General features: G+C 40.4%; 3 protein-coding genes across 7 annotated transcripts; 1 reads left to right on the top strand and 2 right to left on the bottom strand.

Moving 5' to 3' along the window:
- Positions 1–22,913: 22,913 nt before the first annotated feature.
- tbc1d16.S (TBC1 domain family member 16 S homeolog) lies at positions 22,914–61,807 on the bottom strand. 3 transcript variants are annotated; one of them, XM_018237196.2, is made up of 12 exons: positions 61,690–61,807; positions 45,003–45,210; positions 44,014–44,476; positions 30,965–31,153; positions 30,286–30,433; positions 29,226–29,393; positions 28,843–28,991; positions 28,440–28,574; positions 27,331–27,517; positions 26,537–26,716; positions 25,281–25,427; positions 22,914–23,902 (listed from the first exon to the last, which is right to left on the bottom strand). In XM_018237196.2, the coding sequence occupies exons 2-12, from the start codon at positions 45,172–45,174 to the stop codon at positions 23,657–23,659; spliced, it is 2,184 nt and encodes a 727-aa protein (XP_018092685.1). In that variant the 5' UTR covers positions 45,175–45,210; positions 61,690–61,807; the 3' UTR covers positions 22,914–23,656.
- On the top strand, positions 61,617–94,758 carry ccdc40.S (coiled-coil domain containing 40 S homeolog). Its single transcript, XM_018238324.2, has 19 exons — positions 61,617–61,864; positions 66,133–66,196; positions 71,297–71,468; positions 77,642–77,937; positions 78,801–78,884; positions 79,970–80,189; positions 80,939–81,096; positions 81,910–82,032; positions 82,171–82,292; positions 88,262–88,505; positions 89,077–89,259; positions 89,668–89,913; positions 90,535–90,748; positions 91,739–91,908; positions 91,988–92,079; positions 93,287–93,407; positions 93,509–93,697; positions 93,905–94,063; positions 94,177–94,758. Exons 1-19 carry the CDS (start codon positions 61,848–61,850, stop codon positions 94,438–94,440), a joined length of 3,138 nt encoding a protein of 1,045 aa, XP_018093813.1. The 5' UTR covers positions 61,617–61,847; the 3' UTR covers positions 94,441–94,758.
- Positions 94,759–102,181: 7,423 nt separating this feature from the next.
- Positions 102,182–106,191, bottom strand: rpl38.S (ribosomal protein L38 S homeolog). Of its 3 annotated transcripts, none has more exons than XM_018238322.2 (5): positions 106,062–106,191; positions 105,868–105,894; positions 104,031–104,091; positions 102,991–103,113; positions 102,182–102,243 (listed from the first exon to the last, which is right to left on the bottom strand). In XM_018238322.2, exons 2-5 carry the CDS (start codon positions 105,868–105,870, stop codon positions 102,218–102,220), a joined length of 213 nt encoding a protein of 70 aa, XP_018093811.1. In that variant the 5' UTR covers positions 105,871–105,894; positions 106,062–106,191; the 3' UTR covers positions 102,182–102,217. The 3 variants fall into 3 exon arrangements, with proteins under 3 accessions (XP_018093811.1, XP_018093810.1, XP_018093812.1); XM_018238321.2 differs by having other exon boundaries at positions 106,013–106,145; XM_018238323.2 differs by having other exon boundaries at positions 106,058–106,076.
- Positions 106,192–144,179: the final 37,988 nt, after the last annotated feature.

The following is a 144,179-nucleotide window of genomic DNA, read 5'->3' as shown; positions in this document are numbered from 1 at the left end:
CCATTCCTGGCAACCACAAGTGCTGCATTGCAAATCAGCTTAGAGTCTAGGACACAGTACATGAAAAGTTCCTTTTTTATCAGCAATTAATACCCTATAATTAAACCAATAAAGTGAACGGGTGTGGTTTGCACGCCACAGATGGCTGCATGAACACATTGCTCCTTTGTTACCACCCGCCATAAGTTCACACAAGCACCCTGTGCTGGTCGGGCAAACCGACAAACACACCTCCTAACACCTTTGGACATGCTACAGCACTGGTAGAAAGAGAGGCAGAACAGCTGTGACTGTGTTACCCGTGATCTCACCGAGGCCTACTCCACTCGACACTACCTACCAGAACCTAGAGCGAGTATGTAAACTGAGAGCCACGTTCTGGAATTGGGCAACTGAGCAGCAGGCCTGCATGACTCAAATCTTCTAACCACTCATGTGTACTGCTACAACCGCACAGTACCTCCAGGCAGATACAGTAAGCTCAGAGAGAGGCCTTCACTTAACCCTGTGTCAGGTCCCGCCTGAACTACTACCTGCTCTAACAAGTCTGTGTATCTCTACTGGGACACCACATACTGAGTACCGGGAGGAGGTTAGTTGGGTATCACATCACGCCACCATCAACTCACTGTTTTACACACAACATCATTAATACCAGTGTCGAAATCAAACAGCAGGTAAGGCAGGGGCACAGCCTCACCATAATAGAGACTCTCTCCAGTGATATTATGCCTCTTGTATGCAGGAAACCACAAAAACCTGGCCTGCTTCAACCAATACCACAGAAAGGGACTCCTGCTGATTCTTCAGGACAAACATCAAGCAGGCAGCCTCTAGATGCCATTCAGAGCCTCCAACCTTGCCCTCTCAAGGCCTTCATTAGGCACCCACAGCATAAATACATGCATTTCAACCTGGTCGTGCTAGAGTTGCACCAAATATCACCCTCACTATCTCACCAATGACAGGAGGTAAACAGAAACAAGCATCCAATACTGGAACCACAGACTTCTTAAAAGCAGAGCTTCAGCTACAAAAAACACAAAACAATCACCTTCAGCTGTAGAACAGGACTTATGTTATTAATAAAAACCACTACGTTTGCCCAGGAGCAGTAACCCATAGAAACCAAACTTTTTATTGGTTGCTATTAGTTACTGCCTCTGGCCTAATTTAGTGCTTTTTATTACATGTGGGGATATAAACAAACTAAAAACGGTCCTCTACTGCTTCAAAGATGAGATCCAAAGCAAAATACAGAACTCACTTGCACAAGTTGAATCTGAACTTACTGCACTGGACAAAAGGGTCCAACAACTTGAACAAATCCAAGACTCGACTCAGGAGTCCTCCTCCAATATTTAAATTCAAATACAAGATTTGTACAAATGAGAGAGCTCCAGGATGCCCATGTGGGCATGCAAAAACGTGCCAGGAGCAACCTCAGTCTTCGAGATATACCTGAAACAGTACATTTTGACACTTTTTTGCTGAAGCAATTTAAAATCTTGCTTCCGGGCAATACAAATTTCCCCTACTGGATAGGGTCCACAAAGCACTAGTGCCAAACCAAAACCAAACTTACCCCCCAAGGAAGTAATAGTATGGCTCCACTATTTCCAGACCAAAGAAGCCATACTAAAAGCCTCTAGAGCAAAATCTTATAAAGGGGTTAACAATGGTGCACAAAACAGAGAGCTTATTCACTGGGACTAAAAGTGAGCTTATTCACTGGGGTGACACAGAATTACAATCAACAAGTAGGCAAAAGGGCCCAAGCCTATAGACTATAAACTGATAATTGGTGGGCCCAACACCATTAGGCAATGCATCAACCTGCCGCCTCAAAACTTTTCATATAACATAGCAAAGACTAACTTATAGCATTCAGACCTGAACGTGTACTTACTACTTCCTGACATAATGTTTTCTGTTGTTCTCATATTGTTTTTTTTTTGTTTCTTACTTTTATGCCTAGGGGTACAAGACTGAACACATAACTGATACCATGATATAGGGTTACAATCTACCATCAGCCTCAACGGATGTAGTCTATAGAGCTGAAACAAACCAATAGACCCTACTCTGTATAGCAGATCCTAATATTGACCCCCAGAACCTAGCTTAGCAGAGTCTCTATAATAAAGCCAATGTCGGACTGGGACACCAAGGGCCCACCCAAAAACCATAGACCAGGGGCCCACTCTCAGAACTATTTTTCTTCCTCTCCTCACTCAATCTCTATTCTCCTATTCTCTTTTCTTTAAATACTATCATCTATTATCCATCTATTTAGCCTCTTTTTATTTAGTCTAGAAATAGGGAATGGCCATGAAATAGGCCAAATGTTTAGCAGCATGAGGGCCCATTGACACTTGGGCCCACCGGGAGTTTTCCTGGTATCCCTGTGGGCCAGTCTGACACTGAATAAAGCATTCAGCCCTGAATGTGCACACACTTATCCTGTTATACTGTTTTCAGTTACAATGTATTCTCAACCACTCCTAACCCAGTTTAAGGTGCTAAAATTTGTAAATTTAGTTCTATATCCTTCCTCATGTGACACCACGTGGGGCACAAGATACCCCTTTCCCCACCACAGGGTTCATAAGTAGCATCAATAAGGTGCACTTGAATTGCCCCCCCCCCAGAAACCAACAGTAGTCTCCTACTACGAGACACTACGTGTAATTTGACTGTTATTTATACTTTGTTGTTTTCCTGCCCTTGCTTTACTTACCCTCCCCTCATCTCTTATAATCTCCTTCCACGTCCTTGGCACTTAAGCACGACCTTAAGGCTCCACAGGCGCAGTTGAGATGACCCACAGATTCCATGCAGCTTCCAGTCCTTCAACTTGAAGTTATGTTCACATAATGTTAATGGCCTTAAACAAAAATGCACAATAACCAGCTCTGACTATTCTAGACAACAAATAGATGGCTTGCTGCTACAAGAGACGCAATTTAGTAAAATATCTACTCCTAAATATTTCTCAAAGCACTACCTTCAAGTATACCTAGCAAATTTTACAATCAAAACCAAAGATGTAACTATCTTGAGAAGAGAAGCAAATCAAGTTCCAACTTAAATAGAAATATGCAGACCAAGTAGGCTGCTACACAAAACAGGCCTCTTAAATAATTGTCTTCTCACTTTAGCTTCAGTCTACGCTAATAATACCAAAACGGATCTTCTTTAAAGGCTTTTTCACCAAACTCTCGAACCTTCAGAGTGGATAGTCATTATAGGGGGAAGTTTTAACACAACACAGACAGGTCACGAGACAAACTGTGAACTCAAGACCTCATTAACTATGACCATGATTCCAAATATCTAGTTAAACATCAAGCTGTGAAGGCTCTAGTAAACATATGAAGAGAGAAACACCCCATTAATAGGGACTACTCATACTACTCCTAACGTCCATGACATCTGTACAGAAGTTTCCACAATCACAGAATACTTTAAAACATTTATGTTTATCCACATGGTATTGATTGACCAATATTGAACACCTGAGTGTTGGCCACATCCTCTGCATATATGAATGTGTGTCAAGAAAAGTGCTGAGTACAATGTGCAGTGTCTACTATGCATCTCAGGTATGTTGGTCATTCGTGAAATTTTAATTGAGTTTTTATTCCACAGCCGCACACTCCCTTCACTCCATGTGAAATAATTATTGGATATCTGAATGGACACCGAGGCATTCATTGGACTATTTATGTATAGACTCATACACATTTACCTTGGGACATATGCGATTGTAAATAAGTTATGACATCACTCAGGAAAGGGTATGTCTTTTGACTCTTCCCCTCACTCACTCTTAATATGATGCACTCTGTATGTGACTCACTAGGCTTGATAAAAAGACCAGGTGAGCCTGAAACATTACTCTCTCTACATGCGTGTAAGGGCTAAAAACACTACTGTACATTTGCAATTGATCTGGTCTGCTTGGCACCAAAATTGCCCTCCCTTCTTTTATCCCTAGATGCGCAAAAAGCATTTGACAGGTTGGTCTGAAATTTCATGTTTACATTTTTTTTTTAAAAGCTGAACATTCCCAAGCATTACCTCAGGAACTCAGCATGGTATTGCACACCAACCGCATAGACATAAAGGGAGGGATGTGCCAAGGATGCCCTATGTCCTCTCTAATATTGACCCTGTATCTAGAGCCCCTGACAAAACCCTAACATAAGGTGGGACAGGGGATATGAAATCAATGCAGATGACATCCTTCTCACCCTAACCTCTCCTCAAACCATGCTACCAAATCTATCACAGACCTTAGAACATTTCCAACATACAGTATGTCAACCCTAAAAATCAACCCTAAAAAAAAATCACATTCACTCCAATTGAAAATATGCAAATCAGAACTAGAACTGTTGAAACTTAACTTTGATTACAGAAAACTCAAAAAAGACCTGGCCACTTGGCATACATACCATCTTTCGTGGTTTGGCACAATAGCTGCTGTCAAAATGACACTATCTCCACATTAACTATACCTATTCAGAACATTTTTAATACATTTTTCTGAAAAAATAGCCTCCTCTCTCCAAAAGGGCATCTCAGTTTTTGTCTTGGGAGGGAAAAACCCCAGAATTAAAGCAGTGATTATGACTAAGCCAAAGTCAATGAGTGGACATGGGGTACCCCATTTATATAGATACTATCTAGCCAGTAGACTGGAAGCAATGGTCCACAAACATGGAAAGACATTCCACAGCCTCCTTACAATTAGCCCATCTGTTTTGGATACCTAAGACATTCAAGGATACCTCCCTGAAGATCTTTCCTCCATCACAGCAAGCATAGGACTTATCGATGCAATAGCAGTTAAAATGAAATTAAGTATTTTTAACACTAGACACAGATATATCTTTTGTAACAATGAGTTTCCATCTGGTGCACTTGGAATTTAAACTCTTGATAGCAGCCTTACGATCCTTGAGTTTACAGCCGAACAAAAAGTTACAACATTTCAACAATGCAAGGAGGCCCACAAGATCCCCCACACACAATGCTTTCAATTACTTACAAATTAGACACTATGGGGGTTATTTATCAAACTCTTAATACAAAAATCACAAAAAATTCAGAAAATTTGATTTTTTTTTTGTGGAATTGACTGTATTATATAGTGTGCCGTCACCAAGTTGTCTGGGGCCTGTAGAAGTCAATGGCAAAGGTCCCATTTCAATATCATGGTCCACTCTGAGTTTCAGCCAAAAATCACTTTTTTCTAATTTTGGCGTCAAAAGTCTGATTTTGGCAGAATAATCTGTTTTTTTTTTTTTTTGCCTGAACCAATTTCAGCGAGCCTTTTCTATGATAAATAAGGTCTAATCGCAAATTCGGAATTGGTTGGACTTTTTTAATAGAAATAATGAGATAAATTTGCACTTCGATAAATAACCTCCTATGTGGAATCCAAGATTAAAAACCAAATGTACTCATCGCTCACTAAAAATAGTATTTGCCAAAAAGTCAAATCAGACACATCTGATTTCACTTTTATATAGCTGCTTCACATCAGACACAGATATACATCAGCCCTAGATGACAAAATGGGGAGAGGACCTAAGGCCTTACAATCTCTGAAAACACCTGGTTAGATATCTGGGAAAATGCCAAAAAAACATCCATTTGCGCAGTCTCTAGTGAAAGAACATACAAAATCGTATTTTGCTGGTATTATACACCTACGGTATTTTACAGGCCTGGCCGGTAAAAATGATGGTTGATCCCAATGTTATTAATAGGGAAAAAAGATAAATATATAGGAAGGCCTGTATTTTTGTTCCAGAAAAGGCTAGTGGCAACCCAGGTAACTCCATCTGCTTAAGAGGATGTAAGGAACAAGGATCCTTTTACACACCTAGTGGACCTGTACAGTAGCCCAGTTCTGAAAAATGGTAGTGACTGGAGTCACTTTGAGTGCTCTCCGATGTTCTACAATGCACCATACAAGCAGCTCCACACATTATTTTACTAGGCATGAAAATAAATATGTTTCAAACAATCCCAAAAACTAGCTACTAGCAAATTGGAAACACACAAAATTCCAGTATTGAAAACATTGAGAACTGGATTAGAGCAATGGAATCCATCGGAGATAATCTTTTAGAAAGGAGCTATGAAGGGGAGCTGTAGTGTAAAGGTGGCCATACACGTGCCGATAAAAGCTGCCGACAGACCGTGTCGGCAGCTTATTGGCCCGTGTATGGGGCCCCACGACGGGCTTCACCGATCGAGATCTGGCCGAAAGTCGGCCAGATCTCGATCTGATGGGACAGAAAATCCCGTCGGATCGCGGCCGCATCTATTCGTTGATGCGGTCCCGCGATCCTACCGCCCGTTAAGGCATCGTTAGGATCCGATCGTTGGGCCCTAGGGCCCACGATCGGATCAGCCCGATATTGCCCACCTCAAGGTGGGCATATCGGAGGGAGATCCGCTCGTTTGGCGACATTGCCAAACGAGTGGATCTCTCAGTGTATGGGGACCTTTACCTGTGGACTCAACATCTAGAGAGCCTGCAATCTGGAATTAACAATGTGACCCAGGGTATTATATATATTGAACAAATTTGTATGTAGTTACATTGAATATGCAAATTGGACCTTGAACAACTCTTTCTTTTCTTCCCCTTCTCTTTTGTCCTTTTCTTTCCCTTTCTTATCTTCCCCAATAGACACCAATTTACTTCACCATAAAAATGTGCTTGTAGAGCAATTATATGGTGAACTGAAAAGTCACTCCTCACAGAAAGTACTTGACCGGCCAAGATGTGCAGAAATACAGACCTGTGACGTGTAACACTGCTTTTGACATGTTTCTGTAACAACTACTTACAACAGATGTTAAACTTATTATTTCTCCTGAAGAAAACCAACAAATTTTTTAATATATATATTTAAAAAATGTATGTATGTAGGTGTATGTAGTGCAGCTGTGAAAAAATGTTGGAGAGTCGTGACAGGAGAAATTATGCAATAAAACAAAGGAGTTTCATGGTCATTGTACCACGCAGTGGCAATATATTACTAATTCTTGCACCATCTCAGAGAGTCCCATGGTGTTTTGCACCTTAGCCCTGCACGCTCACCTTTTTATTTTACATTCTGAGCTTCCACTCCTTTTTTCCAACATGGGAGTTAGGTGGTTACCAGAGCCAGTTTTTCTTACAGCATATGCAGCAGTTGGAAGTACCCAAGGGACTAAGGTGACATCAGCCAGACTGTTACATCTTTCTTTAATCATCTCCTATGGGACCAGGAATTAGTAACTAAGAGTAACTCAATGAAAAATGTTAGTTGGACCATGTTCACAAGTATACCACATAATGTTGTAGGCAGTGTGCACAGTTCCCATAGGATGGATAGGAATGAAAGTTCAAATTATTGTTGAGTTGAAAATATGGTATGGAACCCAATAACTATTATCTCTCATCACATCTAGAACAGATTTATACATATACATGATCAAGTGACAGTTTATGTAGCAAGTCCTTGGTCACATAGTCAAAGCAAAGATCAACATACCACAGAACAAAACATAAGCCACAAGGACAGAGCTCACAGAAAGCATATGAGATTCTTGCCATGCCATTTTTGCATTAGTACATATGAGAAGGAATGGGCAAAAATTGTATTTGAACATTGCATTGACACTGCCTCAGTCCAGAGCCTTATGTCTTCCTGCTTTGCCAAGGGCTTTCTCATCTCTAACTCTAGAAGGGAGCTGCCATACTGCATAGCTAAGCTTATTAATTCTACAAACATATACAGCACCGTACCATCAAAATATAGTTTTCAGACACATATACATCTGTGGCAAAATGCGAAGGCACAATAAATTAGTTAGTATCACTGTCGCTTAATAGAGCTAGAGTTCCAAGTATGATTTTAATTTAGGTTCAGGTCTGCTAGGAAAGTTTATGTTCTCCCCTTTGGGCATATTTATCAAAAAGCTAGATCGCCACAGTCCTCTAGAGTGAAATTCCACCACTCTCCATTAATTTCTATGGGATTTTGAAAGGCACATTTATCAAAGGATGAACTTCCACTTTGATTCATTGATAGATACTCTTTTGAAAATCCCATAGAAATGAATGGAGAGTGGCGGAATTTCACTCTAGAGGACTGTGGTGATCTCTAACTTTTTGATCTGACTTTTGCATAAATATACCCCATGTTACATACATAGTTACATAGTTAAATTGGGTTGAAAAAAGAAAAAGTCCATCAAGTTCAACCCCTCCAAATGAAAACCCAGCATCCATACACACACCCCTCCCTACTTTTACATAAATTCTATATACCTATACCTATGTTATACCCTTATTATATATTATACCATTTGATATTATGTCTGTCCAAAAAATCAACCAAGCCATTCTTAAAGGCATTAACTGAATCAGCCATAACAACATCACCCGGCAGTGCATTCCACAACCTCACTGTCCTGACTGTGAAGAACCCCCTACGTTGCTTCAAATTAAAGTTCTTTTCTTCTAGTCTAAAGGGGTGGCGCCTCTGGTACGGTGATCCACTTTATGGGTAAAAAGGTCCCCTGCTATTTGTCTATAATGTCCTCTAATGTACTTGTCTGAGAGTATTTCCTCCCACACTCCAGAAACAAACAGGCATGTTAACTGTCTCCTGAAAAAACTAACCTGTAAGTGTTAAGCTCCGCAATAATATGCACACTGGACTGAAAGAGTTTTAAACACACACTTACCTATACGATTTAAAAAAGAAAATTATGATTTAATGCATTATAAAATATGGTAATTTCTCATTATGTTTTGGGTACTATTGCTGCAGAAGCAAACATTTCAGTAGATTCATAATCAAAATTCAAAACATCTGGCACATGCAGTCAAAGAGAAATAAAATTTGTAAGGCTAAAGACAATTTATGGGTTTGTGTGTCAGGTATTTTCCCCTCCTGTACTATTTGTTTATAAGGAGCCACACTTTAATAACTCTTCCATGGGGAAAAACTCATTTCTATACAAAGGCTGATGAAAGCTTTTCCTCATGTTGCAGCTAGGTTGAGATGATGTGACTGTTACACAATGTTACAGGAGCTTGGTGGAAGTGAAGGGGCCCAGGGGACACTTGTCAGGTTGTTGTAGGACGTTACCAGCAACATGTGACTGGTGAGAGTTTCACACATTATGAAAAAAAGAGCCGTTAGCTGAAATCCATGAGCACCTCACCTGGATTAGAAATATCCTGCTGGTTATGCAGCAACAAGTGAAAGCAGATCTCAGACTCCCAAGGTGCTCATTTATCTGAATACAATGAATTTCCTGTGATAGGAGTTGTAGGGAGAGCAGTAGAGTGTACCTAGGCATCTGTTGGGCTTTATAAAGGTGAAGTAACGTGAAAATGAAAATTTAACAGAGGCTTCATCTCACTGATATAAGAAACTTTCTAAATAAAATCAACTCAGCATCTGTATCCATTCATTCTTCTTGTAGGAGTTTGACAGGTACCGGTATATTGTGAACTGTTAATTTATTTGCACAATTCTAAAGGTTTACACATGTATATATGCAATTTCTGCCTATATATTGCACATTTCATGTTTACATATTTATTTTGTATTTCTAAGTGCCTTTTTGTGATATGTACTAGCTGGAGCCACGTCGTCTCTTCTCACTGTATATTCGTATACTGCTGAGATGACAATGAAGTTTACTTTGAATTTGACTAAATTATTTGCCTAAAATATGTAGCAGAGCTAACTCTTTAACTTCAACATCATCGTTTATAGAGCACCAGCAAATTACACAAAACGTATTAACATTAATTTGCAATATACAGTATTATTCTACCAAAGAGGTGATAATTACTGTATGTTACTGATGACCCACATACAATTGTTTAAGTCTCTTTTCCAGAGAAAACAATCCCAACCTTGACAGTCTACCAACATAATTAAAGTCTTCCACTCAATAGCCCAAAACTGCACCGCATACTCCAGATGAGGCCTTACCAGGGACTTATAAAGAGGCAAAATTATGTTTCCAACCCTTGTGTTAATGCCCTTTTTATGGAAGACAGTACTTTCCTTTATTAGACAATTTTTAATCCACAAAAACCCCTAGATCCTTCTCAGTTAAGGAAACTCCAAACAAACTGTGCATTTATATTATTTTTGCCAAAGTGCATAACCTTGCATTTATCAACATTAAACTTCATTTTCCAGTTTGCTGCCCAGTTTTCCAATTTAGTCAAATCACTCTGCAAAGTGCAGGATCCTGCATGGAACCTATAGTTCTGCGCAATTTAGTATCATCAGCAAAAATAGAAGCAGTACTTTCAATGCCTCCAAGTCCAAGTCATTAATAAATAAATTGAAAAGCAAAAGCCCTGCGTACTCCACTAACAACACTGGTCCAGTTAGAAAATGATCCATTTACCACCCCTCTTTTAAATATATCTTTTAGCCAGTTCTCTATTCAGGTACAAAAATCAGTAACCTTCTGTGTGGCACTGTATCAAATGCTTTAGCAAAGTCTAAGTAGATCACATACACTGCCTTCCCAGAATCGAGGTCTCTGATCACCTTTTCATAAATGGAAATTAAATTAGGCTGGCAAGATCTATTACACATAAAACCTGCTGGCACAAACTCATAGTATTATGATTTTCTATGAAGTCCAGTATCTTATCCCTTAATCCCCCAAAATCCAGAACCAATGCTAGGCTCCCTGGTCTCAGTTCTTGCTTCCGCCTTTAACAGCCGCCTTTCACCTTCGGAGGAGCCCTCAGCTAATCGGATGCCGCCAGGTCTTATAAAGAGAGGAGCCAAGTTAAGGGTTCTGGATGAGCAGAGGGGCACAATTGTTATGCAAAAGTCTCTTTGGCAGAAGGTCACAGACAGAAAGCATAGTCAAATCAGGCCGGGTCGTTGCAGGCAGAAAACAAGCGGAGCCAAACAAGCAGGGGTCAAAGTCAGGAGATCAATCAGAATGGTCAGACAGGCACGGGTAATAACAGAGTTCAGAATAGTCAGATATCAGGCCAGGTTCAGGATCACAGAAGTTAGAGTAGTCAGGCAGACAGGGGTCAAAACACGAATCAGATGAACAGATTTGTACAGGATTAGCACCAGGAACTCATTGCCAAAGTCCCCTTAAATACATTCAGCTTTCGCGCCATTGCACGCTGACGTAATTGCGCCAGCGTCAATGCACAGGGAAAAGACGGAAGTGCGCGCCATAAGGCATTTGGAAAACAACCATCAAGGAGGCAGTACATGCGGCAGGCATCCCCGCCAGGTCACCAGGGTGAGTTTATGTTACATTACCCCACCCCCCTCAAGGAGGGGCCACCGGACCCCCAGGCCTCTCAGGAATTTTAAGATGAAATTGTCTCCTGAGACGATCTGCCCTTATATCACCATCAGGAACCGAAGAATTCTCCTCAGGGCCGTAACCCTTCCATTGTACTAAATACTGTAACTTACCCCGCACAAGGCGAGAGTCTAGGAGCTCTTGGACTACAAACTCTGGCTGACCTTCTACCAACACTGGGGGAGGAAAGGATTGCTGATGGACCTGTGAGGCTGGTTTCAGAAGAGATACATGAAAATAGTTAAATATCTTAAAATTATCTCGTAGTTTAAAACGGACAAAGGAAGAATTGATAATTTCTACAACAGTGTATGGTCCAATAAATCTGGGACCCAATTTGAGTGAAGGAACTTTAAGTTTAATATTCCTTGTGGACAACCATACAGAGTCTCCTACCTGATAATTAGGTGCCTCCCTGCCTGACCTATCAGCTGCTTTCTTTTGAGCAGCCGTAGCTGCAAAAAGGGACTCATGTACCCCTGACCAGATTTTGGAAAACTGTTTAACAGAAGAATTAACAGATGGTACAGAGGATAAGGAACCAGAAACAGCTTTAAGATGTAAGCCATTAACAATAAAAAATAGAGATTGGCCAGTGGAAGCATGAGTTATAAGCAAATTCTGCCCAGAGTAATAGCTCAGCCCATGAGGATTGGTTATCAGAAACATAACATCTTAGGAACTGCTCAAGGGACCGATTAACCCTTTCAGTCTGACCATTGGTTTGGGATGATAAGCGGTAGAAAATGATAACTCAATCCCAACCAAAGAGCAAAATGCTCGCCAGAATTTAGAAACAAATTGTACCCCTCTGTCAGAAACAATATTGATTGGAAAACCATGCAACTTAAAAATATTAGAAATAAATAACTCATCCAACGTCTTAGCAGACAGGAGGGATGGGAGGGGAACAAAATGACTCATCTTGCTGAACCTATCGACCACTACCCACATTACTGTCCTCCCTTGAGAAGGAGGGAGGTCAACAATAAAATCCATAGATAGGTGGGATCAGGGGCCCCTGCCATGTTACACTTACTTCATTAGTGTGGCCCACCTGCTGTCAGTGAGCTGCCAACTACAGAAGGGAGGTGGGGAGCACAGGTGGCTGCATCTTTCTTCCCTTATTGGTCACAGAATTTAAAGTCCTGGTAAAGCTGCATGGTGATTGGATGAGCTGGAGGAGAAGTTCAAACCTCAGCTATCCAATCCCTGAGCAGCTCAACCGGGACTTAAACTCAGTGACCAATAAGGGGAAGTAATGGACAGAAGATACCTCCCCTTGTGCTCCCGCCCTACCTTCCCGAAGTCAGCAGCTCTCAGAAAGCAGGGGGGGGCCTGGCTAATCAAGAAAGTGTGAAGTGGCAGGGCCCCCCTTACCCTCGGGCCCCCTACAACTCTCCCCCCTGATGGCTGCCCTGGGTGGGACCAGGGTCTATCAGGAATAGGCAAGGGCATTAGCAACCCCTGTGACAAGTTTCTGGAGGGCTTAGATCTTTGACAGACTGGACAGGAATTAACACATTTTTTGACATCCTGTTTAAGGGAAGACAACCACAAATTACGAGACAATAAAGAAAAAGTCTTAGATATACCTGATGTCCCGCCATCTTAAGAGTTGTGAGCTTCACCAAGAACCTGTTCCCTTAACTCTTCAGGCACAAATAACCTCCCAGGAGGAGTATCTACAGGGACAGAAGTGTGTGCTGGAGATAGAAGTGTGGCAAGATCTGCTGCCAAAATCGCCACAATCATCTCCCCGGGAATGATGGGAACACACTCAATGGGTTCAGACATATTAGACTCAAAACTCCTAGCCTCAGGAGGCCACTTGGATCAGCACCCTTCTTGGTCAGATCCGTAACTGGAAACACCACCAGTCCAATACGGCTTTGACTTTCCGAGGATCCATTTCTAGATCTTTACCAGAAATATTAAATCCCAAAAATTGGACAGAAGAAACCTCAAAAGTGCATTTCAAAAGTTTTGCAAATAAATTATTCCTTCTTAGCCTGAGTAAAACCTCCCGGACATGTTTCTGATGGTCGCCCAGGTTAGAAGAGAAAATTAAAATATCGTCAAGATATACCACTACGAACAACCCAAGCAGGTCCCGGAAGATGTCATTGATAAATTCCTGGAACACTGCTGGGGCATTGCAAAGACCAAACGTCATAACAAAATATTTGTAGTGGGCATCCCTGGTGTTAAAGGCCGTTTTTCCACTCATCCCCTTCCCTGATATGAATGAGGTTATATGCACCTCTAAGATCCAGTTAAGAATAGATGGAAGCATTTCTAACCTGATCGAATAACTCAGAAATCAGTGGAAGGGGATAGCGATTCTTGATAGTAATTTTATTGAGACCTCTATAGTCAATACAAGGGTGAAGACCTCCATCCTTCTTGTTCCCGAAAAAGAACCCAGCACCTGCAGGGGAATTAGAGGGCCTAATGAATCCTCGTTCGAGATTTTCTTTGATATAATCTTTCATTGCCTGGGCTTTGGGCAATGAAAGAGGATAAGTTCTCCCTCTGGGGGGAGTAGACCCAGGAATGAGGTTGATTGGGCAGTCATAACACCTATGTGGGGGGTAGTGTTTCAGCGGCCTTTTTAAAGAATACATCAGAAAAATCCTTATAAGAGGAGAAGATGAAGAACCCTTGATAATATGGAAGGATAACTCCTCAGAATGCAAGTTGTTAATGCACATGCTCAATGCCACAGATCTTTTGGTTACCAAAGCTGACTCCAAAGGGCTTTGGTCAATGGCCAAGATTCTCATGGGAGGAATAAGGGGTGTTGGAGGAATGTTGTACTATACTGCTAAGGCAGCATCCAAAAAGTTTCCCGCCGCCCCAGAATCCATAAAAGCAGAAACCTTAAAAGGACCCGTCGGCCAGGTTAAAATAACAGGTGCCATGATCCTAGAGGAAAATTGGGGAGATGAAACTTCTCTACCCAAATGGATCTCCCCTTCTCCATTTAGGCTTTGAAGTTTCCTGGCCTCTTAGGACACTGGTTGAGAAAATGACCCTTTTCCCCACAGTGAATACACAGACCCTGGGACTGCCTAAAGGCCTTTTCCTCAGGAGTTAAATGAGTGATACCCAATTGCATGGGTTTCTCCTGAGGCAGAGGCACTAAGGGATAAGATGGCTTAAAGGAAAACTATACCCCCCAAACAATGTAGGTCTCTATAAAAAGATATTGCATAAAACAGCTCATATGTAAAATCCTGCTTCATGTAAATAAACCATTTTCATAATAATATACTTTTCTAGTAGTATGTGCCATTGGGTAATCGTAACTAGAAAATTGCCATTTTAAAAAATAAGGGCCGCCCCCTGAGATCGTAGAATTCACTGTACTCACAAACATACCAACAAACCATACATGTTAGGTCACATGAGCCAATTAACAGACAGAGTTGTGTCTTTTGCTTCCACACTTCTTCCTGTTACAGTTAGAGTTGAAGTATTTCTGGTCAGGTGATCTCTGAGACAGCACACAGACCATCATGAAATGGTGGCTCAAGGCAAGAGATGTTAAAGGGCAATATTTACTTAAATATATATTCCAGTTTGGTACGATTCTTTAATATGCCACTTAATATAATATGAACTATCTGTTGCTTAAGTGTTCATTTTGGGGGTATAGTTTTCCTTTAACATAAGTATACCCAGTAGGAAAGGAAGTACCCTTTTCAGCCCTTCTCTTCCTTTGTCTTCTATCAACCTGGATGGCAAGACACATTAGATCATCCAGAGTAGCAGAGGGTAATTAACAAGGCTGTCTTTTACAGCTTCAGAAAGCCCTAACCGAAATAGGCTACGAAGGGCCATGTCGTTCCAACCAGTTTCTACAGACCACCGGCGGAACTTGGTGCAATACTCCTCTTACTGCCCTTTTCTCCTGGCCTAACTTACGAATTGCGGTATCAGCGGAAGAAGCACGATCCGGGTCATCGTAAAGCATTGCCAAATAATTAAAGAATGCTTCAAGGGAGAAATGGGCACGGTCAAAAAGGTCCAAATTTGTGGGTCGCCTTGTAATAAGGTTATTACAAACCTTACTTTTTCTTCTCCTGTAGTAAAGGAATGAGGGAAAAAGATAAGGTATAATTTACATGCCTCCTGGAAGACATAAAATTTTTTCCTATCCCCACTAAATTTATTGGGGAAGGTAATTTTAGGTTTGTGGGTTTTATTGCAATTACCAATCGCTGCAGAAGGACCCTTTTGGGTGGCAACAGGAGGTTGAGCTGCAGGATTCGGCATATGTTGCGAAGCGTCAAATCTGTGAGACAGGTTATGCAGACCATGAACCAGATAGTCTTGCTTTTGCTCTTGTACCTCCAAGTGCTGCAGAAGGGTGGTGAGGAGCGCATCAGTGGTGGGAGGTGCAGCGTGACCTTCGGCGTCCATCTTTTGGGCCCGTTATACTGTCACGATCTGCACCCAAAATCCAGAACCAATGCTAGGCTCCCTGGTCTCGGCTCTTTCCTTTCACCTTGGGAGGAGCCCTTAGCTAATCGGATGCCGCCAGGTCTTATAAAGGGAGGAGCAAAGCTAAGGGTTCTGGACGAGCAGAGGCGCACAATTGTTATGCGAAAGTCTCTTGGGCAGAAGGTCACAGACAGAAAGTGTAGTCAAATCAGGCCGCGTCGTTGCAGGCAGAAAACAAGCGGAGTCAAACAAGCAGGGGTCAAAGCTGGGAGATCAATCAGAATGGTCAGACAGGCACAGGTCAGATAACAGAGTAGTCAGATATCAGGCCAGGGTCAGGATCACAGAAGTTAGAGTAGGTAGGCAGGCATGGGTCAGAATCAGATGAACAGATTTGTACAGGATTAGCACCAGGAACTCACAGAATAGAACCTATAACTGGCTATCAACTCATTGCAAAAGTCCCCTTAAATAGATTCAAATTTCGCACCATTGCGCGCTGACATAATTACACCAGCGTCAATGCGCAGGGAAAAGACGGAAGTGCGCGCCGCACACGCCCTAAGGCATTTGGAAAGCAACCAAGCGTCCCCGCTGGCCCACTAGACCACCAGGGTAAGTTTTTGTTACACTTTCCTACCACTGATGACAGCCTAACCAGCATATAGTTTTGAGTCTGAGAACAGGATCCCTCTTTGAATAGCGGCACCACATTAGCAATACGCTAGTCTCTTGGCACCGTGCCAGACCTCAATGAATCCTGAAAAATTAAGTAAAGTGGTTTGGCAATCACAGATCTAAGCTCTCAAAGTACCCTGGGATGAATACAATCCGGTCTGGGAACTTTATTTATCTTAACATGTTCCAGTCTCTTTTGAATTTCCTCATGCATGAACCACAAAACATTAGTTGTATTACTAGTATTGGGAAAACCATCATTATCTGGTTGCTCATTTGTGTAGACCAGGGATCCCCAACCTTTTGAACCCTTGAGCAACATTCAGAAGTAAAAGGCGTTGGAGAGCAACACTAGCATGAAAAATGTTCTTGGGGTGCCAAATAAGTTCTGTGATTGACTATTTGGTAGCCTCTATGTGGATTGTCAACCTACATTGAGACTCTGTTTGGCAGTGCACCTGTTTTTTATACAACCAAAACTTGTCTCCAAGCCTGAAATTCGAAAATAAGCTCCTGCTTTGAGGCCACTGGGAGCAACATCCAAGGGGTTGGAGAGCAACATGTTGCTCACGAGCTACTGGTTGGGGATCACTGGTGTAGACAGAATAAAAATAAGAGTTCAGAATCTGTTTTTTTTCTGTTCTCATCAACTAGCTGACCCCTCTCTGACAGTTTTATAGCTTAATTTTTTTTACTATTTAAAAAACTATTTTGGATTACTTTTTACTGCTTGCTGCAATACCCTTTCCATCTCAATTTTAGCTTGTCTGATAGCAAGGCATGACTTATTGGCCTCCTTGTACCAGATAAACGTTTCGGCTGTCCAAGCTAACCTTGCATTTGGTTTGGCTGGGCAGAAGGATTCGGCCGAATCGGAATCCTGCTGAAAAAGGACGAATTCTTGCCGAATCCCGGATTCCGTGCATCTCTACTTACAAGGGGAATATACGGAAATATAAATTTATGAAGCAGCATTTAAAAACCATCCTATTTTTGTTCCGTGTTTAACCCTGTAAAAAGCATTAGGCTCAGAGGGCCCTACTTGCGGGAGCTAAAGCTAAAGGGTTGGTTTAGATTCAAAACAAAAAGAAAATAGAAACAATTGGTTATTTATGATGTTACTGTCTGATCAATCAAAATTAAAGGGGAACTATTTCAAAAATGAAAATTTAATATAAGCTTCAGCATACTGAAATAAGAAACTTCTAAATACAATCAATGAAATATTCTGTTATGTTTCTGAAATAATCAAGTTTATCTTCACTATCTCTCTCTCAGTATCTGTTTCTTTTCTTTCTGTCTTTATGCAGGAGTTGGTCAGATATTCATTGACAGTTAGATCCAATATATCTTATGGGGGGGCTTCAATTCATAGCAGATGTATTATAAATCATTCAAATAAAATAACTGCATTTTGCACAAACTCTGCATGTAGAGAGACAATATTTCTCATGATTTTAATAGTAAGCTCTAATCTAGGCAAAAGGATATATTGGATCTAACTGTCAATGATTATCTGACACCCAACTCCTATATGAAGAGATCATGAAGAGAAACAGATGCTGAGAGAGGAATAGTGAAGATAAACTTGATTATTTCAGAAACAGTACAGAAATTTTAATTTATGGTATGAAGAAAGTTTCTTATTCTCAAGCTTATATTATATTTTTATATTCTTATGGTTCCCCTTTAATGGACTATTCTTCCCTAAATATGTGTTTAAATGCTTGGAAGGCTCGAGGCAGAGAATTCCAGAGAGTCTCAAAGTCGTAATGGGATGAACAGAAGAGAAACAAAGATTAGGTACAGAGAGAAGGTTGTGTAAAGGAGTGTATTTTGAGAATAAAGATGGATTATAGAGGGGCTTCATTGTTATTGAATGTTAGTGTTAGTTATCTGAATCTGTTCCAAGAGGACACTGGGAGCAAGTGAAGGGATCTGGTTAGCTGAGTGGTTGATGAAGAGTCATGAAGCAGTTATGCTGGAACGCCTGCAAGGAGTTAGTTGAGTCAAGACAAGAAATAATAAAAGAATAGTGGGCATGTTTACTAACATTGGAGATATATATCTGGAGAGATTTCTGTAGATGTTGGCCATAGCAACCAATCAGATCTTTACTTTTGTTTTCTAACTTATAGGTAGGTGGCTGTTTAAATATAATTGCTGATTTCTCTGGAAATCTCTCCAGATATTTATCTCCATTGTTGGTAAACTACCTTTTTATTGTATCTAGGTCATATTTGGGTGGATGCATGCAACAAGATTTGGCAAGTGCTTGCATGTCGGGTATAAAAGACAGGTGGAAATCTTAAAATAATTCATATAATAGAAAGTTTGCCTGAGTGGTTGATTGACATGTGATGTTATGGCGTGTGAGCAAAACCGGACAGGACAGGGGGAAATATAATGAATTCTATTTTAGAGCAATTCAGTTTAATTTGGCACTGTGACATCCAGGACCATAAAGTAGAAAGGCAGTCTAGGCAGGTAGAGTGGATTGTCATCAGCAGGAGTAACATAGTAAGTTAGGCTGAAAAAACACAAACATATAACATGCCTAACTGCTAGTTGATCCAGAGGAAGGCAAAAAATCTATCTGATTCCTCTCCAATTTGCCTCAGAGGGAGAAAAAATTCTTTCTGACCCAAAAATGGCAATGCGACCAGTCGCCAGATCAACTTGTACTATGAGCTATCTTCCATACCCTGTATTCCCTCCCTTGCCATCCAACCCCTTCTTAAAGCTATCTAATGTATTAGCCAACTGATTCAGAGAGAATTCCACATCGTTACAGTTCTCACTGTAAAAAACCCCTTCTGAATATTTGGACAGAACTTCTTTTCTTCAAATTGGGGGTATCCGTGTGTCTACTATAAATAAAGCATTATAGATCATTATAGGATCTCCCTTATATATTTATACATAGTTATCATATATATACCCCCTGAGCGCCTCCAGCATGAACAAACCCAACTAGACCAGTCTTTTCTCATAACTGAGATTTTCCATACCTTTTACCAGCTTAGTTGCCCTTCTCTGGGCCCTTTCTAATTCAGTAATATCCAGTTTCAGCGATGCAGCATAGTCTAGATGGGGCCTTACCAGAGCGCTGTACAGTGGAATAATAACCCCCTCGTCTTGCAAATCTATGCCCCTTTTGATACAGCTCAATACTTTGTTTGCCCTTACTGCTGCTGACTGGCATTGCTTGCAATAGCCAAGTTTATCACCAAGAACCCCTAGGTTCTTTGCCATTATGGGATTGCCTAGTTAGTCCTAATAAAGGGGTGGTTCACCTTTAAGGTAATTTTTATTATGTTATAGAACGGGCAATTCTAAGCAACTTTTCAATTGGTTTTCCTTCTAAAAAACAAATGCTCTGTAAGGCTACAAATGTATTATTACTGATCCTTCAAATCAGGCCCTCTCCTATTCATATTCCAGTCTCTTATTCAAATCAGTGCATGGTTGCTAGGGTAGTTACCAGATTGGTTAATATACAAATTGAAGAGCTGCTAAATAAAAAGCAAAATAACTTAAAAACCTTCAATAATAAAAAATGAAAACCAATTGCAAATTGTCTCGGAATATCACTCTGCACATCATACTAAAAGTATATCTCAAAAGGTGAACAACCCCTTTAAGGGTATAAGTGGCTTAGATATTTTTACGTCCCAGTTGCATGACTTTATATTTTTAAACATTGAATCTCATCTGCCACTTAGCTGCCCATATTGCCAGTTTGTCAAGACTCTGTTGCAAGGATGCAGCATCCTCAGGCCCGGATTTGTGGAAAGGCCACCTAGGCCCGGGCCTAGGGCGGCAGGATTTTCGGGGGGCGGCATGCTGCCCAACCACACCCACATTGGTTCAAAAACACTGGGGATGCGCAGGAGATACAATCTCCATGAAGATTTGCACGAATAAAGGGAAGGGGACAGGGGCGACGAACGGCATTGGGCCTAGGGGCGTCTGCTATGTAAATCGGGCCCTGAGCATCCTAGATGGAATTAATTGGGCTGCATAGTTTTGAGTCATCTACAAACACTGATACATTACTCACAATACCCTGCCCTAAGTCATTAATGAACATGTTAAATAAAAGTGGAACTAAGAACTTTACTCCAAGTAGAGAATGGACCGTTAAAATCAGCCTCTCTTCCCAGTGCTGTAGCTTTCCTTTAGATGTGCAAAGAACTTCATTAAGCCCAACAGACCTTAGTTTGGAAACAGTCGTCTGTGGGGCACTGTATCGAATGCTTTGCAAAATCCAAATAGATAACATGCTCCCTCGCTGTCCAGGTTTAACCTAAATACTAAAACCTAATCAAATTTGTCTGACATGACCTATCCTTCATAAAGCCATGCTAATTACTGCTCATAATGACATTCACCATGCATGCTGATGATTCTGTGTAACAATCACAGAGAGAGAGAGAGAAATAATAATAGCTTGTTCTAGATAACAGCATTGTGGAGTTCAATTATTGAGGTCATTAATTCTGTTAAAAAACTGGTTTGAATTATGGCCATTATTTAAGGAAGGAAGGAAGGCAGGAAATGTTGTGTATGCTTGTTATAGTGCATTTCTCTCTGGAAATCTGAGTAAAGGTGGCCATACATGGAGACATCCGCTCGTTTGGGGATGTTGCCAAACGAGCGGATCTCCCTCCGATATGCCCACCTTGAGGTGGGCAATATCGGGCTGATCCGATCGTGGGCCCTAGGGCCCAAAGATCGGATCCTAACGATGCCTAACGGGCGGTCGGATCGCGGAACCGCATCAACGAATAGATGCGGCCGCGATCCGACGGGATTTTTTGTCCCATCCGATCGAGATCTGGCCGAAATACACGGACCAATAAGCTGCCGACATGGTCTGTCGGCAGCTTTTATCGGCCTGTGTATGGCCACCTTAAAGCGGGTCATTTCAGACATTGTTCAGAAGAACAGCATACATTGATTAAAAAGTTTATTGGAGAGGGGAAAACATATATAGAAGTACAGAAAATGATAGGCGGCTCAGCTAAAATGATCTCAAATGCTTTAAAATGGCAACCAAAACCTGAAAGATGTGGAAGAAAATGGAAAACTACCATTTGAATGGATAGAAGAATAGTCAAAATGCCAATGATCAGCTCCAGGAAGATCAAAGAAGGTTAAAAGTTACCTGTGAGAACAGTTACAATTAGAAGACACCTATGTGAAGCTAATCTATCGGCAAGAAGCCCCCCCGCAAAGTCCCATTGTTGAAAAAAAGTGCTGAAAAGATAATTTGTCAAAGAACACATTGACTAATGAAGAAATGGTGCAACATCTTTTGGACTGATGAAAGCAGATTGTTCTTTTTGGGTCTAGGGGCCAGAGACAGTTTGTCAGACAACCCCCAAAAACTGAATTTAAGCCACAGTACACTGTGAAGACAGTAAATCATGGTGGCACAAGCATCATGATATTGGGATGTTTCTCATACTATGGTGTTGGGTCTATTTATCACATACCAGGGATCATGGATCAGTTTCAATACATCAAAATACTTGAAGAGGTCATGTTGCCTTATGCCGAAAAGAAAATGCCCTTGAAATGGGTGTGTCAAGAAGAAAAACACACCAGTAAATAAGAAAACATCTTGGTTCCAGACCAAGAAGATTGACGTTATGGAGTGGCCAGCCCAATCCCTGGACCTTAATCCATAGAAAACATGTGGGGTGACATCAAAAATTATATTTCTGAGGCAAAACCAAGAAATGCAAAAGAATTGTGTAACGTAACAGGTGTTAGAAGTTAATTGACTCCATGCAACACAAGTGCAGCAGTTTATAAAACTAAATATTGCTTTTTTTTTTGAACAGCCTAATATTCCCTTTTCTTCACTTTCTGTAAAGTAATAACCCAAATTTCATACATTTTTCTTCATGTTTTAATTTGGAATAAAATGTGGTGTTCCTAATGCATTTGCATGTATGGAAATAAAAGCTATTACATAAGGATTTTGAGCTTTATTCCCTTTTTTATTATTCTGAACTAGGGATGCACAGAATCCAGGATTCGGTTTGGGATACAGCCAGGATTCGGCCGAATCCTTCTGCCCGGTCAAACCGAATCCTAATTTGCATATGCAAAACAAGGAACTAAAAAATGAAGAGGCAGACCCTTGTTTTACTCAATAATATATGTTTTTTTCTTTCAAAATAAATAAATGATCTCAGTGTTATGCACTGTTGGGCCCAATCCGACTTCTTTCTCACATCGGAATGGATACAGTAGCTACTGAAACAACCTAAAAATCCTGACATTGAGATTATTGAGATAACCATTAATTTGCTATCCTTTTGTATGAAGAGCTAAGAATCCATGTATGAGCTCAGCAAAGGAGACGGAGACATTTGAAGCACACAGAATAGAGAAATTATTTTACTAGAAACCATGATCAGTGAAAGTCCTGTCTGGACTGTTTCTACTACACAATTCCCTTGCATAGAAAGACAGGGGCAGGGGAGGATTGCACTCCACTGGTAATGGCTCAATGGCCAGATTCCAAATTCTTTCAGACATTTTCACTTGCTCCAGGTCTGAAGGTTTTTTCCATAAAATCATGGGTAACTCCTGTCCCTCCCATGTGATATTTTTTGCTAGGACTTTGCATGTCCACAGTCCATAATTCATTTGCATCATCACCAGAATCATCTATAAGGGCCATTAAGTCCAGTAATGGTCGGCTGCATAGTTGTGGAGTGAGTATTTCTACATACAGTATTGAATTGGGGGGGGGGAATTTATCACTCACTTATATAGTATTATTTTTTGATAGGGGTAGAAATATGCAGGGCTAGTAATATACCTCCCTGTGTATTTAAAAAAAAAGGCTATTATTAAAAAAGCACAAACCGATCCTATGAGAACCATGTTGCCTCTCAGCGACTTTGCAGAACAAAGGTGCACTGCAATTCTGTGCCACATACCTGGCCTGTCTGGAGACACTAAACCATAATAATAATGAAAAGGTAAAATCTAATTGACATAGAGGGCAAATCCAGTCTCCAGATGGTGGTTGCCTGAGGCTGAACTTGTGTTTTATTGGTACTGGAATGTAATGCTTGGACAGAAGGTTCAGAATCCAATCCGCTATCCTACACCATTTCTATTTCTTGAAGGTAAACATATCAAGTGTTTTATGTCCCTTCTTGCCGTCCTTTGGATGCTTAGGGGATGGTTTTTCCATGGTACCTCCATATGGGCAGTTCTCAGACTCGGGGTGTTGACCAGTGCACTCAACAGGCGGAATGTAGCCACTATCCCACATGCCTGGGCTGCACAGTTTACATAAGTCATGTAGGCTGCAGGGAATCCTGGGTAACAGACGAAACTGATATAGCAAACTCCGTGCCTGAATGAAAGAAAACAAAAAAAACAAATGGTATAGAAATTATGTACAAAATAATGCTGCAAAATGGAAGGTGGGTAACGAAAAACATCTATATTAGGACTGAAAAGAGGACATAGCAAGATGAATATAGGGCATAACACTGATGCATAGAAGTAAAACTTCTGTTGGCCACATTCAATTTCATAACGTCATGCTGGACAATATGTATCTGTGAACCTTGCAGTTTAGAGTTTTCTGAGCAGGATGGAAAAGCCGATTAGCCAGTTATAACTTTGCTGGTTTATGAAGTGATCAGTGACTCTCAGCCTAAAATACAAAGATATGGTTTGCCCAACACAGATGACCAGAACTGAGAATTTAGCAACCCATTAATCCTTAAAGGGGAACCCCACACAAACATAAATTAAGCTTTTTGAAAAGTAAATATAATTTCAAGCAACTTTGCAATATACATCAATTAAAAAATATGCAGACTTTTCATGATTTATGCTTTGGAACAGTTCCCCAAGCCTAGCCCCCTGCGCTCCTGCTGATCTGTCTGACTACTTTGCTGAGCTGGCTGACTACTGTTACTTTGTATCTGCAGCCATCTGTCCCTAGCCTGCATCTGCCAAACCCCACAATTCCCTGCACATGTAATTTCAATAAGGAACAGAACATCAGTCCAATGCATTGTGGGTTATGTAGTGCATGCTGTCTGTAAGCTGTGGATTAATTGTCACAATTTTTAACATTAGTGTTTAGTCCCTCCTTCCCTGCCAGGATTTCAAATGATGCAGAAAGAGAAGAACAGTTAAACAGCTGGATTTCAGCATAGAAATGACAATTATTCATCCTTTTTGAAGAAACGGGTAACTGTGATGGGTATATTAGGGGTTTCTGTGTTATGTGGGCCTCTTTATGAAATTTTGGCTTGGAAGCCGGAGTTACCATTTAAGTAGTGAATCAAAATATTTTAGAGCAATGTTTGCACAGGCCTTTTTATTTGCTGTGCACTTCTGGTACAGTAGATCTATTATGAACAGTGCTAAGTCTACTAAGATAAAGGATAATAAGGGATGAGATACTTTAATACAATTCAAATCACAGTACTTTGAGAATAGTTTTATGATTTTGCAAACAAATATAATTGCCTTCTGCAAGCAGGAACCTACATTCTGGGGCTGCAGAGGGTGTGATCTACTTTGACTGCTAAAACATCTAATACGGTACCACACAAAAGGTTACTGATTAAATTAAGAAGTATTGGCCTGGAATAAAATATTCGTACATGGATAAGTGATCCCTTGTCATATGCCATTAGACTTCTTGTATGTAGAGGTCTATATATTAAGCTAGCTCCTGCATTTGGAGTGTAAGCACACATGTCCCAACTCACCTTTCTAAGGACAAGCTCTCCATTCATGTGCATTGCCAAGTTACTGAAATGCAGCAACATCTGGTCTGTTGGCAGCTGCTGCTCAATAACATCATCTCCATACAGAAAGATAATGGCGACACATAGGAAGAGATGGAAATAATCCGTCTGCAAGGGACAAAGTGGGAGGCATGTTACTTGAATACCATGATATGGCATGTGACGCAGATAAGATACAGCCCTCACTGCTTTTCTTGTACCCGCCATGATACCTTAAGCCACTTCTGCTCTGATATTCATTAAAAATTAATTGTTTAAAGAGGAAAAAATGAGAAGTAATGCATCTGTAAAGGTATTATCAAAGTGCACACTTCATGAAAACTTACTTTATTTACTCTTAGTCCAAGGTTTCTCTCAGATGTTTCTATTTCAGCTGAGAATGTCATTGCTGGATTCATATTTTATTCATACATTTCTGTTCAAAACATTTTGGTAGTATGTTGCTTATTATTATATTTATTTATAAAGTGGCATCATTTTCCACTGTGCTGTACACATCAATTACAAACATAATGATACAATTAGGTAGGGATGCACCGAATCCACTATTTTGGATTCGGCTGAACCCCTGAATCCTTTGTGAAAGATTCGGGCAAATACCGAACCGAATACGAATCCTAATTTGCATATCCAAATTAGGGGTGGGAATACATTTTTTACTTCCTTGTTTTATGACCAAGTCACGTGATTTCACTCCCTGCCCCCTGATTTGCATATGCAAATTGGGATTCGGTTCGGCTGGGCAGAAGGATCCGGACGAATCCGAATCCTGCTGAAAAAGGCAGAATCCCGAACTGAATTCTGGATACGGTGTATCCCTACAATTAGGTAATGAGGGTTCAAACAACCACAATATTTTTTTTGGGCTATAGCACATGGAAAATTTCATTACTTCAACTTTTTCTAGAAAATAAAATGGAGCTAAATCTCTGGTAATCACTGCAGGGCGCTTCCCAAGAGCACATCTGCAGAAGGAACATTATATTTCTTCCTCTTCGGAGTATGATTGCTGAATTATGTGCTCACAAACCAAGGTTAGTTATATAGTAATACGCCTTTATCCAGCTTACCCAAAAGCCTCTTGACTATAAAATGAGACTGCAACTGCCCATGATAAAAAACTAATGGCACATGAACTTAATGCCAATGTTATGATGTTGGCAAACATTAACAGGTGTGATTCATACCCACAGCAATGAAGGGACAATATGGCATACCTGGTAATGGGCCCAACATGCTTCCCACATCCTCAGAGCTTCAGAATCTGGGAATTCCCTTTTGAAGCAAAGCAAGATCCAGCGATGGCAGAACAACATCTGGAGCCCATCTTCATCCAGAGATAGAAGGTGCTGATGAAAATGTGGGTGCACCAGTCGCAATAACTCTCGAAGGTACATCTGGGAGCACACAGGGTACAAGTTTCATTCCTCACATAGTGCTGGGATTTAGAAGAGACCCAAACTTGAATTTGGTGTTAAAGGGGAAGGTAACTTTAAAATTAACTTTACGTTAGACCTATTCTAAGTGAAATGCCACCTTAATCTTCCACTTAATTGGCCTCATGTATTCCACTTAATTGGCCTCATGTATTCATATTCTGGACGTAAGCACTATAGCACCAGTGCTCTGCACCTTGAGCTGGTTTAAAAAAAATCACTGTGTGGTGTAGAGTGCAGTGCAGGTGGGTGCCATGTCTTAAATCTCCTGGCCTGTATTTATGGAGCAAAAAGTCCTAATATGTGGCATGGTCCTTCACATCCCTAAATGTGTGTCTACCCAGGGACCTTTTCGAGGGATTCAATAATAACATGCATATATTGAATTGGATGCAACTAAAGACACAAATGAGTATCTCTACTTGCTGTGGCATAATTCACAAATTTCATATAAACAGCAATGAATGCTTTAAATTATGCAACTAGATATAACCTTTTAAAAGATCAGGCTTCGTGCTTCTAACTAACTTATTGAGCCGTATGGGACTCTTCCTTGGGAATGTGGGGTCTCTTACCAGCTGCTTTTCCATATCTTCATCACATGGTGAGCTGATAAATATTGTGTTCTGCATCAGACCAACAAAACACCAAAACGTGTCAGACTCATCCAGGACTTCTGCCAGTATGGGGGCCACTAGGTCTGACATACCTTGTGAATAACCAACTCCCGGGCTGTACACGGCATAATTTAGTAGGATCCTCCTAAGGGCAAAAAAGTTGCTATGACAGAGATGCCAGTTGGGAAGAAGTGTCATTTAGGTGTTATCAGGCTACCCAAATATTCTATACAGACTCACTTTATAGAAACACACCGACCACAGAACAGAGAGTGCGGATATGATTCATACAAAAATGGACCCCTTTCAGGTGAGCAGATTATGTTTTATGTTGGGCAGAAGTACAAATTTAGGTAACCAGAAATCAATAACATTACTTTTTGCCTGTTAACTCTGAGAATCCATGGTCATCTTATCACTGAAAACACATCCTTACACTCAATTTGCACGGAGGATGAACTGACATTTTATCATTATTCCCAGAGGATATAGGCCGACATCCCTACACCAGGCCTGTAAATAATTTATACAATAATCTCTTAATCTTCAATTGAGAATAAATCATTGATGAGCCCGCCCAGATCAGAATAATTCAAGGGTCTAGGCAACAGCACACAGCACTAGGCTAAGAAGTCACTGGATGATGAATAAAGGGGACACTTGGCTATGGCTTTTAATAAATGCTAAGCAGCTCAAATTTAAAAAAAATAAAACATCAGGTGTTTTGAGCTACATATACTAATTTGTGAATCATAGAGCAAATAATCAGGAGATGCCCTTAAGAGTCCACTAGGATCCTGAAATGCTGACAGGTTAATGCAGTCAAGCACTGCATTATGGCATTACCCATGACATTAAGCAGGCCCCATTATACACAAAACATAACTTAGGGATACCATGGCACCCTAGCCTATTGCTAGTGTAAGAAAAGGGATCTTGGACTCCAATGTTCCCGACTGGGAAAGCCAATAACTCACGGCATTAAAAACTGATGGAGCAAAATTAATCCTATATCTTGGACTGTATACATTTTATATAGATTCTATATGGATGTTATGAACGCTCACCTCATGGATTCCACATTTGGATTGTCTTCCCCGCGAAAGAATTGATTGCTGCGATCTGTTCTCACCACATCCTTATCCACTATGAATTGCACGTTCCTCCAGAAATCTTTTTGGGCAGTGGGGCTCATGGAAACTCTAAGAAGGAAAGAAATTGCTGGCTAACAAAGCACAGAACTCCAACAGATTGAGAGGGGGCGGGTGGGGTGGTCTAATGAATGGTGACCGGAAGTGAGAGCAAGAAAAGGCTTAATCGGATTTGGTTCTGTATTAGGATGAATATTTCGCAAAGGATTTGGGGGTTCGGCCGTATCCAAAATAATGGATTCGGTGCATCCCTAGTGTAATCAATACAAAACTTCTAATCTTCTAATGTCATACAGAGTATCTTGACTGTTTCACTGACCTTTTCTTCTGGATCTGGGAATATTCTTCTCTCCGATGCACACGCAGTGCTTCCCTGTCCTCTGAAGTGGTTTCCCAAGGGTAGTATCCCAGGAGGAAAGGCCACACTTCTCCCCGCAGGGAGGGATCAATCCCTCCAAAAAATATGAGCTGTGGCAAATTGTTCAGGATTAAGATAAATGGGCAATAGTTTCAAACATACAACTATTTTGAAACGCAGCAAGGACGGTTCTACGCTGTCTTGTAATCTGGGTCCCAGGACTAAAGTTATAGAGAGCTTTCATTAATGTCTGAATATTACATTACTATTTTTGGTGACTTAGGTCTGTACTTCTTACACAGATCCTAGGAGTCAAGTTGTCTTTAGCACCCATGAAGTCTCACCTTGCGCAATTTGTATTCCTCTTCAACTTGTCCACCCTCATTCAGGTGTTCCAACCAGCTGGTGACATCAAGACGGCGGTACATACCTTCCTCGGGATGAGACTCTGAAGAAGGCAAGTTTGGCCTCTGGATAGAGAAGTGGAGACAAGTCTTGTCCTCTGTAACCTGCTGTGAGGGTGGAATTAAAATAGTTATATCTCTACCATTCAACATCTCAAATATATACTGCAGCAGCTCTGGGTGTTTTCCTTAAGAAAGGGTTTTCCTTTATTTTATTTACAGCTACTGGTATTTGGACTTGTTTTTGCAGCCTGAAGGCATTACCCTACACTGGCCTAGCACACACAAACACACTACAGGAAAATCAGGCAGGTACTACATGATGTCACTGGGGTCTGAATGCTGCAGACAGGTATTTCATTCTTCTCATTATCTTCATAAGTTGCACAAGCTGAATGCTTGCTTAAATGACCAGTAACATCAAAACATTTTTTTTTATAGAAAATTAGTTTGTATACATTAAAAAAAACCACCAAGACAAAATAAACTTTAAAATCGGAAAAGCCTGTATCAAGAAATAACTCCCGAAACTCCTCTTCAGAGACAGCGACACAGAGACGATCCATCGTGCGGCACTCGATTTCTCCTCCCTGGCTATCTCCTATAAGGAAGGGAGGGAGGAGAAATCAAATGCTGCACGATGGATTGCCCGATCGCTTTCTTAAGAGGAGTGCAAGCGGTGTTTTGGTATGTTATTTCTTAATAAAGACTTCGCAATTTTAAAGTTTAATTTGTCTTGGTGTTTTTTTTTGTTTTTTTTTTAATGTATACAAACTAATTTTTTTTTTTCTTTTAAACTCAGACAAGGCTATCAGATAGGGGGAAATTAAATATTTTTGCAAGCTTCATGTGCATCACACTTTCCCTGCCTCTTTCTCATTTATATTTTTCCATCTCAGCTTGTGCCCCTAGACAGAATTATGCTTCATTCCTTTTTAAACTTCTTTGGCATATTTTCCCCCACGTTTTCCCTCTTTACGGTTTCCTCAGGATTTCTCACCTGCTCCTTGAGTTGGATCTCTCTGCAGTACTTCCACTGCTGAAACACTTCGGTCAGCTTCCCCAGGCCACCGTGATGGAAATGGAAGACTTTGTACTGACTCTCTCTGCTGGCTACTACTAACTGCCCACTGGTACAGGCCTCATCGCTGGCAGGGACACAATGGCAATAACAAGTCAGTGTATTTCTGGCCACCAGATCTTAGACTAATACAAACCCACACAACCCAGTGACAAGGATTTTACATGAGATTGAAGCCATATGCCTGAGCAGAGGTGGTTAACTCTAAAGCTAATAGCAAAAGGGGCTTTTGGACCACATGTTTTCCATGTTATGGCAGTGGTGAATAAACCACCACATGCATGATTAATATTTTCTTTATTGTCACATTAAGAGTAGCAAAAAAAAAAATATCAAAACAAAAAATACTCTAAAAATATTACTATTATTATTAAAAAAAAGAGAGAATTGCAACTAAAGTTACACCACAAGCACAATATGATCCCTATAATTAACCCTACCACTAAATAAGGAGTCACACATAAGGGCAAAAATGTGTTTCATAGTGAACATAAAACAATAAACCTGCATAGGGCCATTGGCTGCACTGAGAACATTGGAGAAAAATAATATTATTGTCTCTCTCGTGTATTACCTATTGCCCCATCGATTTAACTACCTGAAAAAGAGTCGAAGTGAGCGCATCTGACCCAGGTCCACTCGGAAAACCCCACACGTGTGCTCCAGTGCCAAAAGCTTCTGCTGTTCCTCCCACCTTGCAGGGACACCTTGCCCATTGTTCTCCAGCAGCTGAGAGTTGGCATTCAGGCAAAAAACATAGCTGCTCATATGACTGTTACTCTCATCCCTGTCCGAGGAAAAGACAAAGTAAGCAGTCATTGAATAGTGCTGCCATTCAACTATTAAATAACTAGTAGATGTAAATATTGAGCAACTGGACTTGCTGGGTAATCATTGAAGACCTTTCACAAGTCATCTGCATAGCTTTCTTAGTTTAACTGCCTGTTACTGGAGAAGTCCTTCAGATATAAACGCTTCCGATAATCTATTCACAATTATTATTATTAACATGTATTTATATAGCGACAACATATTGAGTAGCACTGTAAAGTAAATGTGATTATACAACTAAATCACATGACATATACATAGAACATATGGAGTTACATACATCACAATCAATACAGGTACAAAAGGTGAGGAAGGCCCTATGCATAGGCATACAGTCTAAAGGGAAGGGAGTAATACACAAGGTGTGGGAGTGGGCAAGATCGAATTAAGTGGGTGAGAAATGTGGTACTGCATGTGGTGTTGCGTTTGGTAGTTAAGCAGAGTGAGGGTAGGCTTCTCAAAAGAAGTGCGTTTTAAGAGATTTCTTGAAAGCAGAAAGGTTGGGAGAAAGTCGGGACAGACCGTGGGAGAGAGTTCCAGAGGAGGGGAACAGCCCTTGCAAAGTCTTGAATGCGGGCATGTGAGGAGGTAATGAGAGTTGAGTAGCAGGTCAGAAGAGGAGCGTAGTAAGCGGTTGGGTGAGTATATAGAGATGAGTTCAGAGTTATGAAGTGCTTTGAAAGTCAGTGGCATTAATTTGAATTTGATTCTGAAAGGTAACGGAAGCCAGTGCAGGGATTGACAGAATGGCGAGGCAGAGGAGGAGCGGTTGCTGAGGTATATGAGCCTCACAGCAGTATTCATTATGGTCTGGAGAGGTGACAGTCTCTGGAGGGGAAGGCCAATTAAAAGAGAGTTACAGTAGTCTAGACGTGATATGATGAGAGAGTGAATAAGAATTTTGGCAGCATCTTGGGTGATAAATTATCGTATTTTGGATATGTTCCTTAGGTGGAATTGACATGATTTAATAAGTGACTGGATATGAGGAGTGAATGACAAGAGCAGAATCTAGGATAACCCCAAGGCACCGGGCCTGGGGAGAGGGGGTGATAGTGGAATTGTTAACTATGATGGATACTTCCGGGATGTTACTGGTGTTAGTTGGAGGAAAGAGAACCATTTCAGTTTTAGAGAGGTTTAATTTGAGGTAGCGTTGCGACATCCAGGTAGAGATAGCGGACAGGCAGGAGGAGACGCGAGTTAGGAGTTCTGGGTTGAGATCAGGAGATGAGAGACAGATCTGAGTATCGTCAGCATAGAGGTGGTAGTGGAAATCATACGAGTTGATTAATTTGCAGAGGGAGGAAGTATAGAGGGAGAATAGTAATGGTCCCAGGAGAGAGCCTTGAGGAACTCCAACAGAAAGAGGTAGGGGAGAAGATGATACTCCATTGTAGGAGACACTGAAGGAACGATTGGTGATGTAAGAAGAGAACTAGGACAGGGCTGTGTCATGAAGGCCAAGTGAATGGAGGGACTCGAGGAGTAGAGGGTGATCTACAGTGTCAAATGCGGCTAAGAGATCAAGCAGTATTAGTAGTGAGAAATGATTTTTGGCTTTAGCGGTTAAAAGGTCATTAGTTAGTCGAGTCAGGGCAGTTTCCATGGAGTGTTGTGGCTTAAAACCAGATTGTAGGGGGTCCAGCAGTTTATTGTCAGAGAGGAATGAGGTTAGTCGGTTGTAGACTAGGCGCTCAAGTAGTTTAGAGATGAAAGGTAGCAGAGAGATAGGTCGGAGGTTGTCAAGATTGGAGGGATCAAGAGAGGGTTTTTTCAGAATGGGGATGACAAGAGCATGTTTTAGTTGAGAAGGAAACAGTCCAGTTGAGAGCGAAAGATTAAATAGGTGAGTTAAGGCTTTGATTAGACAAGGATTGGTATTGCAGAGAAGTTTTGAGGGAATTGGATCAAGCGGCAGGTGGTAAGGTGAGAAGAGGCCAAAAGCTTTGAGACTTCCTCATCAGTGACAGGGGTGAAGGAGCACAGGAGAGACTGGGGAGTGTGGAGGGAGGGTGGTGGAAGTCTAGGGGGGGGTTGAGTAGTGTAATGTCCCTTCTGATAGTGTCAATTTTGTTTTTGAAGTGCTCAGCAATATCTTGAGCAGAGACAGATGTGCATGGAGGGGGTGGAGAAGGGGAAAGGAGAGTGTTAAAAGTGGAGAAAAGTTGTGCTGGTTTTTTAGAAAGGGAGTTAATGAGTGAAGTAAAGTATGTTTGTTTGGCTTGGAAGAGGCTGGTGTTATAGGAGCGCAGGGCAGATTTGTAGCTCCAAAAGTCTGATTCTGAACGGGATTTGCGCCAGCGACGCTTAAGTGCACGTGAATGTCTTTGGAGCGCTTTTGTATGAGCAGTATGCCATGGTTGAAGTGGTTTGGGTCTAGAATGTTTAGTTTTTATAGGAGCAAGCTCATTTAGGGCAGTGGTGAGAGTACTATAGTAGACAGAGGTAGCTACATTAGGACATGAGATGGCTGAGATATTAGAGTGAAGAGAGTCAAAGGAAGAAGAGAGATGTGACACGTCTACAGCTTGCAAGTCACGAGAAGTACGTGTTTGGGGAATAGCAAGGGGTGAGGAGAGAGTTAATGAGAGTTGAAATTTGAGCATATTGTGATCAGAGAGGGGAAATGGTGAGTAAGTAAAATTGGTGGGTTGAACAGAGTCTGGTAAATATGAGATGCAGAGAGTTACCATTGGAGTGAGAGGCGGAGTCTGAGCACAAAGATAAGCCTAGGGAGGAGGTTAGTTAAAGAAGTTTAGAGACAGAAGAGTTGTTAATGTTGTTAACGGGTATATTAAAGTCACCTAATATGATGTATGGGATGTTAGAAAGTAAGGAAGCCAGGCAGCAAAGTTGTCCAGAAATTGTGCAGTTGGTCCTGGTGGTCGATATATAACAGCAATGCAGAGTGAAACAGGAGAAAAGAGCCTAATGCAATGAGCCTCAAATGAGGAGAATGATAGAGAGGGAACAGGTGGAAGAACTTTAAAAGTACAGTGGGGAGAGAGAAGCAAACCTACCCCACCTCCAGGTCTGTTACCAGGTCTGGGAGTATGAGTAAGGGCAGGGCAGCAGGTGAGGCAGTGTCAGTAGGAGAAAGCCAGGTTTCAGTAAGTGCGAGTAGGTTAAAGGAATTTGCAATGAAATGGTCGTGTATAGTGGTGAGTTTGGTGCAGACAGATCTGGCATTCCAGAGAGCACAGGAGTAAGAGTTCTGTACTGTTTGAATTTGCTCTGGAGAGAAGGAGCTCGTGGCCGTGATATAACTGGGATGGGGTAAGGGCCAGGGTTTGGGGAAATGTCCCCAGCTGCCAGTAATAGAAAGGAAAGATAGACTAAGTGAGAGTGGGATTTATAAGTCCTTGGTTTGTATGAAAAAGAGAAGTTTTGTGGAATAGCTAAACAGAGCACTTTATAAACTTCATGCATGGAGAGGGAAGGAGAGTAGAGAGGGCAATGTAACTATTTAGAGAGGTTACACAGAGGTTGTGAATGCTATAAGGTTACTAAGAGACAGGTGTTACTTGTGGCAGTTGCATGAATGGAGGTTTGTTGTGAAACTGCCATGGTAAAGACATTAGAACTTTATGTAACAGACATGCCACTCCTCTTTTTAGAGATGGTTTTTCTACTTTAACATGAATAGCCTATTTTACACATCGCTCAAACCAGAGGTCTTCTCTGTCCAAAATGTGAACATTGCTATCTTCAGTGTTCCTTGTAGAAAGACAGCAGTCTTGTCCTGTAGAGTTTGCCTTCATATGCTGAGCCATTCACTTGATGAGTAATTGCTTTGTCTGTGCACTCCTTGCTACACTGAACTGTGTATACAATATTGTTTTATATTTGGTGTTGGATCCTTCAAGTGTACCAGTTTTTGTTTCAATGTGTTGCTAGGTTTATAACACACAGGGATCCCTCTGAGTTTCTATGACACTCCAGCTACATACGGAATGACTATGTTGCACCTACTCGGTGTCTCTGGGCATTATTTATTTTCATGTTCTTTTTGGCCTAGGTTGCTGTTTTGACAAAAGCCCAGTCTGGGTATCCACAAGCTTTCAATGCTCCTCTGGGATGTTTGTGGTCCTTTTTCTTTGGACTCTTATCAGAATCCAAAGACAAGAAGCATAAACATCTCCGAGAAGTATACCCTTTTAATAAGTATAGTTTACTTTTCTTCTATAGAAGTTAATTAAAACATAATGCTTAAGTTATTCTGCACCCATGTGTAAGAAGCCAGACAACAGACCACTTTTTTTCCCCAAAATAAGAGAGGGGCACAAAGTAGTGTACAGAGGGACCTCAGTGGCCAGTTAAGGTGACATTTGAGAATGAGTGCCTATATAGTCTTGGATATACCTGGAACTAAAAAAATAGGAATGTTACTTTTTTTTTTCAACAATTTTAATAAACATTTTTTTGGTATACAATTTCTCTGAACTTAGTTTGAGAAAACGATATTGTCATATAACCAAAAGAAAGAAAATACCCTGTTATAAACAATGAGTTGTAGTTAATCAGCAAGGAAGAATAAAGTAAGCATTAATATATGAAGGAGATATTAAACAGAAAAAGCAATTGTGAATGGCATTGCACAATGTTAGGTTACAAAGTTTAAAGATGATAGCTTATAGGAAAAAGTGAACAGTGAAAGGTTTTTGGATTATGCTGGTATACTGATGAGCGGCTTAGTGGTGGGGGGTAACATTTTTGTTGGATATCACCTCTTGGTTTTCATCAAAGTTATTACAATTTTTGTTGAAGTGTTCAATGGTATCATTATGTAAAACAGTTAGGAAATCTATTAACCTGGTATATAGGATTCAGTCCAAAAGTTCCTGTTCTGTTGGTGGAGTTGTCCCTTTCCATTTACTGGCTATGCAGCCTCATGCCGCTGATAAAATGGAGTTGGCCAGTCTCTCTGCTGGGTTGTTGAGCTTTGGGATTCTGTCTCCTAAGATGACTATTATCAGTTATTTTTTGGATATAATATAGAAGTACCTTATTTAACATTTATGCACTAAGTTCCAGAACATTTTCAATACTGGGCAGGTCCAGAACACATGTAAAATAGTTCCTTCTCCTTGACCACAGCTCCATCAAACAGAGGAAGCAGTGTGAGGAAATAATTTAAGCAATAGCACAGAAGTAGGATATCTTTTCATTTGTAAGTTTTAGATGTTTCCTTTAAGGAAAGTACATGGGGCTTCTAGCAGCGTTTTCTCACATTCTTTGCCATCTGAGGAAGTCAATTGTACATTGGAGGGCTTTTTTTTTTATATATAAGAATGCAGATGAGAATCTAAATTTATTGAATTCAGCAGATTATACCATTTGGATGTCAGACCTTTTTGTGTATAACCCAAACAACAAAGTGTAGAAAGTGGGTCAGTCGGGTAGTTGTTTACCTTGTGGAAGAATTGTCAGAGCAAAAGTGAAGGTATCAGAATCTGGATAGATCAGTTATTTATGGGTCTGAACTACATTCCTTATATCTTTTTTAGATAATGGGTGGACTAATTTACTCAACTGAAATTATTTAGTATTACTTACATAGTATCAAAGTTTGCAATAAAGCAAAATAAAGCAGGATAGCATGGATGTTTGTGTGTAGTCCATAAATAATATGCTAGATGTGGTGTACGTGCATATGTTAATTCCATTTCCCACTTAGTAGTAAGGAGATATGTGGTGCTTTTTCCGACCCAGATGAAATTCAATATAGCCGATTGTAACTTATCTAGTGCTGTTTTTGGTACTAGTAATGGGAGTATATCAAAGTAATACAGACAAATACAAAAGATCCTCTGCACTCAACCCATTATCAATATATTAAGGGCATGGAGTAATTTTGTGTCATAAACTACTAAACAATGCCCTGCCCTTTAAACAATTGCATGCTCATATATTGCAAAATATTTTAGCTGGCCAACTACGTCAATGTCATCCCTGGTCTGGCCAGTCCCACACACAACTTTCATTTGATTCATTAAGAATTGTACCACTTATTTATACATTCTATACAGAGACAAAGTTTTACCAATGTAATAGTGTATGCTCATTATGTATACATGTATGCTCATTTTTATGGTCTTTTCTCAAAGTGGGGGGGTGGTTCTTTTTATATAAAGTAGTATAATCAGTGTTTAGTCAAGAGTTAGAGGTCCAGCGGTATAAAAACTGACCTGCAGCAGTTTTAAATTAGGTAATATGTAATAGGTAATATGTAATGGAAGTTCCTCTGATTTATTATGATTAATTTTATACCCAGAGACATTTCCATATTCACCTACAAGCTGATGGAGGTTGGGAAAGAACATTTTGGGGAGGCAAGCGTTAAAAGGATGTCATTGGCATATAAGCCAACCTTGTACGTGTCCTTTCCATCCACAATACCGTGTACATTTGAGGAGTGTCGTATGACACTGGGTCAATACATATGGCAAACAATAATGAGGACAAAGGACGGCACTGTCTTGTGCCATTAAATATTGGGAATGACTCTGAACGTGCTCCAGGAAACTTTACTTGCGCTGATGGTGAGGAGTGGAATGAATGCAGTGTTCTCAAGCAATCAAAAACATTTGAGTATCAAAACTAAGTAGGATTGTGAGCAGTTTAGTATTGTTTAAAAAAAATGTGCTCTGCGGAAATGATCACTTGTTTTTCTTCCTAAAACAAACCCCACCTGGTCAGGACTAAGCAGTTTTGGTAGGATAAGGTTTAATCTGGAGGCCAGTAATTTAGTAAATATTTTCAGACAATAACTAGCACAAATTGTATGATCTTTTCCTGGTTTTGGAATAAGAATGATAAATGAATTAAGCACTGTATTTGGGATTAGTAAATCTGATGTAAATAATGACATATATAATAACATATGTGGGATCAGAAGATCTTGGAATGTTTTATAATAACCATAGGGTAACTCATCTAGGCAAGGTGATTTATTAGCAGGCATTCTCTGTTGTGACAGATTCAGTGAGGGTTGTTAGATCTGTTGAGCTAATCTAAAGGTGGCCATACTCGATAAGGTGATCATACACCAATGGCAGGGTGATACTGGGTTAATCAGAACTACCAGATTACAACGAAAAGAATGGGCACTGTCGGGATGAGGACTCCTCCATTGCCAAAAAAAAATCAAACCTCCCTGATCGATATCTTGGCCAGATACGGATCGGGAAGACCCAATGGAAGCCCACATACACTGGCAGATAAGTTGCCTAATCGGTCGACAAGGCAGGATATCCGCAGCTTTAATCTATCAGTGTATGGACATCTTTAGGGAGTTTGGCCTTAAAGAAGAGCTTTTTGTTTCTATATTAGTTAATTTTCTTTTTAGGAAAAAGCTCATATAATTGGGAATAATATTGCTGGAATACTTTAGAAATACCCAGGCCGAGCTGGTCAGGCCTTGAGATGTGTGGATAATCTGAGGGGTCTGGAAAGCTTGTTTTGATCGGATATAGTGGTTAAATAATTTATCTGCTTCTGCAATAAAGTCCCATAATGTGTTTCTAAGAGATATGATTTTGGAGAGATTATAAACTGTTGACTGGTATTCCTATTGTCTTATTGTCCTTTGTAAGACTTCAGTAAGCAGTTGATATTGGTGGGCCTTATTTTTCTTTAGGGAGGAGGAATACGCTATGCAAATTCCGAGTAAGTTTTGCAATTAAACAGAGTGTTAGTTGAGATCAAAATATTCCTTCAGTTGGGCAGCAAGATTTTCCTATGTAGCTGGAGACAAACAGATGTTCATTCATCCTCCACTAACCTTTATGGACTTGAACCAACTCTACTGGGGCATGAAAAGGCCAAGATATGGGATATATTTTATTTGTTTGTGTAATGGAGGAAATCGAGGATGATAGAAAAACATAATAAATTCTGGTGTGAACTGTATGTGTGTGTGAGTAAAATGTAAGGTCCTTAGATGTAGAATTTTAATTATCCATGCATTTTTGACCTCATCTAAAAAACAAATTCTCTGTAAGGCTACAAATGTATTGCTACTGCAACTTTTTATTATTCATCTTTCATATTTCTATTCAGCCCCTCTCCTGTAATAAACTCTATAGTTAGTATAGATATGGGCATATATAATTTATGTGAAAGTATGGAGGGGTGTGTGTATGGATGCTGAGTTTTCAATTGGGGGGGCTGAGGGGTCTTTTTTCAACCCAATTTAACTATGTAACTACTATATTCCAGTCTCTTGTTTAAATCAATGCATGGTTGCTAGGGTAACTTACAAAACTGGAGAGCTGCTGAATAAAAGGCTCAAAAAAACACAAACAATAAAAACCAATTGCAAATTGCCTTAGAATATCACTCTCTACATCATACTAGAATGTACCCCCTTATAGTGGAAAGTTAAAACATGTTGTGTCCGACCTGTGTTATGGTAGATGTTAGGGACATTTTATAGGTAGCAAACATGGCAATGCCCAGGGTGACAGTAAGGTATCTTCGCCAATGAGAGCCAATGTTACAGGAATGGAAATGATCTCTTTGGCGAGGGTATTGGGGACCCGGAGTTAGAAGAGCCTTGAGAACACAGAGGCTTTGGTGATACTGTGCTCCAGGATGGAGAGGGCCTAGGACATGGTGATAATGGGAGTTTTTGTCATCCAGCCTGAGCTGCAACAGTTATTGAGGGCCATTCTTTGGATCCTGAGGAACAAATTTCCGTCCATCTTTAGTTACTGCCCCATCTTTATGGCAGGCAAAAGTTTTTGCTTGATCAGCTGTAACAGTCTTCTTTTAGCTAAAGTTGCTAGTGAGAGGTCGTTGAAGATTTGCATAGTAGCTTCTTGACAGGAGAGTTGCTATTGATTATGCAGTTTTTTTGTATGATTGAGTCTTTACTCTCAAAATAGTGCAGTGTCACCACAAAATCTTTAGGTTGATTGGTAATGTTAGCCCATAGGGATCTATGGGCCCTATCCATTCTCCGTGCTTATAGGGGCAAATCGGGATTGATAGATGAGAAGAGGCCTCAGAGATAAGTGGTAAGTCGGGTGTTAAAATTATGTTTGGAATACCTCTGATACATATGTTTTGTTTCTCTTTTCCCTATTTTCAAGTTCCTCGAGTAAAGTTTTCATGTGTTCTATCTCCTCTCTGAGTGAGGCATTTCCATCCAATAGAAATTCTGAAATGGGGGTCTTAATTGTTTGGGAGACAGATACCACCACTTGGTAATGAAGGGATTGGAGTTGCGTTATGTGGTATGTTGTTGTAGCTTGAGTCAGTGGCATCTCTAGTTATGTGTAAATCTGTCTCTCCCTGCATTCTTGAAGAGTATCCCGGGTCCTGTGACGGATTTCTTACCGAAGAGTGCATAGGAGGGTTAGGTGTGGTAGGCCTGGAGCTGTCGCCATCTTGCTTCTCCATGTCAGTGTTGCAGGTGTGTCTATGGTGGGGGAAAGCATTGCTATTAGGGTCCTATTGTTTCTTCCGACCCATTTCCACTGCAGCCCCTGTGGTCTCAGATGTAGCCTGGCTGTGAGAAGGTAGAGTTGGCAGCTATAGTCAGACTTTTTTGCAGGTATCAGGATGGAGCTCTCTCAATGTGCTGCCATCCTGCATTCACAATAAGTCACGCCCCAATGTTACATAGTTTTGAGCTAAGGGGGGGCCTGGGAAAATGCTGGGCTGCAAACATGGTGACTGAGATTAAATCTAAAAGTGCCTCAAGACCTTTGCATTACAGTGTAAACTCTGCAGGACAGGACTCTGTGTGACCATGTGCTATGTAACAAGACAGTGAGATTAGACAGTGAGATTAGATTTTGTCAGTATAATTTATAAATCAAATTGAATGCAGTCCTTTTAATGGCTGCCTTATGTTACCACTAGCGGACAGTGTTGTAGATTTCGTAAAGACGTTTGAAGAAATGTAATTATATTTCATAGAAGCGATAAACCACAGGCTCCAGCTTTCACTCACAGGACATCTTCTGCACACACAAAATTAGAATTGCAAATTGCTTGCAATGTAGCCACACCTTCACAGATTTACTATACAATGTTAAGTGCTGATGCAACACAAATTATATTTTTAAAGGAGAAATAAATACGTCTTGAAGAGTTATTCTTAAAGCACTTATATTTTAAATGGTGCCCTACAAATGTTGAGAATAAAAATGGCAACTTAATTTTCTGTCACAATGGAATGCTGCAATTCATTTACCAAATGACTGAACAATGCCAGGCTATGCAGCTGAATTTGTCTGTAAAAAAAAAAAAAAAAAAAATGCAGCAAAAATTTCAGTGTTGCACTGCTCCCTCTTGTGGCACTTTGTTGACAATACCAGTGACAAGTACATTGCATTTTTACTCTTTTCTTCATACATGATTGAAAGGGCATTTTGTCACCTGCCTGACGAGCTGCATATTTATAGGTAACTCCCCAGTCTCAGGTTTGATAAATGCAAATATATGTACAGATATTTTTGCTCCATTTTATGAACAAAGGGGGAGAAGAAACAATGAAATAAATATACAGAACTCGAGATGCCACATGTCAAGAGACATCACAGGAAGAAAATTCCTTCCAATGAAATAAAGCAATGCCCTAGTGAGGCAAAAAAACACTGAAATGAAGTGGTTATATATTTCAGTGTGAAAGAAATTCACTTTTCACTCCACCCCTGTAAAACTAGATAGAATTAGCAAATTTCTAGCCTGCTCAAACTGCTTCCATGACCCCATACCTTCTCGCTTCCTTTCAGGCCCGGATTTGTGGCGAGGCCACAAAGGCCCGTGCCTAGGGTGGCAGAATTTCAGGGGCCGCATGCCGCCCAGCCGCATTCAATGTCGGTCCGTCCAGACAATTTCAGCATCTGCGTGTGCGCGCAATCGCACCTAAAGGAAATGGGCGGGTAGGAGACAGGAAGCAGAAAGAGACGGGGGAGGAGGAGACAGGAGCTGGCCTTGGGGCACCTGAATAGTAAGTCCGGCCCTGCTACCATTACCCAATCTCTGATATGTTCGTTATTGCACTTATCCACCTGTTTAACCTTTCTCTTTTTACTGGTACTTTTCCATCTTTATACAAACAAGCACTACTCACTTTTATCCTTCAAAAAACCTTCCATTGATCCAAACTCTCCCAGCAACTATTGTTCAGTTTTCCCTCTTCCATTTGCACCAAAATGACTGGAAAGGCCCAAAGTCGGGCGACTTTGGTTTTCCGAAGTCACCTGAAGTTGCCTCACAAGGAAACTTTGGGGGGGATATCGGAAAACGAAGCGATGAGCATATCATCCCACCAACTATTTCACATTCTTGCCGATGGGAAGGCATTTTGTGGAGATTAGTCGCCCATCGTAGCGAAGATTTATCGATTGGCGACTAATCTTCCTGTTTGCCACCACCCTAAACTAACATATCAGCCCTATAAAATCATTACAAAAGCATCCACCCAATGAATACCATGATACCTGCATTCAACAGTGCAATATTCAATGCTGGAAAGAGGGATGTAAGCTTACCCCTTCCTGCCATAAGTTTAAGGTCCAGATGCAGCACTGGCTGCATCTAAGCCTTGAATTTACTGCCAGCTGAAGGTGCAGAGCACAGCTAGATCCTGGACAAAAGTGTTTCCTGAATGAGCACTAAAAGGCTTGCTTATGTGTCTTCGTGATTTGCACATGACCCGAAATGTTATTCTGAAGTAATTTAACTCTTAAGCTCATGTAAGTGGATGCCTGACATACAGACTTCTCTTAGGGATGCATGAAATTCACATTTTTTTTCAATGAAAGATTTGGCCAAATTCAAACCAAATCCATAAGGCAGGGCTAGGAATAATCCTGTGACTGTAAAAAGAAAATAGCAATTTCCTTGTTTAAGTGACAAAAAGTCAAGTAATTCTAAGGATTTGGATTCGATTTTTCCAGGCACTTGGATTTGGCCGAATCCTGCTGAAAAAAGCAGAATTCCAAATGAATCCAGGTTTTCCTGCTTCCCTTATTTACACTCACAGAACACAATATGTACATGGTCAGATTTCTCATAAGTAGCGGTTAAGTAGTTTGTTTTCTCAGAATTCGTATTCTTCTGTGTAGAGGTGTATGGACAGATGACACTGGCTGAATATGGAGACCTTGGTATTCTGTAGACAGTATTAGGGACATTACATTTATGACGTGACTTATTAGAACAGACATCATTCTGCATATTATAAGCAGTGATAACTTGAGACTGATTATTAATCTAGCTGTGCACTGAATGCAGGATCTCAGCATTTCAGCTGAACTAAGGGTAGGACTACACGAAAGATTCTGGCGCGATGACACGCTGCGACTAAACGCATTTGACAAAAATCAGGTAAGAGTTAGAATTGTTGCATGGTGTTGCAGCGTTGATCCGATGCAACACGACTGATGGATGCAGACTGCACCCGACAGTCGTGACGGATCAACGCTGCGACAAATCTCTTACCTTATTTTTGTCGCAGTGCGTCGGATTACGCCAGAATCGTTCGTGTAGTCCTACCCTAAAAGTCATGTGACTTTAAAGCACTGAACAATGTAAGGGACAATCCAGGTGATGCAATACTTTTAAAAAATATTCTCACATGTGAGGTTTTACCAAATTTTTGGTGGAGTACTCAGTACTTGGCTGAATCCAAAAATTATGAATTCAGTGCATTGGGTCCTCAGAATAACAGCTTTGCAATTCAGGCACTGCAACCAAAGAACACTCTACGCATCAAAGCAATTTCCAAGTTATGCACAAAAACAGAACACGTTTCTTTGCTAATACTGAATCGTACATTTAAAGGTTACAACTTACCGATTTTCATTTTCCAAAAATGCAGAGCTGCTGCTTTCCCCCAAGGCCTCGCTAATTGGAGACAGGCAAAATGGTGAGGAAAAGGCATCAGAATCTGAGTCTAAGGTGCTGTCCTTACTCACTTCATCTGAAGATAAGTCTAGAGACCTTTCATCTTCCCCCTGCTCTGTAACTTCCTCAACACCCTCTGTGGAGCCATAAGAAGGGTCCTGCTCAAGAGGGAAATGAATGTCTCTCCCTGGATCCTCTTTGGAGATAACTGCAGGTCTGTTACATGTGGTGGGAGCAGAGCCTGGAGGTTGGCGGTTTCTCTTACGTGGGTTTTTGCGGACAGGAGAACTCTCAGGAGTGATATAACGCAGAGCCTCTTCATCCTGCCGCTGGATACGGGCGTTTGGGACCCAGGCCAGGATTAAGGTGGTACCCAAAAGCTCATCTTTCTCCATGTACACACACAGGTACCCTGCAACAGGAATAACATGAATAGTTAGACATATTCAAGTTAGATATAAAAATGTCATCTACAGCTTGGTTATTTTTCTATGGGACCATACTGTAAATGATATACCTATAAACATTCCTATGTCATTATAAATGTGCTGTTTGTAACTAATGGTTATCTCTTCTAGAACTTTATCCCCTTGCACACCTCCTGTCACTTGTCTAAAAGGCTAACATAAGTAATTATTATTTTGTGAAAAAGCACTGGAAAATCATACTCTGTGCCTCAGCAGAGAGAAAGCTCTAGACTAAAATATAGACATTTAACTGTAGATTATACTGAATATTGTACCCCCTGCTAAAATTCTAAAGACCTCGGAAATATGTGCCCTGTATAAAAGCACTCGGCCTGCAAGCTTATGCTTTTATATGATCATGTAACACAACATAATACATACGTGCACACTCACTATACTTCTACACATTTAATGTCACATGGACAATTTCCTTCCTATAAGCAAAACACTCACACAAACATGTATACTCACCAGGGTGATGGGATCCCACATCCTGCAGCAGCTCTGGGGGATGCACACAAACATTGTTCTTGGAGAAAATAATTTCCCCATCCAATACGGAGGATGTTCCTCCCCCAGAACCTAGTGTCAGGAAGTCAGAGGCCTTGGAGGAAGCACGACGAAGAAGGCGGCCCAAAGACATGACAGTTGTTCCATCATCTGTGAAGCTTCAAACCACCTACAATAAGGTGAAGAGAAGACATATGAGGCATTAAAGTTCTGTTAGTTGACTTATGTCTCTATCACCTTAAGTTCATGGCCAAAGATACAGATGGATGTCAGCCTTGAAAATGTAGCAAGATACAACATACTACATAACAATACAACAAAATAACATACTAAAAAAGTTAACCTAAAGGTGAAACAGCCCTTTAATTAAATAAACCAAATATTCTTAGTTATGGTAAGTATAGGCTATTGGTATATTATTACAAAGAAAAAGGAAATTGTTTTTAAAAATTAGAATTATTTGCTTTGACTGTATGGGAGATTGCCACCTTCTAATTCTAGCTTTTTTGGAACATGTGTTTCTGGATAATTCATCCTATAAATGTATTATGGATTTTGAGAATCCTTAAAAGCAAAGTGACTGAATCTGCAGTTACAGATATAGTCAGAACACAGGAAAATGCTTAAGAAAATGAAACTAGGACATTGTAACAAAGTTAACATATTAAGTTAGGTTGAAAAAAGGCACACGTCCATCAAGTCCATATAATTTCATTTATGCCACAAACAGGGATGGGCGAATTTTTTCGCCTCGTTTCGCCGAAAAAATGACGCCCATAGACTTGTATGGCGATGTGCGTCAAAAAAAAAAAAAGACGCGCGTCAAAACAGTTTCGCCGCGCGACAGTTTTTTTGACGCCCATAGACTTTAATGGGCGTCTGCGACATTTCGCCGGCGGCGAATTTTTGGCGAAGCGAAACGGCTCAAATTCGCCCATCCCTAGCCACAAACTGAAAGGCAAAAACACACACACACACTACTTTTTGCCAATCTACAACCACCATCATAGGAATAAAATTTCCCAATTATGTTGGGGGGGGGGAGCATAAAAAAATCTGCTATAATTGCTTCACAAAGGAAGAAGAAAGCAGAGATGTGAACTGGTCAAGATATTATTAACACTTAAGAAAAAAGTGAATATTATTCACAGAATACAAAACATACAAAGTAACATTATCATTTATTTCTTTGGACCAATTTTAAAAAATTGGTTATCTAAACTGTACTAAAAACTTTTACTACCACTGCCTAAAAAAAGAATGTTTTTCAACAGATTATAGTTTTGGTGTTGGTGTTGCACATTATATAATCCCACATACCAAATATTCCATGGGTAGATTTCACGATACAGATGTTTATACACACTAATCCATAGAGACAGAGAGGTTACCTCTTCTGTGGAAGAAGAGGGTCCTAACCCAACTTTAAACTGCTAAAAGGTGCTTGAGCCCAAGGTTTGAATACTTTTTCTACAAGTAAATGGTCCTAACTGAACTAACTATACGGTCACGGGAAAACAAGGTTATATCAAAATGCACCATGTTTCTGCACTGCAATCTATTTTTAAAAAGAGCAAACAGATTTTTCTATATTCAATTTGGAAATCTGACATGGGGCTAGACATGTTGGCAGTTCCCCAGGTGCCCTCAGTCATGTGATTTGTGCTCTGATAAACATCAGTCATTCTTTATTGCTGCACTGCAAGTTGGAGTGATGTCAACCCCCCCCCAGGCAACCCATCAACAGAATAATGGCAAGTTAACCAGAAAACAGCTCCCTGGTAGATATAACAAAAGCACTCAGTAAAAATTCAAGTCCAACTGCGGGGAGAAACAATAGCCTGTCTGAAAGCAGTTTATCTGGCTTTCTGAAAACATATTCTGAAGTGCTGGCTTTCTGAAAACTCATGACCTGGCAAAATGACCTGAGATGGCTTCCTACACACCAATATCACAACTAAAAAAAATACACTTGTTGATTCAGGAATGAAATTTTATATGGTACAGTGAATCATTTGCAGTGTAAACAGTGTAATTTAGAAATAAAAACCTTTAAAGGAGAAGGAAAGGTCTTCTAACTTGTTGGTGCCACAAAGTGATTGGCTTCTGTTTTTTTTCTTCTTTTTTCTTGTGGCTAAGCATGCGCAGTAGCGTGAAAAGCCAAACTTTGACAAAAAGTCACCTATTTCATCCTACTGTGCATGCGCCTGCCCCGGGAAAATTTGAAGATAGACGCCGGGAAGACGATTGCTCTGTGGTGCTCGCTGGAAGAATCCTGGGCCATATGCGCACTGTGTGTGCCAAACTATGCCTACCCTATGCTCTCTGTATGTGTGTCATACTCTGCCTGCCCTATGCTCCCTGTTTGTGCCACACTCTGCCTGCCCTATGCGCCTTGTGTGTGCCCTACTCTGCATGTGGGAGGTAAGCCTGCTATGGTTAGCATTTGGAATTGTTGCAAGGGGCCCCTAAGGTGTTTAATCATGTGTTGGGGGGTGCTGTATTATCCAATGGGGAGGATGCATATAGATTTACGAGTATGTTTTAATATGACTTTTTCACGAATGAAATCCCTGCAGTGAACACCAACTATTTGATATTTTGGTGTGCTACCACCATAAATGTGGACATGGTCTTAAAAGTTCTTGTGGTAACATGGATGTGGTTTCAAGTAGGTGTGGTCTAAAAACAGGGAGTAGTCAACTTCCATTATTGGCCCTCCGACATTTAGGCCAGAAAAATTCCAGCCCTCTGTACCATAGAAGTTGGACATCACTGGTTTAGAGTATTACAAAAAGACTTTAAATCAGTGACATAATCACAAGCCCCAGCCCAGGGCCCAGCGTACCTAGCAACCTATGCAGCCTGCCCTACATGCTACCACCAGAAGAGCAGAAGCATACATTTTCAGTGCTTTGTTCTTTCTGTTCTAAATGTAAAACTATAACAGTGGAGGAAGGCTTCATCACTATTGGTCTTCTGATAGCCCTCTCAAGCACATGCGAATAGCAACCAGAGACCAAGTAAAGATTTTACAGTGTTATCCTGGGCTATTCTGTATATTGATACTGGATAATGTGATAGTACTTTAGTAATGATAAAAATAACTCGGAGTCTTTAGGTCCTAAAATGGATTTACAAAACACATCAATTAATAGCTCTCCTCCAGCACAATCCTGTACTTAATCTGTTTCAAAAGAACAAACAGGTTTTTGTATTCAAGTTTGACATTTCATGTGAGGCAAGTCATCTTTCCCAAGTCCCTATAGCCTCGGACTTGTTCAGTGCTGTTGCACTGGAAGTGGTATCAACCCCACCCCCTTAACTGCAGCCAAGGTTAAGGTGAGCGAGGCCCAACGGGGCTCATACCCCAGGTACCCAAAACATTGGGAACAAACAACTTGAATAAACACGCAGGGGATATCCCCACTTGCATGTAGTCCTTGTGTGCCAATATTTTTCACCTTTCCTACCCCAGGGTCCCACACTCCCTTCTTTGGGGCCCCTGGGCAAAAGCAGATGGCAGCAGGCGAGGGAGTGACAACAGAGGCCAGGTGGGGATCGGGTCCTGAATCAGCAGCTTGAAGGAGAACTAACCCCCCCCACCAAAATCCCCCTAAAGTTGCAGGCATTGCACCCCTCCCCTCTCTGCAATGTGCTTTAGTGTAAAAATAAAAACATTTTAATGACCCTTAAATGCAGAGAAGCAAAGCGGAGCTCCCGGTCGACATGTTCTGGCTCTTCAACTCTGATTGCGCATGCGCAGTTGAAGCCGTTTCCTGGCCCATCTGCACATGCACCGGCAGGCTTCGTGTTGGTGAAGACACCCGAAGACTATAAAAAGAGCCAGAAGATATTGTGCTTCTCTGCATTTTAAATGTTTTTTTTTTTACACTAAAGCACATTGTGGAGAGGGGCAATACCTGCAAGTTTAGGAGGGCTTTTGGGGATATATACCTTGGTTATTTAACCTTTTCCTGTCCAGTGAGCTAGGCAGGTAGGAATTACCCAGTGTTGGTGATTTACTGCCGTGGTGACTTGAGAAATAATGCAGTTTGTTGCAATTATTTTGCACAGTGCTAGATACAGAGATGAGGAAATACATGAATGGCGCTGGGAGGAGAAAGGACCAGGCCAAACAGCCAACATGCAATTAGCCTTGAAATGTCACATTTATATTGTATATATGCAGTATACATATGCAGTGCTTCTTCTCGAGGCAATTTACTTTATTGCCAGTGTGGAAGCATTTTTGGGAGTCTTGTGGTTGCACAGGCTTAACATGGGAGACAAATTTCCCAGTCTCACATAACCCTTAAGGCATTGTCAGGCTTCTTCAGTTCAATCCCCCATGGAGGTCCAACCTTTAGTCCGGGCTCCGGTTAGCTTATATGATGGATAACAATATAGAACACTGCTACATGTTAAATCTGGCACACAGTAATTGTTAGAATTGATGCATTACTTTGCTGGAGGAAAAATTCTGAAAACCCCTAGTTTACAAAATAGTTAAATTAATTGTACGGCACAGATAACATCAATAGCTTTCTATGAAAAAATATGTTTGAACATGGCTTTTTTTTCCTCCAAGATCAATGCAACAAGCCATGTAGGGAACCACTGATCTCTGCATTCAAGGTCAGTTCATGGTACAAGAAAATTGTACTCCTCCCATAAGAATTAGAAATGGACTAGCACATAAAGACTACTCTGCAAGCAAATACAGTGTTTGGCTTCTCTTGTGACCATACAGATCCTAAGTCATAAAATAATACTAAGAAGAAGGAGAAGAAGAAATACAACTCTACAGCTGTTATTTTTTTTTTTGTTTCCAATAATCTTTCATTCCCTCCCCCAATGCTATCCAATTCTAAGGCTGTGGTCAGACAAGGCTCTGCTGTGAAAGCCTGACCAGTCACCTGACACAGAGAGGATTTTGGTGCAGAAATGCAGAGAATTAATCCCTGTTTGGCCATACCCTTAAGCTACTCCAGAACCAATTATATAATTAACATAGCTTTATGATATATATGAGATAAAGCGAAAAGTAGAGCTGGAGAGAAACAGTTAGGCAATGAGCCCCATCAGTGCATCAGTCACTCCTTCATTTGCCAATATATTTGTACAGAACAGGAACAAGAACTGTCCATACAAAGGCCATATAACTGTCATATCATAATGTATTATAGAGTTGTGGATAATATATTGGTAAAACGAATAGGATGTTGAATTTTACCAATACAAATGATTGATCAGTCCAATCAAGGGACCCCACCATCACATTTAAGGGTGAAATTTCAGTGGCATCCATTAATTAATAAATTAATTAAATTGATAAACTGCAATTACACTATTAAGTTCCACAATACAAGAAATAAATCTCGTCATAAATTGTGAGAGAGGGGAGAGTAATAAATCAGAAGCAACTCCTACAAACTGAAGTCAAATGCAGTGGCTCTAAAGATAGCATTGGCTTTTCATCTAAATTTGGTAAACAAAATTAACCAAACTGAAAAAAATCATTAAAGAGATAATGACATCAGAAAGTAACCTTTTTTTATTATGTATTTTAACATGGTCTTTGAATGCTATTAATAATTTTGCCAGAAAGGTATTTGCATTTATTTAGGTTGGCAAAACAGTCAGGTTAAGGAACTTCAAGTGACAAAAGCAGAACTATCAGCGAAAAACGATCAACAAAAAAGGTAACATTGTAGATTAATATTTTGAAAATAAAATGTTTAGTGTCAGTATCACTTTAAACAATGTTGGCCAATTCTAGAACAGGGTAAACCACAACTATTCTTCTTAAAGGAGAAGGAAAGCTACAAAGGCATTTTATTACCAATAGGTTAAATGCAATAGTGCAAGCTAGAATGCTATATTTATTCTGTAGAATGTTTTACCATACCTGAGTAAAAAGATCTAGAAGCTCTCTGTTTGTTTAGGATATTAGCTGCAGTATTAGCTTGGTGTGACATGACTTCCTGCCTGAGTCTCTCCCTGCTCATTCATAGCTCTTGGCTCAGATTACAGCAGAGAAGGGGGGGGGGAAGGAGCAAACTGAGCATGCTCACGCCTGGGGCAAGGAGGTTCAAGCTGAAGGCAGGAAGTCTGATACAGAAGCCCATGTGTACACAATAGAAGGAAAGAAATGCAGTATTTCTTTTCTCAGAGCAGCACTACTTTGAGGGTTTACTGGTATATTTAGATGGACCTTTCTGATAAGGCTTTCTTAGTTTTAACCTTCCCTTCTCAATTAAGGGACATACATACATACAATACATGAAAAAGAAGGAATTCTATAATTCCACTGGATTATTACAATGATCAATTCCTAGATATGTATACAGGTATGTTATCCAGAAACCCATTATCCAGAAAGTTACAAATTACAGAAAGGCTGTCTACCATAGACTCCTTTTATCCAAACGATACAAGTTTTTAAAAATGATTTTCTTTTTCTCTGTAATAATAAAACAGTACCTTGTACTTGATCCAAACTAATATATAATTAATCCTTATTGGAAGCCTATTGGGTTTATTTAATGTTTACATGATTTTCTAGTAGACTTGAGGAATGAAGATCCAAATTATGGAAAGAGCCGTTATCTGGAATGGCCAAGGTCCAAAGCATTCTGGATAACAGATCCCATTCCTGTACTGTAAGATGCTGAAATCTTATGATTGGACTTAATAAAAATGTTTGTTTCCATAGAATATTTGACTGTTTCACATATCAGCAGCACACAGGATATGAAAGATATGTGTCCATAAAAACCTTTTGCTTTATGCACCAATATACTCTCATTGTATGTACCTTCATAGTACTAAGGTTAAAGGACTTAGTTGGGACAATTAGTGTCATACTTGAAAAAAGGCCAGTGATTCCCAAATAATCATGTGGACTCACAATAAAGTACAAAAAAAGCAGTTATTCTGCTTCATATAAGGATATACTCTGTGAATATCAAAGCTAATACCTGGACACTGCATAGCCTTTGCAATTTATTGTTACTTCTATACTTGATAACTGACTTATTGCCATGTTAAAATAATACAGAACCTTAGTGATAACATGCCTGGTGCTATTTAACGGATGCAAACAGCCACATATGTACAAGGAAATGCACTAATCCATGCCAGCACACAATATCCTTTTTAGCTTTAGTCAAAATGATTCCCTATTATTAAAAAAAATAATAAAATTATTATATGCACTATAACAATTCCCACTGGGCGTCTGTGAGCCAACATCCGCAAAGACGCCATAATTAGCATTTTTTTTTTTTTTTTTTGCATTTTTCAGCAGAAACGTGAATACGCCAAGGAAACACCATATTATTGAGCTCTATGGGATCCTCAGGTTTGGAAATGCACTTTGCTTAAATACGCAACATATTTTCAATATGGCGGGCAAACTCTCATGAGATGAATCGCACATATACAGATTTGCGGCTTGGTCTACTGGGGACGTATTATTGACGATCAGTCCGCTACATTTTGCATGTAAATCAATTCGCCGCTTGCCATTTTTTCACAAAGGTTTAATCAAATACTTCCGAGCAGCATTGTGGGGAACGAGAAAAACCAGAAATGCATGTTTGGAAAAGAAAACTACAGACTGAAAAATGCACATCATCATCGCATGTGATTTAATTGGCGGAACAAACGGGGGCAGAAAGCAGGGAATTTGCTTCCATGATAACAATGCAGTCTGTCAAAAAAAGAGCAAATTTCTATTGTGACCATGAATGGATTCTGGTAGCCAAAGTGACATGACTATGATGTTGCTGCTGAAGCCATGCTATATTGTGTCAAAACTCCCGTTTAAAACTAGAGCAGGGCAGCAGATCTGTTTGGTTCATACATGCTGTTTATGGCCAATGGTTCATCAGGTCAGCCTGATGAACAACAATCACTACCTTATACTACTCACAGTAGCTACACTTAAGAGTAATAGAAAACTATCCAAAGCATAAATATGGGGGGGTTGTGGATGCACACCTGAGGCCAATTTCAAAAAGTATAAAGCCCTGTCTAAGTAATTCAAGTAAATATGCCAGTGCATGTAATTTTGAAACAGGGTTTTTTTGTTACAAAGTTATGATCATAATATTGATAAGCCACCATACCACGTCAAGGTATGTTAGTGGTACTTTCCCTTACCACTAACATACACACCTTCACATTTTACTTACACATGTATACACACTATTGTGCAACTGCACATATCACTCTACTTTGTCTTTAATTACAACACCTGACTTCTACTTTTCTAAAATGGGTGTTGGTTAAGGCAGTCTCTCCCACTTAAAAGCCGCTTAGCAGTTGGCGGGGGAAGATTTAGCACAGAGTTTGAAACCAAAGCACAGGAGATGTTTACATAAAGAATTGCTACTACAGAGAGGTAATGTTCCTTTTTTACTATGACTAAAGATAAATAAGTTAGGGACCACCATGTGGGGTTTTACCTTGACGTGGTATGGTGGCTTATCAATATTATGATCATAACTTTGTAACAAAAAAACCCTGTTTCAAAATTACATGCACTTGCATATTTACTTGAATCATTTAGACAGGGCTTTAAACTTTTTGAAATTGGCCTTAGGTGTGCATCCACAATCTCCCCTAGTTTTGTATTTGCCAGGAGCTTTGGCTAAGCTCATGTGGTTATTGCACACTCATACCCACCCCTTTTTACTTTTGGTGGTCCCCCTCACTTGTTGTGCCTTGGTTTGTGCAATCTGTCTCCCTTAAAAGCCATAGATGCTAGCGGCATGGGAGGATCTAGCCGTGAAAAAACCAACGTCCCATTAGACACTTCTCTATGTACACACACTTATTGTGTCCTTTATTTATTTCTCTTTTACACCCTTTCATTCTATGCTTACTTTCATACATACTCCCAAATACACATACACTTTCCCTAACATACACACCTTCACATTTCACTTACACATGTATACACACTATTGTGCAACTGCACATATCACTCTACTTTGTCTTTAATTACAACACCTGACTTCTAATTTTCTAAAATGGGCGTTGGTTAAGGCAGTCTCTCCCACTTAAAAGCCGCTTAGCAGTTGGCGGGGGAAGATTTAGCACAGAGTTTGAAACCAAAGCACAGGAGATGTTTACATAAAGAATTGCTACTACAGAGAGGTAATGTTCCTTTTTTACTATGACTAAAGATAAATAAGTTAGGGACCACCATGTGGGGTTTTACCTTGACGTGGTATGGTGACTTATCAATATTATGATCATAACTTTGTAACAAAAAAACCCTGTTTCAAAATTACATGCACTTGCATATTTACTTGAATCATTTAGACAGGGCTTTAAACTTTTTGAAATTGGCCTTAGGTGTGCATCCACAATCTCCCCTAACTATCCAAAGCACTTTTGAAGCAATCGCCATGACTTCCCCTGGATCCGTCACTGTATAAAACACAGAGAACAGTGCTGTGTGCCGCAGTCCTTTATTGACAAAATCCATGTGGCATCATTTTAGATGAAAATTAATTTGTAGAACAATAATGATTTTGGGTTATGGTTTCCATTAAATCCTTGTGGCAGACAGCACCACAAAATGCACAATAAATATCTCGGTGACATTCACAAACCATCTGTTTTATCAGTGACAGTATCACAATAAGTACCAGTGACTGCCAACTTTTATCTGTCAGTTGATATGTGCACAGCTTTCTTTGCCAAATGTTACATGCCAAAAGATATATCCTTATTAACAAATCTAATGACACAGTCACTCTGCAAAGTATTCTGGTGTGAAAGTGTAAGTTGATCACACTCCTGGATACTGTTCTAATGGCTCAACCAGTAGCCCATATATATTTGGGTTTGTCTGTAACCTTAGAAATAAAAATTTGTCTAAAGAACTCACCACATACAAAAGGCGGCACAGGTGCACTGTCCTGAGCCTTCAGCTAGTGGAACAGAAACAAACGTATATACGAGAGCACTCAATGAGCAACCCCTCCAGGCAGGCTTGTAAAAAGTCAAGTACATTTACTAAATAACCAAGAACAGGAGTAGACTTAGGTCATGGCCACACGCAGCTGTAGGCTCCGCTGCTCTCAGCCTGCATATTTTTGCAAGATGATCCACTCTGTGTCACTGCTTCTTTCACCTAAACTGCTTCTGCTTGCATGTCGTCACACAAAGTGGAGCGGAGGTTGGCCTAAATATGCCTCCTTTCAAATATCTGGGCTGACCACCACTTCCGCCCTGCGTGAGTGCATGCAGGTGGAACTGCAAAAATACGCAGGCTGAGAGCAGTGGATTCTCCAGCTCTGTGTGCCCATGGCTCCAGTCATGACTCTTAAGAGCCTATGGTGCAGAGAACACAAAACACAAGCATGCCTAGAGAAAGGCCTAGAGCAGGGGTCCCCAACCTTTTTTCACCCGTGAGCAACATTCAGATGTAAAAAGAGTTGGGGAGCAACACAAGCATGAAAAATGTTCCTAGGTGGTGCCATATAAGGGTTGTGATTGACTATTGGTAGCCCCTATGTGGAATGGCAACCTACAGAAGCCTCTGTTTGGCAGTACACCTGGTTTTTATGCAACTAAAACTTGCCTCCAAGCCTGGAATTCAAAAATAAGCACCTGCTTTGAGGCCACTGGGAGCAACATCCAAGGGGTTGGAGAGCAACATGTTGCTCACGAGCTACTGGTTGGGGATCACTGGCCTAGAGAAAGGCCACTTGAGTATCTGCTCACATACATACATTTCTACTCGTCTATGATGTAGCCAGGTCTGACAGCACATCAGTACTATTTCATGTAGTCTCTTCTCATTAGCGGTTCTGCATCTTCCAAACAGATGCTAATGCTTGGGAGAAACTGTGGCTCCTTACATCCATTGGGTATTAAAGCAACTCTGCCCAGCAGTATATATATATATATATATATATATATATAAATTGTTGGATCACAAGTGTTGCATAATACATTCAGGGACTGGCTGCTGAAGCTTTGGATCGATCACACAAAATGTTAACCCGAATTAATACACAGGCATGCTCAGACACAAAGATTATATATTTCAGTGACAAATAGAACAAAATGATAACCATGTGCTTTGCCAGCATTATATGCAAGCCTATATTTGGGATACAAGCTAAAGTAAATGCTTATGTGCTGTAAAATATGTGTAAAAATATATGGTCTGACCTGCTAAATCAAACTGCCAAGTCTGGTGCTTCCTAACTGATACAGTAGTTGCTAATATTCCACAGATGCTGCTGAGAAATGTATCAACAAATGTAGTAAATTGTAACAGTTCAGAATCTGCACCTGGATTGAGCGTCTAGACCGAAAAACCAGAGACAAAAACACAAAATTGCATTAGATTTAATTTTAGAAAACGGTAAACATTTAAAAATGGAAAGAAATTCTAAAACAATCTGAAGTCAACTGAACAGAAAAAAAAGTGTTTGGAAGTTGAACCACCCATTTAAAGGTGTACACTTTTAATATGTTATAGAATGGCTAACTGTTTTTTACATTTGAATTATGTGCTTTTTTCTTCTGGCTTTCCAGCTTTCCCATTAGAGATCACTGCCTCCCATCTAAAAAAACATGCATGTTCCATAAGGCTACATCCATATAGTTATTGCTACTTTTTATTACTCAGCTTTCTATTCAGATCCTCTCCTATTCATATTCCAGTCCGCAAATCAATGCATGGTTACTAGAATAATTTGGACTACCTACACCTTTCGTATTTGTTGCAAGTGTGGTGTTGAGGACAGTTAATGCTTTTATCTCCGTCAAGACAGCAACTGCTACAAGTCAAAATAATTTTTCAACAAACAGGAGAGCAGACTTTGGGAACAGATTCACCAATTTGCATCACATGGGGATGAACTAGAAAAATATCATCTCCATGCCATTTACACTTTCCGTGTCCTTCAACTAACATTACACAGAACTACATAAATGTGCATGTACCAAAGCTGATATAAATTGACATGATATTTAGTGAATACCTTCTACAACCCTGAGAATGGACGAGGCAGTTTCATTTAGCACTGCCCCTTATTGAAAACCTAAACATATCATTTGAGACATAGAAGGTATTTGCTATTAATATTTTATTGTTTCTTGCATTACTGAAAAGCTGAGCAAGCAGAATTGACATCGTTTTAAAAGACAAACACTTTTCTCCTGTACCCTATTATCTTTTCACTAGGCAATTTTTCTTAATGCACGCAAGCAGCATGTCTAACACATGTATAGATGTATATTTTTTATGAAGTATCATGGGCTATAGTATATAACAGTGATCTCCAACCAGTGGCTAGCGAGCCACATATTGATCAACAACCCATTGGATGTTGCTCCCAGTGACCTCAAAGCAGGTGCATATTTTTCAATTCCTGGCTTGGGGGCAAGTTTTGGTTGCACAAAAACCAGGCTTACAGCCAACCAGTGTCTCCTGAATGGTACCTGTCCATATAGGGGCTACTAAATAGCCAATCAGTGCCCTTATTTGTCCATGCTTGCGTTGCTCTCCCACTCTTTTTACATTTCAGCGTTGCTCATGGGTAACAAAGGTTAGGGACCCCTGCTACATAGTGTAATCAGTCCTGCACCAACATCAGGGTTTCTGCAGAGTGGAAAGTTGTCCACAAATATTGAAGTTCTGAAGGGTATATATTCCAATTAAAAAGCAAAATATGATGGTACTTTATAAATGTAAGTAGTATAGTAAGTTAGCTTAGTGAAGGGGAGCCGTCTGAGAGTCAGCAATCATTTTCTTGTTAAAAAAGGACAGTAAAACAAATAAAAATAATTGATAGTTTTCTTATCTCTGAAATAGGATGTAAAATTCCACTACCTCCAAATACATTAAAATGCTCTGGTACAATTACTATTGCTGTACCCAAACTCTCCACATGTGCCAACACAACACACTCTGATGGAGTCTATAAGTTATGGTAGTTTATGAACATAGTGCTGTGAGCTTTAAGAGGTAGTTTGATTAACTTTTAATGAATATCTACTTAAGTGTGAATGTTCTCCTTGCCTAAATGTAACAAATTATTTTTAATAAAATAGGAGATAAGTAAAAAAATATGTGGTGAATTTTCTCATGGTGTTAAGTCTCCTTGACTATTCACCAGTATTTTGTCTCAATACAATTGTAGTCAAGTAAATTTAGGTGAGAAGCGCTTAAAGGAACAGTAACACCAAACAACGAAAGCATTTTAAAGTAATTCCAATATAATGTACTTCTACCCTGCCTTGGTATTTGCTTCAAAAACACTATTATAGTTTATATAAATAATCTGTTGTGTAACCATGGGGGCAGCCATTCATAGCTGAAAAGGGAGAAGGAGAAAAGGCACAGGATACACAGCTGATAACAGATACGCTCTATAGTATACAATGGGATTCTGCACAGTTTATTGGTTTTCAAATGTGTATCCTGCGTTTGAATGGCAGTCCCCATAGCTAGACGGCAACTTGTTTAATGTTTTAGTTAGAATACTCCTTTTGAAATACAGGTTTGCTATGGAAACTCTACTGCGACAAGATGCCTTTCAGGCAAATTTCTTGCATGAGCCACTGTACAAACAGGTTAGGTTTTACAGTGCAATAGAATAAGGTTACAAGTGTGCAGTGCTTAAACCACCCAATCCAATTAACTGCTGGCTGAAATATCCACAGTTGAAGGGACATGGGTTGGAAATTCCAGTTTTGCAGAGTTAAGTGTAATTACAAGAAGATTAATACTGGTCTTGTTAGCATGGAGCCTGACCTTTACATAAGGCAGAAATAAACTCCTATTTCCTATTAAGAAGGAGTGTTCAGCAGGATCTGCAGTTTCCTTCTCACGTGGCTCACATATTTGTCGTTATCTGGCTCTCTCCCAGCAGCATCTGACTAAAGCCCATAGAAAGCTATCCAGTGCTGATAAGAAGGGATAGCAAGGCATGGGAGTGCAGGTTTACTCCTACTTATTAAATACTACAATATTGAATTTTGATGGAACAAGGGAGTTTATGTTTACAGAATAAATACCATCATACTTTATTTACCACCATTAAGTTAAGCAGCATTTTACATTAGTTTATAACAAATGGACCTTACACTAGTTTAACAAGGGTTACAGTACACATTGGACTGAGGGGGGGGGGGTCTGAGCCCACCTCCCAGTTTTGATTTTCTAGTAGCCAAGTTATGGTAAGATCCGTTATCGGGAAAGCCGCAGGTCCCAAACATTCTCGATAACCAGTCCCATACCTGTATATGAATATATAGCCATTAACCTAGTTATGGGGTGACTAAACTTTCCTAAATGGTCATTATTCTCCACATATGTGAACAAAACAGACTCGACTTTATGCTAAAAATCTTTGCAATCTAACTGCTGTAACCCCTTCCATCGGGCATAAGGGAAAACCTACTACCGTCTAGCAGCCATTGTTACAGAAACCTGCTCTTTTAGCGGCCAATGGGTTAAGGGAACATGCCAAGGAAGCTTGGCCAGTCAGCAGACAAATAGTTAAGGTGGCCATATACAGGCCGATTTCTTCATTTGAAAGAACTGATTTTAAACAATCTGATAAAATTCCCCTTTATTTTTATGATGATGGGGTGCAAATGATAGAATTACTCAGTCAAAAATGTAATAACAACCGTACAGATTTTAATATTTTCAGCGCAAAACTATGAAATCAGTCAGTGAATGAGACAATCATTAGTAAACGAGGAAATGAAAAAGGGAATGATAGCCATCAGATAGTATACACGAGTTCTTGCAGCTAACACGACAAAGTTACGCCCAAAGTCTTCTTCACATATTGATGGGTGAATAGCTTGTTCAAACAATAGCTCAATCGATATGTTTGTTCACAGATGACGACAAAATCCTCCTGCGTATGGCCACCTTTAGGGTAAGGGCACACCTGGCGATTCGGGAGATTGTTGCCTGGCGACTAATCGCCTCTTCTTTGAGGTGACTAATATCCCCGACCGGCTTTAATGAAAAATCGCCTGCAGCATGGCACATGCGGCGCTTCGTATTCTAAAATAGCCTGAAGTTGCCTCACAAGGAAACTTCGGTCGACAGGGGGAGCCATTTGGGTAGATTAGTTGCCGCCAGGCGACTAAATCTCCCCCCGAATCACCAGGTGTGCCCTTACCCTTAAGGAAGCCGAAGTGTGAAGGGAAATTTACCCTTCAAGAAGAAAAAGGGCCAAGAGAACCCTACTATCCTATCAACAAATAGTTACAGGAACCTTCCTCTACAGTAGCCAAGAAGATAGATCGATAGATGAGTACAATTAGCAATCAAGGAAAGCTGCCCTTCCATCAGGCACAGGGGTTAAAGGAAACATGTTCTCAGCTAGTCTAGCAGCCAAAGAATTGATACATATGTCCTTCCAGTAGCCAAGGGGAAGCTGCTCATTCAGGAGACAAAAGGTTAAGGAAACCAGATATCTGACAAAGGGTAAGAGAACGTGTCCTTATTGAAGCCATATGGTAAGTGAAACCTGCAGCCTAACCCGAGGAGGGTTGCCCCTATGAAACGCAGAGATGAGTGGCAATGTCGCCAAAAGAGCGGAACTCACCCAGATATGCCCACCTTGAGGTGGGCAATATCGGGCTGATCCGATCGTGGGCCCTAGGGCCCAATGATCGGATCCTAACGATGGCTAACGGGGGGTCGGATCGCGGGACCGCATCAACGAACAGATCCAGCCGCGATCCAACGGGATTTTTAGTCCCGTCCGATCGACATCTGCCCGACTTTCGGCCAAATATCGTTCGAGGAAGCCCGACGGAGGGCCCCATATATAAATACTAGGTCTGTCGGCAGCTTTTATCGTCTTGTGTATGGCCACCTTTAGAGGCAGATGTTAGATTTGTGAATGCATATTAGCTGGAGGGCCGCATGTCTGACTTCCCCAGCCGAGATAGACTGCAGGGATGGGATTCCTGGATAGACAGAAAAAAAGTCGTCGTAAAGACTAACAACCCCGACTATAGCAACTAGGAGTTAGTGCGCAGTAAAGGCAGGGCCTATATGAAAAAAATAGAGGTTCTAGGGGGATCTGAGAGTTACAGTTCATCCTCACATGGAGGACTACACGTTACAGCCGAGCCTCGAGCATCAGTGCATGATAACAACCAGTCAAGGACAATCGCCTCTTCCCCCTTTCTTTGTACAGGGTCCTACCTGCCTTCAGCTCATCTGCCCTTTGTGCAGCGCTCCCAACTTCTCTCCCCCATGACCACACAGCTCACTGTCCCGAGTCCCGACCCTTCTGTGCCAGGCGTACGCTGGAGCCAGAGAGTTGGGCGGGGCTTTTCCGTGTAACCCCTAAAACGCCAGCGTTCACTGCCCGCAATTACCAGTCTAACCGCGAAGGCTTTCACCATGAATTCACGTAGCACTGCGTACACATTGCATTCCCACGCCTACATTACTAGCCATCGCTTAATGAAAATCTAGTTACTATCCCGGAACTTAGCCTGTCAATTATAAACAGCAAACCTCAGAGGGCGTCAACAATAAGTCCCATGGGATATTACCACTGCCCACAGTAGGGGTGAACAATAATACTCCACACCTATGTCCTTTCTTCAGATTTCCATATTTTCTACGCACCTATTCAGTTCCATTCCACGAAAAGTTCTGCTCCATAGCTGTAGCACATAATGGAATCCTCGTTTCACTGTAAGCCCACCCCCATCTCACCCTGGACTATTGGTACGCTCCATCAAAGCAGCTTTTCCGGAAGTTGATAGTGTCTCTTAGCAACAACAATGTCTGCAAACTGGAGGTAAGCTGCAGCTCTTTCTGGGAATGATGAAGCCTTCGAGACTTGGGTGTCCCTTTCCTTACGTTTGGTGGAAACTTGTCTTCCATTAAGTGGGCGAACCCTGACTTTTCGTGGGTTATTAGCGAGTGGGAGTTCATTGTTGAGATGCTTTAAGGGTCTGTAGCCAGGGGAGCTAGCAAAAGGTGCCCTGAACTCTGCATCAGTAGGGCATAGGGTTGCCACCTTTTCTGGAAAAAAATACTGCCCTTCCTATATAGTTATCTTTTTTCCCTATTTATAACATTGGGATAAGCCATCATTTTTACTGGCCAGGCTGGTGAAATACCAGCCAGGTGGCAACCCTAGTAGGGCAGTGATCATTGCTTACTAAAAAAAAAAAAAGCAATGCGGAATTACTATGTAATATTTAAGAGACGATCGAAAACCTAATTTTTGCATAATGAAGATGATAATATTCTAAGCAGCTTCACCGTATAGATTTATTAGTAGTTTTCATGATTTTAGGTTATTAATTTATGTTTTCTCTCCTAACTCCAGTAACAATGCAGCAAAAGACAATTCCCATCTATCCCCCATATGTAATAAAAGGCACTAAGTTTGCCCAGGAGCAGTAACCCATAGCAACCTATACGATGTTTGCTTTTAAACAAGGGACCAGTAAATCCTAACTACTGATTGGTTGCTATGGGTTACTGCTCCTGGGCAAACTTAGTGCCTTTTATTACATAACCCCTTAAATCTGTGAATAAGATGGCTTTTGGTACTGGAGTCAGAACAAGCAGTACAGGGAATATAAACAGTCAAGGGCTGTTTTCCATAGCAGTTACATTCACATAAAGACAATTTTAAATTTTTTAATGTATGTTGTAAAGTTTCATAGAATTACGTATTCTTTAATTATGAAAATTTTGGAAGGAGTCATAGCTATATTTGGGTCTGGTGCTGCCCTACCCAACAGACCTCCATCCATGCCCTCCCCTTACTTATCAGTGCATGCACAGCACAGTCTATTCATACACTGATTGAGGTAGAGGTGTACCCCTCCTCAGCTCTGCCACTGGATGTAGCTGCAATTTCACTCTGCAGTGTTTAGTAAGACACTTTAATAGCAAAATAGGTCCATGCATGGCTTTCACTAAGGATGTTGCTGCTGACATTCAGTAGCAGTGTCTTGTTTCATACTGATGATGAGCGACTTCCCTTTGCATTTGATCACTTGGTAAAACTGTTCATTGTTATCTTGAATAGTCAGACATTTTTTCGGAGGAAACAACCAAAGGTTAATCTCATTAGGAAATATACTTTTCAATCTCTGAAGAGATTAAAGGAGTAATTTACGCAAATTTAGGTGACATTCGCAGCCAGACCATGGTTGCGAATGCTTTTTGAAAGAGCACTAAAAGGTGAGATTTTAAGCGCCTCTGTGCTCTAACTATTGTGATCAGGGTCATACTAATTGACCCCTTATAACTTCTGTAACTATGTACTAAAGTTAAGTATTCTTACAATAATTACCTCAGACTCAGTTAATAATATAGTGAATAAAGTACCTCCTTTTGTAAATTATAAGGATATTAGAAGTTACCAAAGAGTTTCATGACCATATAAAAACATGAGGCAGAAGGCCGAGTGATTTTATACAGGTCATGGAACTCCGAGGTAACTTCTAATAGCCTCATATTTTGCAACAGGGGGTACTTTATTTATTATAATACACAAGTTTCAGTGAGTGTGAAACAAAAACGAAAGAGAACAAGAGAGCACTCAAAGACCCGTTGATGTATATCCGCTGTGCTGCTACGTGAGAAACGCTCCCGATGCATGCAGCCTCCAACAGATTCTTGCAAACACGGATCACCTCACCAGCAAATTTAAAACATCCATTTATTTGAAAATCATTAAAATGTGAAAACAGAGCATAATGAGCTTGATGGCTTTGACGCGTTTCAAGCTCATTATGCTCTGTTTTCACATTTTAATGATTTTCAAATAAATGGATGTTTTAAATTTGCTGGTGATCCGTGTTTGCAAGAATCTGTTACAAGTTTCAGTGAGTGATGTGACAAAAATGACATCACTACTCACCATTTATAACTGATGATAGTCACTGTTTATAAGGATATCATTTAGAAGATATTCATGGCTTTTGTGTATTATAATTAATAGAACATCTTTGCTACAAGCTTTGAGAGCAACGCTGTCCCAAAATGATATATTGCCCATTTTGTGGTATAATGACATTTGCTGCCATTCTCACCTTTTTTGGATTTAATTACCTAAAAAAAGGTATTTAAGGTTTTGGTGAACATATGTTCTGAAGTTTTCAGCTTGTCAGGGAGGTTGCATGAATACACTGGGTTGTACTTTTGCAGATCAGCTAGTTGTCGAAATGAAACTGAGGTAGACAAATATGCATCTCAGGCTTTCCTCTGTAATCACCATATACTATACCCCAGTGGTCCCCAACCAGTAGCTCGTGAGCAACATGTTGCTCTCTGACTTCTTGGATGTTGCTCCCAGTGGCCTCAAATCCTTACTTATTTTTGAATTTCAGGCTCAGAGGCAATTTTAGGTTGAATAAAAACTAGGTGTACTGCCCATGAAGCCCATGTAGACTGCCAGTCTTCATGGAGGCTACTAAATGATCAATCACAGCACTTATTTGGTACCTCCAGGAACATTTTTCATGCTTGTGTTGCTCCCCAGCTTCTTTTACATCTGAATGTTGCTCACAGGTAGAAAAGGTTGGAGATCCCTGCTATACCCTAATACCTTTATTATTGGTGGGAAAATGTTTTAAGGTGATGTAAGTTGTTTGTGCGTTTCTGTAACAAGTAGTTCTTAAATCACAGAATATACAGTCTGTTCATACACTGTGGACTTATCTACTAACTATAAATAGTCCCCAGCCCCCCACAGAGTCCATGTTAGTCGTTTTTTTTTCAAAGTCTTTTTCAAAGTCGGTAAGACCCAGCCCGAATCTGCTCTAATAGCATGGGAGAGGTGTAGGCCCCTAATTATTAATACTGATTTATTTTTTCCCCTGCTGGCTTAGTTTTTTTATAACACGCCTGACACTTATTTTGGGGGACACTAAGTAATTACTAACAAAATGTTTCTTTAGTCTGCCTGCAGTGCAACATAGTACATACCCTGGAACACCAGTGCAGAGCCACTTGGCAGCTAATCAGCATAACTTTATATAGGTTTAATTTAGTTAAGTCATACACAAGGAAGGGGATGAGAGTTGTATTACTTATCAGGTTTTCAATGCACAATAGCTACAGACTGCAAGTATGCACATCAGTGGCACACAGGGTTGCCACTTTTTCTGTAAAAAAAATACTGGCCATCCTATATTTTTAGGTTTTTTTCCTATTACTAACATTGTCCCCAAGCAAAATTTTTTACTGGTAAAATACCGGCCAGGTGGCAACCCTAGTGGCACACAAATGGTACCTGTGCTTTGTTTCTGCATATATGGAATATGAAGCAACATTAATGTTGTAGGTTGCTGCGATAGACTGATTGGTGCAAATACATTCAATAAGGAATAGTTAATATGGTACTCACCAGACCTAGCCAGTAAAATACCAGCCAGGGACAGTATTAAATTTGTAATCCATGCCTGTTCTGCCTCCAGCCATCATAGTCCCGCATCCCACACCCTTTTCTCCACATATCCACCTTTTTTGCCCATACTGGCCTTGGTAATTGGCCGGTAAGGAGCCAATAAAAAGTAGTGGCCATTCAGTTGCTCTAAAATTCTCTGCATGTGCACACTTCTTAGTAAGCTGGGGTCTTCCAAAAACCGAGAAATAAGCAGAGAAAACAGTGCTTTGTGTACACTTACAGCTTTCACTTTTTCTACTAATGTCATTTTAGGGTAAAATCAATGAAAGGTAACCCTATTTTATAATAAGTGTTTATTTCTCATTATTAGATAGTGCTGAAACAAATAGGGATATATTATGCACCCATTATGTAAGTATGAAAAAATTTGATATGTCTAGTAAGCACTCAGCCCCTCCCCCTGAAAGAACACTGATTGGAACCATTTAGAACAAAGGGATTTCATTACATTAATGTGGTCTCAAAATAGCACATTTTTATTAACTGTTCAATTGCTGACTGTATATTATATTAATGGGATTGATTTATTTATATTTATTTTACTAGTGATGAGAAAAAATATCTATAGTATGTACAGAACGCTATACTAATGGAAATAAACAGATATTAATGATTGTGTCTGTTTTTTTCCTTAGCCCTAGATCTGGAGCAGAAAATGCTCAGGATGCAGAGGAGAGGCCACAGGCCACAAATAATGAGGTATGTAGTTTTCTTTACAGAGCTACAGACATGAAGATGCTTAGCATGTTCTGTTCTATTTTTACATTATTTCTTTTTATGGCAAAATGAATGTTTACCAGAAATGAAGAACTAGGGCTCCCATATTGTCTGCCCTGTATTTTGTCACCAAAATATGAAATTATTTTTAGACTTTCTAAGTTATCAGTCTTTATTACCACCTTTAACCCTTACCTTTAGCTACCTGCATAGCCAGATGGTAACATAGCCACCACATGTATCTTTTTATTATTGCCTACACCCTAACCAAACCACATGCATATAAATAAATTATACATTATGATAAAATTAGCATTTGAAATGTGATTGTGTCGTTGAACAGAGCTGTGAATGCTGCACAGCAGCACCCCCCCATTTAGAAACTGGAAAACACCTCAGTTGTGAGTTTAGCTCATATAGAGTATACAAAACTAATTTTTTTCAAACCTTGTATCTAATTGCAGTGAAATTATAGCCAATTGCTGGCCCAGGCTGCTTTCTAAAAGGTTCAGTATAAAAATAACAACTTTGTAAATAGATAGACTGTGCAAAATAAAACATGTTTCTAATATAGTTGGCCAAAAATGTAATTAATAAAGGCTGGATTGACTGGATGTCTAATATAATAGCCAGAATGTTTGTGAAGATTTTCATTCATCCAGGTCATGGTATATCTGTAGAAATAAGTCAAATCAACTGGACTTGCTGTGTTTTTTCCTTGAAGACATTTCACCAGTCATCCAACTGGCTTTCTCAATTCAGAATAACTTTTAAATAGGATCTTTCTTCAGGAATATATGATCTGGAATGTTGCTCCAATCAGCATAATCTGTTTATCATTATCCACAAGGATGTCATGAAGTAAGGTGTTGATTGTATTAACATGATTGGACCTTTGAGGTGTTATTAAAGGACAAGGAAATTCTAAAATAGAATAAGGCTAGAAATGCAGTATTTTGTATACTAAACATAAACATGAACTTACTGCACCACAAAGCCTAATCAAACAAATGATTTATGCTTTCAAAGTTGGCCACAGAGGGCTGTCATCTTGTAACTTTGTTATACATCTTTGCAAGATCAAGACTGTGCACATGCTCAGTGTGGTCTGGGCTGCTTAGGGATTGTCATAAATTATCAAAATATGATATCTGCCAGAAGCAGATACAGCAATACTGATCAGAATATACAGACTGCACTGGGTCCTGTGTTGTTATGTAATCTAATGTGGATTTTATAGTTTTTGTATTGTTTAAAGGACATGTAACCCCCCCCATAAAAATGTAATCAGTAAACAGCCTCTTTGAAATCTTTAGATAACTGCCACTCTGGTTGTTAAAAGGTTAACAGTAAGGATATATGATCCCACTCACTCATTGTAAGGAAGACTTACCTGGCGTCCCAAGATGGCGGCGCAAGGACGCCAGCACCAAAGGAGGCCTATAAAAGACACTGGAGCACTGTTGACTTTGCCCTACAATAGGTTCCACATAGTGAGTTCCTGGGTGCGCTATATTCTTCTGCTATTGATCCTGATCTTGACCATGCCTGTTTAACCGTCTATTGAACCTTTGCCTGGACCCGACTTCACCTTTCTCTTAACCCCTTGGATATCTCGATCTGGTTGGACTGTGCTTCCTCCTTGGTCTGCTACCTTGGTATTTTGGCAGAGCCTTCCACAGACAGACGGACCACATGGAGTCATATGAAGCTCAGCAGTCTAATTTTGGCCTTGCGCTAATGAACATTCTGGACAAGCTGTCTGCTCTCTCTCCGGCAACCCCCAGCTCCACCAGTGGCTCTGCCAGTGTCTCCAGTCCACACTTCTGAGCCACGTATCCCGGCACCTCCTCTCTACACTGGTGATCCTCAGGCATGCAGAGGGTTCCTGAACCAGTGCGAAAACCAGTTCACGTTGCTACCCAACCAGTATGCTTCGGAACGCGCCATGGTGGGATACATCATTAACCGCCTGATTGGAAAAGCTCTAGAGTGGGCATCCCCTCTGTGGGGGGCCTTTATTCAGAATCTGCGGACCGTGTTTGACACCCCTGGCCGGGCTACGTCCACCTCTTCGCGATTGCTGCAGATTCGTCAGGGGACTTGTACTGTGCCTGAATATGCCATAGAGTTCCGTATGTTGGTTGATGAGACGGGTTGGAACAAAGAGACCTACCATGCCGCTTTCTACAACTGGCTCTCTATCCACCTGAAGGATGACCTGGTCTCCCATGAGCTGCCTACGCTTTGGTAAGAACTTAGTGCTTTGGCTGTCAAGATGGACACTCGGCAAAGAGAGCACCAATTGGATAAAGACCGTGCCAAGAAATTCCAACCCCTATTGGCCCCTCGCTTCCAGAGACTGCTGCTTCCCAGCACATCTCCTCTACTGCACCTGCTTCTTTTTCTGCTTCTACTACTCCTCCTGAAGAACCAATGCAGATAGGACGTGCCCGACTCTCTGTACAGGAGAAGTTAAGGAGACGGGCAGCAGGAATTTGCCTTTACTGTGGGGGAAAATCTAATTTTGCCCATGAATGTCCAGTGAAGCCGGGAAATGCCAACGCCTAGGTAAACTTGGGGAAACTTACCTGGGCGGGATTAATGCTCATCCCCACAATTCCTCTCATCGATTTCTTCTGCCTGTTCAGATTCAACTTCCCACCAAGACCGTCCTATGTCAAGCCTCCCTTGACTCCGGGGCGGCAGGAAACTTCTTGAATCGGACATTCTATGAACAACACGCTCTTTACAACCCTTACCTGAGCCTCTTCAAGTCTTGGCCATCGATGATAGACCATTATCCTCAGCTTTCATCTTCAAGTCTTCTCTCAAGCTTCCCTTCAAGGTCGGTTCCCTACATTCTGAGAAGATTTCCTTCCTCATCATTGATTGCTCCTCCACACCAGTGGTCTGGGATTGCCTTGGCTCCGACTTCACAATCCAGTCATAGATTGATCGACTTCTCAAATTTCTCACTGGAGTTCCTTTTGCCAGCAGAACTGCATTACTAATAAACCCATCCTGAAATTATCTTCTGTTTCCATGGATTTACCATCTCTGCCTTTTGTTTACTGGGACTTTGCTGATTCTGACTCTTTCACCTCATCGGCCTTCTGACTGTCCTGTGGGGCTGCTTCCTGGTTCCATGCCTCCCAGGGGACGTACTTATCCACTCTCTCCCTCCAAGACCAAGGCCTTGTCAACCAAACACTTGAACAGTTCCTGCGCTGTTATGTATCATTATGCCAGGACAGCTGGGCAGATCTTCTTCTGTGGGCTGAATTTGCACCCAATAATGCATTGCATGCCTCCTCTGATAAATCTCCATTTTTCTGTGTATTTGGTCAACATCCTATGGCCTTTCCCCAAGATCTTCTTCTCACCAATGTTCCAACGGCCAATGATCAAGTCGCTTATATGTCTGCCATCTGGCATGCCACCAAGGCCAATCAGGAGAAGAGTTCTTTGTCTCAAAAACATTTTGCAGACAAAAGACGGGCCCCTCCTCAGTATACTCTTGGAGACAGAGTTTGGCTTTCCACAAGAAATATTCGACTCAAGATTCCTACCCCCAAGCTTGGTCCCAGATTCATCGGTCCTTTTCCTGTTGTCGAGATCATCAATCCTGTTGCCTTGCCTTTTCCTGTCGCCTTCAATTACCTCCAGAGATGCGAATCCCCAATGTCTTCCATGTGTCCCTTCTTAAACCAGCATCTTCCTCTGTGTCTTCTTCTTCTTCTTCCAACACTCCTGTTATTGTAGATGGTTTCCAGGAGTTCGAAGTTAAAAGAATTTTGGACTCTCGTGTCTCCAAGGGCACATTACAGTACTTGGTCGAGTGGAAGGGTTTCGGTCCTGAGGAGTGTTCCTGGGTGAGATCTTCAGATGTTCATGCTCCTGCACAAACAGTTTCCTTCCAAGCCAAGTCGTGGTGGTCCTGAGGCCCCCCATAAGAAAGGGGGTACTGTAAGAAAGACTTACCTGGCATCCCAAAATGGCGGCATCCAAGATGGCGGCGTCTCCCATGCGGTTCCTCCTGGGCGCAGCTCTGTGACATCATGCCAGCGTCAGAAGCGTCGCCGGTGTCGGATTGGTTGCCAGCACCGAAGCGGCAGCGTCGGATTGGACGCCAGCATCGAAAAGCCAGCGTGAGGACACCAGAGTCAGGACGTCACTGCGTCCATTTTTGGCGCTAAAGGAGCACTGTTGATTTTGCCCTACAATAGTTTCTGGGTGCGCTATATTCTTCTGCCATTGATCCTGATCTTGACCTTGCCTGTTTAACCATGTATTGAACCTTTACCGCCTGTACCGACCTTATTGCCTGGACTTCACCTTTCTCTTAAACCCTTGGATACCTCAATACCTCCTTGGTCTGCTACCTCTGGTTGAGCCTTCGGGCCCCTTACTCTCATGCATAATCCCACTCGCTCATTCATAATCCTGCTTACTTATGCATAATCTCGCTCACTCGTGCATAATACCACTCACTCATGCATAATCTCGCTCACTCATGCATAATCCTGCTCACTCATACATGTGGCAGACATTCCAGAGGATATATTCCCGAAGAACGATCCTATTTACAAGTTATTCTGAATTGAGAAAGCCAGTTGGATGACTGGGGAAATGTCTTCAAGGAAAAAACACAGCAAGTCCAGTTGATTTGACTGATTTCTACAGATATAATAGCCGGAACTCTACTTCCTGCTAGTCAGAGACTTGAAGGGGGGCCACATGGAACATAACTGTTGAGTGAGTTTGTAATTGATCCTTAGCATGCAGGTCAGATTCAAAAGCAACAGTTATAGCCCATGTGGCCCATCCTCAAGTCACTGAAGTAGTGTTCTGGCTATTATGTCACTCCAGCCTTTATACATTACATTTTTGGCTCAATAACTGTATTAAAATTTTTTTATTTTGCACAGTTTATCTGTTTACCCAGTTTTTATTTTTATACTGAGCAATTCCTTTAAAGTACATATTCTAGAATAACACTGATATAAAATGATGGCATAATCGATACATACAATAGGGTTTATTGTTATTAACACTTTGTGGATTAATTCTTCTTAACAGGCTGCTAGGGAAGACATGTCTGTTATAGATGGAGAACAGCCTCTTTCTTTCAAAACTTCTGACACAGATGAGGATATAATTACCAGCAGTCACCGTGCAGTCTCTAACTCCTTTGGGGCTAGTACCCAGAGATCAGCATTGTCCCAGGATATGGAGCAACTTGAAGAATCAGGTAGGAATGAATAGCTTGGAAATTTGGATGCCTGAATGTAGTAGGGTGTTATTGTTATATATATTTTTCCCCATTTTTACATTAATTTAGACATTTAGACATGCCTTTATATTGGGGATAGTATATTATGCAGTCAAGCATTACGCAGATCTGTTGGTAAGGACTAATACTAACCCCAGCAACCATGTAGTTACAGAAAACTCCCACTGAATGTTTACTACATTTCCCAATAGCGTTTTGCAATGTTTGTGGAGTCCAGTGTTTATTTAGATTATTTAGTTTTTTTAACTTGTTTAGTTGTTGTGGGGATACAGTGGGATGCTGTGGGGATACAGTGGTACTATGAGGGTAGTTAATCCTTTATTTTTAGATTTGATTTCCCTTCATCTTTTATCTTCATATCTGTTTTTTCTCCATGGCCCGTGGGTTTTGTAGGGTAACCTAGTGTCTTATCATAAGTGATAGGTAATGTAAAAATTGAGACTGCAGCTGTAAAACACACCAGGAGATTGGTGCACTGTCTTACCTCCTGGTGCGTCTCTCCTCGCCACGTGGTGTGCATCAGCGGTCACTGTGCGGCCCCGTCTTCGTCAGGGGTGTCTGCTGTTCGCAAATGAGCAGAGCATCATGACGCTCGTATATGATGCGGAGCGTCATCACATCATTTTCCCGCACAAAATTAAAACTTTGCCGCCAATTCTCCTTTAAAAAGGCCTTTCTGCATTGGAACAATGCCCAAGCTGGCAGCCTTGACTTATTTGCCTGTTTTGTGACTACGATTTGCCTGATCCTCGCCGGTACCTCTTTCCCGGGGCCCCAAAAGGGCATCAGTGAACATCAGAACTCACAGGTGTTCTCTTGTGCATCTGAGAGTGCCAGCTGCCATTGAGGTTCCAGACTGACTATACGTTACAGTTAGCTTGGGCCGTAAATGGAACCATCCAAGGCCGCTGCTTCCCCTTCCTTGGAATGCATCTTTGAAGTTATGATGAAACGACTAGATAATCAAGAGGCTCAACAAGCTCACCTCTCTCAGGCCTTACAACATATTTGGGCTCACCTGGAGGCTCTTCAAATTTCTGGGGCCACTGTCCGTCAACCCGCTTCAAGTTAATCTTCCTCAGCACATTCTATGCAGGCCGCTCACTCAAATGTTCCCAAGATTCCGACTCCAGTCTGTTACAGTGGTGATCCAGATGTCTGTCGTGGTTTTTTGACGCAGTGCAAGATTCAGTTTGAAGTGGCTCCTGAGCAGTTTTCATCAGAAAAAGAGATAGTTGCTTATATAATTGCTCTTCTTCAGGGGAAGGCCCTTGCTTGGGCTTCTCCTTTACTGGATAGAGATGACCCTTTGGTGCACAACTCCACTGCCTTTCTTTCCACGTTTCGCCAGATCTTTGATGCTCCCGGTCGCAAGCTTAATGCTTCTGATAGACTCATGCGGATACGTTAAGGATCTATTTCTGCCTCCAAAGATGCCATTAACTTCCGGACTCTGGCTGCTGAAGTATCCTGTTACAATGAGGCCCTTGTGGCAGCCTTCTGGAGGGGACTAAATGAGGATCTGATAACATGGGATCTTCCTACTTCATTCACAGAATTAAGGTGGTCATAGACTCAAAGATCCGCTCGTTTGGCGACATCGCCAAATGAGCGGATCTTTCCCCGATATGCCACTAACGGCATAGCTATATCGGGGGTAATTCGAACGTTCGGCCGTATGGCTGACCGATCGAATTACGATGCGCCAAGGGGCTCCGACGGGTCGGTCGGTTAAAAAATCAAACCTTCCCGATCGATATCGTGGCCGGATATCGATCGGGAAGACCCGTCGGAAGCCCCCATACACGGGCAGATAAGCTGTCAAATCGGTCCAAACGACCGATATCGGCAGCTTTATCTGCCCGTGTAAGGCCACCTTTAGTTTCTTTCATTATCAAGATTGATTCCAGAATAAGGGAAAATCATCTGCAAACCTGCTTCCTCTTCTCTTCTTGGGAAGGAATTCCCTGCTTCTGTTACTCCTTCATTTCCTGTACGGGAGGAGCCTATGCAGATTTGAGTTACGTGCTTAGCTGAAGAGAGAACGCATAGTAGAACTGCAGGACTATGTATGTATTGTGGTCTCGCCAGGCACCTCATTAGGTCCTGTCCAGCTAGACCTCAGCATCAGGGAAACACAGCCTAGGTGTGAGGTGTGAGTCTCCCCTAGGCAAGATATCTGCACTCCCAGTCACCTTTAATTCTCTCATGTTTCTCACTGCTTCCCTCTCTACCCTCCTTCCTGATTATGTCCTGAAACCCCAATTAGCTTCCACTGGCTTCGACAACATAATCCTTCTACTGACTGGTCTACTGGGGAACTTACTGCTTGAAGCCCATTCTGCCGCGCAAATTGTATTTTTACTTCCATTGTTCCAGCGTCTGCTTCTTCATTGCTTCCAGCATCTAATCTTCTTCCTGATGTTTATAAAGACTTCTCTGATGTATTTGAAAAAAAGAATTCAGAGATTCTACCTCCTCACAAGCTTACGACCGTACCGTTGATTCAATACCAGGCTCTATTCCTCCTAAAGGAAGAACATACCCTCTATCTATGCCAACGACTCAAGCCATGAAGGAATATACTCTGGAGAATTTGTCCAAAGGTTTCATTAGAAAATCTACTTCTCAAGCTGGAGCCAAGTTTCTCAGGCCTTGTATTGACTATTGATCTTTGAACAAGATAACAATTAAAAAACGTTATGCTCTTCCTCTTATCCTGGACTTTTCGATAGATTAAGGGGAGCTTACGAGGTGCCTATAACCTTATTTGTATCCGTCATGGGGACGAATGGAAAACAGCCTTCAATACCCGGGATGGCCATTATGAATATTTGGTCAGGCCTTTTGGCCTATGCAATGCCCCCGCTGTTTTCCAAGACTTTATCAATGATGTTCTTTGTGAGTTTTTACAGACTTGTGTTATTGTATATATTCTGGTCTACTCATCCTCACTTTCTGATCACTTTCTGATCATATTTCCCAAGTCAAACAAGTTCTAGTCACATTAAGAGAGAATTGTCTCTATGCCAAGTTTGAGAAATGTGAATTCCACAAAACCACTATTTCTTATAGTCCTGAATGTCCATCTGGAAAGATTCTAGTATTTCAACAAATGGTTCCTCAAATTCTCAAGTGGGCTCATTCATCTAAGTTTTTGGTCATCCCGGCTTTAAGAAGACTCATGAGTTTGTTTCGAGGTACTGTTGGTGGTCTTCACTTGCCAAATATGTCAAGCTTTTTATTTCTAATGTCCAACAGACCGCAGCACACGTGCTTGATAAAGGGTCCTGTGAGACTCGAAACGTTGCATTTTTTGTCTACTGAGCCAATAAATCACAAAAGTTTCACAGAAACAACGTGTCAGTGTGCTGCGGTCTGTTGGATATTGTATATGATTGATACCCATGGCAGAGTGGGAAATTGACTGCTAAGCACCTGGTCCTCAAGGGAAAAGAGACGGAGGTGAGCGCTTAAGTTTTGTACGGAAGCTTTTTATTTCTGCCTGTACTGTCTGTGCACAACAGAAGAGTCCCCGATCTTTACCGTGTGGTCTTCTTCAACCTTTACCCATACCTACTCAACCCTGGCTAGACATTGCTATGGACTTCCTAAATCTTCTGATATGACTACTATTCTAGTAGTGGTAGGGAGATGGCTAATTTTTTTCCTTTAAAGAAACTTTCTTCCGCTACTGTGCTAGCCCAAATTTTCATCAAAGAAATTTTTCGCTACATGGTGTTCCTCAATCTTTGTGTCAGACCGTGGGGTGCAGTTTGTATCCATATTCTGGTAGGCTTTCTCGAAACATTAAATTAAACTTTTATTTCGCTTATCATCCTCAAAGCAATGCTCAGACAGAAAGGACCAATCACACTCTGGAACAGTTTCTATGATGTTATATATCTCAAAATCAAGACAATTGGATTGAACTTCTCCCTTAGGCTGAGTTTGCTTATAATAATCTACAACATGATTCTCTGGGTTGTTCCCCGTTTTTCTCCATTTTTAGTTATAATCCCTCTGCCCTTCCTTCTAATGTTTTAAAAGTGGAGGTACCTGAAGAGGATGCATTATCTTGTGATTTTAGATCCATTTGGTCTCAGGTCCATCAATCTCTCCTCAAAGCTTCATCAGAAGGTTGCTGCTGACAGACATCGTTGTTCTTGCCCTCTCTATCTATCTTGGAGATTCGATTTGGCTTTCTACTCAACATGTTAAACTTCGGTCGCTGCCTCCCAAATTAGGACCTCGTTATATTGGCCCCTTCAAGATTAATGAGATCATTAACCCTGTCAGATTGCATCTTCCTCCTAGTATGAACATTTAAAACTCTTTCCATGTATATTTGATCAAACCCCTTGTTTGGAATATTTTTTCCGGTAATCAACTTCCTCCTGCTCCTAAAGTCATATGAAAAAGTTTGGGAACCCCTCTCAGCCTGCATAATAATTTACTCCACTTTCAACAATGTTATATATTAAAAGGAAGTTGCTACTTTGAAAGCTCAGCCAATGATAAACAAAACTCCAAACAATTAAGAGGGGTTCCCAAACTTTTTCATATGACTGTATTTCTCGAGATAATTATCAAGAATTAACGAGATTTTGGACTATAGAAAATTTAGAAGTAATTTTCAATACTTAGTTCACTGGAAAGGCTTTGGGCCAGAGGAGAGGTCTTGGGCCAGAGGAAATGTCTTGGGTGAAAGCTTCTAATATTCATGCTCCTTAATTAATTAAGATCTTTCAGAAAATTTTCTGACAAGTTTTGGGAGTCCCCGGAGGGTACTCCTGAAGGGGAGTACTGTAAGACGCACCAGGAGATTGGTGCGCTCGCTTACCTCCTGGCGCATTTCGCCTCAATGCGTGGGTCACATGCGCGGTTGACACACGGCCTCAGCTTTGTCACGGGCGTCTGCTGTTCGCGAATGGCACGGAACGCCTGATCTTTGCCGAGACCTCTTTTCGAACGCTCACGCTACTAAACTCACAAATTCTCTGTTGGTTCCGCAAGGGCGTCAGTGAACACCGGAACTCGCAGGGGTTCTCTTGTGCATCAGGGAGTGCCAGCTGCCATAAAAGTTCCAGACTGACGAGTCGTTACAGTTGCCTTTGTTGGTTCCTAATCTCTCCCACTTGAGGTATACCAAGCTTTAGACAGCAAAAAATGAGAGCAGAAATTCTGGGATGTCACCACACCTCTTTCTATTTTTCTTTTCAAATCTATTCATACAATTAAGGTGGTGGTTTCTTATAGACATCGACTTTTTAATTTTTAATTATTTATGCACAATCCACTATTGATTAGGTTGGATCCTGAAATGAATTGGTAAAAGCACTAAGTCACTGTCCTGAATTGGTTGATGAATTGACCCTCTTATCTGGTAATATGAACTTAAATTGTTAGAGGTGTAGTAACTATATTGACACTGTAATCAAAAAGAAAGGGTTGTCTTTCTTTTTCTGAATTATAATTGAACTACGCTCTTGCTTACACTGACTTTGAAAATTGTACAATGAGGAGGAAAGGTTGGATTCCTTCTTCCCCTTTCCTTTAATTTATTGTTGCTAAGGACTGACATTAACCCCAGTGACTATGCATTTACAGAAAACAGCCACTAAATGTATACTGCCCCTTTACATTTTAACTTCCCCAATAAAGTTTTGCAAAATAACAGAAACATTGAATCCTCAAATAAATTTAGTTTTTTGGTTGCTGGGGTCAATGTCCCTGACATCAATGGCATTGTAAGCAGGAAAGGATGTCTGATAATTTGCAAATCATAAAGACTGTATAGGTTCCACCAGTAAAAGGTAATTTTAGGTAATTATACCTATATTAAACTTTGTCCCTTTTCATCAAATAAATTTGTGTTTGACTGTAAACTTCCCCTTTAAGCAACAAAGGACAGACACATATTGAAAAGGTAGATACAGCCACACAAGTAGTATGAAATGCACTCTCCAAAGCAAACCCAAGAGTAACCTGACTTAGCAAATGCTCAATGTATGTGTCCTAAGGGGTGTAACCCATAATAAATATGACATATTTTATTTTACTTCACATAATCCATCAAGCAGCTTCCATTTTATATTTAATTTGGAATTTTTGTATTCTTGTTTATGCAGGAGAAACGGGGGTGTTGAGATCATCTCCCTATTCCTCCCTCCATCAATTTAGTAATCAGATGGGAGAGACTGATGATGAGGCAGAGGACCAAGATGCAGATAACCCAGCGAGGAAAGAGGAGACAGCTGAAGAGGGAGAAGAAAAGAAAGAATATGAGGATAACAAGACTGATGATGATGCAGAGGACCAAGATGCAGATGACCCAGCTTGGAAAGTGGAGATGGCTGAAGAGGGAGAGGAGAAGAAAGAATATGATGATAAAGAATCAGAATTAGTTGTTCTGGACCCAGACCATGTAAGAGGATAACTATGCAGAGTATGCTGGAAAGGAGCATATTGTTGGATTAGAAAGAAAGGAAAAAAGTTGGATTAGAAAGAAAGGAAAAAATTGAGTCTTCCCCTAGATTTTACTTGAGGTTGAAATTAGTCTTGTTGTTACCATTTTCTGTATAGTAAGATTTTATTTGCAAAGGAGATTAATCGATTTTTGATCTTCTTACTGCAAGGCGTGTTTAACTGGAGATTATTATAATGTTATGACATTATAGTTCTTTGTAGTTCTTGTGATCTTGAGAAGACTACAGTAAAATTCACAGTATGTTACCTAATTCAAAAGTAGCAGAGATTTTTCTAAGAATTTACAGCTTTGTGCTGTCAAATATATAAAAAATATGTAAAGATATATAATATATGCAGTGTCATGGCAAAAGTTCTTTGAAGTGATGTGTGACTCTCTTTATAAACTCACACCCAACATGCCTGTATCTGATGTCACAAAAGGGTTTGGGGCAGGTGCATGCGTATAAATAAAGGCTGCTAGAGGCAGAAGCTGGCAGAGTAAGGTCACTGGTGGAGTGAGGGTAAGGAAGAGCTCAAACTGAACCTGCCTGCAATCTGGCAATCTTGTGCAGAATTTGGCCTGAAGCCACCTGACCTGACCTTTCATTTGTGATACAACATTATAAGGGAAAATCCTAGGTATATTTGGAAATAACTAATATAATGAGTTAATCTATATCTGGTTAATATATTTAATGTTCCTATAATAATAAAAACCTATTAAAGATTTTACATTACTATATATATATATATAGAGAGAGAGAGAGAGAGAATATATGGATCATGAAGCATTTTAACTGTTTTCTTTCTTTTAAACAGCCTCTGATGACAAGATTCCAGACTGCTCTCAAGACCTATCTAACAAAGCAGATCCAAAGTCTGGAGCTAGAGCTTCGTGAAATGGTACATGCATGGGAGTACTGAATCTATAAGGGAGCGAACCGAGACATTAACAAAGAAGTGCTATGGTTGTTTATTTACAAGGGTGCTTTACAGAAGTTGTGGGTGCAAGTGTGAGAATATTTCATCTCTCAAAGGAAGTTGGGGGGTTGCAGGTAGTGGTGTGCAGGTCGAGAAAAACATAACCCAACTCTAACCCGCACAACTTGTGCCTGCCTGCATCTGGCTTCCCCCTCCTTTTATAGACCCTCCCTGCCAATGACATCACAAAAGGGGTGGGACAGGGGCGTGTCTATAGAACCAGAAGCCGGCAGTGTAGAGGTGCTCTGAGGTCAGCCCAAACCTGCCTGACCCACTGGTCCAGTGGGTATAGGGATGGCCCACACATCACTAGTTGCAGGTATGAGAGCATTGCATATTTATATTGTAGTTTGGAGGTGGAGCTATACTGCATCTTTCTAGCGTACTAGAGTACAGAGTACTGCCACAACTATGATGATGCTGTCTCTCTTATGGTGGAAGTATGAGAATACTATAACCTAAGTGGATAAGTTCAGTGCAGGTATTAGGAATACTGAATCTCTAGAAGAGTAGGCTCCTGGTATTGGATATTGGTATTTTTTTTTAGAGAGTTGGGGAGTTGGAGTGAGATATACAAGTTACTGACTCTCTGAGGGAGTTGCAGAGCTAGGGGATACAAGCATCAGGATATTGAATCAATCAAGTGAAATTAATTGTACAGTTATGAGGATACTGAATCCTTCAATTCGGGTTTAGGTATGTATACAAGTTATAAACATTGTTGAGTTGTAAAATGTACATTTTACAACTTACTTCTTTGTAAGTGCTCTGCACTGCACCCAAGCAAATCAGAACATATCCTATATTAAATAAGAAGAACTCCAGGTTTACTGCAGTTATTCAGGAGTTATTCAGGATATTGAGCGTATTCTTTAGGGACAAATGCATTTCAGTTTATTTTAAACAAGGAATTGAGGTAACAAATTTAACATCCATGTGTTCAATAGATCTTGATACAATAGTTTTTGCAACTTGAAGGAGCCATTGTTATTTTGTGTGTGTTCTAGAATGTATCCATGAAGAAGAGTCAAAAAGAGCGTGAGGATCTTGGCATGTTTCTGTATGGGGTGCAGCAGGAACTTGCTCGTCTGCAAATGGGGCTTGAGAAGCAGCATGACAAACACGCACATGTCTCTGTCCAGCGCCATCAGAAAGAGGAGGAGCTTGAAACAATGAGGAATTTGTACAAAAAGACCCATCAGATCACAGACACAGAGCGCAAGACAGGTGTGCTAACCTCTGTGCTTTATGACAGCCCATAGAACAGTTCACTGCAGACAAGTTGTATAGTACCACAAGGGGGACATGAAATGAAGTTTACCTTTCTAGATAAAAACAAAAAAGTATAACATGACATACTTTTATGAAAGGTTTAATTTATTTTAAGAATTTAAAGATTACATATCTTCTTTTGGAAGAAAGAAATTTGGCTATATATATATATATATATATATATATATATATATATATATATATATATATATATATATATATATATATATATATATATATATATATATATAAATAGTATAAGGTAGTATATCAGATTGTAAGATATTATTTTCCTTTAATATAGCACTTAAAATTAAACCAGTCCCTGTGTTGGTGGAGCTTACAATTGAATACTACTGTCACATACAAAGACAATATGTTCTGTTTTATCAAGTTAAATCTTCCTGTACAGATCCAGTGTGCCATGCATGGGTCAGTCCAACTGTAGGTGTAGAATAGTCAATACATGAAATCTTAAATAAAAAACATTGTATGTAAGGTTGAAAAAAATATACACTACCATTAAGTTTAGTCTTTCATGTCTATATATAAACTTAACTGCTAGGTGATCTAGAGGAAGGCAAAAACCCCTTTTGAAGCCTCTCCAATTTGTATGCAACACTTAGATCACATACAACACTCACTTAGAAGTTCCCACACTCACTGTGCAGTCAGTAACTTATTGAGGTTCTTCTCTTTTGTAGTATCCTCTATGCAGGCAGATGTAGAAAATCTAGCACTGAGGCTATTCTATATGGAAAATATGAATCGAGATGTACGCTCAGACATTAATGTAATGAAACGTGCAGTGCAGAAAGCAGAGATGGAGAGGCTGCAAGCAGAGCTGGAGAAAAAAAAACAGGTATGATGGACAACTCAAATTTCAAATCTCTAAAAAAAAGGCAAAATAATGAACACAGGCAATTTGTCCTGTTAAGTTTTAATTGGCAATTCTTGATTACAGTAACATGAAATAATGTTGCAGTTTAATCTTGGGCATTAAGTAATGTAGTTTGGACCACAGTTATACTGTTGACATGACTCCGTTAATTTTCCTCTATTGATCATACAGTGAATTCTAAGAAGATTTCCTATCATCTTCAAATGTCTGGCATTAAAAGGAAAAGGGCAGCAAGCTTGGGCTATATTTTGGGTTGGTTTCTCTTTAAGAAAGACACTTGCAAGGGGACATGATTACTCTTTACAAGTACAGAGGGCATTTAAGTCCGAAAGCAGGGGCCTTTTTGTCCCGTAAAAAGGATCAATACACCAGAGGCCATCCCTTTAGATTAGAGGCACATAACTTTCATTTAAAGCAGCCTCATGGTAAGGTTGTGGAATGCCCTGTCGGATGATGTTGTGATGACAGAGTCTGATAATGCCTTTAGGCATTGATTTAGCACATTGTGATACTATAACCTACAATTAGTATGGATTATTGATTAGACATAATTGCAGTTGTTGGCTTTTGCTTTTTTGCCAAGCCGGTTTTAAAATTGAAAAAAAAAATGAAAGCTTAAGTTTTAGCTATTGATCTTTTTATTTTTTACAAAAACTTGACTGGCTGATCTAAAAAAGCATAATAGATCAGCCCCATATCATTATAATTGCTGTTTTACATATGTAACAATGCTTAAATCGTCCCTGATTTTATATGTAAAATATCAATCCATAGGATGTGTTTGTGGATCGACTGACACGTGAGGTGGACCGACTTCGCGAGCAGATTGAACTTTATGAAGCTCAAGTCTCTGCACAGAGAGAAGACACTAAGGCTGCAAGGGAGACCGTTGCAGAGGTAGTGTCTATATTCACTAGTATTCACTGTAGTTCAGTAAGAGTAATGGACTCCTTCAGTTCTTTAAATCCATGTTCATTTGCTATGGCAAGTGACATTATTTTCTTCACTACTTCAGTCTCCTACACTTTTATCTAGGCCTGTATGGAGATTGAGGCCATCGGTGTTGAGAAGAAACAGCTCTTTCAACAGTGGAATAGTAGTCTGATTGGTATGACAAGACGAGATGAAGCCTATGCTGCCATTCAGGAGGCTCTTAGGTATGTCTTAATTTTAGTCTTGTTTTAGTCTTGTACCAAACTACTGTGTGTATATAAATATATATAAATGAGGACAAGGTAACATCAAATAATTTCTGTTACCAGTGTTACCTTATAGGGGTTTATACATTTTAACCAGTTCTTCCTCTTTACTACAATGCAATTATAACGTAAGCAGAAATTACTTACTGCCAACAGAGTTACTAACATTAGCCTTACAGCCTTTCTCTATCCTGACCAGCAATGTTATTCATAAAGAAGAAAAAAGAGTGAAAGGGGTTATTTATGAAAATCCCAACATTTTCTCACTATTTCTGAAAACCACTGCAACCAAAGCTGCACAGACTCCCCCCCCCCTCCGGTTCATCAGTCAATTTTCACAAATTTTTTTTGTGTGGTAAAAGAATCAGAATCCTAAGGTTTTTTTTTTTACTTTAAATTTCGACGCTCAAAAATGTGCTGGAGAGAGTGCAGAGAAGTGCAACTAAACTGGTTAGAGGGATGGAAGACTTAAAGGTAGACTGTCATGGTTGGGGTTGTTTTCTCTGGAAAAAAGATGCTTGAGAGGGGTCATAATAACACTTTATAAGTACATTAGAGGACATTATAGACAAATAGCAGGGGACCTTTTTACCCATAAAGAGGATCACTGCACCAGAGACGCAAACACCAGAGACAGGGACATTCAACTTGGAAATACAGTAAAAAAATAAATAATGGAGAGTAATTGAAAAAAGTCTTTATTTCTGGGAAACAATCTAAAAACTACTGAATTGAAAAAAGCGTTTGGAAGGTGAACAACCCCTTTAATGCCTTTAAAAGGGGCTTGAATGATTTCTTGGACAAGCATAATATCCAAGGCTATTGTTATACTAAAATCTATAGTTTTAAAGTATATTTAGAGTATATTTAGTTTATGTGAGTGTATGGAGAGGTCAGTGTGTGTATGTATGGATGCTGGGTTTCATTTGGAGGAGTTAAATTTGATAGACTATGGTCTTTTATCAACACGATATAACTATGTAAAAAGCCTCCCCCTTGTGAAGAAGCATTTTAATGTCATTACCTGCTGGTACCTTGATTCTCTTGAGTATTTGCCATTTAATCTGGAATACAGCATGAATATTGTTCAAAAAAACAGTAAATATGGTATTTGAATGACTATCTTGAAACACCGCCTATAAAGATCTGCACCACCAGTGCAGGAGTGTCCTATTAAGGTGAGAGGTGGGGTAGTCCTATACACAAGGGCTCCGTGCAGGCTAGTCAAAGTTCTTACACTGGCAACTCGGTAAACCAATTCTGTACAGACCTCACTTTGTGCATAGTGATATTATTGTGTTGAAACAGAAGAGGGCCTTCCTAAGCCCATTGCCACAAAGTATGAATATTTCTCCTAGTCACCCATGGTTGGCATTCGCCAATGAATTAAATCACCCAGCAGGCCAGGACCTCCCTCCAATAGTTTTAAAGTTCTACTTCCTCCCTTACCCCTAGTCGTTTTTGTCCTGTCTGGGCCAGGGACAGGATAGTTGTGTTAGGAAGAAACAAGGCTACGAATAGAAAAATAATTGGACGTCGTAAGGGCCCAAGAAGCTCTGCTGTGTGGGGTTAGTAAAGGGCTAACTTACATGTTCGCAGCTCTCCTCCTACTTGCAGGTCAGGGAGTGGCAGAGGAGCATGGCAATGTTACTGATGCTGAGAGCAAAGTGGCTGTATCCTCCCGCTGGGCGGGTTAGGTGATGGCCGGACCCTAGGGGGAGAGCTGCGCCAGGAGTAGAAGGTGCTGCCGGCATGACGCGGTATAGGGGAGATGCCGCGGACGGATGTGACATTGGCGGCAGAAGTTCTCGGGTGGCCATCTTGGTTGATGGCAGGAAGCACGATGAGCGCAAGGGAGAATTGGAAGTGACGAAAACGGTTGTTGATGCCAAAGGAAGAGTCCAAACCCGGAGAATGCACTCATGATAAGGGGGCAGTAAAAGGTGGATAAGATTTAAATATCCAGTACGATGTCTACGCTATTTAACCAGCATACACTTCCTGTGGGTGCCATTTTTCTCAGTGAAGCTGAGCATTGAAGGCACCGTTTACAGGTATGTGGGGCAAATATCAGCTATATATTCCTCGTGTGGATACAAGGAGGAAAGCTGATTTCTTTTTTTGTCCATTCTCTCTGATTAGCTCACCAATGGAACCTGGTATGACGGGGAAAGCCTCTCACCCTAAAGGGAAAAGGTGATGTATGCTGGCAGAGGGACTGTGGCAGGGACAGAAGGCTCAAGTAGTAACAGTATTGTTATTTATATGCAGCCTTCCTGCCACAGATGGAAAAAAAGACAAGTCTCAGAAGAAATCAACATCTTCTGGGGAAAAACAACAGGAGCCAGGAACATCCTTGTTGCAGGAAAATCAATTATTTGCGGAGTCCTTAGCCTCAGTGATAAAACAGGAAGTCATACAAGGATTTCAAGAGGTTTTAAGTTCTAAGAAAATACCAAGGCATTATCATGGAAGACAAGGAGAGTCTTTCTCGAATGTGTCAGAAGGAGATTTGTCGGCTGATTCAGATGTCCTGTCTCAGGCAGGATCAGAGGAAGGGGAAATTGAGTTGAGATAAGCTATTTCCATCTTCAAAGAAAAATTCAGTTTGTTTTCTAGTACATTCACCAATTAAAGAAATTATTTCAACGGAATGGAAAAAAAGCAGGGAAATTCAATAAAAAATACCCTTTTGACAAGCAGGATTCTAAGTCCTGGGATTCTCAACCAAGGGTGGATGCGGCTGTGGTTAGATTAACTAAAAATACTACACTTCCGGTGGATGATGCGGCAGTCTTTAGTGAACTGATGGAAAGAAATATGGAGTTAATTTTAAGAAAAGCTTTTGGAGTTGCAGGTGCGGCCTGTATGCTGGCAGTGGCATTAAAGGGGACCTGTCGCTCAGACACAAAAATCTGTATAATAAAAGTCCTTTTCAAATTAAACATGAAATCCTATTTCTATTTTTTATTAAAGCATTCATAGCTGTTGTAAGCTCATTTAAAAATCTCAGCTGTCAATCAACTATTGTCTGCCCCTCCTCTATGCCTTAGGCATAGAGGCGGGGCAGACAATTACTTTAACTTTCCATTCAGCACTTCCTAGATGTCACTGCTCTCCACACATTCCCCTATTCTCTTCACCTTTTAATTGTGTAGCCAGGGCATGAGTATGGACATCGGGTACCCCATTCTGGTGCACAAACAAGATTCTGAGATGATGCAAGGCTTGCCTTAATAACAGTGTCCATAAAATGGCTCCTGCTTGCTGTAATTATGAATTCCCAGACTGAAGGAAACTAGATTCAAATAATTCATATAGTGTAATTAAAGTTAATTTTGCTTGACTAATGTGATAAAATAGGATTTTGATAGCATTGAAGGTGTGGCTATCCGAGCTGGGAGAAGCAATATCATCTCATATAAAAATGCCGAAGCTGTTGCAGATGTAAGCGGACTGTAGGCCTGGTAGAGAGTACTCCAGGCAGTCGTCCTGGAGATCAGGACGTCCAAGTTCCAGAAGGACATCAAAGAGACCTGAGTTTTTTTCCTCCACCCCGTCTACCTACTGTCAGTAATGAGGGTGGCAGGACCCAGAACATGGTAGGGGGCAAGTTAGCTGGATTTTCACATGTCTGGGCCACAACTATCAACTATCATCTGTACACAGTGTAGCAGAATTTGTCCTGGAATTCAAGGCTGTACCCAAAAGAGATTTTTTCATAGAGTCTGTCGTCAAGGGAACGGAGTCATACAAGAAGGTAGCACAAGAATATTTGAATCAATTGTTCGAGTCAGGAGCAATATAAACAGTTACTCCTCAGGATAGACGAAAGGGATTTTGCTTGACTTTTTCTCTGATAAAAACTAAACAAATTTTTGCAAGCAAGAAAATTCAAGATGGAATTATTAGTTTTTATGGTGCAAGCAGTCTCAGGAGTAGATTGGCTGACAAGCTAAGACCTAAAGGACGCTTCATTTCATTTTCCAATTGCACAAGTACACAGGAAGTATCTGAGATTTGCGATGGACGACATACATGTGCAGTTCAGATGCCTGCCATTTGGGCTTGCTCAGTCCCCAAGAGTGTTTACAAAAGTGTTTGACACTCATCGCGGAATTAAAGGAGAATTCAACCCTTTAGAAAAAAAAACCCTACCCCTCACCCCACATAGACCCCCCTCCCTCCCCCTAGCCTAACTGGCAAGGGGTGAGTAAAAAGTTAGGGGCATTTCCCCGGGGGCAGTTAAGCTGGGGGGAGGATGGAGGGGGGGGGGGTCTACGTGGGGTGGGGGAAGGTTGTTTTTTATTAAGGCCAGGGAGTCGCCAGAAAGCATCTGCAAATCGGCAAGATGGTCATCATTGAATACATTTAAGTTAGATGTTTTGTCCTCCCAAGAGGCTAAATTTGGGAGGAAAGTGTTGCAGTCTGTATTATATTCTGCTGATTAAAAAGTTCTGTTGAATGCACATGGTGTCCTGCCCTCTATCTAAGCTTGGGGATTTCCCATTGTTGAATGCTGACCATGGGTGACTAGGGGGAAAACAGGAAATTGTTTATACATACCGTAATTTCTGTTTCCTGGTCACTTCCATGGCAGCTTTCACCAAGGAGTTTCCCACCCTATAGGGGGAGACTAGGGGTAAGGGAGGAAGTAGAACTTTTGAACTATTGGAGGGAGGTCCTGTCCACTGGCCTGCAGGGCGATTTAACCCATTGGTGAATGCTGCCATGGAAGTGACCAAGAAACAGAAATTACAGTATGTATAAACAATTTCCTGTTTTTTTAAGAATGTCATTGTTCACTGTAGCCTTAAAGGAACAGTAACATCAAAAAATAAGTGTTTTAAAGTAATGAAAATATAATGCAGTGTTGCCCTGCACTGTTAAAACTGCTGTGTTTGCTTAAGAAACACTACTATTGTTTATATAAATAAGCTGCTGTGTAGCAATGGGGGCAGCCATTCAAAGGAGAAAAGGCTAAAGTTACACAGCAGATTATAAATAAGGTCTGTCTGTCTAATGGTGTTATCTGTAATCCATTAGTTAACCTGTGCCATATAGCCATTATTCAATTTCCGCCATTGCTCCACAGCAGCTTGTTTACTGTATATGAACTATAGTAGTGTTTCTGAAGCAAAGAGATCAGTTTTACCAGTGCAGGGCAATTCATTACTTAAATTATTTGGTGTTACTGTTCCTTTAAGGTTTGCTTTTTCTTAAACCTAGCCCAAACCATGAAAGCAGCCCAGACCACTCTCCTAACACTAATCTTTAAAGTCGATATTAAGCATTCTGGCAGGCAGGGCTCTCCTGGTATCTGCTAAAACCCACACTTAAAGAAATACTGACACCTGAAATTAAACTTTTTTTTAATTCTATTATAATATTGGCTTTGCAAGCTACTTCTAACTTTGCCATAAAGTATTTGCATGATGCTTTTACATTACCTGTCTGATCCCCCATGTTCCTGTATGAGGAGGCTGCCATATTTGTGCAGCAGGAGTCTGTTAGCATTATAAACTGTAACTAACAGGCTGAGATGGGACAGTCAGGTTGGCAAAGTCAGAGAGTCAGAGAGTCAGGCTTAGGAACTTCAACTAACAATTATATACAAAAACAAACCTCTCAGCAAAAAATGATCAACATGACCTATAGGTAATATTTAATGTACATTCATATGCTAAAATTCATTTTTTAGTGTCAGTATCACTTTAAGGGTTTTACTGTTAGAGAGACTAGACTCTTATCATTTTGTTGGGAATTCTACAAAAGCTATGACTTTTATACCACTCTTGGCATTGAGCTTGGTAATGGTAGACTACAAACACACATTTGTTTACATGAATGTATATAATTCTTCTAAAGCCTACAGCATTTAGGTTTCAGAATCCAAGCACCCCTTATTAACAATCTTTATCCCCAAGTCTTGCTCAACAGGAGCTCCTCTCCATGGACACTGAGATTGAAGGCTGCAAGAAGGCTGTTACAAAGGAGGAGGAGAGAAATGAGCAGCTTAACTTTATGCTGAACCGCGCAGAAAGTGATGCAACTATGAGCAAGAAAATGGTTGCTCAGTCTCTTACCAGGCAGGAGGCATTGCGTGTGGAGTTCAGCACATATGCACGCACATTGCAGGAGACAGAACAAGCACTGAACAGGGTTGCTGTTGTAAGTGCATTTTACCTTTTTGTATATGGCAAGGATTATACATGGATTTTTGTAAAATGAGTAACTTTAATTTTTGCCTGTCTTTCGCCCAGTTTTCCTTAGTTAAGTGCTATTTTATATATTTTTAAATTCCTTTTTTGCATGTTGGAAGGTTGTTGCCTTGCATGTATTTCATTGGCTGGCATAAAAAAAGATTATATGGAAAAGGAAAAACAGGACGTTAGTTTAAGTAGCATAGGTAAAACAGGAATAGCCAGTGTTACAATTCAGCTAGCAGTTTGTAGGCTGGCTCCGCATCCACTCACTAGTCATAGAACAAATCTTCATAGAAGATAATGCTGAAATTATATTTAAGTAGTATAGGGTTGCTTTCCATGATAAATAATATATTATAAGTGTGAGAAGTGACCATCAGTGACGTATAGAATAATATGTGACAAATTTAGGGTGATAGCTGCAAGATATCTGTTCTAAACTCTAGAACTGCAGTGGTTTCTATGTTTTCATCTCTTCTTAAAACCGAGTCATAGAATTTTTTCTATACTGAATATTTACTTTGTCTGTGTTTAAGGAGCGGGCCGGTTATCTGAATGAGATCACAGTTATGCAAAAAAAGATTGAGAAAGAATCCCATTTGAAAGTGAACCTGGAAGCACAGATATTGGCAAAGCTACAAGAGAAGATGACATCTGACAAGGCAGCCAAATATTCCTCTCTCCTTGCGACCAAGCTTCAAAAGCAAAAACTAGATCTGGTACGTAAGCAGAAATTTATGAAACATATGAGGAAAACCAGAGACTTTGTACTTTTTGCATGATGCAGACAGTGCAACTCTTGCACAATGTGCATCTGTTGTTTAATTTGTGTGTTTTTAATTATCTGACTATAGCAAGACTTGAACAGAAAGTTACATAATATAGAACAATGGAAATCTTGCCTTATTCTCCATGGTGGATCCATCCAGGTTACATTTTTCATTCAACATTGAAGAGAGGCAAAAGCAATGGCCAGTTAGTTGCAAACTGTAATGTAATGAGTGCTCTTGAATCTCCCTTAAGACTGACTGACAAAAATGTTATTGGTATTTCTATAAGCTGTCCTTATCAGTATTAAATTCCATGTTGACAATATAACAAGTGTTTTTATCCACCAATACCCACAGGAAATTAATTGTTCAAAGGTTGAGAATGAAACCGCTCAGATCTCTCTGAACATCAACTACAGCTTGTCACATACCAAAGCTCTGCAGGGCACTCTCGCTAACTTGGACAAGAACATTCAAAACACCAATGAGCTGATATCCAGAAGTCAGAATGAGATAACCAGACGTACATTGGCAATTGAGAGGAAACAATCCACCATCAATTTATTCAGCAAGCAAATAGAAGCCACCGTTGCACAGATTGGGGTAAGTGACAACTGCAAAGATTTTTGCTCCTTCCATCTTTTATTATTTACAGTTTTTCCAAAATCTAAAGTTTAATGTCCCTGGTGTTAATTCAGGTGCAGACTCTAAACTGTTACAATTTTGCAACATTAAGGGGGTTATTAAGTCCCACAAAGCTCCCCGGTGCGGGTAGCCTAGCGCTGGTGGGGGGCATTTTTTTAAAAAAAAAAAAAAAAACTATTGTTGTCCCCATCCAGAATGCAGGCTCTATTAGCCCGCATCTTTGGTTGGGGATAACATTTTTACCCAACAGGTGCCCTTTAATGAAACCCAGAGATTCTGCTCAGCAGGGACAAAGATAAGAGATGTATCAGCTAAATGTATCAATGTAGAACAGTTTACAAAGTCGGCGACCCCCCCCCCCATAGAGCTTTTTTAGAAGGTGAAAAATGAAACTTTATACTTCAATACAAGGAAAACATTCACACGTAGAAAATAGAAAGTATGTGGAACTATCTGAAACCAACTCAACTGAAAGAAGTGTTGGAAGGTGAACAACCCCTTTTAATGCAAAAAAGTTTCCAAAAGGGATCTCCAGCAAGGATACCACCCCATTGTTGTACTAACCCTTCCATTTTACAGGGGAAAGAGGTTGGACCATTGGAAATCCAAATCACTGCACTGACGAAGCAGATCGATGAATGCAACTCAGAGATCATGTCACTCCAGCAGTACTGGCTTCGATTACAGACGGAGATGGTTAATCTTACCCAACAAAGGGAAGAACAGGATGCTTCTGTGGAAATGCTAAAAAAAGAACTCACTATCCTACAGCAGAAGAAAATTCGGACTGAAAGTAAGTGTGCCACAAATTATCGCAATCCTGTATGTACAGATAATGTGCATAAGGCACCCTAAAATAATAAATAAACATTATGTGGATCTTGACGTGACATTTGCAGTGTAATAATATCCTACTCAGAAGCAGAGATAAGAGTTATAATGTTAATTACTAGATCTCTTATTCATCATACATTTAATATTTTCAGAAACACAAAAAGTGTGTGTATGTATATGTGTGTGTGTGTAAAAATATGCATTATTGTGGAAAATGGATCATATTTGATAAGAGTATAACCTTGTCTGGGAATGGGGTATGGAAGATTTTATTAACAGGGCATATCACCCCTCCTCCTTATGGCCTACCTACTCTTACAGTGGAGCATGTGCAATTCTCTAATGCAGGCTCCTTCAGGCCTCCATGCTTACAGGAATAGCTCGCTCATCACTGATAATGCTTCAAAGACTTCAAAGATGCCAGTTGCAGTCAACAAAAGAAAGCTAAAAGAAAAGAATGAAGGCATGAGTATAAATAAATCATGGCAAAATGTTTGGAGGACAAAACACACTCCAGAACCAGAATTAGAAACACCATTTTAGAAGCAAGGAAAAAAACTTTGAAATAGAAAAATAATATTAATATTGCTGAATACACAAGAAGGGGCAAATTCTGAACAACAGGTCAACCTGCAAGTAAAAAAACACACAAAAATGGAGACCGCTCAAGCTCACCGCTACCTTCTCCCTCTGCCAGGTGCTCAGTCTCTAGTGTCCCCACTGTATTGCACACAAAAACTAGAAATGCATTTCGGGATAAGATCCCTTAATCATAGGCTCAGAGACTATGATTAAGAGATCTTATCTCGAAATACAGTTTTCATACGTACAGCTACCTGCTACAATAAAAAAAGGCCAGAAGTGCCGTCTATTTCTAGTTAATGGGTCAGCCTGACTGCACTATTCCATTGTGTGTTTATAATAAGACTTAACATTTGTTTTTTTACAGATGAAATAGAGCAAGAAAAGAATGAGCAAAAAGATATTGAACATCACATGAGGGACCTGAAAAATGACATGGTTCGGCTCAACATGCTGCTTAGCAAGAATAGCAGCACTAAAGAACAGCTTCAGCAGAACAACCAGCTAATGGAAAGCGAGTTTATGCGCTCTCTTCGTGTAAGTGCTAACTATGGGAGCTTTCCCTCCTTCTAGTTGACTCATGGCAAAAGGTAATCTTCGTATGTCTTTATTTCAGGAGGCAGAACGGGAGTCTATAGAGATACAGGAGAATCTACGAAACCTCCAAGAAGAGAAGGAAAGGAATATTCACAGCCTTGTTGAAACAGAGTGAGTTTTTTGCTTGAAAACTATTGGGACTGCATATTTGATCAGATTTTTTTCAAATTCATTGTCTTTTAGGTGTAATTGTAAAATTGTGTGGTTGCTTTAAACATGCTATTATAAGTAGAGAGGACATATATACATTGACTGTTGACACACATCTAATCTAGAAATAAAAATTATATAGCTGGTGGAAAATCATTAACCACATATACTGTATATATTTCTAAGTATCTGGACACTCACCTGCCCAACATCTCATTCCAAAGTCAATTGTATAAATATAAATTCCACTGGGTGTTTAAAATTTTGTTGAGGGGTTTTGCTTCCCTACAGCATCAAGAGCATTAATAAGGTTGGGGGCACTCATTATGGTGGGCAATCGGGCCCTGACATTCCAGTTTTTCCCACTGTGTTCTTTTAGGTTTTGTTTAAGACAAATCCAAGGCAATCCAATTCTGTACAGACCTTGCTTTGTGCATGGGGCATTATCATTTCAGAAACAGGAAAGGAGCTTCTCAAATTTCACAAATTATGAAGCATTGAAATTTAATAGTACCATGTAGTATATAGTTTGCTTCCAGTCTAGTAGAGCATACCATACAAACAACTCAAACCATTGTTCTTGCATTGTTTATTCACACAAGTATTTTTTTCTTGGTATCTGAGAAAACAAAGGCTTGTCCATCAGACTACTATATAGGAGACATGATTCATCTCTTTGTATTAAGCCTTCACACTGAGCCAAAGTGATATGGCATCTTTACACCACTCCAGCATCTGCTTGATTATGCATTTGGCAGTGTTAAGCTTGTACATGGCTGTTCACCTATAAAAAAATATATTTGCAAAGAAGTTCATGTGCTCATAATATTACAACATCAAGGGACAAATTGGAACTGAGCAGTGTGTACTACAACTGAGTAGATGCTAGTTTACAAGGAGTGTCTAGATATGTCCGTGTACTTTTGGTAATACAGTAGACCCCCAGTTTTTTCACCCCTAGAGTTTAGATTTTCACTCAATTGATGCTATTTTTCCCAGTTCTACACAGGCAAACTGCAATGTTTCTATCCTGGATTTTACGTTTACCTAAATTTACACCACAAAAGTGTCAATTTACTGTATGTAAATATCACTTGTAGATCAGAGATATGACTAGACTAGAATAGGAAAAAAGTTAGCGAAATTCCTAAATTTCTGTTTTTAAAAGATATCAGATCATGTTGTGGGAAAAGAAGATTCAGCTGGCAAAGGAAATGCGAAATGCAGTGGACTCTGAGATTGGGCAGGGTGAAATCCAAGCAATGAAAGGTGAAATACATAGAATGCAGGTAAGACTTAAGTTGGAGTGTGGTGCAAAGAAAAAAGATGAGGAATTGTGTTTTGCAATTTATGCATAGAGTAATTCTTTTGCAATACATGGTATGTACAGATACGACACTCTCAGCTAATGAAACAGCAAGAGAAGATGATTCGTGACATGGAGGCTGTGGTGTCTCGAAGGGAAACAATTGCAAGGAGGGGACAAGGTCAAAATGAGAAGAATAAGAAGCAATTAACAGTCAGTGACTTTCGTGGAAAACTGCAAGCTTTAAGGAAGAAGATAAAAGAAATCCAGAAAGTAAGGACCTAATGCATTATAAATTCCTTATAAGAGCAATGTTCCTTATGTTCCCATCTTACAGAGGTGAAATACTGTATGTCTTCATGGGAAATGTATGATTATGAACTTTACAATAGCTCTGTTCAACACTCATCTGCTCTGAGTGGAATATTCCTAATTACTTACACAGTGAGACTAAGTATTGGTATGTGTTGTTCCACACAGAACACAGAAGAGTGCACAGACACCATTACTGACCTAGACAACACTCAGAAGTCACTCACTGCATCCATTTCTGAGAAACAGCACTATATCTCCACTATGAAACTGGATTTTAGTTCCACAGAGGCTGAAATTGAGCAGCTGCAGGAAAAAAAACGACAGGTAACTCTTTTCCAGTATAATTGCTGTTTAACATATATGATATGTGCTATATACATATATCACCTCTGCAAAGGAACTGAGTAAAATCTGCCTTTATGTTCCCAAAATAATAGAACCTGTTGCAAATCGTGGCCTACCAGACCCGCCTGAAGCACCTGCAGGCTGTGAATGATGGAAAATACACACCTCTTTGCAGCACATGGCAAGCACTGGAGGCAGAGCACCAGAAGCAAGAGAGCCGCATTCACACAATTAGCACCATAATTCACCAAATTCAGCAAGAGTATCCACAGTTTCAGAGTGACCTGCATAGCATCAGTCTGGCTTTTGAAGCACGCACAGGAACCCAGACTGATGCATCGGAGAGGGCACCTTAACTAAATATTGAAGGAAAACATAAAAAAAAGAATCTTCAAATTTTCTTATAGGTACTTGACTAATGTTGTAGTAAAAATCACAAATTATGTTTCATTCTTTGATACTGATTTTTTTTAGAACTGGCTAGCAATGTCCACAAAATTATTTGGGCATAGTGAGTATGTGTGAGCTACACGAATATTACTGAATAATCAAACATTTCTTTTAGGCTAAAATCATCACAAATCGGCAGCGGATGATGTGCTGAGATGCACAAATTATATTCAATCTTAAAGGGAAGGTTCACTTTTCGTATGCAATAGAATGACCGATTCTAAGCACCTTTCAATTGGTCATCATTTTTTTTAAAAGTTTTTTTAATTATTTGCCTTTTACTTCTAATACTTTCAGCTTTCATGTAGTCACTAACCCCATCTTGAAAACAAATGCTCTTTAAGGCTACAAATGTATTGTTTTTGTTACTTTTTATTACTCTTCATTCCAGTGTCGGACTGTGCCATCGGGACCTTGGGAAAAAACCCGGTGGGCCCCACTGGCCCAGACCCGTCCTTACACAGAAGCCAGAAGCGGCTTGCGACCTCCCTCCCTGGCCCCCGTCACGGCTGACGGAGGAGGGAGGGCGGAGTTGTGGCTCGGGAGGGGGGCCAGAGGGCGCTTTGATGGGGGGTTGGGGGCCCCAAGGCAGCAGCCCTGTTGGGCCCCGGGCCCCCCAGTCTGACGCTGCTACTTTCTATTTAGACCCTTCCCTTTTCATACTGTAGTCTCTTATTCAAATCAGTCCATGGTAGCTAGGGTAATTTGGACCCTAGCAACCACATTGCTGAAATTGCAAACTGTAGAGCTGCTGAATAAAAATCTAAATAACTCAAAAACCACAAAAAATAAACAATGAAAACCAATTGTCTCAGAATATCACTACATCTACATCATACATAAAAGTTAACTCAAAAGCGAACCTTTGATACAGTCTAATTTTTGAGAAAGATCTGAATTCCCCCTAGAAGTCCTTAGTGACAAGTACTGTCTGTCCCTGTACATTAGACAACAGTGGTGGAACTACCGGGGGAGCAGGGGGTGCGAGTGGGCCAGGGCCCGCACCCCCTCAGGGCCCCCCGGCAGTCCGTGCGCCACTGAGAAATGCGGGCTAATGCGGAGGTATGGAGGGGGCGGGGCCCGGCTGCGCGTCACGCACCAGGGCCCGCCCCCCCCTAAATGACCGCTACTATTAGACAACCTCCTGTTAGGTTTTTGCTGATGTCAAAGGTGGAATCCTATTTACACCACTTGTGCAAGGGTTCTCAAAATGTTTTACTTGGGCATACCCTATTTGTCATAGTGTCAAAGCTTTAAATAATGCTAAAGCTGCAATATCTGCACTTACAATATCTACTAAAAAAATAACTACTTTATTGTGCTGAATGCAACTACACATGAGAAGGCTAAATTATGGAAAAATGCTGCATCGTGTGGGTATGATCCTTAGTAAAACCAGGGGCACTGCCACCATGAGGCAACCTGAGAAATTTGCTTCAGACGGCAGCAACCCACAAGTTACCAGGGGCAGCAAAAATTCCCCCTCGACCCATGACGAAGCTTCTGAGGGTAAGAGATGGAGCAAAGGGTATTGAAGCACCCCTGTGTATAGAGTGTCGGACTGGCCCACTGGGATACCAGGAAAACTCCCGGTGGGCCCAGGTGTCAGTGGGCCCTCTTGTTTCTAAACATTTGGCTTATTTCATGGTCATTCCTTATTTCTTTATGGGGGAACATGCTTAATAATTGAATAATATAGTAAGTAGAAAAGACTAGGAGAATAAAGAGGTTGAGTGAGGAGAGGAAGAATAATAATTTGAAAAGTGGGCCCCTGGCATCCCAGTCTAACATTGCGTGTATAACTAATAGATAACACCTCTATTCCTTAGTCTGCACTTGACAAAGTAGATTAATGATATGCAAACCAATGCTGAAACTGTACATTTGGGAGTTCTTGCATGATTCCTCTATAATCCCAAGCCCTTCGGCAGCCACTTGGCATCATTTGATACTCCCCAGGGACTGATTACTATTTTTATTGGTCTTCATTTATATAGCTTTAGAATAATTTGCCTTCGTCTGCCTCTTTCTAGCTTTCAAATAGTGGTCCCTAACACCACCAGCAAAAAATAATGCTGTGTTACACTGCGGTGGTACAGTTACTGTTAATTTTTTCAGAATTTAGAAAATGTGGTAAATTTTTTTTCCATTCAGAATTCATCTCCACCTGTTATATTAAAGGGCTCGTATATCAAGTGTAAAGCAAAGTGCAAAGAATGGGTGCACATTTGTGCCTATCTTGCACTTCATTGCATGTCTTCAGATATCGGAATTTCACAAATGAGAGAGCACATTGTAGAGCGCAGAGGCCTGCGCCTGCCCCATTAATTGCATTTGGCAGATCTATATTTACGAGGGGTGGAGGGAGGCACATAGGCATCCTATATACAGTTGTATTCAGAATAATAGTAGTCCGACATCACTAACCTGATCAATCATTGTTTTTGATAGAAATTATATTTCTACATGGCAAATAATTATGAGTAGGAGTAATAGAAAGCCAACAGTCATGACATGCATGGTGCTGATTCAGTGAAATTGAAACATTAATTGAGGCTTGTTCAAAATAATAGCATAGTGTGTAGTTCAATTAGGGAGTCCAATATAGAATTTCCGCACCTCCTTTCCTTTCCTATGGTTTGTTATGTGTTACATTCAACATTAGTAATAGTAGTGCAATATAGATATAATTACTCAGAGTCAGCAGGGTCTAATTACCATTAATTCCACCATTCTTTATCCCCCTGGCCAGATTATCTGTACAAGAAAATTAAGTGTCGATGATAACATTATAAAAAGCAACTTAGACTAAAATGTTCATTTAGACCTTTTGGATGTACTGTTTCCAGTTTCCATATCCAGAATGCCTCCGTTTTAAGCAAAGCTAGTTTTTTTTTATCATTACTTGGATGTACCCAAACTTCTTCTAGAATTTGCCATTTAATTTGGGAAACTGTATGTCTTTTTTCAAGAAATGTTTGGCTAGTATTGTCTCTTTTTTTCACCTTCTCCTTTGTTTCTTGTAATTCCTCAGTTTTTGTCTCAGGTTTGTAATTCCTTATGACACTTTTGTGTTCATGAAGTCTAATTTTGAATGCCCTTGAAGTTTGGCCAATGTAGCCAAAACCACAGGGGCATTTTAACAAGTATTACCCCTTCGGTATTACATGTTGCAAAGCAGCGGCGTTTATCGCGTGCCCTTTGCTTGGATGGGTGCAGACGGCTCCTTTTATGATCCCAATGCAATGACTACAGTTCATACATGGGAATGTTCCCACCCTTTCTTTTAGCTTTTTCATGGTGTAATGTTTCCTGACATCCGCTTCAGTGAGGTTATCCCCTATGCTTTTGCATTTTTTGTATGAGAACAGTGGAACCGCTGTACTGCAGGTTGGAGTGATATCACCCCCCAGCAGCATAACAACAGTACAATAGGAAGGTAACCAGATAGCAGCTCCCTGAAACAAGATAACAGCTCCCTGGTAAATCTAAGAACAGCACTCAATAGTAAAAATCCAGCTCCCACTGAGACGCATTCAGATACATTGAGTAGGAGAAACAACAGCCTGCCAGAAAGCAGTTCCATCCTAAGGCGCTGGCTCTTGACCAGGCAAAATTACCTGAGATGGCTGCCTACACACAATATTACAACTAAAAAAATACACTTGCTGGTTCAGGAATGACATTTTATAGTGTAGAGTAAATTATATGCAGTGTAAATAGGGTTGCCACCCAGCCGGTATTTAACCAGCCTAGCCGGAATAAACGTGTCTCAAGGCTGGTGCTGGTATTAAAAAAATACCATCAATTAAATTGCCGGTAAAATTCTGAGGAAAGGAACCACCATTATCAAGCAGCGTCGATGCTCCCTCTCCCTCAAAGAAATTCCCAGCTACGAGGTGCCCGACGTCTTGACATCACTGTCGCGCGTGATGAGATTTGTGGGCAGCATGACTGGCATCCTTAAAGATGAGAGGGCAGGACAACAGGTGTCATTATTGTTCTGATTGTACTATTGACACGGGCTCCCCATGCTGCTCCTCTCGTGCTCTCTCCCTGCTCACTCGGAAGTCGGAACCGCTGCTGTGCTGGCTCAAGGGGTGGGACTTTGGGCGGGGCTTAGGCCACTATTTTTTTAGAAAAGGTGGCAACCCTAAGTGTGAACAGTGTAATTTAGAAATAAAAACGACACCATAAAAATCATGATAGAATCCCTTTTAGGTGTATAATGCCCCTTTAATGAATTTATAATTAAAAGGGTTTTTTTGGTTAAACAGGTTTCGAGAATTTCCGGCCTCTGACCCTTGGAGAAAGGGTACAATATTGATAGAGAGGTATCTGCAATGTTTGCAAGAAATTGGCAACATATGAGCCTTTTTTGTCTATGAGGAACAGTTGCTCTGCTGCCTGGCCATATGTTGTCCAACCAGTCTGAACGACTGGCTCACAGGCTAAACAAATGGTTTGCCCTGTATGTGTACAGAGTTATACAGGTAGCTAATGGGAAGTGAACTTTGAGATTAAAAAAATATGGATTTTCTTGGAACAGTGAGTGAATGATACATTTTTTTCAACTATATGCAACCTATAGTTGCCACCAGTCTATCTGGTATTTATGCCATTTATGGTACTGAGCATGTCAGACTTTCAATTAAGATATTTTAATGCATTGAAAATAACAATACTTTGAGTTTGCGCCAGCATGATTTCACGTGTATAGCATTGTTTTAATGAGATGAGAAGAAACGAATACTCTGGATGGCAGTGGATGTGATCTACTTTTTGCCAACAAAGACAAGAGGGTCTTCTGTACCCAACCCATTATCACTATATTAAGGACAGTGAGGCATTTTGTGTATTAAGATACTAAAAAATGCCCTCCCCTTCCCAAAGAAAAAAAAAAAAAAGCCAGGGATTATTTGTCCATATATTGCAATATATTCAAGCTGGTCAACTATGTCACAATCATCCCTCTTCTGGTTTATCTGATTCATTATATACAGATACTATAGTTTACCTGCAGCTTGCTTGCTTTCAAGTCTAATGATTTAAAATTTAGTGGTGAGCACAGCTTTCCCTTTTATGCTATAGTTTATACAGGAGTATGGGCCAGCTCCATCACTTAGCTCCCACCCTTTCCAGCTACAGTCAGGTTATCCCAAAGGTGGCCAATAAAAGGGCAACCACTTGGGAGTTTTAACCTTAAAACCTGGGCCAAAGACAGAAGTGAAAAATCTTTTGTTGCTGCCTTACATGCCAGTGGGAATAAAAAGAAATGATGATAGCATTAGTACAGTTTTTGTGAAGCAGGAACTGCACACATAGCTTTAAAGCAGGCATGTCCAAAGTCATGGTGCAAAGAATGTTAGACTGAATGGTTGGCCCCCACACATTTTCACCGCACCAAATCTGGCCCTCATTGCAAAATGTTTGGACACCCCTGCTTTAAAGTGAAAATGAAGTTTCCCAATTTTTCAGACATTCAAGTTACCCTTCCTCAGATAATAATGGTGCTAGGTACAGGTATTTAAGTGCAACGCCTACCATTAAATGTCTGGTGATGGGAAATTAATAATGAATTAATTAGTAACATTATTCAACCTTAGAGCCAGAATGAGTTTTGGTATTTGATTATTTATAAAGTAATTTACAGTGTATTCAGTTCTCTATATACCAATCCAGTCCTTTTTCTCTACAGGTATATGTGTATAATAATTATACATACTTTGTCTTTCTTGTAGTTTTCTATGGAATAAAACCCACACCCAATCTGTACCTAATTTCCCCAAACCCTCTTACCCACCTTTACAACCCCATGGATTTTAACTCTACCCACTCCCTGCGCCGACCGGAAGTGACACCACACTAGTTTTTTTTTTTTACCATTGAGACAGCGGTTTCTTCAGGATTGGCCACCTGAACCTGGTATATAGTGGTAGATTAGCTGTTAAATACAATCCTAAATTAACAAAAGTATTGTTTTTAGAAACAAAATTACTTCAGTAATCCTTCATAGACGATCTTAAATCGGTTTTGATTATTTTCAGCACTTGGGGTGAAGTCACACAGAGCTACTAGCAGCAGCTACAAAATATTCAAGTGATAATTGGCTTTGCTAAGACACTAAAGCTGGCCATAGACACACAGATCTTATCGTACAAATCGAGGATTCGTACGATTTTCGGATCGTGTGTGGAGAGTGCCGACAGCTTTCGTCCTGCGGAGATTGGTCAGGTTTGATTTTGACCCGACCGGAGCCCATTGCACATCGTAATCGGATTGTTCGGCCGAACAGATTACCCCCAATATAGCCATGCTCGTTAATGGCATATCGGGGAAAGATCAGCTTGTTTGGCGACCTTAAGTGGGTTATTTACTGAAGTCTACTTTAATGCAAATACCAGTTCTGTGGTGCTCTATCTGGAAACTCTGCTGCTCAGGAATTCCATACAAGACCCAAAATTATTGGAAACAGATGACACTGCAAAATGTGCTTACTTTCGATTTATTAAGATCTCCACACATTTCGGGGGTCAATCCCCTTTCTCAAGTGTTCTATTTACTGAAGTCGATTATTCAGGTTGAAAATTATGAAAAAAAAAATCATAGGATTCAGATTTATGATTTTATCAGGACTTTTCCCGCACAAGAAAAATTTGTGAAAATGTATTGATAGAGGGGAAAAGTCTGTGCGGATTTGGTTGGATTGGTTTTCAGAAGATAGAGAATATTTTAGATTTTGATAACTCCAAGGGAGTTTTTAGCAGAGGCAATTCTCAGTATTGTCTATGGCAGGGTATTTTTTTTTGGCATTTTGTAGCCACAAGTAGCTGCTACTAGTAGCTTCAATAGTACTAGGAGTCAGAACATTTTTGGGGACTCGGACTCTTTCTTCCAGTGTCAAAGCTCTGATGGTATTCATTCATAATCAACTTAAGTCAGGTAAATTGTTCAACTATACATTTATTTAAATTATGTAAATGAAAAGTCTCAATCATCAAATGAATTTGCAACCTGCCGGTTTCAGATTCACCCTGGGGACATTTTGTAAACAATATACTTTGTGCTATAGGTACACAGCTTGATGGAGCAGATAAGCTATTTCTCTATACTGTCCCCACCACCACATTACCTCCATAAGGTCTCTGACCCCATGCTGGTTATACTAAAAGATTATGCGGATCGGAGCATTTAAGTTTATAACTCCTGAAACATCTTGCACAAATCTTTCTGAATCGAGCATTTCTTTTTTAGAGACTGAGGAAAACTCTTGCAAAATCCAGCTGCTTTGGTAGGACTTTGCACAAAGGTGGCCAATCACTTTAAAATTAAGTATTAGTACTATTAGTATGATACTCAGCAGTCTTCCAACACAATTGGCAATTACTTGTCATACCCCATGGCTTTTGAAACATTTGCTGGACAGGCAGGCTTGGAATTTTAACTAACATACCAGGAACAGAGTTAGGGGTCAGAAAATAAGATTTATATAAGGCTAGAAATTAAAGTATAATAAACACTAAAACCTTGTACGCATTATAGTTGCTAAACCTTTGCCAGAATGTATTTTATTACCAATCACCATAGCAATCATGCAAACAGCATACAAAAAAAAAAAAAAAAAAAAAAAAACACAATACACAAGACTGGCCTTTAGACTTATTGTACAACAGAGAGGCAGATTTATTTCAGTTCCTTCACAGACAGACCTGCAAAAGAATAAGAGAAGTCAGGTTACAGTTTGCATAGTAATAGCATAGTTGTAATCAACGTCATTGGATCATTCCTTTTACTGGACTGTGTAAACTGTAAGGAATTTGACAAGTTCTACACATCTTCAAAAAGCTACTCTGCAAGATTATTAAAATTGTTTGTTGCCATCAGCTGACCAACTGGGGGTTACGGTCTTATTAGATCAGTCCTTCCAGAACCAGAGAAACTATACTGCCCATCAAGTACTATGTAGTGACTTACAGGTATGGGACCAGTTATCCAGAATGCTTGGGACCTGGGCTTTTTCCCAGATAACTGGTCTTTTCATAATTTGAATCTTTATACTTTAAGTCTACAAGAAATTAATGTAAACGATAGACCGAGCAGGCTGGTTTTGCCTCCAATAAGGATTAAATTACATCTTGGATAAAGTACAAGCTACTGTTATTAAAGATATTAGGATAAAATGGAGTCTATGGGATACGGCCAATCCACAATTCAGTGTTCCCCATAGATGAAGCTATATTGCCAAGTGTTGCTAGGGACTCTGTGCTTGCAATCTTACTCAACAAGCACACAGTATGGCTGCCTGTCTTCATGCATAGAGCACAAACTCAAAACAGCAGGAAGCAAAGAGCAGCTGCATCTCATCTTTGCTTCTGCCCCATATACTTTATCATCATCAAACATTGCCCAATTTCTGAACCAACAGAACAAGTAAGTGAGTGAGATGTAACACTTACCAGGTGGTAGAGACTGTTTCAGTTTCTCTGCCTTCTCTTTGTCTGTAATGACCAGAGTGTACAGGTATTTGCTGCAGCGCACCTTGAATTTAACATTGTCTTTGTTTTTCTTGATCTTGACAGCTGTGGAAAAAACAGTTACAATCGCTATTAGATATGCACGTGTATGGCATTGACTCAAAAAAATTTACACATTTGCCAGAATACTTTCATCGAAATGTATCTTATCGCCATTGTAATGGACAATGCTGTCGATTCTATGGTTCCAATCTTAACAAGAAACATCCAGCAAAGTCAAAGTGAATAGCCTTTCATCAGACTTCTTAGTTTTCCAGAAAGTATATTTTTAGTATTGGGCAACTTTTGGGCACCGATTAGTCCATTCATTCCTAACTTGTAGGACCAAACTCAAAATGCCCACCTATGCTGTTAAGAGTGGTTCTCATTAATTAACTTTGATACAGTTATAATTGAGATATAAGTTAAAATGAGGCTTTTAGATATAAATCAATTTTTGAGTCACCAACCTGACTTATGTGATTAAAGAAGCACTAAAACACTACATAAGTTAAATATACAAACTGAATATTTGAATTAGCAACTGAATTAAATTTGGGAGGCCTAATATATTGCCTCCACCAGTGAATCCTCATCCGGTGATCACCTGACCAGAAATAATGCAGCTCTAACAGAAAGAAATGTGGAAGCAAAAGATAGAACTTTGTCCGCAAAGTGGCTCATGTGACCTAACATGTATGTTTTGTTTGTGTGTACCATGAATTGTATTTTTTTAATTGGTGGTTTTCTATTTAGTATTATCCAATGGCACATACTGCTAAAAATTTATATTAAGAGAATGGTTTATTTACAAGCAGCAAGGAATTTCAGGAGTTTTTTTTTATGCAATTATGCATTGTTTGGGGGGTATAGTTTTCCTTTAAGGAAACGTTATCAAGAGGTAAAACAGACATAGGTGTAGCTAGATAGAGAAACCACTTTGCTGCATGCAACACAAGTCTTAGAATTAGAGACAAACTTACATTTTGCATCTTTTCTCCTGGCTGTCAGTAGGAAGTCCTTGATCTCTTCAATTTTGCGAGGCTTCATGAAAAGAAGGATCAGATTGTGAAAAATTTGAAGTGTTATTTAATCTCAATTTGGTAGAGAAAAACAAAAATTACCCAGAGATACCAAGTTAAACACAGTACAGGTATGGAATCAATTTCCCGTTATCCAGAAAGTTCTGAATTACGGAAAGGCCATCTCCCATAGACTCCAATATAAACAAATAATACAAATTTGAAAAAACAAATTCCATTTTCTCTGTAGTAATAAAACAGTACTTTGTATTTGATCCAAACTAAGATGTAATTATTTCTTGTTGAAAGCAAAACCAGCCTATTGGGTTTATTTCATGTTTACATTATTAAATTAAGATCCAAATTATGGAAAGATCCATTATCTGGAAACCCCCAGGTACCAAACATTCTGGATAATAGGTCCCATACCTTACCAATGAACACAGTGCTACGCAATATGTTGGCGCTATATAAATACATGTTAATAATAATAATAATAATAATAATAATAATAATGAACCTCATATTTCAACATAATAGCCCAATACCTATTTACACTGAGCTTTTTGGCTCACAAAAGTGCCAGCAAAAGTATGCAGAGATATTGTCACCATTTTCCCTCATCTGTTTACTGTGGGATACTTGTCAACAGTTGGGTCTTCTGCTCAGGGCATTAAATGAACAGTAACACCAACATGGAAGTGCATTAAAGTAGTGAAAATATAATGTCCTGTTGCCCTGCACTGGTACAACTGGGGTGTTTGCTTTAGAAAAACTATTACCTATAGTAGTCTTACTAAATCAAACATAACTTTTACCAGTGCAGGGCACCAATACATTATATTGTCATGCTTTTAAACTCATTGTTTGCGGTCACTGTACCTTAAACTGCAAGTGTTTGTTATACACCATGTTTGCATGCCCCCCTCCATTCCAAAACAATACAAGCATAATTGGCACCTGATAAAACAATACCAGGTGTGTGAGAATGTGAGAGAGACTCCTCTGATGAAGGGAACTATATCAAACTGCAGAATAGGTCAGTGTTGTGTAAAGAATAATATCGAGAATGGTGACTTTTAATATGGAGAAAGGATCATGTGCAATATAAGACCAGTTACTTGAGGACCTCGGTGCCTATGGTTGCCACCTTTTCTAGTAAAAAATACCAGCCTTCCTATGTGGTTATGTTTTTTCCCTATACTTAACATTGCAATCATGCAACATTTTTAGAAACCAGGCCGGTAAAATACTGGCCAGGTGGCAACCCTATCGGTGCTTTAAATGAGAAACAAGCCCCTTATTAAAAAAAAAAAAAAACCCAGGTAAATGCCCCAAACTTTTTACTTACCCCTCTGTGCAGAACAGGGATCGAAGTTCATGGGAAGTTCATGGCAACCATCTTCCAGGTCTTCGGTTTGCGCCGAAATGGACAGAAATTTCCGAAGTGCCGGACAAAGACACGAAGACCAGGAAGATTGCTGCCGTGAACTCAGACCCCTAAATCTGCACCGAGAGGTAAGTAAAAAATTAGGGGCATTAGCCCAGGGTAGCAGATAGGCTGGGGGGGGGGTCTCTGTGGGGTAGAGTTTTTTTATTAATAAGGTGTTTGTTTCTGCTTTAGGTCTCATCCCAAGCTGAGTTAGAATACTGGGATTTGTAGTTGTGAAGCTCTCTCAGTATGTTACTTGCACATGGGTCACCGGGATCACATTAACAAACTCTGAACCCTGTTATACTCTACAATTTCCCCCGTACCTCGACTTGACATCAAACCCCACTATGAAAGGTCTCTTACCATAATGTACGGCTGTCTCCCTGGGGCCTGTAAAACACAAACACAGCGTTAACACCAAACGCCACGAGAATCGCACAACAAAACCAACACGTTCAGCAGCAGACCCCCACTCGATATACAGAGACTATTAAACAAAACCAGTCACCCAAACGAAAACCAAGGATGGCAAAAGATTCTCAGCACTTCATACCAACCCTAAAAGATCTCGGGCTAAGAAGGAAAAGGATCGTCACTTCCGGATTCTCAGACTTAAACTCCGGACGGAATCCAGTGAGGGACAAGTCTATAAATTATCGCGCTGTTAAGTGTTCATGGACGTATCGGCAATGACGTTTTGTGGCAAGCTGCTCGTGTTACAATTGACGTTACGCATTATTTTCAGTTTTGCTATTTGGTCGAATATTATACCGCCGACTTAACCATAATGTAACAGGACTCGAGATATTGGAGAATAAAATTGTAGCCGTTTTTCCTTTGTTTTTTTAGATTATTAATAAAGCATCATCCACAGATTCCAGCGACACAGCTCCCCAATGTGGCAGATCACAAAAATGCCGGACTGGCTGCTTTCTCTTACAAACAGATGCATACCTCCCAACTGTCCCTTTTTCGGAGGGACAGTCCCTCTTTTGACAGCTCAACCCGCAGTCCCTCATTTGTACTGGAATTGGAAAGTCCCTCTTTTCTCTGCACTGAACAGCCAGAAAAAGAAACAAAGTTTCTCACTTAATTGGCTTTTAGCAGAGAGCCCAGAACAGCTAACAGGTGCAAATAAGATACTTCGTAACAATTTTGAGGCACAAAAACACAGTTTAGATAAGGAGAAATATTTTCAAACTTTCATAACCTGCCAAATTTTGTAAAACAAACATGATAATTAGGGGGTGTGGCCACAGAAAGGGGTGTGGTCAAAATTGCTGCACTACGTGCAGAAAAAAATTTTTTGTCCCTCTTTTTACTTCCAAAATGTTGGGAGGTATGCAGATGCAGCATCCACCAAACACGGGAATGCAGATGACTTTAGGAAAACAAACATATATAGAAGTTCTTTGTCAGACCCCCACTTGCCCCTTTGCCTCCTGCCCCCCTCCACAGTTGTTGCAGAGAAGCTTCCACTTTAGTTAGAAATGTACTAAAAAACCTATCTTCTGTAACCCTGTATTTTTTCACTTGCTAAAAAGCCATCCAACTCCTTACTAGGGTTGCCACCCGGCCAGTATACTACCAGCCTAGCCGGTGAAACACCTGCCAAGGCCGGGGCTGTATTACAAATTTACCGGAAACTTAGTTGCTGGTAAATTTGTAATACCCTTAACAAAAGCCCTTGGCCCGCCCCCAAGCAGCCCAAGTTTTTCCGCCATTGCACAATGTAGCTCCATCTCCTTTACATCACGGTCCACCCCTTTTCACATCACAGCCCACCCCTTTTGTTCCCACCACCGGCCGGTAGAATTTTATTTAAAAGGTGGCAACTCTACCCCTTACATACTTACATAGTAAGTTGAAAAAAGATACACATCCATCAAGTTCAACCTTTTAGGTCTATATATAACCTGCATGTAGGGTTGCCACCTGTCCGGTTTTGACCCGGACAACCCGGTATTTTGAAGGGCTGCCAAATAAGGAAAACTGTGCAGGATTCCCCACTATTGACACCGCGATTTGCCAATCGCCGCGTCATTGCCCGCCCCTGATGTAACGGCCCTGCCGTGTCCACCGGGTGAAAAGGTGGCAACCCTACCAGCATGAATGCTATTTAATCCAGAGAAAGGCAAAAAACCCTATTTGAAGCCTCTCCAATTTGGGGAAAGAATTCCTTCCTGGCTCCCAAGATGGCAATGCGACCAGTCCCTGGATCAACTTGTACTATGAGCTATCTTCCATATCCCTGTATTCCCTCACTTGCTAAAAAGCCATCTAACCCCTTCTTAAAGCTATCTAATGTATCAGTCATCATGACTGACTCAAGGAGAGAATTCCACATCTTCATGGCTCTCACTTTGTTGGAACCACCTTTCTCCTAATGGGAATGGGTGCCCACGTGTCAGCTGGAAGGACCTATTGGTAAATAAAGTATCAGAGAGATTATTATATGATCCCCTTATATATTTATAATTAGTTATATCACCCCTCAACCATCTTTTCTCCAACATGAACAACCTCAACTTGGCCAGTCTTTTCTCATAGCCCATCTCTGGACCCTCTCTAATGCAATGTCCCGTTTGAGCACTAGAAACCAAAACTGTCTGACATATTATAGATGTGTTTCAATATACAATTTCTTCAGCATACCACTTACTTTATTCAGGTGCATACAATTCCTCAGGCATCCCAGGACTTCCCAGCCAGTCATCACATTCGAGTTCCCAAAGTGAGGAAACACACTTCAGCAATGCCTTTAAATCATTTATTCAGCAGAAAGTGTCACAAGCTTTCGGGGGTCAACCCCTTCCCTTAGTGTGCTTCCTCCCTTTGGGAACTTGTATTCTAAATGTGGCCTAACCAGCACTCAGTACAGTGGATATATGAATATATGCCCATTTTAATACCGCATTTATCAAGACTGAATCTCATCTGCCACTTAGAATCCCAGACTGCCAGTTTGTCAAGATCTTGCTGTAAGGATGCCTCATCCTGGATGGAATTACTTGGTCTGCATAGTTTTGTGTCATCTGCAAATACACTGACACACTACTTACAAAACCCTCATCTAAGTCATTAATGAACAAGTTAAAGGAGAAGAAAAGGTTAAAACTAAGTAAGGGTTATCAGAAAGGTCCACCTAAATATACCAGTAAACCCTCAAAGTAGTGCTGCTCTGAGTCCTCTGTCAAAAGAAACACTGCATTTCTTTCCTTCTGTTGTGTACACATGGGCTTCTGTATCAGACTTCCTGCCTTCAGCTTAAACCTCCTTGCCCCGGTTGTGAGCATGCTCAGTTTGCTCCTCCCCCCCCTTCTGTGCTGTAATCTGAGTCCAGAGCTATGAGTGAGCAGGGAGAGACTCAGACAGGAAGTGATGTCACACCAAGCTAATACTGCAGCTGCTATCCTAAACAAACAGAGAGCTTCTAGAGCTTTTTACTCAGGTATGGTAAAACATTCTACAAAATAAATATAGCATTCTAGCTTGCACTATTGCAGCTTAATCTATTGGCAATAATATGCCTCCGTAGCTTTCCTTCTCCTTACAGAGTCCTGAGAGACCCCACTAAAAACCTTACTCGAAGTAGAGAATGTACCATTAACAGCCACCCTCTGTACCCAATCATGTAGCCAGTTTCCTATCCATGTACAAACTTCTTCATCAAGGGAAAACTATACCCATCAAACAATGTAAGTCTCTATAAAAAGATATTCTATAAAACAGCTCATATGTAAAACCCTGCTTCATGAAAATAAACCATTTTCATAATAATATACTTTTTAGTAGTATATTGGGCAATCATAAATAGAAAAGAGCCATTTTAAAAAATAAGGGCCGCCCCCTGGGATCGTATGATTCACGGTGCACATAAACACACCATATCTGTTAGGTCACACGAGCCAATTAACAGGTAGAGTTTGTCAGGTATTGCTGGGATTCGAGCCAGGGACCTTTGGGTTTCTGGCTCGAAACCTTAACCATTTGGCAAGGTGAGCAGCCAGTAGGGTTGCTCGCTATGTGTTGCTTGGCCTCTGCAGGCCCAGCCCAGCTGCAGCCTGATTAGCTTCTCCAGCCCAGCTGCAGCCTGTTTAGCCTCTACAGCCCCAACCCAGCTGCTGCCTAGTTGCAATCAGCCAATCAGGGCTGACTCTTCCCTATTTAAGGGCAGCACTTGGAACACTCCTTGCCAGAGCATTACATTGTTTCTCCCTAGTACTGCGGCAGCGCCCCTAACTAGGTAGTTCTAGCTTTTTTACCCTTATTTCTCTTTGTCTGTCTGTCCTAGTCTAGTCTAGTCTAGTCTTGTCTTGCTTTATCCTTCCTTGTACCTTCCCAGCCTTGACCTTGATCTGACCCTTGTCTGTTATCATTTCCTATTCCACCTTGTACCTTTCACTCACTTCATCTTGTACCTGCCTTGCTGGTTCCTGCTTCCTGACCTGCTCTGCCTTGTACCCTCCCTCTCTTGCTATCTGCTCCAGTCTCTGCTGAGATTGTAATCCCTTTTTAAATATAGGATGATCAGCTTTCCTCCAATCCATAGGTACCATACCAGATAAAAGAGAATCTGAGAAAATCAGAAATAGACCCTAAAACTCAAATAATCTCTTAGCACCCTGTAATTAATTTTTAGTAAAGCATATCCTGAACCATATCCTGCGTCAGCCTCTGACTAGTTTGAGGTGAGCCAACATTGCAGCTACGAGGTGAGTATTGGAACTATTATATACACTGAGGGGCAAATTCATCAAGGGTCGAATATCGAGGGTTAATTGACCCTCGATATTCGATTGGGAATGAAAATCCTTCGACTTCGAATATCGAAGTCGAAGGATTTTGCACAAATACTGTGATCAAACGATTCGAAGGATTTCAATCCAACGATTGAAGGATTATCCTTCGACCAAAAAAACTTAGCCAAGCCTATGGGGACCTTCCCCATAGGCTAACATTGGGTTCGGTAGCTTTTAGGTGGCAAACTAGGGGGTCAAAATTTTTTCTTAAAGACAGTACTTAGACTATCGAATAGTCGAACGATTTTTAGTTCGAATCATTTGATTCAAAATCGTAGTCGAAGGTCGAAGTAGCCCATTCGATGGTCGAAGTAGCCAAAAAACACTTCAAAATTCTAAGTTTTTTTTTTTAATTCGAATCCTTCATTTGAAGTTACTGAATTGGCCCCTGAATAAAAGAACTGATTTAGCACATTTGCCTTTTCAGTATCTGTTACAACTATGCTGGTACTATTATTTAAAGGAGCCACACTCTCAACCAGCATCTTTTTAATATACTTAAAAAACTTTTTGGGGTCAGACTTAGCCTCTGCCGCAATGCATTCCTCATTTTTTATATTTGCGTTCCGGATAACTGTTTTACAACATTTATTTGTGTTTATATTCATTAATTGTACATTAACAGACTTGTAGTTTTTAAATGCCCTTTAAAAAAAATTTAATTAAATTCTCTTTGTTCCTATTAGTTTCTTTACTTCTATAATATGCCACATAGGGTGGTTCTTAGTGCTTCGACATTTAGTTCCTATGGAATAAATTGAGAACAACCATTTCTGTTTGTAATTTTAGCAGAAAATCTAATGTCCAAATCTATGCTCTAAAGGGCAGCCCTTAAGGAGATAAAATTAGCTTTTCTGAAATTCTGTGTTTTTGTTGTCCCATTGTATATTTGTTTTTAGCACCAAACTCTAAATTAGATCATCATGGTCACTATTACCCAGGGGTTCAAATGCACATTTGCTATACTTTCTAGGTCACTAGAGATAACTAGATCTGGTTTCTGGTTGGCTTTTCAACAACCTGTACCATATAATTGTCATGCAACAACTTTAAAAACTTGTTACCATTAACTGTCCTGGTAGTACTGTTGCTTCACTCAATATCTGAGTAATTAAAATCACCCATTATTACTTTCCCCAAACTTGCAGCTTTTTCTATTTGCATCAGTAGCTTAGCCTCCACCTCTTCACTTACATTAGGGGGTCTATAGCATACTCCTTTGCTGGACACTTTCCAATCAATGAAGAGCTCTGTAGTGTTTATACAAAGGGCATGTAGGTGTCACTGTTTACATAGTAATTTCTATACTGCTTAAGAGTGTTAGAATTGAAGTTACTGTTGAAGTGTAGTGGCTGAATGAACATGCTAATAAAACACTGTTATACTCTACTCATCTCTAGCTACCAAAACATAACAAATTGGCAACGAGATCTCTCTTCTATCTCTGCAGCAGCCTGCACCTTTTCTTCCAAACCCTGATGAGCAGACATACCTTTTACTGCATGGATCTGTATGTTTGAAAATTACATGATTGCTGCTGACCAAGTGGAAATTTCTCCTGTTAGAAAGCATGCTTTACTTATTCACTGCCTGGGAGCAGTGGGACAGCGTATATTCTATACATTACCATTAGCTGATGATACTTATGAAAGTGCTCTTACTGCTATAAAGAAGTTTTTCGTGCCAAGATTACAGATGAAATGTTAAGAGACTAAATAGTGGAAAAAACAAACTCACCTCGCATTAGAGAGAGACTGCTCAACATAGCTTTGAAATAGTGAAACAGCTAATTGTGAACAGTCCAGCGCTAACTTTATTTGATCCTGCACTATCCACTATGGTTACTACAGATGCTTCAGACTATGGCGTTGGTGCAGTTATCACACAGATCCATGCTGATCATACAGAGAAAACTTGTATTTGCATCTAGAACACTTACAGAGGCAGAGCGTAAGTATTTAACTGTTGAAAAAGAAGCTCTAGCATGTGTTTGGGCAACAGAAAAATGGAGAACCTACCTATGGGGTAGAGAATTTACCTTATGCACTGATCATAGCACTTTAACTATTCTGCTTACAACAAAGGGACTAGGAAGATATGGAATGCGTATAGCTAGATGGTCAGCAAGGCTATTGAATTTCAACTACAAAACGCAATACAAACAAGGTTTGAAAAATGTTACTGCTGATTGTCACGTTTGCCTTTACATGCAGCTTCTGATACACTGGATGAGGACATAGAAGTTGTAGCATTGACTGATTTACTATCATCTACAGTTACAGCTGCTGATTTTAAGCACGCTTGCCTCACATGTCTAATTCAAGTAAAACTACGGGACATCTTACAAAGCAAATTGCCAAATGCTGAGATCAAACTCAGTCCTGATCTTCAACCTTACTACAGGATTAGACATGAACTGTCCTTATTAGATGGCTATGTTGTCAGTGGAGCTCACCTCTTACTGGTACCAGAGACCAGTAAAGGCTCATACAACTTGCACATGAGAGTCATCAAGGAATTGTACGTACACAACAAAGACTACGAGAACTATACTGGTGGCCAGCAATGGATGCTGATGTGGTAACTGCCATTCATTCTTGTGTTACTTGTCAGAATCATGACAAAACAGCTATCACACATACACCATCACTTCAGCCAGTACCATTCCCTGATTCAGTATGGGGAAAAACTCGCTATTGATATATTGGGTCCTTTTACAGATGCTCCTATAGACTATAGATTTGCTATAACCTTGATAGACTATTACAGTAAATGGCCTGAATTGCATTTCTCATAACATCAGCTACAGTAATAACATTTCTGTCTACAGTCTTCAGTAGAGAAGGTAATCCAAAGGAGTTAATATCAGACAACAGACCACAGTTTGTCTCATCTGAGTTTGAATTCTTTCTGAGAGAGAGGAATATTGTGCATCGGAAATCTTCAATGTATTACCCACAAGCAAATGGAGAAATCAAGCAATTCAACAGAAGTCTGAAAGAAGCACTACAGACAGCAAATCTTACTGGGAATCTTGGAAAGTATTTACTACATAGTTCCTACATAACTACAGAGCAATGCACCATGCAACAACCCAATCATTTCCAGCTGAATTACTACATGGAAGACAGATGTACACTAAGTTGCATGTTGCAGACATCAAACTTCCACAAAATACCGTGCCTACAAAATCGTCTACTGCTGACATTGTCAAATGTCAACAAGCCAAATGCAAGGCTTATATGGACAAAAAACATTGTGCAAGAGAAGTGCACTTTCAGCCTGGATCTTTAGTCAGAATTAAGAAACCAGGACAATCTATAAGGTATACTGAGAGAATCAGAAAACAACCTGCATGGACCAAGGACTATGTGATGTGAATGCATAATATTGCTTTAAGATACTGTTTAATTGTTGCTGTTTATTACATTTGCCCAAATGCTTTCCTACTATAGGGGGAATATGTGGTATTTATATAAAGGGCCTGTAGGTATCACTGTGCACAAGCGTTATACTGTGTACATAGTACTTTCTATACTGCTTAAAAGTGTTAGAGTTGAAGTTACTGTTGAAGTGTAATAGCTGCATGAACCTGCTAATAAAGCTCTGTTATATTCTACTCATCTTTGGCTACCAAAACATAACACGCTCCACCCATAAGTCTTCAGCCCCCTCCTTTTCTGTCATCACCTCCTCCTTTATATTATCTTATAAATCCTGCCTAACAAACATACATACCCCTCCTCCTTTTCTATTGCCTCTGTCCTTCCAAAACAAAGTATAGCCACTGATATTAACTGCCCAGTCATGCAACTCATCCAGCCATGTTTCAGCAACACCAATCACATCATATTTCCCCTCTTGCGCCAGCACCTCCAGCTCTCCCATTTTACCAGTCAGACTCCTTGCATTTGAAAACACATTTTTTTACTGGTACCCGCATGAAAATTTTGTAAATACAGAATGTGGTCCTCCCTGTCCTTAACAGTACCCCCAACTAAATCTCCTCCCCTATTATCCCTTACTATGCCCACAACCTCATCTAACCTGTCTTCCACTGAATCCCTTATTGCATGCTTCCCCCCCACATCTAGTTTGAAATCTCCTCCAACCCTCTAGCTATGCTCTCCTGCAAAGCAGCTGCACCATCATCATTGAGGTGCAGCCCAACCCTGGCTAAGACCCTTTAGCTGATTGAGAAATTGTAAGGAGCTCGCGGAGGCACTCCTCTCCACTTTGGCACCACCAGCAAGATAGCTGAGCCCAGAGGTCGTGCACTTTACATGCATGGCGTCATGACATCAGTGCATCTAGCACATAAATTTTTGGTGTGAAAATGTCCCTTTAAATAGACGTCAGTAGCTAGACTCCTTGCCTGATTTCAGGTTCTACTACTCAATAAGAATTCTTGCTACCTGAACTGACCCTTGCCTGGGCTTGACTTTGCTAACTTCTTAACCCCTTGGATACCATGAACTGTGTTTGGTGCCTGCTGCTTCCTCCTTGGTCTGTATATCCCAACCAGAGCCCTCTGGCCCTGAGGAAGCCCAGCCAGATTTCAAAAGGGCATTTCATGGCATGGCATCTCGCATGGAGGCCTATGAAGCCCAGCAAACTATCCACTAATTCACAATGCCAAAGCCTTCCTCCAGTCCTTCTGGGTAGTGTTTGATGCTCCTGGTCGGGTTTCTAGTGCCTTCTCATAGCTGTTGCAGATTAGTCAAGGGAGCTGGAGTGCCAGGGAATATGCCATTGCCTTCCGTACCCTCGTGGCTGAAACAAATTGGAATAACGAGGCTTAACATGCGGCATTCTATCAAGGTCTCTCTACCCGACTAAAAGATGATTCAGTTTCCTGTGATCTACCGGAACAACTGGAAGATCTTATTGCCTTGGTCATTTAAGTTGATTCTCGTCTTTGTGAACATCAGTCTGGCAAAGAAAGAAGCAAGAGGTTTCAGCCCATGTTGGCTCCATGTTTCCAGAGCCCTCTTCTCCCTAGCACTTCTTCTCCATCTCTTCCAACTTCTTCTGAGAAAACCCATGCAAATAGGAGGAGCTCATTTTTCTGAAGAGGAGAAACTACCTGACTTTCCCTCGACGGGTCTTGATGATTAATGACAGACCTTTATCTTCTGGCTTCATCTCTAAATCCTCGCTGAAGTTACCCATTACAGTTGGTGCCCATCACAACAAAAGACTTTCCTCATAATTAACTGTCCGTCCACACAGTTGTTTTGGGGCTACCCTGGCTTTGCCTCCATAATCCAGTTATTGACTGGTCAATATCGCATTGGAGCCCCTTTTGTCGGCAGAACTGTCTTCCTTCTAGCACCCTACAGAAGGTGACTTTTGCCTCGGCGGACCTTCGTTCCCTCCCACTTGCATATCAGGATTTCTCTCATTTTTTTTGGTAAAACTTTATGCCTTATGTGCCTTATGACTGCCCCATTGACCTGCTCCCTGGCACCATGCCTCCTCGAGGTTGCACATATCTACTTTCACCTCCGAGACAACGGCCATGAAGGACCATATTCAAGAAAATCTCCAATGTGGATTTATCCATCCTTCCTCCTCACCTGTAGGGGCCAGATTCTTCTTCGTAGAGAAAAAAGATCGCAGCTTGCAGCCCTGCATTGATTATCAAGGCCTAAATAAAATCACCTCCAAAAACCGCTATCCTCTCCCCCTTATTTCTGAACTTTTTGACCAACTCAAAGGGGCCTGTTTCTTCACAAAATTGGATCTTTGAGGTGCCTATAACCTGATCCGCATTCGAGAAGGCGATGAATGGAAGACTGCTTTCTCTTTGGCCTCTGCAATGCGCCCGCAGTCTTCCAAGAGTTTGTCAACAACATTTTCAGAGACTTGCTGGGGCTAATTGTTGTAGTTTACTTGGACGATATTCTATTTTCTAAGAACCTGGTTGAACATTGTACCCATGTTTTGAGAGGTCCTTTCTCGTTTGAGAAAGAATTCTCTGTTTGCCAAACTGGAGAAATGTACTTTCGAAACCTCTAAATTCCATTCTCGTGTTACATCATGTCTCAAGAAGGGTTTGAGATGGATCCAAGTAAGATCTCCTCAATCCATACAAAGATTCATTGGATTTGCTAATTTTTATAGACAGTTCACTGAAGGCTTTCCTTCTAAAATTGCTCCAATACTCTCCCTTATACGGAAGGGATGAAGCCTAACTGCTGGTCTCCACAAGCTCCCGGAAGCCTTTGAGTCTTTGAAAAGATCTTTTTCGTCTGCTTCTGTTCTCAGACATCCTGCTCCCCTTCTTCTTTTCTTCATTGTAGTTGACACATCAGATATTGGTGCCGGAGCAATTTTATCCGAAAGACAACTTAGCCATGGAAAAATTCATCCTTGTGCCTTTTTCTCTAAAAAAAAATTCTCTCCTCAACAACAAAATCATGATATTGGCGAGAACTTCTTGCTGTCAAACTAGCCTTAGAGGAATGAAGACATTTATTAGAAGGTTCTGCCACTCCAGTAACCATCTTCATTGATCACAAGAACTTAGACTATATCCAAACCTTAAACGATTAAATCATTATATCATAACCTACTGTCCTGGCTCCAGAAATAAGAAAGCTGACGCTTTATCCAAAAGTTTTGTTCCTGAAGATTCTTGCCTCAAAGACTATGATCATATTGTTTCCCCATCTAAAATTGTGGCTGCATTATTTACTGCAATGGCATCTCAGATCCTGTCAGCACAGTCTTTTGCTCCTTCCAATATGCCTATAGGAGTGGCCTACGTCCCTCCTGATCTTCATCACACCGTCATGTCTGTTTTATAATTCCAAACGAGTGGGCCATCCAGGAGTTAGAAAAAACACTGATTTATTATCTCACCTTGTCTGTTGGCCCTCAATATGGAAAGATGTTAAGAACTTTGTGTCTTCCTGTGCTATATGTGCTGCATCCTAGTTTGGTCACTCTCCCCCCAAGGGACTGCTTTAGCCATTACCAATACCCTCTCGGCCCTGGACCCATCTAGCCATGGACTTTATTGTAGACTTACCCGCTTCTCTGGGCTACACAGTCATCTGGGTAGTAGTGGACAGATTCAATAAGATGGCACACTATCCCTCCCCATGTAAATTACCTACAGAGATTGAACTTTCCGAATTATTAACCATATTTTTAGCCTCCATGGCTTCCCTGTTGAAATTGTTTCTGATTACATACCTCTTCTGAGAAATCTCCTTTCTTTTGTGTTTATGGTCAACACACACTAGCATTTCCTCAAGATCTACTTCTCACTAATGCACCTGCAGCCAATGATCAAGTTGCCCACATGTCTGCTATCTGGCATGCTACAAGATCCAACTTAGAGAAAAGTTCTTTGTCTCTAAACTTTTTTGCAGATAAGAAATGTGCTCTTCCTCCTCAGTACCCCTTGAGGATAAGGTTTGGATCTCCACCAAAAACATTCACTCATAACTCGGATCCCAAATTCACCGGCCCTTATCCTATAATTGAAATCATCAATCGTGTGGCTGTTCGGCTTCAACTACCTCTGGAGATGTGGATTCCGAATGTTTTTTGCGATTCTCTCATCAAACCAGCAGTGATCGGTCAGTCAGCTTCCTCTCCAGCCCCCATAATTGTGGATGATCATCAGGAATTTGAAGAGGAAAGAATCTTGGATTCTCATATTTCCAGAGGCTTTCTACAGTATTTGGTCAAATGGAGGGGCTTTGGTCCTGAGGAGTGCTCTTGGACTAAACATTCTGACATCCATGCTCCACTGTTCCCATGGAAATTTCACAAAAATTTCTTTTGAAACCTAATCTTGGTGGTCCTGAGGACGCAAATGCGTCAAATTGCGGTGCACATCAACACGTCAAAAAGTGCAACATCAGAGCGTTACGTGTGACATCTGGCCTCTGTTTTTTGACATGAAAATGTCCCTTTAAATAAACGTCAGTAGCTAGTATCCTTGCCCAATTATAGGTTCTACTTTGTGTGTTCCTGTGTTTGCTATTAATTCTTAATTTTACCTCTGATTTCCTGATCCTGACTTCAGCCTATCTACTGACTAAGAATTCTTGCTGCCTGGACTTGACTTTTCTAACTTCTTAACCCCTTGGATACCGCAAACTGTGTTTGGTGCCTGTTGCTTCCTCCTTGGTCCGTATTTCCCAAACAGAGCCCTCGGGCCCTGACAGAAATCAGCCCAGTTCTCCAGAAACCCAAAGCCCTCCTCCATTCAGCCCTTATTGAAGCTATCTAATGTATTTGCCAGTAAAATTAATTCAGGGAGAGAATTCACAGCTCTCATTATAAAAATGTTTTTTTGAATATTAAGATGGAACCTTTCTTTTAATCAGAATGGGTGCCCTTGTGTCTGCTTGAAGGACCTACTGGTAAATAAAAAATTAGAGAGTTTATTATATGGCTCCATTATATATTTATATATAATTATCGTATCACCCCTTAATCGCCTCTTCTCCATTGTGAACAACCTCAACTTGGCCAGTCTTTCCTCATGGCTAAGATTTCCCATACCTTTTACCAGCTTAGTTTCCTCTCTAATTCTATTAATATCCAACTTGAGCACTAGAGACCAAAACTGCACTGCATATTCAAGATGTAGGCCTTACCACTGCTTTTTAAAGTGGAAGAATGACCCTGGCCTACCGCAGATCTATACCAATTTTAATTATTGTTGTTAGCATTAAATAATAAACCATGTAATTTACTTTGTATGTTAGGGTAATGGCATGGCAATTTATAGGTCTTAAAATAGCCCCTTAATAGACTATCGTTGTGGTTTATACAGTGGGCTTTCAAGCATTCAGCCAAGGGAAAATATCAGGCAGCAAAATGCTCTGTCTGCCATTACCCTTTATTACAGTATAAACATATAGGCTGCCTTCTTCAAATAACTATCCTGATAATAATGCAACCCTGGATTTTTAAACCTAATTCCTCTTCACAATAAATTATAACATGAAATGAAGGTCTTAAAATGCCCAGAGTGGATCAGTATCACTCTAATCACAGAGGGTTGGCAAGGGCCATATTTTTGGCAGCTTTAAGATTGGCTCTTGGGTCCCTATAAAATACAAATAAAACTTCTCTGGCCGCCAGATACAAGTGATGCAGCTTTCTTTCATGATCTGCACATGCTTAGATTGTCCTGGTCATCAGCAAAAGCACCAGATCTATATACAACTCTCAGTAGATTTTCCCTGCAAGTATGACCAGCTGTATTAGAGTATTGTCACTGTAGTCCAGTTAGTAGTAGGTTTCTTTTTAATAGAAGAATTTTATACACTATTTATAGAAATGTTTTCTTTAACTTTTTTTGTAAAAAACGCGAGGAAAGATTAAGTAGTCTACAAGAGAATTTTTAGCTTTATATTTGTTCTTACAAATGTTCTGTGCTGCACGCTAAGTATGGAAATACCACTGACCCTAATGAATATTCCTCCCTAGGGTCTAAAGAATCTTGAAAACTGCATCGCATTTGGTATTACCAAGCTATACAATTTGAATAATGGAAAATTCCCTGACGTCCTATACAGCAGTAAACTAGAGATTTATTTGTATTCCCCTCTAGGTAGGACAAGTGGTAATGGAAATGGAAAAAAACATAACAGAAGGGGTTAGTCATAACACACACTCATAAATAGAAGCTACTGAAATACATGCTTAGTGTATTTTTGTCTAACCTTCAGTAAGTAAGTGGTTACATAGTGCACATACTAATTGTCTTTTTTCTACTATGCAGAAGTTTCTGATGACCGTAGGAAGCTTCACCATATAGTGGTCGGGTCTTCTGGGGCATTTTGCACCTCTTAGTTTAAAGCCACGTTGCTTGTTTCCCCGGAGTCAAGGGCCCTCTGAAACAAAGATAACGGTGGTTGTTTCTGCTGTGCAGTTCTGGTGTAGGAATTGGAGCATGGGTAAGGTATGATGTCTGACACGGTCACACATGTGCTGTGATGAAGGTATGTCAACATACCTCCCAACTGACCAGTTTTGAGCAGGACAATCCCACTTTTGACAGCTCAACCCGCTGTCACGTATCCCGAGTTTCTTTTTGATCTGCTGCACTGAACAGCCAGAAACAGATACAAAGCTTCTAACTTAATTGGGTCTTGACAGACAGCCCAGAATAGATACTTAACATTATTTTGACTATGATGATTTTCATTCATCCAGGTCATGGTATATCTAGTATAGGTATATCTAAAAACAACTGGACTTGCTGAGTAATCAATGAAGACGTTTCACTACTCATCTGAGCAGCTTCTTCAGTTCAACTGACTGGTGTGGGAAGTTCTCGGCATATAAACTCTTCCACTACTCCAATCACAATGGCACATTGTAACTCTTCAAAGAGGTGACATCTGAAGAAATTCACAGAGGTGTTGATTCTTGTGAGAGTTGCATGAATGGATGTGTGAAGTGTTCTGAAACTGCTGGGTTACCGCCGAGGTCCAAATCTTGGATAAAGAAGACTGCTGGTTTGAAGGAGGCATGAAAGAGGCGTGAAAGAGGCGATTCATGTCAAGGTGGAGAAACCATCCCTGAACAGACGCGGGGGCCTTCGACACCACCTGTCTGCTACATACAATGCTTTTCTAACATCTGTACCCCGACGGTTTCAGAACACTTCACACATCCATTCATGCAACTCTCACAAGTAAAACCTGTTTCTAGGAGTTGCATGACACATTGGATAATCCTATCACACTACACAGAATCAACACCTCTGTGAATTTCTCTATTAACCCACACATATTTTTTGCCAACTGGTGCCCTTTAATATACTTGCAGAGAGAAAGAGGAACGTTCCCTGAGACATATGTTATGCAGTTTTAGGAATTTACTTCTAGTAAATTGCCACCTGCACTAGGGAAAGGGAAACTGGCACAGTAATTTAAACAAAAGGAAATTCTGTTTTAAATACACGGATGTCTGGATCACTGTATGTGTGGTATATGGCTGTTTTACTTGAGGTTCTATGTGTCTCTTGGAAATAATTCACAAAACACACTGAGCGTGCTTTATTACCAATAAGATTAGTAAAACAATTAGGATTAGTAAAACAAAACAATCAGGAATGCATCAATCAGCAATATAACAGCGATTGCCTCAATCAGCAATTAATCAGGGGATAATCATGAATGCCTCAATCAACAATATAACAGCGATTGGCATATAATCAAGTATGCATCAATCAGCAATATAACAGCAATTGCATCAATTGCATCAATCAGCAATACATCTGGGAGATTCCAGATTAGTCAGCAGAGAGGTCTCAAGCGGGAATCAAGGGCCCTGGGCAGTATGCTCACTATTCCACAGGAGAGATCTCAACTAACAAAATGGAGACCCCCAGTTTTATATGCTCAAAAGCAATGAGCTCATACATTAAACCACTTGGTCAAGAACAGATCTTGCTTCCCATGTGCTTATTGGGAGCCGGCCAGGCTTAGAGATCTTATCTTATTGTTTATTAGTATTTGTGTACATATTTTGCCCCCGGCTATATTGGGTTCAGCAGTTAAACATTTTTTTTGTCTTATATTTCTATCAAAGTATTACCATGATCCATAATTGATAAAACTCATCTCATTACATAGGCACATTAATAAATAGCTGATTTGTAACACCTGGGTGCTGATCTGTGGTGTCATTACCAGCAGTAAAGAGTGAATGAAGTTTATCAGGTCACATGACTGAGGGCACCTGTCTAGCCCCATGGCAGATTTCAAAGTTAAATCAAAATCTGTTTGTTGGAGCAACACTTTTAACTGATGCTTTTTGAAAAAAACATGTTTTCCCATGATAGATGCCCTATAATACGTAGTCACGTGGTACAAGTTTTAGTTTTTTTTTTTAAAAATCCCCCTGCTATTATGCGAGTATATCTTAACTTTGCTGCTATAATATGTAAGCATATATTTATTTTAATATTGAATCTGTGATGCTCTACTGACATTCTTGTTTGTTGCAATTTATCTAAAGTACTGTATATGTGTAATGGAAAGTGAAGAACTTACCCCACGGGACATCCAAGATGGCGACCTCCTGCTCCACCATGCGGCTCTTCCTGGTCATAATATGACTGCGCCAGAAACGTGTCGCCCCAGGATTGGTCGCCGGCGACGGAATGGACGCCGGCGTCAGAATGTGCGTCGGCGTCAGGACGCCAACGGGAGGACGCCGGCGTCGGCGTCATGACATCAACGGGAGGACGCCGGCGTCGGCGTCATGACGTCACTGCGTCAAGTTTTGGCGCCAACTTTGGACTATTTATTTCCAATTGCCCTTTCTGTCCTTGCCCAATTATAGGTCTATCTTGTATAGTTCCTGGGTGTGATTCTTGATATTCTGCTTATTCGTGTACCGACTTCTTGCCTGTTTTCATCGATTCTGATCCTTGCTGCCTGTACTGACCATTTGCCTGATTACGACTATTCTTCTGATAAATCCTTTTGTACCGCGAACTTGGTGTTGTTGTCTCCTCCTTGGTCCACACTACAACAGAGCCTTCGGGTCCTGACAGTATAATTGGGCCATGGACCCCTCTGAGGAGCCCCAAGTTCCTACTGATGTCGGCAGAGCCGTTCGTGGATTGGCTTCCCGTATGCACACCTATGAAGCCCAGCAAACCCACTTCGGCCAGGCACTTGAAGCAATCCTGGAGAAATTATCTGCTTTATCTCCTGTGGCTCCAGTCCCTATGCCGGTTCCTGTTACTCCGCTCCAGGTTTCCGAACCTCGCATCCCTGCACCTCCTCTGTATAGCGGTGATCCGGAATCATGCCGTGGTTTCATCAACCAGTGTGAGATCCAATTCACCCTGCTTCCAGGTCAGTTTGTCTCGGAGCGAGCTAAGGTGGGCTATATTATCACCCGCCTGCAAGGGAAAGCTCTGGAGTGGGCTTCTCCTCTTTGGGAGAAGGAAGATCCGGTAATCGACGATGCCAAGGCCTTCATCCGGGACCTTCGCACAGTGTTCGATGCTCCAGGTCGGGCTACTTCTGCCTCGGCTCGTTTATTCCAGCTGCAGCAAGGGACTCGTTCTTTTCCGGAATATGCCATCGAATTCCGAACTCTCGTGGCAGAAACTTCGTGGAATAATGACGGATACCATGCTGCCTTCTACAACGGCCTGGCGATGCGCATCAAGAACGATCTTGTATCTCGTGAGATTCCTTCTCGATGGGAGGACCTTGTTGCGTTGGCTGTGAAGGTTGACACCCGACAGAGGGAGTTCCAAGTCGAACTTGACAGGGAGCGTGCTAGGAAGTTTTCCAGGTACCAACCCACCCTGGCTCCACGCTTCCAAAGACCCTTACTTCCCAGTCCGGCTTCCAACCTTTCTCCTCCTCCTCCTGCGGCACCTGCTACTTCTTCTTTACCAATGAAGAACCAATGCAGATCGGGCGGGCACGCCTTTCCGAACAGGAGAAGTTCCGGAGAAGGTCCGCTGGGTTATGCCTCTACTGTGGGGGAAAAGCCCACTTCGCCCAGGAATGCCCAGTGAAGCCGGGAAACTCCAAAACCTAGGTAAGCTTGGGGAGACTTACCTGGGTGGAATTTGTTCTCCTCCCCATTCCTCTGCTCAACGATTTCTTCTTCCTGTTCAAATCCAGTTCGGCTCCAAGAAGATCCCTTCTCAGGCTTTCCTCGATTCTGGTGCTGCTGGCAACTTCATGGATCGTGCCTTTGCTGATAACCATGCCATTCTGCTCCAACCCTTGGCAACCCCTCTTCGAGTCCTGGCGATTGATGATCGTCCCCTTTCTTCTGCCATCATCTCGCAGTCTACTCAGGAACTCTCCTTCAAGGTGGGCACTATGCATTTGGAAAGACTGTCTTTTCTTCTTATCGATTGCCCTTCAACTCCCGTTGTCCTGGGATTGCCTTGGCTGTGTGTTCATAATCCGGTCATTGACTGGTCCTTTTCTCAAATTTCCCGTTGGAGTCCATTTTGTGTACACAACTGTTTACCTGCTGTTCCTGTTGTCAAAGTTTCTTCAGTATCTTCAAGTTCTTCTCTCCCTCCTGTGTACCAAGCCTTTTCCGATATCTTTGATAAGAAGTCCGCTGAGACTCTCCCACCTCATCGTCCCTATGATTGTCCTATCGAACTTTTACCCGGCTCCATGCCTCCCCGAGGCCGCACCTATCCGCTTTCTCCCTCCGAAACTTCTGCCATGAAGTCTTATATCCAGGAGAATCTTCTGAGAGGTTTTATTCGTCCTTCTACCTCCCCTGCCGGAGCAGGGTTCTTCTTTGTTGAAAAGAAAGATGGTAGTCTGCGGCCCTGCATTGACTACAGGGGGTTAAATAAAATCACCGTAAAGAACAGATATCCCCTTCCTCTCATCTCTGAACTTTTTGATCAACTCAAGGGGGCTAGTTTCTTTACTAAGTTGGATCTACGAGGGGCCTACAATCTTATTCGGATTCGTGAGGGAGACGAATGGAAGACTGCTTTTAATACTCGTGATGGCCATTACGAGTATCTCGTCATGCCTTTCGGTCTTTGCAACGCTCCTGCGGTCTTCCAAGAATTGGTCAATGACATTTTTCGTGATCTTTTGGGACAGTGTGTGGTCGTGTACTTAGACGACATTCTTATTTTTTCCAAAAACCTTTCTAATCATCGTTGCCAAGTGCGTGAAGTTCTTTCCAGGTTGAGGAAAAACAATCTCTTTGCCAAATTGGAAAAATGCACCTTCGAAGTTTCTTCCATTCCTTTTCTTGGCTACATCATTTCTCCACAAGGTTTTAAGATGGATCCCGCCAAAGTTTCTGCAATTTTGGATTGGCCCCTTCCTACCAGCATCAAGGCAGTTCAGAGATTTATTGGCTTCGCCAACTATTATAGACAATTCATCAAAAACTTTTCTTTCCAAGATCCATCCAATCCTTGCCCTGATCCGTAAAGGGAATAAACCTCAACGCTGGCCCCCTCAAGCTCTCGAAGCCTTCAAGACCCTCAAGGAAGCCTTTTCTTCTGCTCCAATTCTTAGACACCCTGAACCCCTTCAACCCTTCTTCATTGAAGTCGATGCCTCTGATGTAGGAGCTGGAGCAGTTCTATCTCAAAGATCTTCTTCTGACAGTAAACTCCACCCTTGTGCCTTTTTCTCCCCCTGAGCAGAACTATGATGTGGGCAATCGGGAGCTTCTTGCCGTTAAGTTGGCCTTGGAAGAATGGAGACATTTGCTTGAGGGTTCTTCTATTCCGGTGACAATCTTTACCGACCACAAGAACCTTGAATTTATTCAATCCCTCAAGCGCCTCAATCCCCGGCAAGCCAGGTGGGCACTTTTCTTTTCTCGTTTTAATTTTATTATCACATTTCGTCCTGGCTCCAGAAACAGGAAGGCTGACGCTCTGTCCAGAAGCTTTGCTCCTGAAGATTTCTGCCCCGAAGATCCTGTACCCATTGTGCCCTCTACCAAGATTATTGCTGCCTTGTTTCCCTCCTGTGCCTCCCAGTTACTTTCTGCTCAGTCTTCGGCTCCTGTAGAGACTCCTCTTGGTGTTGCCTTTGTCCCTCCGGAATTTCGTCATGCCATTTTATCCCAATCTCACAGTTCCAAACAGGCCGGTCATCCAGGGATTAAGAAGACAACCGAGCTCCTGTCTCGTCTGGTCTGGTGGCCGTCCCTAAGGAAAGATGTCAAAGACTTTGTTTTGTCCTGTTCCACTTGTGCTGTTTCCAAGTCCGGACATTCCCCCCCAAGGGGTTACTCTTGCCACTTCCCATTCCATCTCGACCTTGGACTCACCTGGCGATGGATTTCATTGTCGATCTCCCTGTTTCGTCTGGTCACACTGTCATCTGGGTGGTGATCGACAGATTCAGCAAAATGGCTCACTTCACGCCTCTTCGGAAACTGCCTTCTGCTCCCGAACTCTCTGAACTTTTCATCAAACATATATTTCGTCTCCACGGGTTTCCTGCTGAGATTGTGTCTGATCGGGGTTCCCAGTTTATTTCCAAGTTCTGGAGATCTCTTTGCAAAGCTCTTAACATTTTCCTTCAATTTTCTTCTGCCTACCACCCACAGTCTAATGGAGCCGCAGAACGGGTCAATCAGGCTTTGGAACAGTTTCTTCGTTGTCATGTGTCCTTGTGCCAGGATGATTGGTCGGATCTTCTTCCCTGGGCTGAATTTGCCCACAACAACGCTCTGCATTCTTCTTCCCAAAAGTCTCCTTTCTTCTGTGTTTATGGTCTCAATCCTTTGGCTTTTTCCCAAGATTTTCTTCTTACCAATGTGCCTGCGGCCAATGACCAAGCTGCTCACATGTTGGCTATTTGGCATGCTACTGCAGCAAACTTAGAGAAGAGTTCCCTGGTGCAGAAAAAGTTTGCTGATAAAAGAAGGATCTCTTCCCCTCCATACAGTCCTGGTGATAAAGTTTTTCTTTCCACTCGCAACATTCGTCTCAAGATTCCTACACCCAAGCTTGGTCCTAAATTCATCGGCCCCTTCCCTATCATCGAAATCATCAACCCTGTGGCTGTTCGTCTTCAACTTCCTCCTGAGCTGCGGATACCTAATGTTTTTCATGTTTCCCTGCTTAAACCTGCTATGTCTTGCCCCTCTTCTTCTTCCTCTCCAGCTCCTGTTTTGGTTGACGATTACAAGGAATTTGAAGTCAAAAGAATCTTGGACTCTCGTATTTCCAGGGGCTCTCTTCAATATCTTATCGAGTGGAAGGGGTTCGGTCCAGAGGAGTGTTCTTGGGTGAAAAGCTCGGACGTACATGCACCTGTCCTGGTTCGTAAGTTCCACAGACTTTTTCCTTCTTCCCCTAGCCTCGGTGGTCCTGAGGCCCCCCCTAAGGAGGGGAGTACTGTAATGGAAAGTGAAGAACTTACCCCACGGGACATCCAAGATGGCGACCTCCTGCTCCAACATGCGGCTCTTCCTGGTCGTAATATGACTGCGTCAGAAACGTGTCGCCCCAGGATTGGTCGCCGGCGACGGAATGGACGCCGGCGTCAGAATGTGCGTCGGCGTCAGGACGCCAACGGGAGGACGCCGGTGTCGACGTCAACGGGAGGACGCCGGCGTCATGACGTCACTGCGTCAAGTTTTGGCGCCAACTTTGGACTATTTATTTCCAATTGCCCTTTCTGTCCTTGCCCAATTATAGGTCTATCTTGTATAGTTCCTGGGTGTGATTCTTGATATTCTGCTTATTCGTGTACCGACTTCTTGCCTGTTTTCATCGATTCTGATCCTTGCTGCCTGTACTGACCATTTGCCTGATTACGACTATTCTTCTGATAAATCCTTTTGTACCGCGAACTTGGTGTTGTTGTCTCCTCCTTGGTCCACACTACAACAGAGCCTTCGGGCCCTGACAGTATGAGTCTGAAATAAGCTATTGTAACAATGTTATGTTTTTGATTTTAATTACTGGGAGGGGGCATGCAGGACCCAATTACAATTCCTAATACGGATATGTGACTGCCAACAGCCTTGCTGAACTGGAAATGAAGTAATTTATTTTGTGACATATTTCTTTGCCTATTCCCTCCCTTATTGACAAATTTGATCTTGGTGATGGCTGCACTATTTATAAATACAACTATTTCTTTAGCTATGAGGAAGATTGGATGATGTACCATATATTTGTGACTGGCTAAACATCTTTTGAGGACATCTCTTTTTCCTTTATAGTTTCCAAATGAACAGTTAACAGACAAACGGATGAGAAAAGATCTTGTGTTTTAATTGCCCTTTTGCTGGTCTGTGCAAGTCTAAGACAAGTTTTTGTTTTTCAATTGGCATGACAAGCATGCCAACACAGTATAATCTTTTATGTGTTTGAGATTGTAAATGTATTTTATCTTTGATATAAATGAGCGTGTCTGTATAAATCCATAAATTGATTTACATAACTATGTCCATGAATGCATGAATATATGTGTCCAGGAGTAAGAAAACTAATTACCAGGGGCTCTTGTGCAGATTTGTTATGCAGCCAGGCATCTTTACAGGAAGACTTGCAGGAGCTGGAAAGCTGTGTGTAGGCAAGAGAGGTTTGGAAGTCTTGATAGAGAAATGGCACAGATTTGTTGTCTAATTAGGATGTTTAATTGGGATGTTATTCTGTGCTCTTATTGTGTTTTGTATTTAATGAATGGAGCTAGTTGGAAAAAATACATACTTTTAGTGACTACACCCGTAGTATTTAAATAATTCACATTTTGTGCTAGTTGCAATGCAACATGGAATTGGAATTGTACATTTGAAGGAGAGCTACTATGTAGCCATCTGAACCAAGAACTATACATGATTTAAAGTAACTTAGCATCTCTAACTGAAAATGGGGTAAGTGGTAAGTAGATCATAAAACAATATTTAAATCTTGTTGTATTAGCTCAAACCCAATTTTAATGGGATACAAACCACTGCAAAAAACCGATAAAAAGATAACGATTTTAATGACATATTTGTACTTCACATTTTCACATCAATGCTTTCTTTATTACTCTTTGTGTTTTGCTTGCCCATGCTTTTATGTGTTAGCAGCCAAAAATAAAGTCATAGTTATAGATATTTTAGGCCCTAGTACAACATTTAGTCTTTGACCCCTTCATATTCCAATGTTCCAATCCTTTGCCAATTTTGCATGCTCTCCATGCATACATTTATAACAGATATAACGCCCTTTTACTAGATAGCTTTTAAAAATATAAGGCGATTGACAGTGGGATTGTCCCATGGACAAAATGCTCACTGAGAGCCATTTGTTTTTAACCCTAGCTGTATCCATTCTTCCCAACATAGTACAGTATGTCAGAGAAAGGGTGTCAAGTATTACTGTTGCCACATTGTCTGTCTGTACATTACAATGTATTCCTATCAGTGTCATTTTAGCCAAGAGGCACCTGAAACACTCTTATACTTTGGCCCATTTACCAACAATTGAGTTTCTATTTTTTCCACAAATCTCAAAAAATTTGTGGTTTTCCTATAATTCTTAAAAGCTGTAAAAATTTTAGATTCATCAAGTCTAAAAACCATGAAAACCTCTAATGTAAAAATTTGCCAAGTAAAAATTGTTGTGGTCCTAAAGAAGTCAATGGGAGCTACACTGATCTTGCTGGACCTCTTTTTTTCATATTTTTTAAGCTAGGAATTGTCCAACAAAGTAGAATTTTCAGAGGCTTTCAAGGTATATGTAGTTTGGCACTTTTTTCATTTGTACTTTTTATATTCGGATCTTTTAATAAATTCCATGACTATCGTGAATGTGAGTTTAGTCATGGTTTAAAAAAAAACGAATAAAATGAGCATGGTGATAAATAAGCCTCCACTTGCTGACCAGCAGCAAAAATAGCGAGTAACTTTCAACTACTCAATATGTTCTAGTCTTCAAAATAATTTAATTAAAATATGTGTACTTTTTTATAAATAAGAAAACACAATCTTCGGAGCTTCAATTCCCCCTTCTCTCACACACGGACTACAGTCTGAATAAATTCTTAAACATTCAATGTCGCTTCTCTCCTCTTTCTCACCATTTGCAATAGGTGGCACCCATGCCATGGTTCATGTGTGCAATGTTGCGGTGCTGTGTGTGCACGGTGTTGGTGCCAAATTTCAATAAAAGAATGCCAGAGTCCTGCATTCAATGCCCAAATAGTGTCCCTGGGTGCTCTAAAATACTGTATTGACTGTTTCCTGGATTTTGACTTTTTGCTTCATTCCTGAATATGCTGATTGCTGCCTGCCCTTGACTCTGCCTGAATCTTGACTTTAAACAGTGTTAAGCAAACTGGACTTTTGCGTGCTAATCTGCACTGCAGCTTTCTCCTTGGTCCTGACTACAACCTTCAGAGCAGCTAGGCCTAGACACCCAGTGACTATGGTTCTTCCTCCGAGTTCTAAATGGCAGGAAAGCGGAGTTGTTTCTTACGGAGGTTAGGCTTAGTGAGCAAACTTACAAATGAACTGGACACATTGCCTTTCTACCCTTCAGGCGCTGGCGCATCATTTTAAAGTAGATCAGCTACCAGCTGTCTAAGAATTTTTCCAGGCTGTGGTCAGGTCTGGAATGAGAATCAAAATAGGTCCTGGCACACAGAGGTACACAGGGGCCCAAAAGAGACCCCACCAGCCCAAAAAATATTGACTGTCTATGGTATCTTACTGCTTACTGTTTTTTTAAAAAAACAGTTCAGTATATTGAAAATAGATTTATTTTTCAGCAGTGGACCTGATAAAGCAACACCTTTAAAGACATTCCATTTTCTTTCTGTGTTCAAATTAGGCTTATAAAGGGGATGTAAAGTCTTCCTAACAGAATCCCTAAAAACAAGCAACTTTCCAATATGCATGTTTTACTTTATTCTTACTGTTGTTGAAATAATCAATTTGTTTTCCTCCGCAGCCACAGGCAGCCTCAGACAACATTTTGCTTTGTTTCTGCTGTAAACGGATCCTTCTCCTATGGCTCAGACCCATGTGTGCAGGAGCCAATTCAGAGGCAAGCATGCTTGTTGGGGCCTGTGTATTCTCTGTTCGGACTGCCTCTGGTTGCAGTGAGAGATAGGGAAAGCCGGTAACTGCTTGAGTTTCTAGAACAGCTGAAGTAGGGCTGAATGAAGCTGCCTTCTTTATCTTCACAGTAAGAATAAAGTAGGTATCCAGATATCCAGTATAAATTCGCTAGAAAGCCTAGAAGGTGAACCTAAAACTCACAGTGGTGTCACAGAATCTTGCTCTACTTTCATTGTACTGAGATCTTACAATATTAATCTTAAGGGCTGTGAGGAGCTTTACTCAATTTACTCAAATGTATTTGCAAGAACTTTCTGGCTTCTTAAATCTTTATTTTTAATCCATAATTTTAAAGCAAAAGAGTGGTGTAGTTATTCAACAATTTATTAATTTTATGCACATATGGCTTAAAAAAAAGAATGTATCTGTTAATGATGACTGAGATTACACCTGTTTATAAAGGTTTTACATAACTAACACTTTTTATATGATTTATTTAGACCAGAAGATGGCAGTAAAGTTGCACTAAAAGCAGTATTTAACCATCAGCCTGAAGAAAACTTTACCTATTGTCACGTGGCAGTATTTATTATTATGTCTTTTGGAGAAAGAGCTGCTTCATGTTTTTCTGTTTGCGAAAGAAACACTAATTAGGTTTTTTCCCCATATGAGATGCAGGTCATTAGCTAGGGAATATACTTTGCTAGTAAAACTGTGTAATTGTTCTTAACTCATTGCTAACAGAATAGGAGAGGGCTTACTGTAGGCAGGCGTTTATACAATTTTTCTGTTCACTTTTCAGTGTTTGGGTCAATACCAGCTTGCTGAATCTTACACAATCCAACATATTGCAGGCCTGATGTTTTCTCATTATAATTAATGAGGTCACTTTTTTTGGCAATAGAAAGGCTTGCTCTTCGCTATGCCACTTTGGAGACCCTGTACTGAGCAGGCATGGTAGACAAGAAATATTATTTATATGCCTAATGGGCCCTACAGCAAACCATTTTACGGCCTCCTTTGATGATTAAATATCTAATTTGCAGAACGAGCTCTGAGCCCCCTTTAAATCTCGTAGGGCCCTTACACATAGGTGTTTCACCCTGAGTTTCCATGTGCTTAATTTTTTCTGCCTTCCACCGCAGGAGAGAAACAGCTTAGTCTTTCTTCCGGGCCTGTACTGACACATCTCAACATGTGCTCGGTGCTTGGATGCATCTGTGTCAGTACAGGCCCATAAGCAGGCCCAGATTTATGGCAAGGCTGCAAAGGCCCGGACCTAGGGTGGCAAGTTTTTAGGGCAGCATGCCCCCCAGCTGCATACTTCTGTACACGTAATCCCCAGTGCTTCAGCGCATGCGTGGGGGGGGGGGTGCACTTACGAGGGTGAATCAGGGCCTGCTCATAAGAAAGACTAGGCTGCATTTCATCCTTTGCTCTCCTGCAGTTGATTTTAAGGGCCCTTAGGTCTCCAGCAGAGATTGGGTCTGCTCTCTCAATTTTTCTTTCTCTGTGAGTGACTACACACACCATAAACACCAGCACTCAAATTTATTCCATGTACCTTCTTTCTCTTGTTGTTTGGGTCTACAAAATGCTTATAGATGTCTGACAAAGAGGCTGGCCCCAAAACGGTAAATCATTGCACCAAATAAGCAGACAGGGTTTATCCTGCTTGTAATAGCCTTGTTGTGCCAGAATTCCTATACAGGCCACAGCCACATGCTTATGATCAGGGTAAGAAGGCAAAATTCTTTGAGGGGGAGGCTTCCAATAAGATGCTTTCTATTGAAGAATTTAGGTATAGGGTCTATTGTCTGGAAACCTATAATCCAGAAAGCAACACATTACAGAAAGGCCATCTCCAAATGATCCAAAATTTTTTAAAATTATTACCTTTTCTCTCTAAAAAATTAAACAGTACCCTGTACTTGACCCAAACGAAGATATAATTAATCATTATTGGAAGCAAAACTGGCCTATTGGGTTTAGTTCATGTTTACATATTTTTCTAGCAGATAATGATCCAAATTATGGAATGAGCCATTACCCAGGTCCCTGTAATTATATTTGTATGGATATACTGAATATGGCAACCCATTTTTTGGTAACGCTTCATCTCCAACTATGCTTATACTCTAGTTCTCAAGTGAGATTTTTTGACTTCTAGTGCTCCAGTTGTTATACTTAAAGGAAAACTATACCCCCCAAACAATGTAGGTCTCTATAAAAAGATATTGCATAAAAGAGTATGAAGAAAATCGGCGAGCACTCCGGAAGCCTCTTGTGGTAGGTAAAATTCAACTTTATTTTCACCTACCACAAGAGGCTTCCGGAGTGCTCGCCGATTTTCTTTATACTTCTGAGTACACACACCCTTGGCTACGGGTTCGGGGCGATGCACCCGGACCACTTGAGACGTCGGGTGAGTGCTATTCCCTTTTTCAATTAGTGGCTTCACATTGTACTCTACGTTTAAGTGATTGACCTGGGGTTTTTACACCCAGGTCATTTTTGTTACAGGGTGAGATACTTTTTATTACTCATCCGACGAACATATTTTTCTAAAAAATTCTTAAATATCTTGTTTCAGGACTGTGCAGCTGTAAATTCCCTTAATTGCATAAAAGAGCTCATATGTAAAACCCTGCTTCATGTAAATAAACCATTTTCGTAATAATACACTTTTCTAGTAGTATGTGCCATTGGGTAATCATAAATAGAAAATTGCCATTTTAAAAAATAAGGGCCGCCCCCTGGGATCGTAGGATTCACTGTACTCACACACAAACCAAACAAACCATACATGTTAGGTCACATGAGCCAATTAACAGACAGAGTTGTGTCTTTTGCTTCAACACTTCTTCCTGTTACAGTTAGGGCTATTCCACACGGGGAGATAGCCTTGCGTTTGCGGTCGCGGCGACAAAGCGCCGCGCCAGTCGCCGCGACCGGCGCAGGCGACAGTTTTGTATGGGCGCCTATGTAAAAACGCCTGTGCTAACCACACGAGGCGATGCGCTTTTCAACAGTCGCCTGAAAATGCCTCGCCAGGCTTTTTCAGGCGACTGTTGAAAAGCGCATCGCCTCGTGTGGTTAGCACAGGCGTTTTTACATAGGCGCCCATACAAAACTGTCGCCTGCGCCGGTCGCGGCGACTGGCGCGGCGCTTTGTCGCCGCGACCGCAAACGCAGGGCTATCTCCCCGTGTGGACTAGCCCTTAGAGTTTAAGTATTTCTGGTCAGGTGATCTCTGAGACAGCAAAGAGATCATCACGAAATGGTGGCTCAAGGCAAGAGATGTAAAAGGGCAATATTTACTTAAATATATATTCCAGTTTGGTGAGATTCTTTAATATGCCACTTAATATGATATGAACTATCTGTTGCTTAAGTGTTCATTTTGGGGGTATAGTTTTCCTTTAAGATAGAATCAGCTATGTGACCTTGCACATGCCTTTAATTACAACATTAAGCATCACTAAAAATGTATAAACCACAGTAACAATTTAGCAGCGATCATTTATTAACCCATTCAGGGTGGATGTAGCTGGCACTTTGGCCCACCAGGAGTTTTCCTGGTATCCTTTTGAGACAGTCCAACCCTGAATACATGCAAAATTTGCACCCTTTTTAGTGCAACCACACTTGCAACTGCAGTTGTTAATGACCTCTTCTAGTTTTAATAAAGATCTAATTCTATCTGTGATCATTAAGGGACATTACAGCTACCAGTTAAAGGGGATGTAAAGGCAAAAATATAAAATCCCATTTTTACTTTCTTTAATGAAAAATAAATCTATCTCAATATACTTTAATTAAAAAATGTCTACTGTTTTTATAATAAACCTGACTGTATGCAGTGATGTTCCACCTTCTTTTACTGCTGTGGATAGGAATTGTCAGACGGTCCCCAACTGCTGTGCAGGTAAACGATCATTCTTTTAAATGGCAGGGGGAGCCCCACCTTACTTCCCAGAACTTGAGCAGCATTGTTGGATTCCTTTAGAGATTTGTATCCAGAGACTCAGTGCAGTCTTTATATTCTGATTGTTAATCAGTCTTGCTGTATTGGCTTTTATGGCAGATATTATTTGACTTGTGCTGTTTTGATAATTTATGACCATCCCTAAGCTTAACCTCCCAACTGAAGCCCAGACCACACTGATCATGTGCGAGTCTTGATATTGCAGAAATGTCTAACAAAGTTACAAGATGACAGCCCCCTGCGCCAACTTTGAAAGCATAAATCATTTGTCTTATTAGGCTGCTGGTGCAGTAAGTTCATGTTTATATTTAGTATACAAAATCATTTCTAACATTATTCTATTTTAGACTTTAGTTGCCCTTTAAGGGTTTCAAAAAGAGAGAGCCTTTTTTTATGGATTTTCTTGCCAAGCAGAAGAACCAGGTCAAAAATATGCTCATTGCAAACATTTATTTCTATTATTCTTCAAGGGCATTTTGCCACTGGAGGACAGTAGGCAAACTTTCCCCAGGGCAGTAGCCCATAGCATTATTCTGCCAGCAAGAGTCTGATCAAAGCTAATTTCCTATTTCTGTAGGTTTATGAACTGGAGCAAATTTGTTCATTGTTAATAAATGAGCCCTATGGTTTCATTATTGTTTATATGTGATATTTAATTGATTCTTGTCAGAACAAACAGTATTGCAGACAAATAAGTCAAGCAATGCATGAAAATATGTTTAATATTCTTATAAATATGTTATATATCCCAATTAAACTCTTAAGTGTTTCCTGATATGCCTGAAAAGCTTGTCTGCCCTTCAGTTCCATTCATTTAAGACTTGCATCTACATTTTAATTTAGATACAGTATACAAAACAGGCTTTGACTGTTTGTATACACTAGACTAACAGCTAAAAAAATAAAACAAAACAATGAATCGGCATCCGTAATATAAAACCAGATTACATTGTATATTGAATAGAATATATAACATCCATATACCTGTACTTTATAGGAGCTTGTAATGAGCAGTGATGAGTAAAGCATTTAAGTGCTTGATGTTAATATTTAGCTAAAGGCATTATATATTATTTGTAATATCATTCTTCACATCTTTACAAACTGCCATTATAATCCAGAACCCTGGGACACAATGTATATACTCGCACAAGAGCACAGTAGCACTTGATATCTCAGCTGTGGCATGTCAAAAAATATCTGAAAATTGTTTAGACAAATATTGTAAATTGTTCTGCAGAAATTCAGGTTTGGTTTACAAGTAGTATTAATAGTAGATGGAGGGCACACCAATTTGTAAATGTTCTGGATAATAGTATAAGAGGTGCAAAAAACATAAGTTACCCCTACATAAGGTAACATAAAGCAATTCAATTTATCTATAGGTTTGCACACTTAAAAAATACAATTTGGAGAACAAAAAGTGGTATCCATAAAAAAGATTTACTTTTATGCAGAGGAAATTTTTTACAAATAGTGCCTTAGTAAATTGGCCTAAATTATACAAGACATCAAATGACAATGCACATCATATGTACCACTCATTAGTTAAACATAGCAAGAAAAAAACATTAAGAAATACACCAACAAGGAGCAGTGTATCTTAATGTTTTTCTTAATGTTTTTTTCTTGCTATGTTTAACTAATGAGTGGTACATATCGGGGCAGATTTACTGAGGGTCGAATACCCTCGATTTTCGACTGCCGAATTGAAATTCTTGAACTTTGAATATCGAAGTCGAAGGATTTAGGGCTATTCCTACGGTCAAAGGAATAATCGCTCGATCAAACGCGGAATGATTCGAAGGATTTTAATCCATCGATCAAAGGATTTTCCTTCGATCAGAAAATTGTTAGGAAGCCTATGGGGACCGGTAGGTTTTAGGTGGCGAATTAGGGGGTCAAAGTTTTTTTTAAAGAGACAGTACTTCGACTATCGAATGGTCGAATAGTCGAACTATTTTTAGTTCGAATCATTCGATTCGAAGTAGAAGTCGTAGTCGAAGTAGCCTATTACATGGTCGAAGTAGCCATATTCGACCATTTGAAATTCAAAGTATTTTTTCTTCTAATCTTTCACTAGAGCTAAGTAAATGGGCCCCATGATGTGCATTGTCATTTGATGTATTGTATAATTTATGCCAATTTACTAAGGCACTTTTTGTAAAAATTTTCTCTGCATAAAAGTAAATCTTTTTTATGGATACCACTTTTTGTTCTCTAAATTGTATTTTTTGAGTGTGCAAACCTATAGATATATTACAAGTAGTATTTAGCTACATTTTGTAGGTGGTAAAAAAAGACTGTCAAATGTATTCAACACATCACTACTAAAACTGTATTCAGAAAAAGGGACATAGCTTAAAGAACGAAACCCTAATAATGAATATGACTAAAACGCTATATTGTATATGCTGAACTTATTGCACCAGTCTAAAGTTTTAGCTCCTCAATAGCAGCAATGATTCAGAACTTCAAACTTGTCACAGGGGTCACCATTTTGGAAAGTATCTGTGACACTCACATGCTCAGTGGGCTCTGAGCAGTTGTTGAAAATCTAAGCTTAAGGGTTTGTCACAAATTATCTAGCAGAAAATGAGGCTGGTCTGTAATATACAGTAAACTGATGCTACAGGGCTGATGATTAAATTCTGATGCTAGTTGCATTGATTTCTGTGCTGCCATATAATAATTATCTGTATTAATTAATAATGAGCACAGAGCATTTGCAGTGAATCAGAAAACGAAGATGGGGAGCTACTGGGGAATTTTCGGAGGCGAAGATCTTCCCTACTAAAGGGCTGTGGTTGCATTGGGTTGGTACAGAAGCAAAAAACATAGCTACTTCTTTAGTTAAACTTAGCTCTCCTTCAGTCGAAGCTAGCAGAGGCATGGAATCTCTCATCTGAAAAGTTCTTAGAACTTGCGAGGTTTCCACATAAGAAACTTCACTTATAACCAGAGTGCACAATGCAGATTTTGACGCAAACCACCATGTCATGTTTCCAAGAATTTCAGTGTTTTTGCTGCCACGTGCTGAGCTGCATCTGGTGCAATCGCACAAAATACACCATGAGTTGGCCACAAATTGCAGGTACCATTTGCAGAGTGGGGAAGTAATTAAAGGAGCGGTTCACCTTAAAGTTAACTGTTAGTATGTTATAGAATGGCTAATTATAAGCAACTTTTCATTTGGTCTTCATTATTTATATTTTATAGTTTTTTAATTATTTGCCTTCTTCTTCTGACTCTTTCCAGCTTTCAAATGGGGGTCACTGACCCCAGAAAAAAACACATTCTCTGTAAAGCTACAAATCTATTGTTATTGCTGCTTTTCATTACTCATCTTTCTATTCAGGTCTTTTCTATTCATATTCCAGTCTCTTATTCAAACCAGTGCATTATTTATAGGGTAAGTTGGACCCTAGCTGAACCTGCAAACTGGAGAGCTGCTGAATAAAAAGCTAAATAACTCAAAATCCAAATAAAAAATGAAAACCAATTGCAAATTGTCACAGAATATCACTCTCTTCATCGTACTAAAAGTTAACTCAAATGTGAACAACCCCTTTAATAGCATTATCATGCAGATTTGCTTGGTGCATGATGGTAGCGTTTCTTGATGCAACTGATTCAGGGATTCTTAGGGGCATATTTATAATGGATCAAATTTCAAATTTGAAAAACTTCAAAATATGAATTCAAAAAGACCAACCGAAATTAAGTCAAAGTTTTTTTTTTTGCCGAATAGGTCAGTTTTCGATCAAATTCGAATCGTACAAATTGATTTTTCAACCAATTGATTTCAAATAGGTTGTAGGAGGTCCCCCATAGGCTATATCATTCTATATTATTCTGACGCCCATTGACTTTAATACATTAAATCGCGTGTATAAAAAATGTCGCTTGCGTCAAAATTGCACGTTAAAATTATTTTGATACCTATTGACTTAAATGCGTTTCGCAAATTTTTCACCATTTCGCGAATTTCAGCACAGATTGGCCCATCACTAATGTTGATGTGTGTGCAGTTTTTCTGCTGTGTTAGTATGTCACACATATGCGTTTGCCACCCTGAAGTGTTATAGTGTTATTCTAAAAAACATGCCAACAATTTACTGAAACAATTTAAGCAACTTTGCAATACATTGTTTACAAATTGTCTATAGTTTTATGTTATTTGCATATGTATTGCTATTGAAAGCAGTGTCTGTTTGTCCCTTTCTACTGTCTTTCCTGATGGCTCAGACTTTTGAAACAATGTACAACAATGACAACAATGACAAGGTGGTTGATTAAAGGAACAGTAACACCAAAAAATTAAAGTGTTTTAAAGGAATGACAATATAATGTTCTGTTACCCTGCATTGGTAAAACTGGTGTGCTTGCTTGAGAAGCACTATTATAGTTTATATAAACAAGCTGCTGTGTAGCCATGGGGCAGCCATTCAAGCACAGAATACACAGTAGATAGATATATTCGGAAGAATTGCATTGTAAACTACAGAGTTTTTCTATTATCTGCTATGTATCATGCACCTTTTCTCCTTTCTCAGCTTTGAATTGCTGTCCCCATGGCACCTTATTTATATAAACTATAGTAGAGTTTCTGAAGCAAATACACCCTTTTTACCAGTGCAGAACAACAGTACATTATGGTTTATTTACTTTAGAAGATCTCCATTTTTTTGTGTTATTGTTCCTTTAACAGACCTTTATTTGCTGGGGAACGAAGACTTTTGCAACATTGTTTAAAAAGGAGTTAAGCACTTTTAATAGCAAATGTTTTTACAAATAACTCTAAAAGCACTGACAATGTTTAATACATGTATATTGGAAAGTTGCTTAGAATTATGTTTTCTTTTAGTATGCATATTTTAATTTTGGGGATAACTTGCCCTAGAGAAATTTTTGGGTAGTTCATGCATATGAATTTCTAAGGCTACACCAAACAATAAAAATGTGTTTGAACACTGTTTGGAATGTGGTCTGCAGATGGTGACTTATCATGCCAAAAGTTGCTAGCTATCTGGGCTCTCTGGGCAACAGGGTTCCAGACATAAGATCCCATTGCTGCCTCATTTTTAAAAATATTTGTGTTCACTGAATCAGTAGTCATACTATCAATATAAAGTGGCCAGTTGGAAACATCCAGTAATGGAAAAGTTTATGTTTAACCCTTTTGGCATACTGTTCAGCATTTCCATATACGAGAGTGGTCAATTCATGTCTGATATCAATTTTAAAAGTCAACCTGTTATCCAGAATGCTCAGGACCTGGGGTTTTACGTATAATGGATATTTCCATAATTTAGATCTTCATACCGTAAAGGAATTGTTCTGTGTAAAAATAAAAACTGGCTAAATAGATAGGCTGTGCAAAATAAAAAATGTTTCTAATATAGTTAGTTAGTCAAAAATGTAATGTATAAAGGCTGGAGTGATTTGATTTATAACAAGTCAGTCAGAGCACTACTTCCTGCTTTTCAGCTCTCTTGGTTTGCACAGACTGGTTACCCTGACTACCAGACAGTAACCAATCAGAGACTTGAGGGGGGGCCACATGGGTCATATCTGTTGCTTTTCAATCTGAGCTGAATGCTGAGGATCAATTGCAAACTCACTGAACAGAAATGTACCATGTGGCCCCCCTTCAAGTCGCTGACTAACTCAGAGTTAAAGAGCTGAAAAGCAGGAAGTTGGATTCTGGCTGTTTTATTAGACATCTGTTCACTCCAGCCATTATACATTACATTTTTGGCTAACTAACTATATTAGAAACATTTTTTATTTTGCACAGCCTATCTATTTACTCAGTTTTTATTTTCACACTGAACTATTCCTTTAAGTCTACTAGACAATAGTGTAAACATGAAATAAATCCAGTAAACTGGTTTTGCTTCCAATAAGGATTAATTATATCTTAATTTGAGTCATGTACAAGGTACTGTTTTATTATAAACAGGGAAAAGGGAAATCATTTAAAAAAAAAATTGATTTTTTGATTATAATGGAGTCCATGGAAGATGGCCTTTCTGTAATTCTGAGCTTTTTTGGATAACGGGTTTCCGGATAACGGATCCCATATTCTACCATATTCACACCCTAATAAAGGGGCATAAATGCAGGAAATATAACAGAATGAAAATGGTAAGGGCCCATTCATGTTAAAAAGAACAATGCTAAAGCTCATATTCCCTATACACAATACTGGATATTCTGAAATTGTCACAGATTTTTTTTGTATAGCTCTTTGTCTAACACTACAGTAGTCTGCAGAATTTATTAGCAAGTATAGAAAGCCTGGTAACTTGTCTCTATTAATGTCCACACATCACATTCTCTGTTCGCAAAATAACAAACATAAATCACTAGAATGTTCATAACTTTTAAGAGAGAACAGGATTCTATCACAGTTGTACTTTATCTTGGTTATGGCCAGTGAGCAGGATGTGTCTGAAAGAATATTGTGGATGTCATAAGCTAATGTATACCTTACATGTGCAGTTTAATAAGAATCCAAACAAATGTGTATACTTCCAGGAAAATATGCACAAGGGATCAGCGCCTGTGGCAACAGAAATAAGGAACTCCCATAGCGTAATACGTTCAATGTAGATGGTAAATGTCACCATGTGCTTTTAATTTACTTATTCTATAAGTGTTCCCCTTTTTTTGGGTTTAACTTTAATCAATAAGTGCTCCAATTTCTCTTATATGTAACTGGTTATAGGGGACAGGTGTTGGGGGGGTGCACAGTAAAAGCGATAGCAATTTTCTTCAGTGCAGCGATGGATCAACACAGTTTAAAACCACACCTCCACCGTTTGGAAGAATTGCCTACTTACAAACCACTCTCGTGGTCAAGCGTGTTCATTAACTCCTCCTGAGCGGTCTTAATTTAACCTCGCATCCTCCATGGGTTCCAGGGGAGGGATAGAAAAACCGGAAATAGTATAATAACATTTTATTTTAAAAAAATTTAAAAACAATAAATACACTCACATTTTGTTCTCAATAAAATCGCATTCAGTCCAATTTGTTGTGCTTTTTCAAAAGTCCCCAAGGATGGTGGTTTCCAGCCGGATTTAGACCTCCTTGTGGCACTCGTACTGAACTGGTATGAGTTTTCCGTCGCCCAACGCGTTTCGCTGTTACTCACAGCTTCATCAGAGGCTTAATTTTTACAAAGTACATTACCCTATTTAACCTATTTCCGGTCATTCGTCCCAGTGGCTGTTCGCACTTCCGCATTCCATTTCGTGCGTTCCACTGCGTTCACTTCCTGTTCTGTGCGTGTTACGTCTATCTCTATCATGCACGTTTCATTGGGGAGCTGGATTGTGGTGGGGAACTCCCCTTGCCTTCGTGGCCAATCGCATCTCCCTCGCAATCAACTGTTAAAGTTAGTCGATACTCAAAGATGGTTATACATCGTTATATAATATACGGTACACTTTAAACAATACACTGTACACCATATACAAATAGAGCCACATACAGTTTGGGAGAGCTTTAGTACAACTTTTGGATCATTCCAAGTGCAATTTCTACCAAAAGTGATTCTGTGCAGTGGGAGTTATAGTTCAACCTATGTTCCCATTCTATAAGTTTCCTATATTTTTAAAACGTAACCTAAAACTTATCTCATTTTCATGGTGATTGTGTTTTCTACCTATATTGTATTGGTATAATTCCTGTTTTTGTTTTATTTTTTATTTTTTGTTTTTTATTTTTCATTATCTTTTATTTCGTGCCTTTCTAAGTGTTGGTGCAATATTATTGGTGGTTTTGCGTGTATCAAATTAAAAAGTGTGTAATTTTGTAAATTATTCATTATTGTGAGGCTTTCTTTCTTTCCTACTAATGTATGGAATGTTCATTCCCCTTTGTTAGTACTCCCACCTTTTGTAGTGATCCAAAACGGTTAATCCATAGTTTATAAAAAAGCTCTTAGGTTTATATCTATATTTAGCCCCTGTGGAACAAAAGTTTGCATTTTATGGATCCATTTGCTCTCCTCCTGGAGCGTTCTCTTAACCATATCCCCACCCCTCCAGTCCCGCTGTACTATACTAATGCCCCAAAATTTCAAACCTGTAGCTTTTTGTTCATGGTGTTCTTTAAAATGTCTGGACACACTATGGTTGGTCATTCCCTTCTCTATATTTCTTATGTGTTCATTTATTCTTTCCCTTAGTTTTCTATTAGTTTTCCCAATATATTGGAGACCACAGGGGCATTCTAGACAGTAAATGACGTTCTGTGTTGTGCACTTGATACAGTGTTCAATATTATATTTTCTATTTGTGACATTTGATGCAAAGTGTAACTTTTTGTTCCCATATCTGCATGCTTTACAAAGTGCACAGGGGTGAAAACCTTTCCATTCTTCCTTTTGTTTTTTGTTTCTTGTTTTTTCTGTGGGGATGAAATTACGAACTAACATTTGACCCAGATTATTTGCTCTCCTGTATATTACATTTGGTTTTTGGGGAATTATCCCTTTCAGGAGCTCATCTCCCTCCAGAACATTCCAATGTTTATTTAAAATTTTCTTTATCTCCTGTGCTCCTGGGGTATAGGTCGTTATAAATGAACATCCTAATTGTTCTTTTTCTGTTTTGTGTCCTTCTTTTTTTCTTTTTTCTTTTAATAATTCTGCTCTATCTATCCCTTCTGATTTTTTCCGTGATTCTTGGATAAGTTTTTCTGTATAACCCCTTTTTCTAAATCTGTCTGACACATAGTCCAATTGACTTTCTAGCTCTGCTGGATTTGAACAATTCTTCTTTAGCCTGCAGAACTGGCCATATGGGATATTTTTTAACCACACTGGATTATGATTACTTGTGTTTAAAACATAGTTACATACGTCTACCTTTTTAAAGTAAGTTTTAAAATCTAGAGACTCCTTATTTTTACTTATCTCCAGATCCAGAAAGTTTACTTTTTGTAAACTGCACGAAACTCCAAATTTTGATCATTTTTGTTCAAATCATTCACAAACTTTATCATTTCTGGTTCGGTTCCTTGCCAAAGGAAGATGATGTCATCTATAAAGCGCCGCCATAGGACGAGGTCACCACCCAGCTTTGGTAGAATGTTTACTTGTTCCCAATAGCCCATGAATAAATTGGCATAGCTGGGGGCGAACCTCGTTCCCATGGCGGTCCCCCACAGCTGCAAATAATATTTATCCTCGAACCAGAAATAATTATGTTTCAATATATAGGAGATGGCTTCCAATACAAATTCTTTTTGATTCATTATCAGAGTCCCATCGTTCTCTAGGTAGTGTGACACCGCTTTTATTCCCAATTCGTGTTGGATTGCTGTGTACAGGGCTTTAACGTCCAATG

The sequence above is a fragment of the Xenopus laevis genome, chromosome 9_10S (assembly GCF_017654675.1).
Source record: "Xenopus laevis strain J_2021 chromosome 9_10S, Xenopus_laevis_v10.1, whole genome shotgun sequence".
Classification (NCBI taxonomy): Eukaryota; Metazoa; Chordata; class Amphibia; order Anura; family Pipidae; genus Xenopus; species Xenopus laevis.
This window is presented reverse-complemented; position numbering and strand designations above follow the sequence as displayed.

Excerpts from the sequence above, each read along its gene's own strand:
- ccdc40.S (XM_018238324.2), top strand. Across the intron at positions 88,506-89,076 it reads CACTGAACAGGGTTGCTGTT|GAGCGGGCCGGTTATCTGAA; the intron begins GTAAGTGCATTT and ends TCTGTGTTTAAG. Across the intron at positions 91,909-91,987 it reads AGTTTATGCGCTCTCTTCGT|GAGGCAGAACGGGAGTCTAT; the intron begins GTAAGTGCTAAC and ends TCTTTATTTCAG.
- tbc1d16.S (XM_018237196.2), bottom strand. The coding sequence starts at position 45,174 with ATGTCTTTGGGCCGCCTTCTTCGTCGTGCTTCCTCCAAGGCCTCTGAC. Across the intron at positions 31,154-44,013 it reads TTTTTGGAAAATGAAAATCG|GGATGAGAGTAACAGTCATA; the intron begins GTAAGTTGTAAC and ends TTCCTCGGACAG. Across the intron at positions 30,434-30,964 it reads TCACTTCGACTCTTTTTCAG|CGATGAGGCCTGTACCAGTG; the intron begins GTAGTTAAATCG and ends TGTCCCTGCCAG.
- rpl38.S (XM_018238322.2), bottom strand. Across the intron at positions 103,114-104,030 it reads CAGGAGAAAAGATGCAAAAT|CTGTCAAGATCAAGAAAAAC; the intron begins GTAAGTTTGTCT and ends TTTTTTCCACAG. Across the intron at positions 102,244-102,990 it reads GAAACAGTCTCTACCACCTG|GTCTGTCTGTGAAGGAACTG; the intron begins GTAAGTGTTACA and ends ATTCTTTTGCAG.